We start from the raw sequence: 144,179 nt of genomic DNA on the forward strand, positions 1-144,179 counted from the left end.
TATGATTGCAATAAAAATTCTAGCTGGACTACTCCAAAATTTACTAGCAAATACAACTGGTAAAAATAACTTAAATTTTTTTTTAATTTTCACTAATGGATAATAAAGCATAATAGCAACATTCAGTCAAACCTTTTATGGGTAAATGAAGTAAGGATAAATGAATATTCAACAATAATATATTGTTCAGTGTATATTATTGGGAAAACTAGTTGTATATAAGGAAAAAATAAAATTGAATTGTGGTGCAAAATAACTTCTCATTAGTTCCTGATATAAACATGATTTACTGTATTCAGTATGCAAGGAATGATTATGTTAATGAGAAGTCTCAGAGACAACTTTGAGATTCATTTTTGATATTGTGACTCTGGAGAAGACAGAATGCCTCAGTACTGTGTTATTAAGAAAAATAACAAAAATGGAAAAAGATCCAGAATTTTAACAGGGCATCAAAGAGTGACCTGAATATCAGTCCTCCCACTCTCTTGTAGGACAAGACTATATTTGACCAGGTAATTTTGTGCAGTGCATGCTGGCCCTAAGAGAGGTTTGGTATTCACACAGACATTCTGGAAGGCAACTTAGCCTATCATACGTCCCTATTATTTCTCTTAAAACTTCCATGCACTGGAATGGGAGGTAGCAACCCATCTTAGTCAGTTCTTTGTTTCTGTCACCAAGCCAAAAGAGAAAAAGTTTATTTTGGGATCACAGTTTCAGAGGTTGTATCCATGGTCAGCCAACTCCATTGCTCTGGGCGCAGAGATGGGCAGAGGATCATGATGAAAGGGCATAATAGCCAGGGATAAACTATCATCCCCAAGGGCACACCCCCAGTAACCTACTTTCTCCAACCTCATCCCACCTGCCTATAGTTACCACCGGGTAATTCATTTAAATTATTAATCCATCAAATGAATTAAAACATTGATGAGACTGATACCGCCGTTTACCCGTGACGAGTTCTGCTCCTTCTAATGTTGAAGATTGAACACTAGAGAAGCACGCCAAGGCAAGCATATTAGGCAGGTTTTATTTAAAGGTAATAACACAGATTTCTCCCGGCAGGAAGAAGGGGGCCATGGCTGATGTTCTAAAGTCCCCAGAAGTGAGCGCACCCTACATCTTTTATAGGTTAAAGTCTCTTTTGTTCTCCAGTTCTCTCCCCCCCTTATCTCTCCTTCCTGCCTACGTGACTAGGCCTGGTTTTGCATTAAATGAGAAGCCATGGACAGAGGAAGGGCCCAGGTGATTCAGGCAGATAAGGGCCCAGGGGGCACCAATTAGCAGCCCCTTGTTTGCAGTCCTTGATAAAGGCAGGTAAATTTTGGCAATCAATGGGCTCCGGGGAGATCCTTGACATTCCAGGGGCAGTCTCCAACTTCCAGAGGCAGATGGCTTTATGGCTTCATTTCCTCGATTTGACCCGATTTCCTATTTCTACACTAACTACCTGTCCTTAATTCTGGCTTCAAGACTAGTTCTCAGAACCTAATCATTTACCTCTGAACGTTGTTATATTGCCTCACATAAGACTTTGGGTGATACCTCATATCCAAACCATAAAACAGGAGTAGTTCAAGAACAAAGATTTTTTCAAGTAAATTATGGCTCAACAATGTTGGCTAAGAAGTTATATGCATACATAAAACGAGGTGTTGAAATTAAAAAAAAAAATTAACTAATACTATAGTTCAAAAGTAAAATGTTATTGAAATTGTGATTTACATTTCTTCTACTAGCAATATTGAACAGTTACTTCTTCATGTTTACTAGTAGTTTGTGCTTCTCTGATTCAATTATTTGTATGTTTGGGATCTTTACAAAATTTTTCATGTGTTGTATATGCTTATGACTCTTATACTAAACAAACTTTTAAATCAGAAAATCCACAAAGACTGTTTTCCAGAAATATCAAGAGATTGTGGAGATTTTTTCCATAATGAAATAATAGAAGTCAAGTTTACTAATATAAGTAGGTACTAATTTATAATGTGCCTTGAATCTCAAGGAGAGCAAATTGAATTTTATTCTAGGGGCAATAGAGAACAACTGGAAATTTCAAGTAGGTATGAAATGAAATAACGTACTGTTTTAAGTTTGTTTTTTTTTTTTGGATAAGGGGAAATTGTATAGAGCAGGCAGGCTCCTGCCTCCTGGTCTCTGTCACCATGTGGTGACCTGCTGTTTTCACCTTAAGTAATCCTTGGTGTAAAGTGGACAATCTGGTTTGATAAAGAATTATGTCCTGGCATCGAGTAAAAGAAAATTCTGGCTCCAGATTAGAAATTTTGCTGCAGGTGTGGATATTAAAAAAGAGAAACAATTTCTAAAAACAATACAAAGTGATGAGGTGAGGTGCTTGAATAAGTTACAATGACATGGGTCAAATTTCCAAATTTCCAGTGTATCAATGTTTCCAAGTGTAGGAACTGAACTGCTCAACCAAATAACATGACTCGAACAGAAAAAAAAAAAAAAAAAAAGTTAGAGAACAAATGTATTGAGCTTTCACTATATTATTGCCTTATGCTGGACACTTTGAAATATAACATGTTATTCAGTTTTTAATAATAACCCTGCCACTGAAAGAGCAATATTCTCATTTTATAAATAAGGACCAGAAGGCTAGTGGAGGTCAGGTGGAATCTAGGATGCAATGGATATGTGATCGTAAACTACTTCTGAGAGTGATTCAGTGGAGCCTCCACTGTCCAAAGACTTATGAGTAGATTATTAGAATTTACAAAATAGTTCACTGATTTTCAACTTAAACTTGAATTTGGGTAGAGCCAGAAGAACCAGAATATACTTTCATGTTAGTTCATAGCTGGGTGTGCAATTATTTTTACATATTTAACTTTGGATTTGTAACATTTCACCAAAACATTCTCATTTTTATGTTTAAAAATAAACAAACATTTTTATGTATGACCATTAATTGAACATCGATAACTCTATGTCAGAGTTGAGATTTTACTCAGAATGCCTGTTTCTTTATTTGGCGGGACTGCATATTTTGTATATGAATTACATTTGCCTTAATCACTATATAAAGTTCTAACTTGCAGTCTGGCCAGTGGTACTCACTTTCTTTATACTAAATCCCTAAGACAGATTTCATTATCATTATTTCACATAAAAAGGAATAACACATATAACACCTAAATAGCTTTATTCTTGTGGCCAGTTACACGATTCAAGACAAAAGACGATTTTATTTTAAATCACATATTCCTCACCTGGATGTCCTCCACCTTCTCCTGAATTCTAAGACTACATTTTGCTTTAGTAACCAAACAGAATCCCTTGCACTTCCATCCATGCATTGTGGGGAGTGATGTTGAACTTCAGTTTTCTTGCTTTTTTTTTTTTTTTTTGCTCCCATTGGTAATTTCAGAGATAATCAAGATTTATAAAAGTTGCCTATTTGCTTTTTTTAATTTTAAATAACTCATATTAATTTGAATATTTGTAGATCTAACCATAATGTATAGTCCATGATAACAGTTTTATTTATTTATTTTCTTTTTATTTATTTATTTTGGTACTGGGGATTGAACCCAGGGGCACTTTGCCACTGAACTGTATTCCAGTCCTTTTTATTTTTTATATTGACACAGGGTCCTTCAAATGTATGATTGTCCTTCTTCAGCCTCCACAGTCACTAGGATTATAGGCATGTGATTCACTTGATAACAGTTTTTAATATTGTCAACAAGTTCTAAAATCATGATCTGTTTTATTTTTCTAAATATATTAAGTATATTTCTTTTACAAAAATATTGTTTTCCATTTAATCAAAATGATTTTGCTTTTGAAATGTGATACTGTTGATTATAGTTATTTTGTATTTTTATGGCTTTATGGATAATTTTGAATATATATTTTGAAAATAGAGTCATGCAGTCAAGGAGGTCCTCATCAGATCCAAACAGATGTCAGGGTTATGTTCTTGAATCTCCAAATCTGTGAGCTAACTAAATCTTTTCTTCTTTGTATATTACTCATCTCAGGTATTTTGTAATAGCAACAAAAAGATACTAATACACCATAACCTTTAAGCATCTTTGAGTATCTTCCAGTACCTTCCCAACCATCTTCCAATCTACCCCCACTCAAATCTCTTCCATTACTCTGACCTCTTTTCAGTTCCTTAAAATATGGCAAGTACTTTTCTGCTTAAGTACCCTTGCTCTTGCTTGTGTTTTGCCTAGAAAACTTTTCTCTTATATTCATGAGGTTTACTCACCTCTCTCCTTTGGACCTCTGCCTAAATATCACCAGTGAGTGACATGTTCCTTTATCACCTTGTAGGAATGTGCCACTTTGACCCCAACAACCCCATATGACTTTAAAAAAAAAAATCTTTGCCCATACATGTAAGAGAATTAATTGAATGGTTTTTTTATAATAATTACCAAAAATACAATGATAGTATGATATAAAATTTTTGTGAGATATAGGTGGTAATAAATAAATTATTAGAATTCTGGTAATATAACTAATTTAGCTTTAATGAAAACAATCTCATCCAGCATAATCTTTTCTCTGTGACTCCAGACTCTGATTAACCTTGTCCTTGTTGTGCTTTATGGTGGTCAGATTGAAAGTCAAGATTCATATCTTGAAGCTATAAAGAATAAAACACACATATAAGTATTGCATATTTTAGGTCCATTAATTTCAATTCCATATGTAAATAGATGAAATTTGACATTTGATTATTGATCTTATATACAAGGTTGTCTTTGTAAAGTTTATAAGAAAATGCTTATAATTCTAGTAGATTTACTATCAATTGATAAGATCTGAACACAAATAGTAGAGTCTAGGTCCAGCATAGCCCCAGTGAACCTGAAACTCCATACATGTTACCTCAAATATATGACCAGGCTAATTTCAATGTACGATAAATTATTTCTTGCTTCTAAATTGTTTTTAAAAACCAGTTTCAGAACAAATTAAAGATAGATTATTTTGTAAATAAGCAGTTGAATTGCAATGACTTATTATTTTCAATTTTAGGACCATCTTTTACAACTAGCTTTGGATGTACGCACAAACTAAAACACAGATTATTGTCCTGCAGTGCACCTTCCTGAGAGATCTGATTAGCTCAGTAGGTTACAAGTTTTATCCTCTCAAGAAAATGTTTATTACTTTCAGGTTAGGGTTAACTTATTCCCTAAAGATGGTTTACTTTGTAAAACAAGCTTATCTTCCCAAATCCTCTCATCCACTGGTGATGAGATAGAAAGATGAATTGAGTAATCTATTAAAACATTAGTTTAGAAACGGCAGTCCATTCATAATTTAATTTTTTATTTGCCATATTTATTTTATCATAGGTTTATAGGAAAAAAAAATAGGAAGTTCTTATTCCCAAGGATTTAATAAAAGTGAGGAGTTCATTATATGGCCAATTGTTGTTGATAAGTTGACAGCCTTTGAATAGACCCCAGAAAATCTGTGGCTTTCTTACTGCAGAACCAAGTTCTGTTAACAAGCCCCTACAGCACAGGTTAAACTATTCGATTATTCTTAAAATGTTTGACCTCTTTCCTTGTACCCTGCAGGGGAAAGGCTTAACATTTAACCAAAGTGAAGAATCCTTGCTGAGGGTGAAAATATTCTTTGTTCCCTAGCTGGCTGCCTGCTCGACTGACTTACGGTTGAAATATCCTAGTTTAGACTTAATAACTATGAAGAAGGTACAATTTTCCCCCTGATTTTGCACTTGTCTGTGATTCATAAATTTTATTGTAAAGACTATTAAGTATATTTTGACGTTTTCTCTAAAATCTAAAATGATCCTCAGTGTCTTCTGATCTGAAAACTATATTCGATTGTGATTTCTTTCAGTGGTTTATTGTTTTTCTAATATCTGAACAACAGTAGATGTGCACAGCAGTAGATGGAAACATATATTACAATTGGAGGACGATAATAAAATGAACACCCCCATACCCATCATGCAGGCAAAGAAATGGAACTGTACCCTCTTGCAGCAGCCTGATTGTGTCTTTCCCAGTCTGCCCTGCCCTGAAGTCATTGCTTCTTGAATTTTGTAGTAGACATTTCTTTGCTATTATGGTTGTTGTCATCCATATCCAATCTAATTGGTATATTATTTAAATCTGTAAATTTTTAGGCATTTATTATAAAGAAAAATCATAGTGCATGTATTCTTTTATAACTTGAGTTTTTGACCACTGATCTTTTAGATTATCCATATTTATTGTTGCTTTTGGCTGTTATTCAAATGATTCATAGCTGCAGAGCATTCCATTGAATACATAGATTACAGATCCTTCATCCATGCTGATCTTGATGGTCTTTCGGGTTGTTCCCACTTTGTGGTCATTTTGACTGATGCTATTAGAAATGCCTATAATGTCTCCTGGGGGTCCGTGTGCAGCATTTTCTCTCTGGAGCTTTCCTAAGAGAGGAACTGTGGGATTATAAGGTGTGGACATGTCCTGTTGTACAATATATAAAATTTTTCAAAGTGGTTCAATTTATCTATACATTCAGTAGCATATAAATTCTAGTTGCTTCACATAGTATTATCTGAAAGTTTATGTAGAAATTAGCTTACTGTTTCAATTTGCATTTTTTCTAGTCAAGTAAAACGTATTTGCATTTTTTTCTATTTAAGCAAAACATATTCTCATGTGTATATAAGTCATTTCTCCTTCTTCTGTGAAGTTTTGTTTATGTCTCTTGTACACTTTAAAAAACATGTTAAACATATTGCATATTCTTCTTTAACCTTAATGGTGTCTATCTCCTTACCCTATGGAATATAAAGAGACATATGTTAAAATCTTTCAATAGAACTTTGGATCTGTTGGTAGACATGCTCTTGTTTGCTTTATATATGCAAAACTTTTAATGCACACAACTTAGCATCATTTTACTTTTTGGGAAGTTGTTATGTTGCTGAAATCTTAACTACTTCTAATTATATGGTCATACTATATAGCATAATTTTTATTCTTGGAAACTTTTGCTTGAATTAATTCTTACAGTTTGACATTAATATAACTACATTTGTTTTCCTCTGATTAATATTTATACACACAAGATAAACTGCATTTATTTTCAACTTTTATCCATGCATGATTTTTATGTGTCTCTAAAACAGAATATAGTTTTGATTTACTTATATTTTTAAATCTCACCTGAAAATATTTTAAAAGAAATTTTAGTCCATTTATTTTTATTTTAATAATTGATATTTTTTGATTTATTCCTATTTGCTTACTTTACACTTTGTTTACCTTTGATCTTTACCATGATTCTTTTTCTCCCATTTTCTTCATTGTTGAAATTGATGGATTATTTTGTTTTCATTCCCTTTTGAATTTTGTCTTTACCTACTGTGTCAACACAACTGTCTCAACTGTCAGATTGTGGAGAAGACAGTTGACAGTCCTTGTCACTTTTGTTTCAAAGTAATATTTTCTTTCTGGCTACTTTTAAGATTTTTTTTTATTCATAGCTGTTCTATGATGTCATTGTAATATATTTGCATGAGGATTTTATTTATTCTGATTTTTATTCCTTGTTCTTACTAAATATGATTGGACCTTGCTCCAATTATGAAATGCTTTCTTCTGTTCCTTCTTTAAAGTACTCTTCTGCCACCTTTACTCTATCTTCACATCCTGGGATTTGTGAATGGACATACATTTGACCCTCTAGTTCTACCATTCATGTCTTAATTTCATCTTCAAATTGCTTCCTGTCCTCTCTACACTGCATTCATGACCTTTTCCTAGCTTAACGTTTTAAGTAATTTTCTTTTCATGCACGTCTGGACTGCTTGTTAATGCACAAATTAGTGAGAACTTTACCTTCAAATATACATATTCATGTCTAAAGTATTAATATTACAAATCTGTTTACTTGTTTTTTAAAGCTCTTTTATTTCTTGAAAAATGAACCTTTTTATTTTATATTAGGTGTCACAATTCTAATATCTGAAGTTTTGTGAGTTTCAAGTTTTTCTTGGTTATTTTCATTGACTTTTTCTGACACTGCAACTCTTTCCTCTCTATATTTAATTATTTTAGGCAATGCAGTTCATAGTTTCCTTGAAATTTCATCTGTGTAAATTCTTTGAAAACTGAGGTGAAGGTGAGTTCATTGCACTACCAGTGCAGAAATACTTGGGCTATATGTAAGTTTAATGTTCTTAGGCAAGTTAGACAATATGAATTAGTTTAGAAACCCGGATGTAGGAAGGATTATGATTCATATTCTTGAGAGGAAGTTGCTTTCTTCTATTGAGCATGAATATCAAGACTGAGTACCATGTAGATCTTTGGGAACAGAGGTTTAATGATAGTCATATTAATATTACATAGGGTTCTCCAGAAAAATAAAACCAATAGAATTTATTAACGTATTTATTTTAGAAAGTAGGTCATGTGATTGTGAAATCAAGAAGCCCCACAATCTGCAAGTTGGAGAATCAGGAAAGTGGATTTCATCACAAATCATAAGGCCTGAGAACTAAGAGACCAAAGTTGAAGTCACATGAAGCAGGAGCTCCAATGTTTGAGGGCAGGACAACATTGATGTCCTAGGTCAGGAAGAAAGAGTAAGTTCACCCTTCCTTTGCTTTTTTGTTCTACTTAGTGTTCCCTCAACCAGTGGATGGTGCTGGTCTACCTTGGAGAAGGTGGATCTCCTTTACCCAATCAACTGAGCAAGTGCTAATATTTTCCAGAGAAACCATCACAGGTATATTCAGAAATATTATTTATGAGCTCTCTGGGCATTTCTTCATATTGTCAAGTTGACACATAAAATTAAACATCACAGTAAGTCTACCTCTTACTTGGCATTTGGGCTCTTGGATGAGTTAAGACTATGTTTAAGTCCCTGAATGTTGGGAGGTCAGAAAACCAATGCTCAAGTTCACTGATTTTAAAAAATGCCCACAAGCTCTAGGACAATCTCAGGAGTTCTACCTGCCTTTTTGGATCTTTATAGTCTTCCTACTCATTACTTTCTGTACTGTCTTCTCGTGTATAAAGTTATAGTTTTTAAAAATATTTTTATCTCACCCATTTTGTGATTTTTATGGGGAACTTCTTACATTGCTAAAAATGAAACTTCTCTAAATGAGTTATTTTATGTGTGTGTATATATATATATATATATATATTCATCTGTTGCTTCATATATAATGACATAGGTAGGCAAGATATGGATTTTAAGAAGTTTCCCCTATAAAATTAAAAACATAATCTCAAGCCTTGAAATCATTCTTTATTGATATTAAAATATTAAAAGTAAACAAAAGTAAAAAGAAAACAACTTTTAATGAAATTATGAATCAGAAATTTTGTCCTTCTTTTGAACAGTATGTGATTTTCAATAAGTAAAGCAGATTTGATTTCATATGGATATAGACAGAAATAAACCAGGCAAGAAAGTCAAATACTGAATGATTTCACTTATATGTGAGGTGCAAACAAGTCAAACTTATATAAGCAGATAGTTATATGGTATTTACTAAAGGTTGGAGGTGGGGAAACAGGGAAATGTTAGTCCATAGATGTCAGATAGGAATAATAATTTTAGGAGATCAATTAATGTATATCATGGTGACTATAGTTATGGTATATTATACATGTGAAAATTGCTAAGAGAGTAGATTTTAAGTGTTCTTACTACAAAAAAGAAGCATGTAAGGTAATGCATATGTTACATTTCTTGATTTAGCTTTCCCCAATATACTCATATTTCAAAGCATCATGTTATATATCATAAAATATTTATGTTTAATCAAAATAAATATTTTTAAAATTGATCAATGAACAATCATGTGAAATAAACTGGATATAACTACAGCTATCATTGTCTGTTTCATTAATTTTCCTCAATCTTAGTAATCTGGCCATAATGTATGTCTTCCTGATCTCTTATATTGTGCAAACATGTATTTTAGTATTTGGTAAATTTTATCTCAGTGTTTCCTCTAGTGACACATGTTTGAGATATGTCTTCCTGGTAATGCTGTATTCTTGCTTAAGGACAGAACTCGGGAGGTGACTTTATACCAATAATAGCAAAGTTGAAAGGTCAGCATGTCAGCATTGCAAATGTGAATGTGCAGTCAGAGTGGCAAGCAGCAAGTTGGCAATCCCACCTGCATGAGTACTGTGGACATACCACAGGACCTGACAAATTCCTGTCTTCTATACTGTCCTGTTAACCTGGGAGCTACTCACAGCCCTTATGATAATTCTGTTTCCTGTTTAGTGAGAGCTGCTTCCTAATATTGGCAGCAATATTTCTGATAAGTTACAAATAATAAAAAAGACCAAAGTGAAGTCTTTCCAGTTATGAACCAGTTAGTAGTAGGATTTAGGGTAAATGTAGAAGGGTTTTTCTTAAGGTTAGGACCATGAAGAATTTGAATGAATATAGGTTTATTTTATTTAGTATTCTTGAATCCAAAGACCCACCAAACATTTTGTGGAGACCATAAAAGAAACCACATTTTCCTCACTCTAAAGCAGTACTATTCAAGTGAAGATGCTAAATTATTTAATCAAATATTAATTTATTTAAGAGTTATGGAGTAGGCAGTTTCAATCATTTTGTATTTGCTCAATCCAAATATAGAAGAACTACTCTCATTTGTAAGTCTAATAAACTAGCCCATCTTTTCAAAGAACATGAGACTTAAAAAGGAATAAAGATTGTCAAAGATTTTATTTTATTTTATTTTTTCATATGAACAGTCATTATGAGGTTATTTTCAACCTATAAGGCCTAAACCTATATGAAAAAAAGCTTTCTAGATCAGAAATAGTCAAATGCATTTTTGAATATTAGTATGTAACTATAGGAGGCTCAGTGAGGAGTTAGTGAATTATCTTTCAATTAGAGAATTTAACCTATTTGCACTTAAGGTAATTACTAATATGTAAAGTTTGACTACTGCAATATTTTAAATTGTCTTTTGGATGTTTTCTAGATCTTTTATTCCTTTCTTTTGCTCTTGTTGTCTGTATGATTGGATAATTTCCTCCAGTGAAATAATTTGATTCCTTACTCTTATCTTTTGTGTGACAACTATAGACTTCTGCTTTGTGATTACATAAATACATCTTTTATTATAATTGGCTATTTTAAGCTGACAACAACTTGACTTTGATCACATAAAATTTCTCTACAATTTTCCTCACTCCTTCCATACTTCATTTTTGATATCACAGCTTACTTCCTGCTTTGTTTTATATCCCTCAACACATTATTGTAGCTATTGTTTTCTTTGAACCTTTGTACTAAAGGTACAAGTGATTTGCACACCACCATTACAGCATTAGCGTGTTCTGTGTTTGACTGTGTTCTTAATTTTACCAGTGAGTTTTATACTTTCATGCATTTTCATGTGACTAATTAAGATCCTTTTGTTTTATCTTGAGGAGCTCTCATTAGCACTTGTGAGACAGTTCTAGTGGTGATGAACTTCCTCAGCTTTTATCTGGGAAAGTTTTTATCACTCCTTCATTTCTGAAGGACAGTTTTGCAGGGTACAGTACACTTCATTAGTAGTTTTCTTTTCTTCAGCACTTTGAATTTATCAACCCATTCTCTCTTGGTTTCTCCTCCAGCTCCAATGTCACTCCCCTATATGTGATCTACTTTCCCCTTACTGTGTTGAGGTTCTTTGTCTTTGCTATCTGAGTCTGATTATAATAGTTCTTGGTGTAGTCTTGTTTAAATTGAATCTGATTGGAGAGCTCTGACCTTCCAGTACCTGGATAATTATTGCTTTCTACTGTTATTTATTCAAAGATGTTTTCTCTCCACTTACCTCTTTCTTCTCCAACTTGAACTATTACTTGAACAATGGATCTTTTGATGGTTTCCTCAGGTCCTGTAAGCTATTTTAATTCCTTTTCATTCTTTTGCTGTCTGACTATATATTCTCAAATGATGTCTTTAAATTCAAAGATTGCTCTGCTTTGTCGTTTTGCTGTTGATGCTTTCAAATTATTTTTTTATTCCATTTGGTATATTTCTAGTCTGAAAATTTCCATTTGATATATTTTCAGTAATTGAACCCCTGCACTAATTTTCTACTTTGGGCTATTGATTGCTTTCCTGAATTAATTCAGTTATTTCTCTGTATTTTCTTGCTATTTGCCGAGCTTTTAAAAAAAATACTATAAATTCTTTGTCAGGCAGTTTGCATATCTCCATTACATTAAGAGATTATTTTCTTCTTTTGGGTGGTGATATGTCTTCTTAGTTTTATAAGTTTCTCATTGCCTTAGGCTGATGTCTGTATTTGGTGAAGCAGTCAGTTCTGGCAGACTGGGTGGTGGTCTGCTATGGAAAGACCTACCCCCAGGACGGGGAGGCAAAGGTGCTTGCTGTGTGGGGTGCGCTGATTCTGGCACCAGTGGAGGGGTTATGAGTTAGTCTCTGTGCAGTTCTGTCAACTGAGGTTGGTGTTGACAAAAATTGTAGATATCCTCCGAGTCAAATGCTGTAGGTGTCAGCATTGGCCACAAGGGTTGTTGAGCTCTTTAGTGATGATGGCTGCGAAGGTTCTTCCAATCTCTTTTCCTACCCTCATGAAAGTTGGGGCTGATGGAATCTCTCTCAGCACCAGACATGGCATAATGGCTTACTTGAAGTGTTGGTGTCACAGGTATGGTGAGTAACACCCATGGAGTGGCCTTGGAACTGAACCCTAAGCAGGGCCACATGTGGAAGGATCATGAATCTGGAATGGGAGCACTATCGGCAGTGGTGTTGAGTTTGGATGTCCCTCTAATCAATTAGCAACAGTATGTGAGATGGGGATATTCATAAAGCAGCTAGTGAGTGAAGAATGAGAACACAGGCATGAGCACTTAGAATAGACCCAGGATCAGAGTGAAGTCCAGGTCTCTCTGAGGGCTCACTTGGTGCCGAGAGTGCAGACACACACAGTGAGGCCTTGGCCCAGATTCCTGGAGTGTGGACCAGATTGCTGTGGCAATGGCGCTCAGGTCTGAGCTCCAGTTTAGGTATGGGTGTTTGTGGAGCAGTTGCAGCTCTGCATATGTGGCATGTGCAGGGTTAGGGGACGTGATGACTCCTTCCCAAGTAGTTCAATGACTGCCATTTCTTTTTGGGAGAATGAAGCTGCATCTTCTTCTCCAGGATTCCCTGCCAAGAACAACTATTGGTGACCTGTCTACAAGAGATGTTTGTGTTCTCTGTAGAGAAATGTCTGGTGACCCACGGTTCCCACAGCCTGACTAACACCATCCACCTGTACCTTTCTCCTTTCTTTCTAACTGTCTTAGGTATGTGGATCTTACCATGAATCATTTCTAGGTAGATATTCTGCTATTTTTCTTTCCTGTGTTGCTTTAGAGTCCTCAGTGGGTCCTGGAGCCCTCTCTGGGCTATTTTGCTTCATGAATAGTTCTCTATATTTGTTTTTGTGGGGAAATTATGGATAGTATCATCCTTCATCTCATTGTGGTCTCATAGTCTACTTTTAAATTTGAGTTGCTGAAGCACTGTGACATCAACTATAACAGAATTTGTTATTTCTGTAAGAGTGATAGTGATATCACCTTTTTCATTATAAATTTTCTGTTCTATGATTTTTATCCTATGATGTTAATATATATATTAATACATATTAATATATATATATTTTCATTTATATATATATAAATGAAAATTCATATTAAAAGTGGTTTGGCTCATAGAATCTTTCTCTTTCTCTCTCTTTCTTTCTCTCTCTGTTTGTCCTGGGAGTTGAACTCAGTGGTTCAGCCCTCTTGCTAAATTGCCCAGGCTGGCATTAAAATTGTGATCCATCTTACTCTGGCTCATGTGCCACCATGACCGGCAACATTTCTTTTAAAAAGTTTTAAGTCAGTATTCATCATAAGTCATCAGTTAAATCATAGTTTATTTAAAGAATGGTATTTATAAAACAGAAATTTATGCTAAATAAAGGCATTTTATTAGCAGTTAGCCTTTCCTTCAGAATAGTTTCTACTGCTATTTAAAAGTAATAATATGATAATTATTCTGAAGCACACTGCCTCTAAACAGCCCTGCCTATTAGTTTTTCTTCCACTTGATGCCAATAATAAATGGCTAATTTCTTGTTGTTTTAAATCTTTACACTGTTCTTATATTTTAAAAATGACTTTGAGTTTTGAATATGTATCTGTTTGCATAATTATATCACCATTTATACCAGGTTAAGTATGTTATATGTTGGGGAATTGAGTAAAAATGTCAAGTCCGTATACTATTCCAAAGATTTTAAAACTCAACTACTTTAAGACTATAGGTTTTCTAAAAATATGAGGAGTTGGGGAAAAATAATAAATAATGGAAAGGAGTCTTTTCATTATCACTTGCCATTACCTAAACTAGGTAACATTTTCACTATCCTTCAGGGTTTTAAGTAAGTATCTGTTGAGTTCATGGACAGATATTCATTTCACACAGATCGACTATGCTTTATCATTGAGCATTCCTGCCCTCCATAACTACTAAGCATCTATATTGGGTGAGATAGAGAAAGGAATTTTGGGATACAGAGAGAACAGAGTCTCAAAAGAGAAATGCCCATACACTCTTAAAATGTATAACAAACAACTCATGAGTAATCCAGTTTATGACCTGATATTCGAATCCTTGTTTACAGCTTGCCTATTTATCGATGTGAAAGAAAAAAACCCACAGATAACCACAGTGCACCTAGAGAAACCACTCCTTTAGGGGAGTAGGCACAGTAAGAACTTTGATGACCAATAAATGACCCTAGCTACATTATAATATTAATATGCACACTCCTGGGTAGGGATTTAAGATTCTAATGAGATATGATAGTAGCAAGTAGTGTGATGAGAGTATGTAAGAACAGTGTACAAGCACAAGGAATTCTGGCATGGAATTGTGTAATCTTGCCTGACTAACTCTAGTTCAGTCCCCTACTACAATCCTTCCATAAATGTTAAAACCCAAGATCAAGATGAGGAAACTAACTCTGTTTGAGATTGCCCACTCAAGTGTGTACTTCTCCTTTATAACAAATCTCTTGCTCAATTACTCATATCCAACACATTCTTAAATACTTTTCTGAATGTGGTCAAGAACCTCAAAGGTTCAAGTACAGGTCTCCTCATCTCCAGGAGACTTCCTCAGACCACAGTTTGGTGACAAGATCAAGAATGACTATAGCTGGGATTTAGTAGAGAATAACTGCAGAAATAGGTAATTCAGATCATGCTACCCTAAATTTAACTTTAGATGTTCACAATTGATTTTATGGTCGAAGTTCAGATTTACCAGTGATTCCATTTAGCACTGTAAAATTGACTTTGGGTATGAACAATGACTTTGTCATAGGGATGTTGGGATTTCAGCTCTCTTGAGTTTAGAAATTATTATTAGAATAGATTTTTTATAGTGTATTATGTTTAGATAAAATTGAAAAGACTGTTTCTGTCTTATTTTTGTTCTATTAAATTGATAAGAAGTATCTTTTAATCAAAATAATTAGAAAGTTATCTTAGTTGGAGCAAGACAATAGCAATAATATGTGTGATTTAGTCAACTGTTTCACTACTGTGACCAAAAGACCTGACAAGAACAATTTTAGAGGAGGAAGAGGTTATTTGGGGGCTCACAGTTTCAGAGGTCTCAGTTCATAGACAGCTGGCTCCATTCCTTGGGGTTGGAGGTGAGACAGAACATCATGGCAGAAGAGTGTGGTGGAGGAAAGTAGCTCAAGGCATCATATCAGGAAGGAGAGAACTCTGCTCAACAAGGACAAAATATATACCCAAAAGACATGACAGCAGGGACCCACCTCCTCCAGTCACACTCAACCTAGCCATAGTCACCACCCAATTAATCCCTATCAGGGGATCAACTCACTGATTAGGATAAGGCTCTCAGAACCCAATCATTTCACCTCTAAACTTCTTGCATTTTCCAACACATTAGCTTTTGGGGGACACTAATATCTAAACCATAACAATGTCACAGGTAGAAATTTCTGAAAACATCTCAGAATGAAATTACCTTCTAGATGAATTGAAAAGAAACCACAAATTTGAAGTATTTTCTTGTCTTCACTTAATTTTATTGACTTCAGTTCTGTTGTCTGGTCAATGAACATAACAAATGCATACTGATTCTGCTAAACTAGATTTGTCCCATAGTTTCTTCTGTGATGATAAACATGCTGTATGCCTGTCTTACCCAATAGAGTCGCCCTTGTCAAGCACAATGGGTGAGCACTTGAACTGTGGATGGTGTAGCTGAGGAACTGAATTTTAAATGTCACTTAAAATTTAAATTTAAATTTAAATGTTAAATTAAACATTTATGTTGTGAGCTGGTTGCAGTGGTGCATGCCTCTAATCTCAGCGACTTGAGAGAGAGGCTGAAGCAGGTGAATCACAAGTTCAAAGTCAGCCTCAGCAATTTAATGAAACCCTAAGCAACTTATCTAGACCCTGTCTCCAAATAAAATATAACAAGGACTGGGATGTGGATCAGTGGTTAAGCACCCCTGGGTGGTTTTTTTTTTTGTACAAAAATTAAATTTTGAGTTTGAAATCTTTAATTTTAATATTTACATATGACTTGTGACTTGTGGTTATAATATTGGATAATGAAGTATGATGTTTTACACTGTGTGAAAATTAATCACCTGAACCATAATTACTTGCAATCAAGAGATAAAAAAGTGAAAACTACAAGAACTGACACCAGAACTTTTGAATTATCATTCCTTTGTGACAAGACCAGGAATTCCCATGTGTTAACAAGATTATAGTGTTTATGACAAACATAACTCAGGACTCTCTTCTCTAATGTCTACTTCATAGTAAGACCTACAATAGAATTCCCTAGTAACTCTATAGCTATTTGTTTAATTTTTCTTTATATGCTCATTATTACTTGGTATGATATTAGTAAAAAGTATATATACATATGTTTCAGATTTTCTTCCTCACTACCATAAACCTTATAAGGGCAAAGACTTCATCACTTTTCTCTTTTCTTCTCTTTTCTTGGGATCTGAAATGGATACGGTGGGCCTTAAATGGAGTAGGAATTCATTTTCTGGGGTTATTTCTATAACTTTTACTACTTCAAACCTAAGATGAAATAATTATGAGTATTAATTATTTGCTTTGAGAGTGTGGCATTAGAGTGTACTCTATTCTGTTTAAATATTTTCCATTTTTATGAATTCAGTATATTAAAGTGTATTATAGTACATTAAAATCAGAAAAATGCATTTAAAAGTGTTTCGGTTAAAAGTCTTCATCTTGACATGCAATGTACACTTCAGCTCATTCATTGTCTTATGCAGGTGTGCTAACTCTGGTTGAATAAGAAAATCAGCACAAGGTACATTCTAAAATTCTCTAAAAGTATACACAGAGAATCAAACAGATTTTTAATTCACCACAATATAATTAATATAAGGCTTTATGGAGGAGACAGCTTATGGAATGAGAAAAGGAGTTGAAATTCAACTTGTTTTTCTTTAAGAGGTTTAAATTCCAAGAATTAAGTGAATTCTGGAAAGAAATTATTTTTGTGGGTTTTAAGAGTCAATTTAAATTCATCTCACATTTCCAACTCTAGTACTTACAATTTAACTCAATATTTAACTGATTATACCCATACATAATTTCTAGATGCGTACTGTGCATAATGCTGCTGTTCTTGCTCTCAATGGATGACTCACAGGGAGATAAGAGTACTCTTTTCTGCATTTGGGGACCTAGGTGGTTTGTCCAACTGTGCATAATGCATAATCTGCCACTTGGTAGAGTAGGAAAGTGTAGGTTGTACTGGTTGCTGTTTTGAAATACTGCAATCACTAAAATTATTATTTTTACTTTCTATAAAAATGATTTGTATGCATGCATAACAAAAATGCCATTAAAATCAAATCACATTTGTGTCATGTTTAATAATTGACTGATCATGAGATGTACTAAGACTGATTATCTTTAATTTTCAACATATTTAATTGTCAGATATTTTAAAAATTATAATCTAATACTAACTAAAGTGAGTTTTCTTAATTTGTAGTTTAGTATAACACCTAACATTTTCCAAAGAAGATGCATATAACATGGAATGATCTTTTCTCCATTATGGAATTTGACTTCTGTAAATAGTATCTCTGTAAGTGATTTGAATGGAGGTCCAAGGGATTATTTATGAAGTATGGAATTTGAAAACAGAATGAAAAAAAATATAAAAATGTTTAGGCATCAGAATCTCCAGTGTTGGTGTAAGGATTATAGGTTATATTAAAGGCAAAAAAGTAAGGGAGTTAGGCAGCTAAAATTCAGACTTTTCTTTCTGTTCCTTGGATATGAGACCTTGGGCTAACTACCAAACCATTTTCAGTTTCAATTTGCAACAGTAAAAGTCTAATAATTAAAACTTAGAAACTAAAAAAATCATTTTACTTTTCTGTACCATTTTCTCTTATACTTTGAGTAATTATATTTCAGGTAATCTTGTTTGTCCATCAGAGGCATGATACCCATGTGGATTGAACTTGGAGTTCAGTTTTCAGCTTTAATCAGCATACTTTCTAAATGGTAGAGAAAGACTCACACATTTATCCTTTCTTAGATGTAATCACACAATTTGGAGAAAATGATGTTAAAAATCTCTTCCCTTGAAGAGAACTCAAGAGCTGAGTAAGGTCAGTACTAACTACTGACGGATGAACTGTCATTGGCCTCTTTAGAGCACAACCATCAAATGCCTTGCTCCTGTGCTAGAAAATAAATGCAATCGGTAATTTCTGATCTGACTTGGTTGTCAGGAGTACAAATCTATCAGAATGCTACTAGCTTCTCTTCACATTTGACTGCATAGATTATGCCCTCTTGATTGATTACTTGATTTTGAAAACATCATAATTTGATTCACACAAACTGAAAAACATGTTATGCATAAATTAGCCTTTCTTTGACCTCAACAACTTTTCTTCAGTTTTTGAAAGATATTATAAACAAATGAATACAACACAAGCAATTTAATAACCATAAAGGGCAAATCTAAGAAACTATTAAGAACCATAAATAAGACTTTACATTAACATAGGTTGAACAAGATGGTAAAATGGGACTCTCCAACAATCATCTCTTCACAGAAATATCAATTTAAATAACTATCCATGCAAGAAAATATCTTCACGAGAACTAAAGAAAACAGGTGAGATTTCACAGTACCTCATTTTAACTTGATAATAAGAAAAGACAAATTGGAAAAGATAGACCCATACCACCTCTCTCCCAATACCAGTGTGAAGAGAGGCATCATCTGCTTGAGGGAAGAAAAGAAAAGTAAGTATGAGACTTTCCTTTGGTACATAGTCCTAGGTCTACCACCATAAAACTCAGCATTACAAAGAAACCTCTGATTCACAGTTGTCGCCCATGGAGGAGTCTTGGTTTTTACGATGAGTTTTAAGATGGGAGGCCATGACCTCAGCAGGACAGAGTTGTGTTTGGGCATGCACTACCTCGACCAACAGCATTAGCCTTGGGTCCTGAATACACTTCAGTTTCAGGCAGGCCATAGCAACCATGGCATTATGCATGCTGCAGTACAGCACAGGTCTCTGAGGCTGTGGGCTTCGGGTGTGAACTAGACAAGGTCAGCCTAGATGGCTGTGGCATTATCTGCATCACCCTTTCCCCTGCCATGGGCAGCACAGTACAGGGTGACAATGTCCACTTGGGGGAAATATAAATAAGTGAGCAAGACATTTTGCTTTAAACACAGTGCTGGACTCACCATAGTAAAACCCATCACTGAGCTCAGTTTTCTGGCCCACTTACAACACAGCTTAGAAATAACTTCCTGGATCTTCCTCAGATCTGTCGGTGCCAGGGACCTTAAAGCCTATACAAGACTTACAGTGTGTCTTGACTTAGAACACCTTTTAGTACTTATGGCTTCAGTGACTGCAGGCTTAGAAATTTCTGGAAGAGTTGTGAAGATGGACAGGAACAAATAAGACCAGACTATGAAGACTGGAATAAATTCCTGATTCTTTATTGCCCATACATTAACATGTATTCACAGGCATAAAAGAACTTTCATGGCATTATGATACTGCCAAATGGACTAAATAAGGCATTAGTGACTTGATGAGAGAGATAAAAGAGAGATAAAAATGTGTGATCTCTCAGGCAATTCTATGAAACAAATGGTATAATAAAATAAAAATTGAGACATCAGAAAGTCAAAATGAGCATAGTTGGGATGTAGTTAAAATTTAGAGGGTTTTTTCCCTTCATTTTATTTGCAGAGACTGATAAGTTTTTTTTTCTTCAAAATAACCTGATACAATTATAAGACATTTTTAATAAGTCTCAGAAGAATCATAAGAAAGTACCATAAACAATTACATGCCAACAAGTTGAAAAATTGGTAGATTTATCAATATATTCAACCTACTAAGACTAAATTATAAAGAAATGGAAAGTCTGAATGAACCAATAAAACCCAGAACTAGACAGATGCACTATTGAAGTCTTCAAAATATTTAAGTAATTAAAAAATTTTCTCAAAAAAATTAAAAAGGAAGGAACACTTCCACTTTTATGGGACCAGCATTACCTTGAAAACAAAGCTACACAGGACAATATAAGATAAGTGTGGGCCAATATCTCTGGTAAACATAGATGCAGAAATCTTCATGGAAGTGCTAGCAAACTGAATTCAACAATAAATTAAGAGGATTATACACAAAGTTCAAGTAGGATTTATCCCTTAAATGCAAGAATGGTTCAGCATATGCTAATTGATATGTGTAATATACCACATTAACTGAATGGATCTTATGATCTTCTCAACAAATTAAGAAAAAGCATTTGACAATACTTAAAATGCTATCATCATAAAAATGCTCAACAAACTAGTTATAGAATGAATGTACCTCAACTTACCAAAGTACACACATGATAAGATAACAGTTAACATCATATTCACATGTGAAAAATTGACAGCCTTTCTTCTAAAATGAGCACTAAGGCAAGGGTGATGGCTCTCCTCAATTCAACAAAGCACTGGAATTCCTAGCCAGATAAATTAGGCAAGAAGACCAAATGGAATCCAAATTGGAAAGGAAGATGTAAAACTATCTGTTTGCAAATGACATAATCCTTTCCGTAGAAAGCAAATAACAAACAAAAACCCGGAACTAATAAATTTATTAAGTTTTTTGTTTTTACAGTAACAATATAAAAAAGCAGTTGTGTTTCTACACACAAACAATGAAACATGTGAAAAGCAAATTAAAAAATTCCATTTATAAAAACATCAAAATATTTAAGAATAAAATTAACCAAAGAGATAAAATGTTTGTCTATTGAGGTAGTTGCTTCAACACTGCCCAGTTTGTAAATTTCATAGAGCTATTTATGCTTCTAATAATTTTTGCTTTGTTTATCTGAATGATATAAACAAACAGTATTCACCAGTCATCTCAGCATAACCTAGTCTATCTCAACTGACATGATTCTTTCTTATTTATTTTTTTAATGGACATCAGTAGTATTAAGAAAGTATACTTAACATTTCAAGTCTTGATTTTTTTTTTTACTGATACAATCTTTATAGTTTTCTTCAGCTTCTGGCAAAATTTTGGAGATATTGAATCAAGTTACAGATAAAATTTTACATGTTATTATTATTGAATATATCTTTCTACAGTATATAGGACTTTAACCTAAATTTCAATAGCTACTGTCTTCAAAGGGAACCATTGGAAGCTGCTGGTAGGAATGCAAATTGATGCAGCCATTATAGTAAACCATATGGAGGTTCCTCAAAATATTAAAAATGCAATTACCATATAATACTCCCACTTCTGGATACATATTCCAAAGAGTTGATATCAGAATCTCAAAGAGATTGTCTGTACCATCATAGTGATTCAGCTTTAATCACAGTACCAAAACATGAAAGCAACCTAAATGCCAAAATTGCACAGAAATACAATGGGATATTATTCATCCTTAAAAACTAAGGAAATCTTGCAATTTGCAACAACATGGATGAAGGTGATGGATATTATACTAAGTGAGATAAGCCAGACACAGAAAGATACACACAACATGATCATACTTAACTTGTTGAGTTTCATGGCTGCCAAGAACTGGGAAATGGGAAAGTAGAAGGCATTAGTCAAAGGGCACAAAGTTCCACTTATATGAGTTCTAGTAGACTGTGGTACAGTATATTACTTATAATTAACAATACCATATTGTTTTTGCTGTGGGAAAACTTTATGTTAACTGTTCTTTGTTAACTATTTTTATGTTAACTGTTTTTTTTTGGGGGGGGGAATGGGGAGTAAGGGTGAGGGAGTTTAACCTGGGGCACTTCATCACTAAAATACATCCCTGGTTCTCTTTTTTATTTTATTTATTTATTTATATATTTTGTAAGAAAAGTTCTGGTCTTTTTTTTTCTTTTTTTTAATTTTTTTTTTTTTAATTTAGCTTTTAATATTTTATGGACTGCATTTTGATTCATTGTACACAAATGGGGTACATCATTTCATTTCTGTGGTTGTACACAATGTGGATTCATACCATTTGTGTAATTGTACATGTACGTAGGGTAATGATGTCTGTCTCATTCCACCATTTTTCATGCCCCCTCCTTCTCATTTCCTTCTACATATTCTAAAGTCCCACCACTCAATAAGTTGCTGAAGCTGACCTGGAACTTGAGATCCTCCTGCCTTCCGAGTTGCTAGGATTACAGATGGGAGTCACTACACCCAGTAACATGTTAACTGTTCATATCACACCAAAATAATAATACAGTAAGAGGCTGGGAGAAAACTTTTAGAGACAACAAATAGGTTTTATGGTATAGACTGTGGTGATGATTTCATGAGAATACACCTATGTTGAAAATCATCAGGTTGTATGTATTGAATATGTGTAGCATTTTGTATGTCAGGCCTGCTTAATAAAAGGGTTAAAAAGAGAATTTTTGGATGTTATTTTAGATCTCAATTTTTTTCCTATTCTTTATTGGTTTGTGAAATATAAAATACATTTTCATGCCTCTGGAGAAGATGAAAAGACATGACTCATAGATACTGTGCAGGAGATAAACAAATACAGTCATTTTATTAACCAACTTATTTGGTGACAGTATAGTCTTTGCTTCAGGAAGAAAGTGGCAACCCGTCAGGGTCATTGAAATGTTGAGATCAAGATAAAATTTCACTGAAGAACTCAGCTGTAGAATACGACACATGAAAAGGCATTTGCCTCAGTTATTGTGAGATGATGATGAAGAAATATTTTAAGAGTGTGTTTCTTCTTATGCGTGAAATCCAGAAGCGACTAAGCTGATGCAGGAGCCAGAAAGAAGAAAAAGAGAGCAAGACCAAAACACAGTTGGGTGACCAGAGATAACAATTATGTACAGTATCCCCCATAAAGAAACAATAGATGTTTGAGGAGATCTGTTTAATGTGATTCAAACCTTACACATGTGAACATGTAAACATCTCCCAGTACCCAATTGCTATGCACAATTTCAATGTTTTTATGCACTGAATTAAATTTAAATTTTTTAAAATAATTAGAAAAATAAGAGCACCCTTTTATGAAGTTCAGGAATTTATGTGTAAGTAACCCAAACAACAGAATGAAATATAAGACAAGGATTCATATCTGAAAAATTAGCCCTTAGACCTAGAATCAAATAAAACAACTGGTATCTTTTATAATTTAAGACTCTAGAAAGTAAATATTAAGAACAATTGCTGGAAAGGCATGGATTATACTTTTTATCTGACATCTTCACCTACTTTTGGTTTTCTTTTCTCATTCTTTTACCCAGACATCCCCCACATACCTATACGCATGCACACACGTGCACAGGGAAACACACACATACATTAACCTACTTGCAGATTCTGGCATATCTAGGAGCACCTGTGCAGAGTTACCCCCTGCCCCCACTGGAAGTGATCAGTGAAGATAAGAAATATTTCTCTGAAAGTTCCCCTGGGAGTTCCCTTCATGGGCCTATGACCAAGGAATGCGTGGGAGCACTTGGAATGCCCATTCTCTTCCTCCCCTTTCCCCACCCCTCATGATAGGTTAAGGACTTCTCTACACTGAGTACATTTCCTACCTGGCATTTTAGGAAACTTGGTGTTTAGATTGATATTTTCAGATCTGGTGGGTGGAAAATATCTTGATAACTTTTCATTTAATTCTCCAAAATACAGCCTATAAATATATGACTTACTCTTCCCAACAGGATCTAGTTCTAGTATAATCTCGTATATCCTTCTCTGTGTAGGAGTATGTTGGGAAATACATTGAAATTCTTTCTTTAACAACATTTTCTGTTGATGTTCAACATTAGCATTATTTTGCATGCATATGCAGAATCTCCATACTTCTGCAAGTCAAAGTTCCTTGGTAATTGATTTGCTACGTATAAAATGTTCTTTAACGTATTACTTCAGCAATTATTGTAATGTATTCTTTTATTGTAGTTAAGAATCCTTAACAAGAGAACTGCCCTCTTAAATTTTTAAGTGCACAATACAGTAGTAACTGAAGAAAGAGTTCCACTACTTTAACTCATAATATAATTCCTTTGTAACTCTAAATACGGTTACATCCTATAGGAACACTGCCTCATTGGCTCACAAATACCTTTTTCATTCTCTATTACCATAATGTTTATGTCCTTCACACTAGATTTTGTATCTTTAAAATTTGTGCACTATTGTTGCAACTCCAGATGTGCATTCATAAATATTTAGCAACCAGTTCTATCTCCTCCAAGAGTATGTACATGTATATGTACATAATATTCATACGAATTTACTGACACAGTTTACAGAATAAATAAAATGATATGCAATATGCAATCCACAGATACATTCAATTTTTCCTGCAAATTTCATTAGAGAATTGATTCTAACAGAACATTTTTACTCATTCTTTGCTGAAATTTTGTATCCATAGTGTCCACAGTCAATCTATCACTGCAATTAATGGGCAGAATTCTTGTATGAACTTTGGTTGATATTTTCATTTATGTGACCACACTGTGTTGTGTGCAATGTGGGAATGTGTCACAATGAATTTCCTTAGTAAATATAATTATAATGCGCCAAACATTTTTAAAAAGACCAAGACCTATGTTGGAACATCATTTGTTAATCACTGTTGTGAGTGGCTTTATTGAACTGCATGAATTCATTGAATACTGTTAGGATAGTTCCTCAGACTGTTATGCTATAGACAGTGCAGCAGCTACAGGCACAACAAACTTTTAGGTGTAGTTTGCCTTATTATCATATTCTCCCTGTATACTGATGTCTTGACTATCACCCAACAAAAGAATCAAACTTTGATTTAAAGTTTGGGGTGTAGATGCTCCCACCACAGTCTATTTCAAATTATTAAGACGACTCACCAAAAGCAGAATTGGGGAAGGAAGCATGCTGACTTTAGTATGTATCTTCCTCAGTGTCTTTTTCATTCTTTGTGTCTTGCACCTTTGGACTCAGCAGCCTAATTTCTCTTGATACCTCTTAATCCTTGAGTTTACTTTCCTAGAGATTAAAAAAAAACAAAAGTTTAACTGCCCTGCCACTGAAAGATAAAATTAACAGTTTAATCTATTTACACACAAATGTTCAATTTAAGACATTCATAAATTACTTAAATTATATATCTTGCCATTGGTCTCTCTCTTTCTCTCTCACACACACAAACACATACACAGAAAGAGAGAGAGAGAGAGAGAGAGAGAGAGAGAGAGAGAGAGAGAGAGAGAGAAACATGGACTCATGGACTTTGGGTTCAGAAAGACCTGTATTCACAACTTGACTTCTGATATTTTCTAGTATGCACAAAGTTTCAGATGTCTTAAATTTTGAGAACTTTAGTTAATATAGGACCAATAATACCCACTTCAAAGGACTGTGGAGACTGCTGAATTATATAATGCATACAATATTCTTAAGACACACTATAAGGATTTGGTAAAGGGTTATATTTATTATTACTATACATTTAGTGATATGAATATAAGAATAGTGGATATTTAAGTGCACATTATGAACATAATTTTATTACTGCAAATATAAACACAAATCAAATGCCAATGAAATGTATAATTATGAAAGAGAAGAATCTAATGAAAGAGTTAAAAAGAGCTACCCTTACATTAGATGTCATTTTTATAAGTGAATGGGGAAAAAGTCAGATAATCCAGGGAAGGTCCTTGGATAGACTAAGTTAAAGTCAAAATGCAAATTCTTAATACCAAATGCACAGAAAGGGAAAGAAGATTGGATAACACTGGAGAATGGATATACTTTCTAAAAGTGAAAACATTTTCAGACATACAGTATTCTAGGGATTGACCTTCCCTCTCTGGGATTTCAGCTTGATGATATCTAGAGAAACATGACTGTTTTCTTTAACATCAAAGTCCTGAAAGTATTCTAAAATGATTCAAAAAGCTATTTGTCCTGAACTAACTTTTTAGAATCAATTGTTAAGTGACTTAAGTGATAATAAATCAGGAGCATACTGATTATATTTACCCTGAAATGCCTATGGAATTAAATATTAGCTGTCAAAGAGATGGAAGAGATGCAATTTAGATAGTCTCAAAGTCAATGCATGTGACCAATTACTTGAGTCACTAAAGAAAACAAAAGATCATGGCTCTATCTTTTTTTGATCTGTGATGCTATCCTAAGTTGTAAGATGAAACAACTTTAACATTGCTTTGTGTAATTTCATTGCAATTTTTGTGTTTATTCATAATATTATTATAGAGACAAAGAATCTAGTCAGCCAATCATTCCCTATTACTAAATTTTAAATGTCTTTATAATAACTACAAAGATTTGTCAGTGAAAGACAGTTTGGGAATTGAATATCATTGTTAGAAATTTTTACCAACTCTGCATTTTTATTATTTGTTATAGCCTTTCTCCTTTATCTAATTTACAGTTACATTTTCTCTTTCTTTTAAATATAAACTTACTTTGGCACTCCTAGAATTATATGTATGCGGTCAGAGAAATACAAATAAACTAAAATTCACATATTTAAATGTGTTACAAATGAAAAAGGTGGCAAAATCTATTCTTTTATTAGCTAGGAATAGAATTGAACCTCCTGAAGTAAAATTAGTGGACTTGAAGAGATTAGATTATTCAGTTTCTTCTAAAATTCAGTCTATAGAAGCAAATTGAGTTGTTACTGGAAATCAGTGGAAGTGACAAGGCTGGCTGGATGTGTGAGCTGCTGGGGTGTGGACCAAGAAGGAGGGTGTAAGTTATGCTAAGGTCTGGAGAGATGGTGACCCCTGCTTTCAAGGGCCTTTCAGACTGGGTCACAGCAGAGCAGAAACACTGTCACCCTGAGAACTATAGGAATAACACTTTAACTTCTTCCTTTGAAAGAGATGGGCACAAATCATTAGTTATTACATCAGATTCTTATAACCAGTCAAGGTAATGACCAACCTGGCTTTGAGAAGACTTAATGAAGCCTACTTAATCTAATTCGATTTTTATGATAGAATGACAAATCGAATAAGTGAGGAAAATTCATTGAAAGTTGTTGACTAAATATGAATTCTACCTTTATTTAAAAGATAATGTGATTTTCTTTAAGCCAATATTTTATATTGAAATGTCAGTTCCCTTTTTATTTAAATTATAAAATTTAAGAGTTGAAATATATTATCATCTTTGATTAGGCTAGAAATCGGCACCCTCGTTAAATTCTGAGTTCATATTCAAGAGGGATAGAAAGGGTAGTTTCAGTCTCTCGTTGAGGTTGTTAGACCCTGAAAGACAGAACTTATTAAATAAAAGAATGATAGCATTTTGACCTATTTGGTTTTGCCATCTTGTGCTGAGAAGTATTTCAATAGTCCAGTTTCACAATATATGAACAACTGTCCTTAGTGTTCTCTGAAGCAATTTATTTTTTGCTTCCCCTTTGAAGGCCAAAAGATGTTTGGAAGAGTCTTTTGAATCCCTCTTTATTTAAATCCTGCTAAGGTATTTTGCCACAGAACTACTGGGAATCCCTTAATAATTTTATAACCATACTTTTGAAATCCACCTAAATGCAAAATTTGATAACAGGCATAATACTCTTTCTAACTCTCAGTATTGCTTTTCATGTGAATGAATTTTATACGATTAAGCTCAAGTCAAATGGGTACCTGATTAATTAAAAATATATTTATTGGGCATTTATACATTATTAGTTGCTGTGCTAGACTTTGGGTACCAGACCTTGGGTGAGATACATAAGAGGTCCGCTCTTATCTTGTGCATATATGAGTTGAGAAGACAAACAAATATGCACTAACATAAACATAAAAACCAAGACCATAGGACTAGTAGGAATTATCAGATGCAATGAACAACAGCAAAGCAGAGGCAATGATATTATTGAGATTTGAAAGAAGAGCAAGAACTAATTTAGGAAGTGAAAGAAAATCAGTTCTTGGAACCCTGTGTGAGGACAGGAGAGGCAAAATTGAGACTAGAGAGTTAGGTGATGAAGAGCCTCGTGTGTCACTCTAAGAAATGAGACTTCATACAGACACCAATAGGAAGCTATTAAAGATTCGAAGCAGGGTGCTAACATGATCATAATTGCATTATGTAAATGGGGATATTAAAATTATAATTTTTTGTTTATGTTTTTGCTGAAGCCCCAAGACTATAAGTACCAAATTCTCTGAGGAATAGACCACCTCAGGAATATTTGCAAAGCACATGTCTAACAAGGAATTTTGTAACTTTCAGCTAACCATCAACTTCCAGAAAAGGAGGTTGTAAAAGAGGGTGGAGAAGCTGAAATATAGAAGTAAGAGATTGGAGAGATGATTGATGGAAGGAATCAGAGCGCTATGAGATGTGGCCCTTCTTACTTTGAAGATCCAGAAGGATATTTCAGATAACTTAATTATTTTTCCCCTGTAGTTTGGGGAAGGAAGACCTGAAAAGAAAAGGAAAAATAGTTGGATGCAGTATGCCTGTAACGTAGCCTGTAACAGCTAAGGATAAGCTGTGGTTTGTGTACGACAGGTCCATGTGCACAGTTCACATTAATATGATATGTGTGTGTGTGTGTGTGTGTGTGTGTGTGTGTGTGTGAGAGAGAGAGAGAGAGAGAGAGAGAGAGAGAGAGAGAGAGAGAGAGAGAGAAGAAGAAGGAAGAGGAGGAGACGGAGATAAGAGAGAGATATTAATTAATTGAATAATTTGGTGTTCATCCAGTTTAAAATTTTTTAAAAATCTTTTACTGACTGCATTTTGATCCTTTGTAGACAAATAGGGTGCATCATTTTGCTGCTATGGTTGTGCATGATGCAGATTCATACCATTCGTGTAATCATACATGGACATAGGGTAATGATGGCTGTCTCATGCCACCATTTTTCATACCTCCTCCCTCTCATTTCCTTCTACATAATCTAAAGTTCATCAAATTCTTCTCTCACCCTGTAATGAGATAAGGAAATAATAGGAATTGCTATAGTTGTGTGTTATGCAGTAATAATAAGCTGTATTTGGTATTTGCCTGGACTTGTAAAACTAAAATAAAGGCACCTGGTGACAAACTTGCTGTGTGGCAGGATGACACTCCTGAACAATGCCGATATGAACCTTGATCTATGATTTGAGTGGTGACTCCTATATAGTCGTGTTCTGGTCTTTTATCAATGAAGACCAGAGCATGACTGGGCTGAAAATCACTACTGAAACCCCTGGACTTTTGGAGGAAACTGTCAGCAGCACTGTGACCAGAGCACTCCACGTCGCTGTGTCTCTTGACTGCCCCAGCTACTGTCCATTCCATCACTGATTGCTGGTCAACTGTTGTCACCAAGGCCAGATGACTGGCCACCTCTCCTGTGACAACAACTGCCACCCAGCCTCCTGCTTATCAGACACCCAAGGACATCCAAAGACTTACAAGGAGCTGAGAGAGGCTACAGCTGAGAAGAATCCCCTCGGTCTTGCTGACTGACTTCTTGACTAAGAGACGTTGCATTGAGTAAGTCCATGAGGATTGGACTCTAGGTGAACAAGGGAGTGAATCTTCAATGCATTTGTGACTTGCTATTATTAGGAATGTCGAGTGTGCATTGCATGAATAAAACCCACTTGTTGGAACCAAACTTGATTCCTCTCTTACTCACTGCTCGAGACATACCCGCACCCCCCACTCCCATTATATATCATTATCCAGTTTTATGCCCATACGGGGACCCTGAGAAGCAGGAACTAAGGAGGCAGATTTAGTGGCCTGGTAGCAAGTGTTTCCCTGGTGCCAGTGACTGGGAGCAGTGATCCTCAGAGGTGGCCTTGACAATTTTCTTGTTCTGAAGTCAGCTTTGTCTGTAATTAATACAATTACTCCAGCTTTTTTTGATTAGTGTTAATATAGTGCATCTTTACACCTTTCCTATGGTTTTCCCCCAGTTTTCAATAGACATTTTTTCCCACATGAAATCCCTATTACAGCTGCAGAAATGTAATTGTAAATGTACACTTGTAAACTACATGTAAGGGCCAAGGTACATTCAGGGCCAGTCAGGGAAGCTTTTGCTGCCCCCTTACTTCTTGTCCTTCTGACTGCTTCAGTCACGGAGCTGCCAGAAACCACAAAGCTAGCAGAGAGGAAACTGGCATCGACTCCAAGTAGCAAGAAGGGCTGGCAGAGGGGAATTAAGTGTAAATTTCACAGCTTTTGTTATTTCCCTGGGAAACACACAGTAATTACAAACTCTTTGGGGTTAATGGGACAAGACAGAAGGAAGGAGTTACAGCTCTATAAAACAGGTTTGTAGGGGAATAGGGAGAAAACAAATTCACTTTATCCCCATGCCTTGAGTGTGTTCCCCTTTCAACATGCTGGTTCCAATTAGAAGGGCTTCTGATTGCCGTGTGAGAATTTTGGCTTCACCTATTCTGATGTCATGTGTGTGCCTGTTAAAGATTGTTGTGCTTTGTTGAAGAATGGACCCTATTATTACAGAATGCCTTTTTTTAATCCTTGACAATTTTCTTGTTCTGAAGTCAACTTTGTCTGTAATTAATACAATTACTCCAGCTTTTTTTTTTGATTAGTGTTAATATAATGCATCTTTACACCTTTCCTATGGTTTCCCCCCAGTTTTCAATAGACATTACTTTTTAGAGCAATTCGAGGTCCATAACAAAAAAGAGCGGGAAATACACAGAGCTCCCTTCTAGCCCCGCCCCCTGCTATCAATTTCCTGTATTGAAAGGGGAGATTTGTTGCAAATGATGGAGAGTATAAAGCTCCCCAACTAGCAACACGTCACACCACAGTGGAAGGTTTACTACAAATGATAACACATTGTTTTGTCCCTGAGTCCGTAGTTAACCTCAGGGTTCAGTCTTGGTATTATTCCTTCTATAGGTTTTGATAAGCGTATGAAGACACGCATCCACCACTGTAGGGAAAAGAACATAGTTTCACTGCTGCAAAAGGCTCTGTGCTCCACCTATGCACCTGCTCCTTCCCCTTAAGCTTGGTGACCATTAATGTTTCCCTTTATACTTCTGCCTCTTCCACAGTGCCATGTGGTTAGAATCATGCAGTCTGTATTCTTTTCAGAGTAACTTCATTCTCTGAACAATATACTTGTATGTTTCCTCCAAATCTTTTCACAGCTAGATAGCTCCTACTTTTTTCACACTGAGTAATATTCCATTGTCTGTATATAACACAGATTTTTTATGCTTGCATCTCTTTTTTATTTTTTAAATTTATTTAATTAATTTACATTTTTATTAGAGTTTTATTGTTATACATAGGAGTTGGGGCTCTCCAAATTTATACATGCGTCAAATTTGATTTCAGCTCATAACTCCCCTTTTCCATCCCTTCTTTTCCCTCTCCCCTCCCCCATTCTCCTTCCTCTGCTTTGCTAGATTTCCTTTCACTCATCTATTTATTTATATTTGATTGATTCTTTTTACTTATACATAAAGGTGGAATATCCTGTGTATATTTATATAGGCACATAATGTGATTTTTTAAAGAATTCATTCTTCATTGCCTTTCCTTACCCATCCCTCTACTCTTCCTTTTGATATCCTTCTACATTACTAATCTTCCCTTTATCTCTCTTTGATATCCTGTCTTTCCTCCCCCCTTTTCTTTATTTTACTCTATCTTCTGCATGTGAGAGAAAACATTTGACCTTTCATTTTCTGAGTTTGGCTTATTTCATTTTGCATGATATTCTCCATTTCAACCCGTTTGCCCATAAATGCCATAATTTTATTATTCTTTATGGTTGAGTAGAACTCCCCTTGTATGAATGAATGTATACATACATATGATATGATATGATATATATATATATATATATATATATATATATATATATATATATCACAATTTTCTTAATCCATTCATCTGCTGACAGGCACTTGGATAGATTGCATAATTCAGACATTGTGACTTGTGCTGATATAAACATTGCTATAGTATGCCAATTTTAGATCTTTTGGGAATATACCAAGAAGTGGGATAGCAGGTCATATGGTGGTTCCATCCCTAGTTTTTTTGAGGAATCTCCAAACTACTTTCTAGAGTGGTTGTACTAGTCTGCAGTCCCACCAACAATATATAAGTTTTTCTTTCTCCCCACAACTTCACTAGCATATATTGTTGTTGGTGTTCTTGATCATTGTCATTCTGACTAGAGTGAGATGGAATCTTAGTGTAGTTTTGATTTTCCTTTTCCTGATCATTAGTGATGTTAAACATTTCTTCATGTATTTGTTGGCCTTTTGAGTTTCTTCTTTTGAGAAGTTTCTATTTAGTTCTTTTGCCCATTTGTTGATTGGGTTGTTTGTTATTTTGGTGCTAACTTTTATAGTTTTTTGTATATTCTGAATATTAATCCCCAATTGGAAGAATAGCTGGTCAAGATTTTCTCCCTTCTGTAGGCTCTCTCTTCATGCTATTAATTATTTCCTTCACTGGACAGAAGCTTTTTAGTTTAATGGCATTCCACTTATTGATTGTTGGTTTTCTTTCTTGTGCTATCTGGAGTCTTGTTAAGGAAGTCTATGCCAGCACCTATATGATGGAGTGTTGGCCCTCTTTTCTTCTAGCAGTTGTAAGGTTTCTGATCTAATTCCTGTCTTTGATCCATTTTGATTTGAGTTTTGTGCAGCATGAAAGATAGGGATCTAATTTCATTTGTCTACACATAGCTATTCCATTTTCCCATCACCATTTGTTAACAAGACTGTCTTTTCTCCAAGATATATTTTTGGCACCTTTGTCAAATATCAGATGGCTATATATTTGTGGGTTTGTCTCTGTGTTATCCTCTGTATTTCAAAGGATCTAGGGTGATATCTCTTATTTCATCTTTAATTTTGTTAATTTTGTTCTGTTAGTTTTGCTAAGGGCTTATCAATCTTTTTTATCTGTTCAAAGAACTCACTCTTTGTTGCATTGATCTTGTGTATTGTTTTCTTATTCTCAGTTTAATTGATTTTGGCTCTGATCTTAATTATTTTCTGTCTTTTACTGAAATTTTGAAATTAGTTTGTCCTTTTCTAAGGTCTTAAGATAGAGCATAAGTTTATTTATTTGGTCGCTCTCTATGTTTTTTTAATGTACTTACTCAGTGCTCTAAATTTTCTCTTAGAACATTTTCATACTGTCCCAGAGTGTTTTATAGGTTGTGTCTTTTTTTCTCATTCATTTCTAAGAATTTCTTGATTTCATTCCCATTTCTTTGATACATTATTCAAGAGAGTATTGTTCAATCTTGATGTATTTATGTAGTTTCTAATGTTTTTCTTGCTGTTGTTTTTAGTTTCATTCCATTATGATCTGATAGGATATATGAGATTATATATATATTATATATAATATATATATAATATTTGCAGCCTAGAATGAGGTCTATTTTGGAAAAAGTTCCATATACTGCTAAGAAGAAGGTAAGTTCCTCTGTTTTGGAGAAAAATATTCTATAGATGTCTGTTAGGTCCATTTTATTTATAGTATTACTTAGGTTAAAGATATATTTATTGATTTTATGTTTTGAAAATCTGTGTTTTGGCAATAAAGGTGTGTTTAGATCACTCCGTATTATTGTGTTGAGGGTCTATCTGTGATTTTATGTCATAGAGTATTTCTTAATGTAATTGAGTGCCCTTACAATTGGGGCATAAATGTTTATGTTTACTCTCATTATATCTTCTTTTTCAATTGTTCCCTTTACCAGTATATAGAATACTACAATTATTCTAAGTTCATTTACCTATTGAAGGACTTCTTGTTTACCATCAAGTTTGGTAATTATGAATAAAGCTTTCATAATTATCTATATACAGGAGGTTTTTTGTTTGTACATTTTCAACTCATTTGGGTAAACACCAAGGAATATCACTATTGGATCATATGGCAAGAGTGTGTTTAGTTCTTTAAGAAACTTCCAAAGGATCTTTCAAAGTATCTATTTTGCAATGAAGGAGAATTCAATGAAGGAGAATTCTTGTTTCTTCTTATTCTTCCCAGTATTTGGTGTGGTCAATGTTCTGGATTTTGCCCATTCTGATAGTAGTATATCTTTGTAGTGATGTGTATAGTAGCTAGCAATCTTATTTAATTTTAATTTGCAATTTCCTAATGACCTTTTATGTAGAGTGTCTTTTCATGTGGTCATGTGCAACCTATATATCTTCTTTGATGATGAATTTGTTGAGCTCTTTTGCCTGTTTTTCAGTTGGTTGTTTATTTTTATATTACAAACCAGTGGAGTCTCATATATTGTAGATAACAGTTCCTTGTCAGATATATCTTTTGCAAATATTTTCTCTGTGACATTTCTTCTCACTTTCATGCCATGTTTTTCACACAGCACATGTTTTTAAAAGTTTAATGCACTCTAGTTTATTAGTTATTTCCTTTGTAGGTTATGAAAACAATCCAAACGTAATCACCATAACCAAGATCATCTAAGCTTTTGAATATTAACTTGAAGTTTAATAGCTTTGCATGTTATATTTGGGTCTGTGATCCATTTTGAATTCATATTTTGTGACAGTTCTAAAGTCTGTTTCTAAATATTTCTTTTTCTTTTGCAATGGGAGTCCAGTCATTATAACACCATTTGTTGGAAAGATCATCTTTTCTCCACTAATTGCCTTATTCCTTTGTCAAAGATCAGGTAAATTTATTCATGTGGGTCTGTGACGGGACTTTCTAGCCTGTTATGCTGCTCTGTCTATTCTTTCTGCCAGTACCACACTCTCTTGATCACTCTAGCTTCATAGTACGTCTTGAAGTTTGGTAGCGTCAGTCCCCTGACTTGGTCTTTTCTCTGGTTACTGTACTGGCTATTCTGGGTCTCTCAATATTCACTTTAGGGTCAGTCTGTCAATAGCCACACAATATCTTGCTGGGATTTTGAATGGAATTAAAGTGAATCTATAGATAATGTTGGGAAGAACTGACATCTTGACAATGTTTAATCTTCCTGTCCATGAACAAGGATAACTCTTTTTAAATTTGATATTTTGTTTTCCTTTATCAGAATTTTGTGGATTTCCCGTTCCTTCACTTTTAACTGGATTCTTATGTTTAAGGTGGCTTTCTTTTTCACAACAAATAATTGTTTCTTGCTTTTTTTTTAATTGACTTTAACAATCTCTGCCTTTAATTGGTATATTCAGCTCTTTCAGCATATTCTACTCTTATTAAACAGGAACCATTTTGATGTGATGCTAAGGTAGGGGAGGTAGTTAAAAATGTTTTCTAAACATTATTCAATCTCAGTCTTTTATTGGTCTCATGTCCTTTGCTTATGACCATCGCAAATATATTAATATTCTGTTTCGCCATCTCCAAACATATCCACTTGCCTTTTAAGTTTCTAGATTTTTAATTCTAGAGGTGCAGTTTGTTCTTGAAAAAAATGGTTAGTTTTATTTATGCCTTAAAACTCTTTTTTGAGAAATATTAAATATACTTTTAAAAGTACATTTGTACTGCAAATCCAATAGCTGAAGACTTTATAGATTCATTCTGTTGTTTGTTTCTGCTTCTTATTACTTGCATATTTGATTTCTTTGTCCACTTTGTGATTTTTTAAGTTGATTTTTTAAAATCTTTATATTTGTGAATTATTTCAGACTATGCTGAATGTAGAGTCTTCGAGAGAGGGATTTCTGTGGATTTTAATCAAGTACTCATGAGTCCGATCATTTTAAATTTTAAATTCTTGGTTTCATACTTTTATTATTAGCCACTGTGAATTAGGTCTGAAAACTCAAGTGATAGATTTTGGTTATTGATTTTTCAGTCTTTACTAAACAATTAAAAAGTAAGACACACAAAATTTTATTATTTATGTGTCAACTTTACTAGCTGTAGAGCTATTTTTATGCTATTACCATTATGTTGAGTAAAGCCATGTTTTGTTTCTTGTTTTGTATTAAAAATCAACATTCTAGACTCTCCAATTTGAAAGGGATTTGGTCATTCTCTTATGTCCTACAATACTATTATCTTAAAATCAAAGTCAATTTTAGCATGTATTTTGCCTACCTGCACCACTAACTTTTCATTAATCTTAAGAGATTTCTTTTCTTCACAACAGCTCTTGAATACACTTATGAACATGTATTTTATTTCATCCATCTCTTCATTAGGGGATAAGGGATCAGTTGGTCATTCTGCTCAAGAAGAAAGAGCAGTGATTCTTTGAAGGGTGGGTTTTTGGTCTGTGCATTGTTGCTGCGTGGTTGGTTCTAGATCTGCTTCTCAAATTCATATCCACTCACAGAGTATTGATACATTCCTGAAATGAGATATATTTATCTTTTTATTTTGAAATTCTGACAAAGTTTATGAATAATAGATGAAATGTGTATAAAACAGATATTACTTTTTCATCTTAATCATGATTGGATTGCCATATGGCTATGAAGAATCTAAAATTTCATTTTATACAACTAATTCAGATTCATACTAATAGGCACTGAGGGCAGTATTTTTTTATCCTGTTTTTCTTCCAGTTGTTAATATATATTTAATATATATAATTCTTCAAGGAGTTCTATTTAATACTTGAGTTTAGCTGGTTTAAGGTAGTGACTCACATCTATTGAATTTCAGTGTGGCAATACAGCTACAATTTTTTCAATCATAATTCTACTTATTCCATTATGTTCCCTGACCAATTTATTGACTTCTTTGTTTCTCTAATTTCTGATGTGGAAAATGGGTATAATAATGACACGTACCTCATAAAGTTGCTGTGGGTATTCAAGACTGACACATAGAATGCCCTATAAAAATCTTAGTGATAAAGGTGACAAGGATAATGATGATGATAATGAAAATGGTCTGGTAATGTGGGATTGAAGAAGAAAATGTTTGTAAGTTTTAGTATAACTCTGTTCTTGTGCTTCTTTGTCCTGGTGTTTATTTGTATTCAGAATACTAATTTTAAAACTTCCAGGCTTAAATTTCTACAGAATGAGATAGATGGCCATTTTCAGCACATAGGATCTTAAATCATGTGATTATAATGAGACTACTCTAATCATTCCTTCTCTTACTTGATCTTATTTCCTTCTCGCTACAGAATCATCTCTGACTTTGTTGAACCTGACCATTTTGAGAAGTCAGGCTAACTTGCCCATTTTTTCGAAATAGAGAAATTGGATAGTAGTGATAATCCCTTCAAAATCTTTCCACCACTGTCCAGGGATTAAGTCAAGCCTTTACCATATAAGCTCCCTAAAAATTGTCTTCAATCCCACTTTCCAATTTAACTTCTTTATTCCTTGCACCTTGCAAACTAGGCTACTCCTTGAATGTGTTATGATTTTCACATCTTTGTCTTTAAGATTTCAAACTTCTTATGAGAATGTCCTTGCCGAGGTTTATTTTACTATAGATTGACTTCTCCTCTCTGCTTCCAATTTCACTCCTTTGAATTCGTTCTTTACAATGCAACCCAAATGATATTTGAAAAACGCAAATAGGTCATGTTGGCTCCTGCTGAAATTCCCAAATAGCTGTTAGTTTCTCTCATGAATGAGTGAAAATTCCTTACTGCAGTTTACAGTATTCTTTATTTTTCCAGGCCAACTTTTCTTAGACTGCCCCACAATTCATTGTCACTGCAGACTTTTTAGATGATGTTTTCACTATCTCACATACTCTTTCATTTTATCCCATGTGACCTGATCATGGAAGAGCAGAGGGCAACTCTTAATTCATCCCTCAGATTTAGGGCTGCCAAAGAAAATAGAGAACACCCATTCAAATGTGAATTCCAAAAAAATCAAAATTTTTTAGAATACATATGGTAAGATACATTTATTTGTTGTCTGTCTGAAGTTCAAATGGGCATCCTGCATTTTCTATTCATATTGTCTTGTTTTAGAATGAAGTCAATATTTTCTTTTAACTTCTGTACTTTATGGCACTTACACAGTATACTAAAATGGTTGCTTATCTGTCTCTTCTACTAGACTGTTTGGGGGAGATGAAGCCTCTGTATTTATCAGTGAAATGTTTGCAGCAATTGCTATTGTGAATCTAATGTGTAAATCATAGAAACAATCAAGTAACAGAATATTTCTGGATGAGTGAATGGATGATAGAAAGACAAAGAAATGGTTATATTAGGACTCCTATCCAACACCTCTTCAATAAAAACTTCCCAGACATCTTCTCATGAAAAATCATTTGGTAATTCTTTTCTGAGTTTTACTAACAACTTTACATATACATTTCATGACTTTTATAATACATGTTCCATGCATAAAATCTACAGCTATTTGTTTACATGCCTATACTCCTTTTTCCTTGGAAACATCTAGTAGTTACAGCTTGCACCTTTATCATCTCTTTGTACTTTCTGCTTTCCACATTGACTTGTTAATCTCTGGTAGAGACAGAACAATGTGGTTTAAAGAAGGGTCATATCATTATGCTTTTTAAAGGGAAGTGTTAGCTGAATGTAAATATGGTATGTAATAATTGATGAAGAATGTGCTTTTTAGTTATGTTGATAAGAGAGTTGTTCCTGCCAGATCATTTGTAGAGTAACTTCTTCAAACTGGTGGGACTGTAAAACAGTACAACCACTTGGAAAGCAGTATGGAGATTCCTCAAAAGACTAGGAATGGCACCACCATATGACCTAGCTATCCCACTCTTTGGAATTAATTTAAAAGAACTAAAATCAGCATACTATCAGAATATAGGCACACTAATGTTTATAGCAGTGCAATTCATAATAGATTATGAGTCCAGCCCAAGTACCTGTCAACAGATGAATGGTTAAATAAAATGTGGTATACATGCACAATTGAATTTTATTCAGTCATAGAAAAGAATGAAATTATTCCATATGTGGTAAATGAATGGAACTGAAGGATATTATGCTAAGCAAAATAAACTAGACTCAGAAAGTCAAGGATAGAATGTTTTCTCTCATATGTGGAAGCAAGAGCAAGGGAAAAAATGAGTGAACCTATGGAAATAGAAGAAAGATCAATGGAGAGGAAGGAGGAGATTAATGGGGAAGGAATAAGAGTGTGAAAAGACAGGAATTGTGGAATGAAATTAAATTGTGCTGTGTGCATATAGGACTTCCACATTTACATATGTCTATAAGGGACCAATCTAATAGAAAAACAACAAGTAAATAGAGGGAATACCTGTAGAATAGAGGAAGCATAACACAGGAAGGAAAAAGGAGAGGAAAGAGAGAGTATTAGGGACTGAAATGGAACAAATTATGTTCCAAGCATGTATGATTATGTCAAGATGAACCCCACTGTAATGCATAACTACAATGCACTAATAAAGAAAAAGATTTTTTATACCCTATTTTAAGAAAGACTAAAAAGTGAAGTCTAAATGTGCAAAAAATAACAACTAATTCTCACCCTTGTGTGGTTGAGGGAAAGGATTTGGGTCGGAAGGATGGACAGGCTGCAAAATAAAAGCTATAAAGGTTATATATGAGAAATAAAGACAAAAGGCAAGACCATCTTAAGAGCAGAGATGTGAGGGGTTAAGCCATCCAGAAGGGTCTGGCTCTAACAAAGGAAGGAAACCGCACTTGCTTTATTTATATTGGTACAGATCAAAGGGGACCAGTAGAAGTTTCTTCAAGAAAAACAAGATAGGGGTTGGGGTAAGCAGACTGTTTGGCTCTAGCTGGTCACTCCCATCTCTGGTACTTGCACTTGAACCTGAGTGATGAGCTAAGAAAGGGTGCCACTTGAATCAGGCATTCTCAAACCGTGGGTTCTGAATGGGAGTTCTCAACACCAGGCTTTCCCTGCTTTATGGGTCCAACATCACTCAATTTACATATATAGATCATATATGGCTCTCATCATCTAATATTACCTGAAAGTTCTGTGCTGTTATTGAAAACATAATCTCAAGTAAATTTCTTATCTGCCTTATGAAGTAGGCATTAGTCTCCCTGTATCTACATATTATAGATGAGAAAATTAGACTCAGATATTTCCCAAGGCCTATGTATATAACATGTGGAAAACATCTAGGTTTTGGATGTTTAAAAACTCCCACTAACAATTAGCCCAACTACTATGGAAATCAGTATGGAGGTTTCTCAAAAGACTAGTCAGGGAACCACCATCTGACCCAACTATACCACTACTCAGTGTTTCTCCTGAGGAATTAGAGTCATGATACTACAGTGATACTTGAATACCCATGTTTAGAGCAACACAATTCACAATAGCCAAGCTATGGAACCAGTCTAGGTGTCCATCAATGGTTGAATGGCTAAAGAAAATGTGATATATATATATATATATATATATATATATATATATATATATACACATACATACACACACAATGGAATTTTACTCAGCCATAAAGAAAAATAAAATTATGTCATTTACAGAAAAATAAATGGAACTAGAAACCATGATGTTAAGCAAAATAAGTAAAAGTTAAGGGTCATATGTTTTCTCTCATGTGAAAAATAAGAAAAGGAAAAGAAAGATGGGGATGGAACTCATGAAAATTAATAGAGGAAAGGGACCACAGGATGGAAGGTAGGAAGGTTGGAGAAAGTGCTGGGAGTGGTACTGGCCACATTACATTGTTATATTTTGTATTACGTGCATGCACAAATATGTAACAACAAATGCTATCAGTACATACAGTTATAATGCATCAATAAAAAATTTGGGGGAAAAATCCAACATTACATAATATGACAAATTGCTCAGGCAAAGTGCTTGTTAAGCATGAATAGAAAATTTGAAAAATGTTTTCCAGTGTTTGGAAGATCCACCATCTTCGTGTTTCTAGAGAGCAGAATTAAGGGCAATGGGGAACATATATTTGGCTAGATTACAGTGGGAATCATCTAATACCTAGAGATGTTAGGTGTGAAAAATTTACTTAGACCTGGTATAATTGTATTTGGAATATAATTAGTTTGAGACTATTTATGAGAAAGTAGTTTCCACAGTCTCAGAAAATTTAGGAAATGATACAGAAGAGGTAAGTTACCCTGGGAATTCAGCAAGTAGTTTACATTAAAAAGAAAATGTTGTACAGATTCACAGATGAAAAACAAATAGGGCATTTGTTCTTTAAAGATATTGGACTTAATGATTATATCTGTTGTGAATTCCCTGGCTGAAATGTCAGACATTTTTCGTATCTTTCTATAAAACAGGCAGTATCTGGAAAAAGATGACATTTAAAAGCTATAAGCTCTTTAAATCTCTAATGTAAGGACTTAAAAACCCCCACTGGACATTCTGTTTCAATGTTTATAGTAACAGTTAAAAAGGATTCTTTATCAATGTGAAGTAAGTCTACTATTGTTCTTTGGGGAAATTTTGAAGTAGCTATTAACTTTAATGAGGAAGCTTTAGAATGAGACAGGAAGTGGTACATCCAGGATTTCACATGGATGTGCATGTTATGACAGAACTCTGTATCTACACTCTTTCCCTCCGTGAGGGAGAAGAACACTTCTTTTCTTTATGCAACTTAACTTATGTTTTGTCCTAAAGAGTTTCCTTATTTGAAAATTCACTGATAGGATATATGAAGTGGTATTCTAAAAGATTGTAGGAAGAAATCATGCTAGATTAATGTAGTTGAAATTTAACTTGTACTTTTCCAGAAGTGACTGGCACATGGATGTGATGGTTAGTAACCAGGACTTTGTGTTATGTGCCAGTATTGAAATGTTTTGTTCAGATACGATTGTGTATCTACAGCCACTAGATGAGAGTGTCAGTCTTGATTGTCCTGCTTGGGCTATTAATTCCTACTGCCTATTGATCCCAAGAAGAGGCAAATTCAGTCTGGGACCTCTCTTTTGTCCCAGTTACTGAGACCTCATTCTTAGATTTAATTCTCCTTTAAGATACCCATTGTTGGGTTAAAATGGTTCCTTTTACAAAGGAGGAGAATGGATACTGAAGGTGTTCTACATACCTGAAAGTGGAGGTACAGTTTCAAGGACTAGTAGTTAGAGTCCATGGGTGCTAAGGGTAGCACATGTACTGTTAGTCGTAAGTGATTGTGCTCTGATTCTCTCATGTAAGTTAAGAGGTTAAATAAATCTTATCCATGAAGTGTTTCCTTCTACATCAGCAGAACTAAGAAGTCAAAACCATTTCCAGGATATAATGAGAAGAAGCAGGAAATAACAACCCTCTCCTTTGTAAGCCTCTTCTGCATTACCCTAGGACAGTGTGCCAGTAACACTGGTTGGTATTGTTGGAACCATCAGAGTCACTGGGTAGGAGAAGAGCACAGAGAATAGCAGTGAGGAGCCAAAGAAGGTGAAGGTAAAGGCCAAAGAATGTAGACAAACCCATGAGATGCCGCTATGTCTGGAGAATGCTGCCATGAAAGTATTCCACCAAGAGAGCCTGCTGTGGAATTAGAGAGGACTGGAAGCCCAGCGGCCGCCCATGGAGATCCACCACAAGGTTATTGCCCAAGCCATGGTTCTACTAGGATATTCCCAGCCACTGAGTGAGCACAGCGGAGGGACCAGTGCCTTCCCACGCCTATGAAGCACAGTTTCTCCTAATGGACGACATCATCAACCTGAGGAATCACCATTGGTCTAAAACTAAGTTGTAGTCTCAGTCTTTTCACTTGATCTCCTTCCTTCTCTCTCACCTTTTGTAGCTGGCAGACTGGCATCATGGTCTGAAGTCTCTACTACTCCTGCTTCCTCTGCTTTAGTCTTCAGAGGGTGTTAATTTCTTCTTGAGATCAGAACTAACACTAGTGTGAGAGTTTTGCAAAAATGGTAGTGAGGACAGAGAACAATTGTAATCTTAGTGTTTATATAATTATGAGGAAAATGAGCCAGGCAAAAATCAGTGATATATGCAAGTAGGTGTTTAATCGGTTGAATTGAAAAGTCACTTAAAAAGGAGATCTGATCTGCTTCTAGCTGGGAGAAACTAGAAAGAGGTTATCAATGGTATTATCAGAGTCACTGGAGAACAGCGGCATGCCTGTGGCAAAGATAAGTACTGAGGTGGGAGAAGAAAACACATAGATATCAAAAGCCTAGGAAGCAGGGTTAGTGTAAAAGAGGAAGTAAAGAGCGGGTGAGGATAAAGAGGTCCAGGCAAAGCTTCCAAGTGTGGTGCAACATGGAGCACATCAAAGATGAAGAAGATGAAAAGGAAGGGAAAAACACAGGACACAGAGGCAAAGATATAGATTCCACAAAAATTTAGAAATAAAGGAGAAATTGTGACCCGAATATATGTAATAAATTCCTGAAAGCTTTCTTTTGCCCACTTTCTCATAAATACAAGAAAAGAAACTAAAGGGATTTCGTGATATAATTGCTTTAAATATTTAATGGAATTAACTAGGAAAAGGACAAGATAAAATGAAGGAAAGAAGGCGAATGAAGTGTTTTGAACGATCCCTGACATCCTACTCTGAACTACCATGGTTTGGAAGTACCTCTTTTCATCAGAAGACAAAGAGTGTTAGGGAATCACCAGCACTCCTGGGGCCTTTATATTAGATTGGCACATTATGAAGATTTAAATTTAAATTTTTAGATACATGCTGGTGTCGAATAATGAAAAATAATTTGAAATAATTGAATGCATAACATTCCTTAGAAATGGCAGTTGTATGCTTTAGATAGAAATGGATTATACTGTGCAAAATGAATGATGTTTCACAAGAGTTTGCTTTAAAAATATTTCCTCCTATGTAGTCCTATATATGGACTAATATAATCCAAAACAATTTTCTCCCTAGGTTCACTTGTCCACCTGGAGCCAAGCATTTGAATGTTAGGGACTCACAGTTGAGCAATCAGTGTTTGATTTTGAACGTGTTGCTAATTGGCACCTGTGAAGTCTATCCCAGGCAATGAAAAGAATAGTCCTGGGCATAGAATGGAAAGAAAAATTGCAGTTTGGTTTTGTTTGATAAAAAGCAATGTAGAAATCCTAATAGAGGGCTGGGGAGATAGCTCAGTCGGTAGAGTGCTTGCCTTGTAAGCACAAGGCCCTGGGTTCAATCCCCAGCACCCCAAAAATTATTGGTCTTACTTAATGTAGTTGTTTAAAACTGACCAACACACAAAAGGCTTCTCCCATCTCCAATTTTTGTATAGTGGGTTCGAAGTGCTCCCTTTATTTCAGAGAGATACAGGTTCAAATGTTTTATATTACAATTGATAATTGTTTCCTGTAGTGAAAAATGGAATATCAGTAATGCCTAATTTACAGGGTTGTAGTGAAGGAAAAAATGCCTGGCATACAGTTAGGACTCAACAGATGGTTGTTATTAACTCATTGGGAGTTAAGCAGTTTGGGCGTCATTAATAAACATTAGCTGAAGAAGAAAGTGGACTGGATGGATATCTGGGGAAAAACGTCAAAGTTGTGCACAATAAAAAGGCCTAGAAGATAAGAAATCTAAATCAATATTACCAAGGTAGGACAAAAGCACATATAATCAAATAAATCATAAGCAGGCCTTCAAGAAGAATGCATGTTTTGTGAAGAAAAATGGACAGTTTCATAAATATATGTGAAGTGAGAAGACAGGAAAGGAAGATTATAAGCCCCTCGAGAGAGATTGAAATGAATGCAATGACAGAAAAGGCAAATGCAGCAAGAAAAATGAATGACTTATTTGTTTTAGTGCTCACTGGGGAGAGCTTGAAGTTGTACCAGAAAGTAAAAAGTTTCCCAGAGGGAGATGGCGAACTCCTAAAACCTAAGAACCGGAAAATCATTTACACAGGTAACATCTCATGATAATGAAACTTACAGCACCTCTAAATTGTCTTATGTGACAAAATCTTGTTGAAATGATTTCAGGTTTGAAAACCCAACTTAATTGATAGCTCTAGGGATAAAAGTCAATGGATACATGCATGTTAAAAATTGTTGAGAATAATCAAAAGTACCCAAAATAATTTATGTTGATAGGTGTACAGCTCAACAGTGTGTATAATAAACTTAGGAAATACTAGAAAATACAAAAAAGGGGGAAAAGTTAAATATAAAACATATATGATGAGATATTTTGCCAACAAAATGATTTATAGTAAATAAAAGAAAACTGAATATTTAATTAAATTATAGAGAATAATAATAGAAGAAAAAACTGGACAGATTCATAACAAAATGTTAAAATACTATCTCTGGATTTTGAGGCTATAGATTATTTTTAGTCTTGTTTGTATTTTCTGAATTTTCTAAAATTAGTATGTATTTTTTCATATGTATAACCATGTTAAATATGGATTTTATTTTGTAAATAAGTACATGGATAAAGTTTAAAAAGTCAGCTAATCCTATAAGACTTACCATTAAGAACAGCATTGCCTCTGTTCAAACCTGCAACTATTTCTTCTGATATTTACCTTCATATTTCTAAACAACCACTTATGATTTTTAGGGATTATTTATTGACCTATTTTCAGAAGTGGGCTTACCTTTCTAAGGCTCACCACAAAATCTACATAAATATCCTTTCCTTTCAATAGATATTCAAATATTCCACCCAATCTTTTGGATTTAGAATAAATGAATATTTTGTGTTTACCCATCATGGAGTCAGTGTAACATGATTGCTTTATGTTATTCCTTGCATAAGTTTTTTGTTATCCTTATGGTTTAAGAATTACTGCTTTCTGTCATTGTTGTTTTTTCCAAGGAAACACATTCTAAAACTGTCAGAGATGTAAAGCTCCTCTCAATGTATTAAAATATATCAGATAAGGTCTCAGTTCAAGTTCCCTAGACACAAAGCCTCAGAAAGAGATTTGAAACATTTAATTTACTGAATAAGGGCACTCAAAAGAACAGGAGTAAAAGGGGCACAGGTCTGGGACTGGAAATAAATAAGAATATGGACTTTCAATTGGGGTCTAATTTTATAACCTGGTCCCAAGGACATTGTTAGGACAGAGTGAACTCTGAGCACTCGGCTCCGTTCAGTGGGTGACAGGCAGATGTGGAGTTTGTAACCTTCGGGGCAGGGTAATGTCCTCTTGGTCAAAGACAGTAGTTATCCTGAGGAGCAGAAAAGTGGGAGCCCTTATTCTCTGTCGGTGGGGGATGGGTGCACTGGCCCAATAGAGTGCACTGGGGCAGGGTACCACCGTATGTTAGTCCATTTTCTGTTACTAATTATACAATAGCACAGACTAGGTAGGTTGTAAAGAAGAGAGGCTTATTTTTCTCCCAGGTCTACATCTAGTGACGGCCTTCGCGTTGGCAGGGTCCCAAGTCAATGCAAGGCATCACATGGCAAAAGATGGGGTGTGTGTGTCTTCTGGTCTCTCTCCGTCCTATAAATCTGTCAGGTTTTAATCATGTGGTTCCACCCTACTGACTTTCATCTTAATCATCTCCCAAAGGCTGAAGCTCTGAACACCATAGTGAGGTTAGGTTTTCCATCTTCTTAATACCTCACAACAGGGGTTACATTTCAACACAGGAGTGTTTTGGTGACACAGTCAAATCACATCCAAACCACAGCAAGCAGCATTCAATACGGGTAAAGTCTCAGTTTCCTTTTCTCCCTTTCTTACTCTCTCCCTTCTTTCCTTTCTGTCCATCTTTGTTTTGGGGACATTGTTCCTTGATGTCCAGACATTGGTACCTGTACGTTTTTCTCTTGGTATAGCTAGGAACTTAAGAGAGTAATTTAGTGTTTTGTTGGCACTGTAAATACCTGTTTCAGCCCTCTTGGAGCTACGAAGCAGGGAGTAGTTTACTTGATCATACTTTTCAGCACAGGTTTTCATCTGCACCTTTTTGTATATTTTTTCACTCTTCTGCAATTGTGGGTGTGACCTCAATCCTAGTCCTTTCTCATGGTAGTAAAGAAACAATAACAGGGTAGAGAATATGGGAATCAAATTGCTCTTTAAATGGACTTTCAACACATACTTTTTTCTTTTTTGTCTTTCCTCTATGTACCTGCCTTCACAAGTAACTGGTTTTCCCAATATGGAGCCATTCCAGAGTTCTGTGACACAAAAAATTTTGACTTTTTTTCCTCTTTCCTCTGAAATGCTGGTTCAATGTTCAACTATTTCTGGTCTGCTTAATATGTTGCAATGTGTCCTTCTGCTTTCCCACTACAAAATATTCCTGGTATTATATCTGTTGTCATTCTTTTGCCTTTTGTTCTCTCTCATTACTCTCTTGTAGTCAATTTTAGGTGACCAATTCATATATTCAATTTACCATGCTTAACTTTTAGACACTGCTTTTTTTTTTTTTTTTTCGGTTTCGGGGATTGAACTCAGGAGCATTCAGTTACTGAGCCACATCCCCAGCCTATTTTGTATTTTACTTAGAGACAGGGTCTCACTAAGTTGCTTAGTGCTTCATTTTTGCTGAGGCTGGCTTTGAATTCATGATCCTCCTCTCTCAGCCTCCTGAGCCACTATGATTTACGTGTGCCTGGCTGACACTGTTGCTTTTAATACAATAAATTTTAAGGTGTTTGCTTATCACCTATGTTTACAGAATTATAAAGTCACTTAGTAATCATATTTTAACTGTATGTGATTAGACATCTGAAGATTATCTTTGTTAAGCAAAGCAAAAAGCAAAATATGGTGAAATGAAAATGGTACCATGCTTTTCTTTATCAAAGAGCGTCCATGAACATGAATAAACACTTGAATTGATGGGAAGATTGGCTGTCACTTGCAGCTTTGGATTATCTGTGCTCCTGTGTAGAATGGGCATGAATCCTGTCTTAAGTTCTAGTTAATATTGTGTCTCAGAAGTAGTATTCTTCATGTGGGTCCTGGATGAGACTTTGGAATTGCAATATCTCAGCACATGATATTTTGCAATATGCAAGTGGAGGATGTACTTCTCACTTTCTCTTGTCCTTTCAGAAGTAAGTTTTCAGTTGTTCCAAGAACAGAATTTTCCAGACTCTATCTTCACTGTAATATATGCCATAATAAAAAGAAAGCTCTGCCTCTCTGGAGAGTAACTCAGCCAAGGAAATTCCATTTTCATGAGGAAGCATAGTCTCCCTTGAGAGACTTGGTTGGATTGGAGTCTGAAAACAGTTTCTGCAGGAGGACTGACAAGTGCATATCATGATGGTCCTGTATTATTATCATCTGATCTCGAAATAAAGTAAGATTTGTATTAATTTTGCTCTCATAATAATTAGATAGTTGATATAGAGAGTACCCAACATTTATCACAATATTCTCCCATTGGTTGATAATTTGATTCTTTCGTACTGAAAAATATGATACATGGCATTACTAATACACAATAAATAAAGTAACTGTTGACTGAACTGCCAAATATACCACAGCTGAGTAAGCAGCAGACCAAAGTCTAACCTTGAGGCCCTGTGAAACCAGTCCTGGATCCTTTTAACTTCCCACTGCTGGCTCTTTTTTATATGTCACACTCACGGATGCCTCAGATACTTTAAGATTGTCATAGAAGTTTTGTTTTTTTCTTTTAATATTTTTTTTTCTTTTCTTTTGTAAGTACTATAAAAGTCCTTTAAGGTTAAAAGATCTTCTTTTGAGACATTCAATTTTCTGTCATTTATTAAATCTATACTGAACTAACTAGTAATTATTAGCAACCAAACTCCTAGTCACTATTCATGTTTTTATAAAATCTGAACTTTAGCCTTCTCAACATTTTTTTTGAGGTATATTCATCTACCCCTGTGTTTCATTCATAATTTCGTACCATTTCTCCTTCAACTGTCTTTAATTATATTTGTCCTTTAACGCTTTGCTACCTCCAAATGGTTCTGTGTTGAGAAGACATCAGAAAAACCTTTGGTCATAAGGTAGCACTCTTGACAATGGTTGGTGGAACCAGGTCAAAGGAAATCTGCAACTTCTTCATAGGAGATAAATTTCCTGAGTGGAGGAATTGTCTCTCTTATTAAAAATCCCTGGGCATGGTTGTGAGACAAGGCCATACCTTGCAACAATATGGTCTCAAAGAGTCACAGAGAATGAGGAAAAAGTATCCAAATTTGTGGGTTGTGGATGGGTTTCTTGCATGTCAGAAATAGACTTCTCACCAGCTGTAGCAACAAAAGTATTCAATACATTTATGTTACATATATTGTATGTGGAATTTTTTAATGTATTTTTATATATAGTATATATATATATTATATATGGAATATGATGATATATATGTAGGGGTGTGTGTGTGTGTGTGTGTTTGTGTGTGTGTGTATTTCCAAAGAGTTCATTGCACAATTTCTAGCAATGTAAACAAACAGTTCCATTCTGAAATAATTCCCTTGTGGTTCTGGAAAATAAGTATGCAGTACAGTAGACCATTAATAGAGTTATCTCTGAATTCCATTTTCTCAAAACATAGTGTAGAAAACAATTGCAGAACATTGTCAATAGTGAATGTTACTGCCCAAAGAAGTGATATCTCCTAGAATAGAGAGGTTCATCTGCTTGTTTTCAGTAAGCTTACGCTAATCTTTCTGACTTCAGTCATACAATTCTTCTGTGCTCTAAAAGTGCTGGTTGAAAGAGACACAAATTCAGCATGGACCAGGACCTTTGCTTCTCCGTTGTCAGTAGCTGCCTCAAGACCAGTGAAGAGGTTGTTGGCTGCCCACAACTTTCCAGAATGCCTAATACTGAAAAGTGAGCACTCTAAAGCTCAGTAAGAAGCTGACTGACATGTGATGATGAGACTGATGTGTTGCTTGCCAAAGTGGCTGGGATTATAATGGCACAGAGTTAACAATGAGTCAGAAGCACTGAAAAGGTAGGTACCTAGGGCTAGGAGTGAGGAGGTGGGATTTGGAAAGAAATAAGACTTGAAGGTGGAGAGGGAGTGTGAATCTAGTAAAGAAAAGCTCATGTGATAATCAGGCGGGGAGAATGTGTTGAGCTTTCCTGTCAGGCCAGTAGCCACCATGAGGAGCTCAGTAGGTGGAGGTGAGGACAGAGTGAAGATCTCCTTTTCTTTACTCCCCAGAGCCCCACACCTAATCTCACTCTGCCCAGAGGGGAATTCCTCTGGAGTCAGTGAAGATTTTCAAGGACTCCCACTATCTTGTCTTCTGATTTAGAGATAACAACAGAGGAAAAACAATCTATGGACCAGGAAGATGAGGGCCCCTCGTGAATCTGACACACTTGGAGTCGTTGTTCCTTGCTTTTTATCTAGATTGATGAGGTGGCTTCTTAATCATATATAACAGAATTCCACAGACTGAATGGCCTATAAACAATTGAAAGTATTTTCCTCACAGTTCCGAAGTCTTCAAAGTCTATGATCCAGGTGCCAACAGATTTGGTGTCTCTTCAGAACATGCTTCTTTCATGAACAGCTTGTCTTGTCTTGTGGCCACATTCTTGCTGCATCCTGGCTGAGGAAGGGGGAAGGGATCTCTCTAGGATCTGTTTTATAAGGGTACTAATCTCATTCATGACTAATCAACCGCCAAAGACCCCACTTCCTAATGTCATCACATGGGGGATGTGTGTGATTTTAAGTTTAAGGGTCCATAGTCATTCAACCTATAGCAGGCGGCAATTGTGAAACTAAATCCTAAAGATAAAATAGAATGCCTTTCTGTTGTTTGTATTATACATATTCAGTGTCAACTCTGTAGTTCCTATTTTATTATGAACCAAAACAAACTGTAAGTTTTTTAAAAGCAATTTTATAGGTCTTTTAACATGTTAAAATTCTACAATATTTCCCTTGTGTTAAGAAAAGCAGATGCTTGATAAATACTTGCTTTTATTAAAGAATTAAGGCACTATTCCTTGAGGGTTAGACATTTTAATGAGATAATTCTGGAAGGGAAAATGTGTATATAAGTCTGTTGTTTGTCTTATTGTTTTTTTGTTGGTTTCCACTAAATGTTTAAAATTAGCCTTAGGCTAATTGTGGACATTGCTCTGTTATTTTGCATTGCTTTGACTCAAAAGTGAGTAATCTGCTTTCTAAGATAGCCTTTACTCTCTGTTGCTCAGTTTCCTCAGGTGTAAAATGAGAAGATTGCATGACATTACAGCTAAGATGTTTTTTGGTCTGTTTTCCATTCTATCTACATTGAGTTCATGCTATTCCTAATGCATACATAATTCCTTCATTTCATAAATATTCTCTTCTCTCCAACCAAGATTGCTTTATATTTATTTATTCTTTGTCTCCGTACATTAGCTATTTATAAGCTTGAAGATTCTGTGATATGCATATGTTACTATAATAATACCATCTTTTGTTCTCTGATGCACTAAAGCTGGATTTGCTAAGTCTATTTTTTGATTCTTTTCTATTTAGCACATAGGTCCCTGATGATTAGTTTGAAGTAAATTTCTTCATCTGTCAGTGGTTTATTTGGTCTCAGGACAGACATTCCATTTTTTAAGTGTAATGTTTCCCCCATTCTATTTATACAGTCTACTTCTTCAATGCAAGGACTTAAATGATCCTCTGCATTTTCTGGTGATTGCTATGGAGCTTTGGCTTATTATGCCTGATGGACCTCTGGAATCATGCACTAACTTCCTACAGAATTACATGTCTCCCTCTCTTTTTTTTTTTTTTTTTCTTTTTTGAAATGTGAAAATTTATTTACCCAAATGATGAGATCCTTTTCTTTGTTTTCTTTTTGTTTTTCCCTGCCAAACACACAGAGCAACTTGTCTTTGCCATAGTAATTCTGTTTTTTCATTTTTTATCATCTGCTACATTCCTGAGAAAGGAGCCTTAGTGGAATTGAGAAACAGTGGTTTTGTTTGTTCTCTTTCTTGATGTTCTCCCTCCTTGCACATTCATTACCACAGATCCTTGTTAGGGTGAATTTATGTGCAAGTTTGCTCTGTGAACAGTGTTTACCAGTCAGATATTTGTTCTCAGAGAATAGAAAGAAAGCATGGGACTTTTTTAAAATTCTGGGTTTGAGAAAATGGTCAATGATTTTGCACTAGTGAGTTTATACAAGCAAGAAGGATTTGTTGATTCATAGAGATTCTGTTATCATACCTAATATTTTCAGAAGAAGGAGTAAAAGCAATTTAAGGAAGGTTGATAATATTAGTAAAAAAATTTCTCTGAGTGTTTGTTCTCTCCTTCTGGATTTGGTCCACATCTCTTACATACAGTAGATCTATTCAGTCCAAGCAGTGAAATTATAGGTTGCATTCTTAGCTCATTTTGCATTTTATATCCCCTTCCTGGGTATTCTCATAGTCTTAATGATTATATTTTATTAATCATGGGTTATTTAATTATGAAGAACAGAAACCAACTCAAATTATCTAGGAAAAATTATAATAAAACCAGAGAAGAACCTGATAGAAATAGAGTGAAAAAGTAGCAAGATTTCTCAAGAACTGGAAGATCAAAGGACTTTAATTTGTTGTTCAAGGACTTCTCATTTTATCGGTGGGCTTCATCATTATCCTCCTGTACAGTGTAAGTTTGTTTTTTCTTTAGTTTGTAGATGGACACAATGCCTTAATTTATCTATTTATATTTTCATGTGGTGCTAGGATCAAACCCAGTACCTCACCTGTACTAGGCAAGCACTCTACCACTGAGCTACAACCCCAACCCCTGCAGTCTAAATTTTTCTTCTTGCTTATCTGTAGTCTATTAGGATTAGTCCAATAAGCAATATTGTCCTCAGACCAAAGTAAGAGGAAACCTTTTCTAGAATTTGCTCTACTTTTAACTCCATCTAGACCAGGCTCTGGTTACCTGAGGTTGTAGAATTCTCCGGTTGAACCATTCTTGAATATCCTACCAGAGCTCATGGAGTCTTATTCCTTGGGCCTGCCCTTCTGAGAGCAGCCCACACAGTAGGGGTGTGTGTTCTTGGACACTAGTGTTGGCTGTGGGATGCAAGTGTTCAGCAAGTTGTTGGACCTTCAACATGTGTGTGGTTCGTGCTGAGAATCCTTTACTTAAATTTGTCATCATAATGTTACATAATGTTACAAAAAATCTAGAACATATTTTTAAACCAATGTGTTGGTTTAATTTTATAACTTTTAAATACTTTTTTGAGTCACAACATATGAAGGTCTATTTGTATTTCTGTATCGATTGCTTCAAATTATGGGGAGGTCATGCCACTGTGGCTATCTATGAAACAGTCCCTCAGGACTCAGGAACTTGGGTTTTATGTCACATCTCAAATTCTCTTTAGATAGATACCAATTTTTCTAACTCAAATGCTTAAATGTTTTACATATATGTCAAGCTCTATTGTTCAAAGTTATGTACATTATTTTCTCTTTCTTTAATTTTTTATTTGATGTAATTAGTTTGTACATGATTGAAGAATGCATTTATACATTTTGATAAGTCATAAATAAATGGAGTGTAATTTCTCATTTTTCTGATTGTACATATTGTAGGATCACATTGGTCATGCAGTCATATACGTACATGAGGTAATAATGTCTGTTTCACTCTACTATCATTCCTTCCACCATACCCCTTCCCCTTCCTTCACTCCCCTCTACCTAATATAAAGTAACTCTTCCCCAGCACCCCCCTCCACCTTATTGTGAATTAGCATCCACATATCAGAGAAAACATTCAACCTTTGGTTTTTTGGGTTTGGCTTATTTCACTTAGCATGATATTCTCCAATTCCATCCATTTACTGGCATAATTTCCTTCTTCTTTAAAGCTGAGTAATATTCCCTTGTGTGTGTGAGTGTGTACATATCTCACATTTTCTTTGTCCATTCAGTCTGTTGAAGGACTTCTAGGTTAGTTCCATAGTTTAGCTTTTGTGAGTTGAGCTGCTATAAACATTGACTTGGCTGGGTCACTGTAGTATGCTGATTTTAAGTCCTTCGGGTATAAACTGAGGAGTAGAATAGCTGGGTCAAATGGTGGTTCCATTCCAAGTTTTCTGAGGAATCTTCAAACTGCTTTCCATAATGCTTGCACCAATTTGCATTCCCACCAGCAATGTATGGGTGTATCTTTTCCCCCACATCCCCACCAACATTTATTGTCGCTTGTATTCTTGATAATTGCCATTCTGACTGGAGTGAGATTAAATCTTAAAGGAGTTTTAATTTGCATTTCTCTAATTGGTAGAGATGTTGAACATTTTTCATATATTTGTTGATCTATTGTATTTCTTCTTCTATGAAGTGTTTGTTCAGTTCCTTGGCCCATTTATTGATTGTTTTTTTTTTTTTTTGGTGTTAAGTTTTTTGAGTTCTTTATATATCCTAGAGATTAATGATTTATCTGAGGTGCATGTGGTACAGATTTTCTCCCAATATAGAGGCTCTATTCACATTACAGATTGTTTCTTTGGCTGAGAAGAAAGTTTTTAGTTTGAATCCATCCCATTTATTGATCCTTGATTTAACTTCTTAAGTTTTAGGGGTCTTGTTTAGTAAATAATTATTTTCTCTTTCTAATATCCTACACTTATTCATTCATTCAGCACATTTTTATCAAGAACCCATTTGAAACTGGGTACTTTGCTAGTCACTTGGATCAAACTGATGAGCAAAGCCATATACAGCCCTTGAATGGATGCAGTGGAATAGACAGGTTCCATGTTTATTTTGGGAGCACTGTCATCTACCTTCTAATGAACCCCTAGATTTTGAAATTATGTATCATTTGATATCTTCTGCTTTATCCATAGTTAACCAACCTGGTTGATTTCACCTCCTAAGTTTTCTTTCCTTTTTTTTTTTGCCTTTTTTTCCTCCTCAGGACTGCCACATTCTTGATTCTATATTAATGTATCTTCTCTCCCTAGACTGCCATTTAAAATTTTATCTGCTTTGTAAAATGTCTTCATTATCGATTTTTTTCAAATATGTACCTAAAACAGAAAAACACCATCTTATTTTCTTCACAATCATCCATCCAACCTCATGGGCTCCTATTTTTTACTGCACTCCCTCGCTTTGCTCTCCCAAAATAAACATTAACTCCCTGTGAAATAAAGTTTTACTCATCTTGATAGAAAAGACCTTCTTGAACAGTTGCCTGCTTATATTTTTTCTGTTTTATTCCTTACTCTCTACATTAGAATATTACATTTCAGAAGAACCAGTCTCTTATTGCTGTTCCTTTGCTTGTGAATATATTCTCTAACTAGAAGTCTTTTCTCATCAAAATTCAATTTTTCCCAATCCCCCCTATGTCTTATCCCAAATGTGCACAAAACATGCTTGGGTTACTTTTCTTTTCTTTTCTTTCTTTCTTTCTTTCTTTCTTTCTTTCTTTCTTTCTTTCTTTCTTTCTTTCTTTTTTTATTGTAAACAAATGGGATACATGTTGTTTCTCTGTTTGTACATGGAATAAAGGCATACCATTTGTATAATCATAAATTTACATACGGTAATGTTTGATTCATTCTTTTATTTTTCCCTTCTACCCACCCCTCCTACTCCTCTTTTCCCTCTATACAGTCCTTCCTTCCACCATTCCTGCCCCCCTCGAACCCCCCATTATGTGTCATCATCTGCTTATCAGCAAAATCATTCATCCATTGGTTTTTTGAGATTGACTTATCTCACTTAGCATGATATTCTCCAATTTCATCCATTTGCCTGCAAATGCCATAGTTTTATTATTCTTTATATCTGAGTAATATTCCATTATATATCTATACCACAGTTTCTTTATCCATTCATCAATTGAAGGACATCTAGGTTGGTTCAACAATCTAGCTATGGTGAATTGAGCAGCTATGAACATTGATGTGGCTGCATCTCTGAAGTATGCTGATTTTAAGTCCTTTGGGTATAGGCCAAGGAGTGGGATAGCTAGTCAAATGGTAATTCCATTCCAAGCTTTCTGAGAAATCTCCACACTGCTTTCCAGAGTGGCTGCACTAATTTGCAACCCCACCAGCAATGTATGAGTGTACCTTTTCCCCCACATCCTCGTCAACACCTATTGTTGCTTGTATTCTTGACAATTGCCATTCTAATTGGGGTGAGATGGAATCTTAGGGTAGTTTTGATTTGTTTTTCTCTTATTACTAGAGATGTTGGACATTTTTCCATATAACTGTTGATTGCTTGTAGATCTTCTTCTGTGAAGTGACTGTTCATTTCCTTAGCCCATTTGTTGATTGGGTTATTTGTATTCTTGGTGTAGAGTTTTTTGAGTTCTTTAGATTCTGGAAATCAGTGCTCTATCTGAAGTATGAGTGGCAAAGATTTTCTCCCACTCTGTAGGCTCTCTCTTCACATTGCTGATAGTTTCCTTTGCAGAGAGAAAGCTTTTTAGTTCAAATCTATCCCAGTTGTTGATTCTTGCTTTTATTTCTTGTGCTATGGTAGTCCTCTTAAAGAAGTCTGATCCTAAGCCAACATGTTGAAGATTAGGACCTACTTTTTCTTCTATCAGATGAAGGGTCTCTGGTCTGATTCCGAGGTCCTTGATCCATTGTGAGTTGAGTTTTGTGCAGGGTGACAGATAGGGGTTTAGTTTCACTCTGTTGCATATGGATTTTCAGTTTTCCCAGCACCTTTTGTTGAAGAGATTATCTTTCTCCATTGCATATTTTTGGCCCCTTTATCTAGTATGAGAAAATTGTATTTATTTGGGTTTGTGTCCATGTCCTCTATTCTGTACCATTGATCTACCTGTCTATTTTGGTACCAATACCATGCCGTTTTTGTTATTATTGCTTTGTAGTGTTGTCGAAGTTCTGGTATTGTAATACCTCCTGCTTCACTCTTCCTGCTAAGGATTTCTTTAGCTATTCTGGGTTTCTTATTCTTGCAGATGAATTTCATGATTGCTTGTCCTATTTCTGCAAGGTACATCATTGGGATTTTATTTGGAATTGCATTGAATCTGTAGAGCACTTTTGGTAGTGTGGCCATTTTGACAATATTAGTTCTGCCTATCCAAGAACATGGGAGATCTTTCCATCTTCTAAGGTTTTCTTTAATTTCTTTCTCTAGTGTTCTGTAGTTCGCATTGTAGAGGTCTTTCACCTTTTTGTTAGATTGATTCCCAAGTATTTTATTTTTTTTGAGGCTATTGTGAATGGGGTAGTTTTCCTAACTTCTCTTTCTGAAGATTCATCATTTATGTATAAAAATGCATTAGATTTATGAGCATTGATCTTGTAACCTGCTACTTTACTGAATTCATTTATGAGTTCTCAAAGTTTTCTGGTGGAAATTCCCAGTTCCTCTAAATATATAATCATGTCATCAGCAAATAGGGATAGTTTGAGTTCTTCTTTTCCTATTCATATCCCTTTAATTTCTTTGGTCTGTCTAATTGCTCTGGCTAGAGTTTCAAGGACAATGTTGAATAGAAGTGGTGAAAGAGGGCATGCCTGCCTTGTTTTAGTTTTTCTGAGGAATGCTTTCAGTTTTTCACCATTTAGAATGATATTGACCATGGGCTTAGCATAGATGGCCTTTAGAATGTTAAGGAATGTTCCCACTATCCCTATTTTTTCTGGTGTTTTGAGCATGAAGGGATGCTGTATTTTATCGAATGCCTTTTCCACATCTATCGCAATAATCATGTGATTCTTGATTTTAAGTCTGTTGATATGCTGAATTACATTTATTGATTTTAGATGTTGAACCAACCTTGCATCCCTGGGATAAAACCCACTTGATTGTGGTGCAGTATCTTTTTAATATATTTTTGTATGCAATTTGCTAAATTTTTGTTGAGAATTTTTGCATCGATGTTCATTAGGATATTGGTCTGAAATTTTCTTTCCTCGATGTGTCTCTCTCTGGTTTAGGAATCAGGGTGATATTGGCTTCATAGAATGAGTTTGGGAGGGTTCCTTCTTCTTCATGGAATACTTTGAGGAGTATTGGAATGAGCTCTTCTTTAAAGGTTTTGTAGAACTCGGCTGAGAACCCATCTGGTCCAGACTTTTCTTTGTTGGTAGGCTTTTGATGACCTCTTCTCTTTCATTGCTTGAAATTGATTTATTTAAGTTGTGTATGTCCTCCTCGTTCAGTAGGTAATTCATATGTCTCTAGAAACTTGTTGATGTCTTCGAGGTTTTCTGTTTTGTTGGAGTATAGATTTTCAAAATAGCTTCTAATTTTGTTTTGTATTCCACTCGTGTCTGTTGTGATGTTTCCTTGTTCATTCTGAATTTTAGTAATTTGAGTTTTCTCCCTCTTTCTCTTTGTTAGTGTGGCTAAGGGTTTATCAATTTTGTTTATTTTTTCAAAGAACCAACTATTTATTTTGTTAATTTTTCCAATTGTTTCTTTTGTTTCAATTTCGTTGATTTCGGCTCCGATTTTAACTATTTCCTGTCTTCTACTACACTTGGTGTTGGTCTGCTCTTCTTTTTCTAGGGCTTTGAGCCATAGTGTTAAGTTGTTTACTTGTTGGTTTTTTCTTCTTTTGTTGAATGCTCTCCATAAAATAAATCTTCCTCTAAGTACTGCTTTCATAGTGTCCCAGAGATTGTGATATGATGTGTCTTTGTTCTCGTTTACTTCTAAGAATATTTTATTTCCCTCCTGATGTCTTCTGTTGTCTGTTCATCATATAATAGCATATTATTTAATCTCCAGGTGTTGGAGAAGTTTCTGTTTTTTGCTCTGTCATATTTCTAATTTCAATCCATTATGATTTGATAGAATACAAGGTAGTATCTCTATCTTCTTGTATTTGCTAACAGTAGTTTTGTAGCATAAAATATGGTCTATTTTAGAGCAGAATCCATGTGCTGCTGAGAAGAAAGTGTATTCACTTTTTGTTGTATGGTATAATCTATATATGTCCTTTAAGTCTAAATATTGATTGTGTTATTGAGATCTATGGTTTCAATTTTTGTTTGGAAGATCTGTCCAGTGGTGAGAGAGTTGTGTTAAAATCGCCTAGTATTATTGTGTTGTGGTCTATTTGATTTCTGGAATTGAGAAGGACTTGTTTAACATACATGGATGAGCGAATGTTTGGGGCATAGATATTCATGATTGTTATGTCTTGCTGATTTATGCTTCCCTTAAGCAGTATGAAATGTCCTTCTTTACCCTTCTGATTAGTTTTGGCTTGAAATCCACATTATCTGAAATGAGGATGGATACTCCAGCTTTTTTGCTGCGTCCATGTGCATGGTATGTTTTTTCCCATCCTTTCACTTTTAGTCTGTGGGAATCTCTTTCTATGAGATGAGTCTCTTGCAGGCAGCATATTGTTGGATTTTTCTTTTTAATACAATCTGCCAGTCCATGTCTATTTATTGATGAGTTCAGGCTATTAACATTCCGGGTTATTATTGTGATATGATTTGTATTCCCAGTCATTTGACTCATTTTTGTTTTTTGACATGACTCAGTTTCTCCTTTATTTGGTTGTTTTTTAGCGTAGTTCCTCCCTTTGCTGTTTTGCACCATTGTTTTTCATCTTCTTCATGGAATATTTTGCTGAGAATGTTCTGTAATGCCAGCTTTCTAGTTGTAAATTGTTTTAGCTTTTGTTTATCATGGAAAAATTTTATTTCATCATCAAAGCTGAAAGTAAGTTTTTCTGGGTATAAGATTCTTGGTTGACATCTGTTTTCTTTCAGGGCTTGGTAAATGTTGTTCCAAGCTCTTCTAGCTTTTATGGTCTGGATTGAAAAATCTGTTGATATCCGTATTGGTCTCCCCCTGAGTGCAATTTGACTCTTTACTCTTACAGCCTTTAAAATTCTTTCTTTATTTTGTATGTTAGGTATTTTTTATAATGTGCCTTGGTGTGGGTCTGTTGTAATTTTGTATATTTGGAGTCCTATAAGCCTCTTGTACTTGATTTTCCATTTCATTCTTCAGATTTGGGAAATTTTCTGATATTATTTCATTGAATAGATTATTCATTCCTTTGGTTTGTTTCTCGAAGCCTTCCTCAATTCCAATAATTCTTAAATTTGGCCTTTTCATGATATCCCATAATTCTTGTACATTCTGTTCATGATTTCTTACCATCTTGTCTGTTTGGTCAACCTTGTTTTCAAGATTAAATATTTTGTCTTCAGTATCTGAGGTTCTGTCTTCCAGGTGTTCTATCCTATTGGTTATGCTTTCCGTGGAGTTTTTAATTTGGTTTATTGTTTCCTTCATTTCAAGGATTTCTGTTTTTTTTTTTTTTTCAGTATCTCTAACTCTTTATTGAAATGATGTTTTGCTTCCCGTATTTGCTCTTTTAAATGTCGATTGGTGCGATCATTTAATGCCTGCATTTGCTCTTTCATCTCATCCTTCAATGCCTGCATTTACTCTTTCATCTCCTCGTTTGCTTCCCTGATCATTTTAATTATGTACTTTCTGAACTCCCTTTCTGACATTTCTTCTGCCATGCTGTCATTGGGTTTTATTGATATACCATCTAGGTTTGTTTGGGATATTTTCTTCCCTTGTTTTCTCATATGGGCCAGATATCTGTGGGCCTCTGAGATATTGCAGATTTCCTCTATTGGCTTATAGTGTCCCGGTAGATTTCCAGTATATCACCTCCCAACCTTCAGTAGCCTGAAGTCTTGGAGGAACTTGATAATGCAGTGCTTCCATAGAAAGCTACCCCTAGCCCATTACTGGGTCCAGGGCTGGGTCCAGCTCTGTGAGGAAAAGCTCTCACTGGGCGGGCCTGCTCTGAGAAGCTGGCTGTGGACTGGGCCTGCTGCTGGAGGGAGCCGGGCTGCCTGGGGAAGTCACTCGCTGCCCAGCCCTGCCTTGCTCCAAGAAGCTGCCCACTGTCCTGGCCTGCCGCCCGGGCAGAGCTTCACCCAGTGGGAGAAACTCACCCAGCGGCTCTGTGTTAGTCAGTCTCTCAATACCTCCCCTTCTTGAATCCTCAGTTCTGGAGCTTCAGGAGATGCAGTCATTCTCTAGTGCACCATCTTGTATCCCCTCAGGTTATTTTTCAAAAGATTTTTACTGCAACTTCTAAATGAAGTTTGTTCATCACAGGAACAAAGGAAAAGTCCAGTGAAATCTTCTCTAGTCATGCAAATGATCACCAAGTGGAATTCCAAAAGCACTGACTCCCAGGGTATCTGCTTTCTTCCAGGAGCCCAGCTGCATTAGGGAGGCTCTAGGATGATAACCTGCATAATGGAGATCCGAAAGTTCCTTAGATAATCCTTGTTTTCTTTATATTAATTCAATAAATAGCAAAATTTATTTATTCAATTTGACCATTTATTCATTCAGTTTGACCATTAAGTCCAGATAAATAGATCAGATATTTTAATTTAATATGAAATTTCCTATCAAATACTTTTAATTGTTTGGTTCAAAATACTACATAATTATTTTTTTTTTTCTCTTTGATCAATGGGTTACTTAAAAGTGTTAGTTTTCATATGCTTGGATGTTTTCTAAGTATGGCTTGGTTAATAGCTTCTAGTTTCAATTGTATGTTTTTTATGATTCAAATCATTATAATTTAATTGAGACTTATTTTCTGGTCCAGAATAGAATTTATCAATATAGAATGTATTAGATCTTAAGTGTACTAAAACAAAGGGCATGAAGAGCATTAGCAATTCATATCCTTTTGTCTAGTAGATGTTTCCTAATTACAATACAATGTTATATACACTAAAAGATACATGTACAAGATTCTATAGAAGAGTACTATTGTTGAGCTAGGGAAGGAATCAAATCCTCATTTTGTTGGTACTTATAATAGGATAGGACCCAAGAAAAATTCATTATATTTATCACAAGTTTGGGAGGGAATATTGGTTCTCTCACATTACATGGAAAAACTTTTGGAATTAGCAGAGTCAGGTCAGAGAATTGAGGGATATTTTTAAGAACTTGACAATGAGATGGTGTTATTAAATTAGAGCCAATGGAAAAAAATATATCTTCAAAGACTTAAACCGAATTTTAGACTTTGCCTTAATTTAAAAATCAGGGAGATGAAAGTTTTAATTATATTTTATTGTATTCTATCTAACATTAGACCAAGTCTCCTTGGACCCAGAACTCCCTTATTCAATACTGATAATCAGGCAACTTGTGAACCAATTAAGAATGCATTTTGTGAAAGTTTGCACTTGAATCTTGGAGTATGTACCTAATTCACAATAGCAGATGCTTGTATGCAGCTGATATCTCCCTAACCAGGAGCAAATAGACAAAGAGCCATGTGGTCTCTGGATAATAATAATATTTTGTTTTTATTGAGTATTTATCTCTGAGGAACTAAGGTGATTTACAAGAATTATCTCATTAGTTCATATAATATTTTTATGAAGCAGGAAGGCGGCAGCTGATGTTGTCTCTGTTTCTTAGTAGAATTCTCTAGGTGTAGCCTGGGAAATCTGATTAGATAAGTGAGCCAGATTCACAACGTCCTAATCTAAGGAAAGCTCTCTTTCAAACTTTGAAAGCATCATTAACATTCAGAACACATTTTTATAAGTACTAAAGTTTGCAGAATGCATGCCAACTAAACAAGCCAGTCGTTTCTACAGGTCTTTTTGACAAGATACATTCTTATGAACTTAAGATTTTTTTTATAGATTTTCTATTAAATTCAGCAAGTGTATTTGAGAAATCTTCTATTTGAGAGGGAAAAAAATCAAAGCAGGGTTTCTTTTGCTGAAATGTTTTGATCTTATTGGTAAAATAAACTTACTAAGAGAAAAACTTATTCAGGTATCACACACATATATAATATAGATATCCATATGTATAAATATAAATATATACACTTATATACATATATCATATATATATATGAAATAAAGTACCAAATAGGTATAATGTGGCATAGAGGGTTATACATACTACTACAAGAAGATCATTTTAAAGAAAGTTTGAATTATAAACATAGCTCCCCAGTGCACTTAAAAAAAAAAAAGGCAAATGCTTAGTGATGGCCTTCAAGGCTGTACATGGACTGTCATGATTACTTATCCAACCTCATCAAGTACAGAACTGCTTCATGTTTGGCCTTTCCTCAAACTTCTAACTCCTCTACCCATGTCCCCAGCTTCAGCTGATGACCTTGCATCCTGTTTCACCCAGAAAAAGGAAATGGACAGTAAAGAATTTCCATGAGCAATTGCTTGATTGTTTGCAGACTTTACTTTGTCTGTCCTCATATCTCTGGCTCTCCTGCTTACCATGACGAGCCACCTGTGATGGTCCTTAAGCCTGCTTGTCCCTATCACTTCTGTTCTAGATCCTTTCCTCTCTAGCCTTCCCAAGGCCATGCTCCGTTCAGCTGATAACTACCATATTGCATTAAGAAGGAGCAGCTTAAGTGCTCAATGAACAAAGTGATTCCTAGAGGGATTCAAATACTGCTTAGCATTCTAATAATTCCAAACCATTGTCCTCCAGCACTCTGCACAGGTGACCTTGGGTGACAGGAATGTAGGGAGACCTGAGAGATTGGAGGTCATATGGACAGTGGTCAGTTTTCACCTCTCTTAGATCACTATTGGAGTCACTGCAGAAGGCCACCCTAAAGCCTAAGTTTGAAGAGCTTAAGGTTGGATGAGGGCAGCCAAAAGGAAGAAAATAAATAAAGAAGAAGAAGAATATTCCAGAGTTTAGGAGAGAGATACAAATATGTAATACTGATTTGGTGACTATCAGCTTATAAGGTGATCATTGAAGTTTGAAGTGAAGTTGAGCACTCATTTGAGGAAAAAACCAGAGTTTTAGAGAATGCTCAGGAAATGTGAAAAGAAGTACACATAGAGGACCCCACAATGTGGCAAGAACTGGGAGAGCCTCTGAATATCCTCACCAAATTTGCATTGCTAGAATAACCTCTACCTTACACTTGTGTGCATTTTTGGAAAGAAGGCAAAACTCAACACTATAGAATTGGACTTTCAATTCATATGCCTTCATGGATCCTTAAAATAGTTTTTAGTCTTTACAAGGCCATACACTCATTGAGGAATTTAGGAAAAGTATGGATCTTTCCTCAAAAAAACAAACAAAAAAAGTGCATAGACAGATATGGTTCTGGAAAACCAGAATCAGAGGACTCCTGGGTGCTGGTTGTTATTCACAGAGAAAGAAGGCTGGTGTTTCTTGTATTCTATTTGAGATTTTTGCCGCTACTTTCTTAGATTCACTTGAGATTTTGTTGTTATGGTAAAAAAACTACTGAAATAGCATTGTTTTCACTAAGTTCTGTTTTCTGATTTCATTACTTCCTTTTGTGATTATGCCATAAATGTACACACACACACACACACACACACACACACACACACACACACATTTTCTCTTATGTGAAGATTATAATATTTATGCTACAAGTGTTATATTTTTGGGAAAAGAACACATTGCATAGAAACAATGTTTCTATAAACTGGTGAAATGACTGCTAATAATCTTCAATGTAATTTGAACCAGTCTGCCTGTTTTTGATAAATTAGAGGAACTAATACTGTTTTGTTTGTAAACGTCAGAAGTAGTCAACATATGAGTAGATGGCATTATTTGTTTGATAAATTGTATTCTGACTTTAATGAAGGTTTTAAAATAGCAAATTTGCTTTATTCCTCCTTTTCCAAATAAGAATGAGAGACAAATATTTCACCTGATTATGGGTGAAATACGAAATGTTGTAGTAAGTACAGCCAGAGGGAGAATCTGTTTCAAATGGGAGCCAAAAGGGAAAGGGGAGAGGGAAAATTATTCTAGAACAGTATAAAGTTTCAAGTCACTGTAGGCAAATCAAAAATATGATCTCATTATCTAATGCTGATCGATTGTTTTAGGCAATTCTTGGTCTAACAAGCCAGCAGTCCTTTAAACAAAGTCAAGGAAGGTAAGAGTTCAACTTCCTTAATGAAGTTACAAACATTGCTGCTTTTAAGTTTGTTCAAGAATATTTTAAAGTTAACCAATTTTAGATATTAGGCATAAGGGTGATAAACAGAATCACACAGAGAAATTAGTGTGGTTCAAAATGTCATCAGTTTGACTCAGTGATGTGGGCCCCACCTAGTGACAACAAACCAGGTCAAAGATGACACTACCATTGCAGAAACTGAATGCACAGATGGTGTGATTTCTCTGCAAAAAAATTTTTTTTTATGCATGCAGGTTTGTGCTCTCTGTCTATATGATTTCTAAAGTGGTCTATTATATTTTTCCTTGAATACTTCCCTAACTGTTTCAATCCTTGGAAACAATTTATGTGCTGTTTGAAAAACAGACACAGCAGTTACATGGATTAAAATGAATTTGTTCCTAGTCTTTAAAGAAAATGATAGGTGTTTATTTTAAATATCCAATTAGTTTACCTACCATCATGAACCCACAGACACATCTTAAGATTGTAGTGCCTGAAAATCATGTTAGCTCAGCACACTCAACAAAAGTAGGGATTATAAAAGACTCTGTAGGTATATTATCTGTGACAGTGTGATGCTCATGAAGAATCATCTATTAGGACACAGACTTGGAGTACAGAAGAGATGGAAGACTAAAATCCCCTCCCTTGTGGGAGATCCAGTAGCTGTATTAAAAATCAACCTAGAGTTATTAATCCTAGTCTTTCCAGCCTCATATAAAACCTTGGATTGAAAACTATCTTTAATCATCAACAAATGTAATAAAATAATAAAATGCAAATTAAAAGTAAGAAGTAGTTGCTTTTCAATTTTAAACCTTGTATTTATGAGACTTTTTCAGTCATAAATAGATTTAATCATTCAGAACTTTCTAATGTTCATATAAACATGTAAGAAAGCATAGGAATATTATTCACACATTTAAATAACTTTTTTTAATTTATACATTTTTTTTTTGTTTCACCTTAAAGCTATTTTTTCAGAAAGAAGGGACTCAGTATTCACACTTTAACAGTTTAAATACTTATATGCAATGTGATTTCTTTGTAAAGTAGCCAGGTAACAATACATTTGAATAATGTTTTTAAATGTTTAAAGAAAAATTAACTTAGCATGTCCTGAAACTAATTGTATTTGAGAAGAGCATGTTAATATTCCCCAAGCTTCCAGTTATATTTGCCTTAAAGATACATTTGGAAACATTATCAAAGGAAACATTTTCTGTACTAAGTTATAGAGAATAATATACATATATTTGCTTACTATACACCTTCACCTAGATGTCTCCAAGATCCCTGAGACTGAACATGTTGGAGACCAATTTTGCTCTCTCCTCTAAGTCTGTTTTATACCTCTTTCTTTAACTTAATTAGTGACATACTTTTCCCTACAGAGAACAAAGTATCACCTTCAATTACTCCATCTTTCATCTATGCTACAATCAGTCATCAAATGGCATAGATTTTACCTCCCAAATAGCTCTCCATTCATCCTTTTCCTTTGTTACAATTGATTTACTTTCCTCCCACTCTCATTTCTTACTTCCATAATTTTAGTACTCCATCAGGTGTTTTCCTTGTCTAAACACTATTTCAGTACCCTTGGCTGAGTACTGAAAATTTTTCTTTTTTAAATTAATCTATCATCTATACCTTAATGAAGCGTCACTTGCCAATAGGCAACTCTGACCTATTACTATCTTGCTTGTAGCAACTCACTGATCTCTCCATATCCGTTGACTCCAAGGCAGTTTCTGAACACAGCTCAGACATTCCCTCATGTGGGGACACAGCTGTGGCTTCTAGTTGCTGTCCTTTCCCTTCTGGCTTTCTGCTTTGCATTTCTAATAATGCACACCAAAGATATACACTTAGTATTTTTTCTGCTTGGGATGCTCCCTCTTCTTGATTGGCTACTAATTAAAATACAGTATCTAAAATTCATCTTGAATGATAAAATATATTAAACCAAAATAACTATAAGAGTTATGTATATGTCCTAATGGGGCAAGTATATCTCAAAGTTTTGGGGACATTCACATGTTCATTTCAAATGAATTTAGTTTTAATAAATGCCAAGTTAATTTTCCTTTCAAAGTTTAAAATGTTAGCCAAATCAATTGTTACCTATCTACAGAGAAATTAAAATGCATATAAATATTTCTATGCCTATTTACTCTTGCAGCTTCTCTCCTATGATCTTTCTTTCCTCCTGAAGAGGCCCATTTTGTATGACTAAAATAGAATTATTCACCATTTCTTTGCTATTTTTTGAGTTTATATGGATTTCCATTCTTTCATTTAATGAGGTAGGTTTTTGTGGGTTTCTATGTATATATACACACAAATGAAAAATACATATGTTTATATAAAATACTCATTGGAGTAACTTATAGCACTGTAAAAAACCAGCTGAGTTTTCCCTTAATCTCTCCCAACCCAACTAGAATGATCTTTGTCACATTACTTTCTGTCTAAAAGTTTTATTAAATTAAATCATTCCACCATGGTAAATCAGTTAGCTTGATCATCCTTCATGTGACTTTAAGACTCTGAAAACTCTGACTTCAACCAACTATAACAATTTGGAACAGATTGATTGATTATCTGCCTGAAGCAGACATGAGACCAGTTATATATTTAGTTCCATATATATTTAAAATGTGGACATTATGCCAATTGTGAAACTGAAAGCATGTCATGAAATATATGGATGTAATATCCTAAGGAGTTAAGGTAGTCAATATTGATGAAGTATTTTATGACTTCAGTGCATAACCACCTCAATGCAATCAGAGAAAGAACTTTTCTACATTTTTCATTACTGACTCACCTGTGTTCTGATTGGCATTGATTATCACAAATACATATGACAACTCATCTAATATTATATATTTCCTTTGTGAAGGTATCATGTATTTCTTAAGTTTCTACAAAAAATATTGCCTAACTTTTCTTTATAGTTTCAGTAAAACATACTTTGTGTCCTTCATGTCAAGCCTTACTCAAACCAATGAGCTATGTTTTTTTACACCCAGTTCTGGTGTTACAATACTTACATGAAAACTGTAATTCAACATATCTTCAAAGAGCTGTCTTAGTTCTGTTGGCTCACTTCCACTCTCTCAGAGAGGTATTCTAGTTTGTAAAAGCTTCTTCTTAAAATTTGGCTCACCATCCAAAACACAACATGGCATTGAATAGCTAGAGGACTGACCATCTGCTTTGTTGTTGTTGTTATTGTTGTTGTTGAACATGAATTTATATTAATTCATTCTACAGTCACATCAATTTTTACAAGAACTACATGACACTCTGGGGTTGCTAAGCTTCAAAGGAACAAAATGCTTAGGTATTTTTCAGACATGTTCTACCACTAATGCATGTTTCTCTCATGCTGTAAATTTTGGTAAAATGATAAGATTTATAATTATTAAAATTTTTACCTATTTTGTTTCTTTCCTTTTTAATTTATTTTTATTTGTGCATTATAATTAAACTCCATAGTGATATTCACTATGCCATATTTATACATGCACGTAGCATAATTTGATCAGTCTCATTCCCCAGTACCTTCCTTTCCTGCCCTCTTCCCTCTCCTTCATACCTGTGCTCTACTCTACTGAGGTCCCTTTTATTACTATTATTTTAACTATAGCATTATACTATTATTAAATATATAAACGAAGGATTCATTGTAGTCTTTTTGTACAGAGACACAGCATACTTAGGTAGATTTCCTCCTGCAGTATTTTCCCATGTCCTTGTCTACTCCCTCTCTCTCAATACCCTTCTTTTTTTTTTTTTCATTTTGTTAGATTATGTTCATCATTCCATCTCTCCAGTTTTGTTTTAATTGATGCATTTACTCTGTTGTGAATTTAACTTTGAAAATTGAGAGAGGAAATCTGGAGAAAACCACTTCTTTAAGATAGTAGATGATAGAGAGTAACTTCCCTATTGAAATTGGAGTCTTTTTCTCTTCCTCCTAAGATTTTCATTTGGTCCAGGAAGAGAAAAGAGCATGAAGAGACTGTCCCCTCTCCACTCTTTGGTCCTTCTCTAGGCTAGAGGAACTCCCCTGAAAGTAGCCTTGTAGGGAACATTCCTTAGGCTTATCTGACAGCAGTTACTGACACCATGGTCTAAGTAAGCCAGACAGCCTGGACAGAGAAACTGAGGTAATGGTGAAGACTCACCATGGAATGAAGGTCTTTGCAGGTGCTGAGGCTGAGCTGGGAGCTGAGGGGAGGCCTTGCTCTGTCAAGCATCCCAGCGAGCTGTGATGTGAGCTCACCCGCGCTGCCCTGCCTCATGCTGTGTGCAGGAGTTTACCTTTCCCCCAGTCCTTTGTCTGGGACCTGTTGTTAGGCAGAATTGCTTAGGCATGCTTGGTTTGTTTACATTACCTTGACGTATAGTTCACCTATAGGCTGACTCTGGTATGCTTTAACAAGCGTGTTAACCTGATTGGATAATGTGCCTATATATGTCCTGTACAACCCTAAATAAAATTAGATCCGTGCCTTCAGAGCTCAATCTCCGACGTCTGACTGAGTGCACTGGGGTAGGTAGACATTGATGTCCTCGCCCTCAGCAGACCCCCATCTCCGAACATCTACATAGCCCTTGTATTCACATTGCTTTCTGAAAGTTCTTTATGGGGCTTAAATTTCAAGGACATTTTCAGCTTTTCTAAGTGCAAATTACAAGGCATATGCTGTGTCCCTTTTGATGTTTTTCAAAAAAGTGCTTTCACCCTGAAGTTGGGGGAAAGGGACCTCACTGACCTCACAAGGGCGCACAGTTGTCTTCCTTCTTCATTGTCTCTTGGTTCATGTTGGATTCCATTTTTGGTGTGATTAAGGGATGAGTAAGTTTGAATAGTAAAGGTTACTGTTCTGGGCCTTTTACTTACAGAATGGATTTATAATTAAAATATGGTTGTGATCTTAAAAATTTAGGATCCAATATAAGGCCTTTAAAAATCCTCTTCCATGCCCATTCCTTCATAGGTATTTGTGTTAACACACATGAAATGAGTGCTTCATTGCTTCTCATTTAAGATTTCTGAGACATTCTAATGTTGACTTTTAGACTCAGTCTTATTATAGTCAACTGGAATTATTTCTAAAATCAGGATTGATAAATGAAACTCTGTCTCTTTTTTGTTGAATTAAATATCTCACAAGATTATAGCTACAACCTTGGGATAATTGAGTCCTAAGTTTATGCAGACTTCTAAGTAGGCAGTGATGCAGATGATGGGTTGCACCAATATTTTTAGATATCCTGGACAAATCCAAATCTCTGGGAGTCTTGACACAATGTAAAATAAAATATAATAGGCATGTATAAGTATAATATCATTTTTCTTGTAATTTAAAAATGAGTTTCGATTGTGACTTTTTTCCCCCACAAGATAGTTAAAACTATTTTCATCAATTTGAAATTCTACCTCATTTTTCCTGGAGTTGCTTCCAAGTGTTAGGGTATGCTTCATTCCATAGCATTGCTGGAAAGGTATCATCCTATCTGAATAACCACTTGTACACTCTAGAGTGAACCAAGATTCTTTGCTCCTCTCTGGTTTTTAGTTTATGCAGCCCATTTTATGCAGCCCTTATTCCAGAACTGTGGTCTCATTCAAGGTTCAGCTGGGGAAGGCTCATGTGGTTGTTGGCAGCTTTCAATCCCTCATGTGTCTCAGGGCTGAAGACCTCATTTAGACTTTCAGGTAATCCCATTGCTCTTTTGACTCTAAGAGTCCTAACTCTTTTCTATGACATACTATGATTGAGAAAAATTTTAATGAGGCTATCTCTGACTATTCTCTACTTCTCTACTGCTCCAAGAGTAGAATAAATGTTTACTCCTCTGCAACTTGCTGCATCCTGGACTTTACTAGAAAGAAAACAGTTTTCTTCCATGTCAGAATACCCTACTCTTTCTCTTGACCTCTGGAGCAGATCTGGTGTTCCTCTCACCTTCATTTTCTGTGGACTGTGTTGGAGATGCAAGACAGTTTTCTCCAGGGCCTGTGCTGCTCATTCATTTCATTCTTTCCTGAGACTGTCCTTCCAGGTCAAGGAAATTTTGTCTTATATCTGGATTTGGGGACTTTCATGCAGAAAGCAGTTCTTCTTGTCATAATGTAAATCTGTCATTCATGCTGTAAGTTATTCTTATCCTCCTGAGATCTAGGCTTTTGAAATTCAAAAGTCAAGAATTGATGTTTTTATTGTATCTTTTTTCTGATGTGTCAACACTTTCTTGAGAGAACAGCACAACAAAGAATGCCCTAGAGGGTTCACAAATGGAAAAGCAAAACATATTGGCTAATCTATAAAAGCATTGTTCTGCAACAGATATATTATGAACACACTAATACGCATATATATGTATCAGCATGTGTATATAATCTTTAAAAGTCCAGATGTAGTCTACCATCTACTAAAATGTCATGATTTAAATATGCTATTTTTATTGAGTAATTACAGTTCTTTCTAATTTTATTGTCTATAGAGAAGACAATGACAAGATATATACTGATTTTGTTCATGAATAGCAGTCACTTGATAATGTAACCTATATGTTCCATTTCACTTTAGAAGTACTAAAGAAGACAACTTAATTTAAAATATTAAACTAAGTGACTCTGAACCAAGAAACCATTATTAGAACAGGAAACCTATTTATTCTTCAAGATTTTCTCCCCTCAGTAAGATGTGGAAGTATAAAAATGCACCTGGGTTTCATGGGTCATCTCATACTAGTCACTGTCCTTATCTGCCACTATCTTTTAGAGGGCATGATAAATCCACTGAAGCCCTGAAAGCTAGTTCCTCTTGCATCAGACTTCTGTGCACTTTCCTACTTTTCTTGCTTTCTTTCAAAATTGTTCATTGTCATACTCACCTAATTAGGCCTCTACCTTGGAAGTAAAACTTCCCTTGTGATCTGAAGAATATTCCTTCCCAGTAGCCACTGCTATTGCAGATAAGCATAGTGTATTTTAAGTACCAGAGCAGACCAGTAATCCATATCAAGGATGAACTGTTCCATAGGAAAAGAAATAGATTTTCTCTATCTGGGATATTATGAGGCAAGTGGCCAGCTGCTTCCATTTATAGACATCTAGTTATTTGCTGGTGTCACATCTTCACTGCAGATAAAATTAGACCACAAATAATTTGATATCAGTGCAAATTTTGATCAGAGCCAGCCTTTCTCCATTTGAACCATGAAAAAGCATGCACTCTTTTCTACATCTCAAGACCTAATGCAATTTTTTTTGCAAGACTCATTACTTTCTAGATGACTGATATTAAATAATGTCAGGAGAAAGTAACACTGATATAATCATATTGTGGTTTGTCTTATTCAAAAACATCAAGTCATTGAACCAAAAAAATTACTCCTAATTTCTAATAATTAGGTCTTAGGAGTAAAGGTATCAATGGTAAGTAAGCCTTATCTGTATAAACAAAATCAAGAAGGGGAAGAAACTGGTACTTTTAAAATTCGAAACCAGGAAAATTGAATGCTAAAGATATGAATGCATCACAATGTGATGTGGTAGTGGGGGCACATGTACTTTGAGAGGTGATTTGTCTGATGACATACACATTTGAACATGGGTGCATCATGGTCAAGCTTTGGTCTTGCAGGAGTCATGACCATCTCTGCTGCTACAGAAAGCTTCGTGATAATGGACTAGTGGTTGGTACGTCTACCTCCTTTATCGATCCTGTGTGCAACTAGTCATCTCTGTTATTTTAATTTGCTGACATAAACTTTTAATTTGATCAGCTGATAAATGGATAATGGAGGCTTATAATAAGCTATTTGCCTTTACTTTTAATTTCTCAAACTATTTCATGAAATGTCAAGAATAATTTAATATTTCTGCTTCTTTATGAAGCAATGCTGGCTTTTATTGATCAGCTGCCTTGTATGTGGACAATATTTAGCTTTATGCTCTCCCTATATTCACAGTGTAAATTGAGATATGAGGAGAATTTGGTTTTTGTATTTTTGTAGTACTAAGAAGTGAGCACAGGGCCTCATGCAGGCTAAGCAATTATTACACCTCCAGACCCAAGAAAATTTGTTTTTGTCTAAGGAGTTTAGAATTTATATTTTATAAATAAGATGAAAATGGGTAATTCTTTTGACACTTAGAAATTTATTTTTGATAAAGCACTTTTTTGGTTAATATTAGATATCAGGCAACCTTGAGAATTTTAGAAAAGAAAGAATAGCAACACTCTTTCAGATTTTAGCATAAGCTTACTCATGTTGTAAAAGACTAATCACATTCACCTTAAAGTATTCTGGAGAAGAAATTCAATTTCTTTACTTTTCAAAGTCCAACCTTATTTGTCCTGCTGAAAGTACATCCCATTATCAAAAGCATTAAAAAATTTTGTAGTTTTGTGAAGTTTTTAAAATAATAGAATATTCATGGCAACAAATGTTCTTTTAACTGACTGTATTTGTATTAGCCTGCTTTCTGTCATTCACCGTGACAAAATAACTGAGATAAATCAACCTAAAGGAGGAAAAGTTTATTTGGGCTTGTGTTTTCAACCCATGGTTGCCTGACCTGGTTGCTTTCAGACCTGCCATGAGACAGTACATCATGGTAGAGGAATGTTTCTCAGCTTATGGAGGTCAGCAGCAGCAGAGAGAGAGAGAGCTCATTTTATAATAAACCCCTCCTCCAAACCCGATAAAACCCTGAAGCTATTAGTAGACTAATTCATTCCATGAAGTCAAAGCTCTCATGATTCAATCATTCCCAAAGGCCACACCTCTGAACAGTGCTGCACTTGGGACCAATCCTTTAGCACATGAACATTTGAGAAACATGAAAAAAATCAAACTATCACAATATTTAATTTGTAAATGAAAAATGCTTTGGTTCCTTCATTTCCTTTACAATTGTGTCCTTTGGTACAATATTATATAATGTTATTATCTGTTTTGCAGATAAAACAAAAATCAATAAATGTTATGTCCCATTAGTTGAAGAGCATTATAAGATATGTTGAGATACATACATCTTTTATAAGCCTACAGTGCATTAGTGATATTCAATTTCAGGTTTTATATGCTACATTAACTTCTGTATTATTATTATTTTATATGTGTATTATAAATTGCATGTACTTACTAAAAATAGTATTTCTGCTACTAATAACAAATGTAAGATAATAATATTTTGACATACTTATTAATCAGATTTTATCATTATAAATAAAGAAAAATACTTTAATGTCTTCATAATTGATGTCAAACACTCTTTTGCACAGCAAAAATATAACCTATTTGAATTCAAAGCACATATTCTTTAACAAAAGTGATTAGGAAGAAAGATATAAAGTTTTTGTTCAAATACTTCACCTTCAATCATAGACAGAATGATCTTTTCAGGGATTCTACAATCTGTAGAAAGCATTCTATTTCTGTTTCAGCGTGGACTAATTTTCTATTATATTATTGGTTATATATGGCAGGTACATTTAGTTCCATTAGCAAGAGAAATGTTAATCATGCATTTGAATTCTAATATTTTCTGTTCTTTAAAATTTTAACTTAGAAATATTCTTGCAAATTTTTAAAATTTTCTTTAAATGCATGCTTTGTTTTATTAGGTCAGTATTTCTCAAAGTAAGCAATTAGATTTTAGAATCACTTGAACTGATGTTAAAAACACTCATGCATTATTTAATGACAGGATATGTTCTGAGAAATGTCATCAGTGACTTCCTCATTTCAGAACATCATGGAATGTACTTACACAAACATATATCTTATAGCCTACTACACACCTCGGCTGTGTGTAACATACATTGTATCTATGGTCTGTCACTGACTAAAACATTACTGTGCAGTGCCTGATTGTATAGTTTTAACTTGAATACAGAAGAACACTCAGAAATAGTAAGTCACATAAATATCAATCATCTGCCAATGAAAAACAATACACACTTAGAATATAACAGTAAAAAAAGAACTTATTCTACAAAGAAGAATGTCCACATTAACTCTCCAAATATGAAAATATTTTTATTTAAGATAGTCTTTTAATAGCAAATAAAATCTTAACCTCAGATTGGAAAGATATTTCATCTGCTATTAAACAAAATGTGGAAAATAAATTCTTTTTTTTTTTTTTTTAATGCCTGTGTTACTTACTGTCCAGTGGACTGACTTCATGGAAAATATAGGGAAAATACCTTAGAAAGATACCTTGACGGTCTGTAATCTCCCTTTACCCTTAATTTTTTGGTAAGAAAATAAGAAATTAGACTTTTCAAAAACTTAATTTTAAAAATACATATAAGCCCTCCATATATTTCAGCCTAAGAAAATTGTTTTCCAAGCAGGCAACTTGTGAGGTCTTGCATGGTTTTATCGAAAAAGATATAGACCCCCGCCCTTTTCAAGATTTTAGTGAACCTTTGCTGACAGACTTTCTTAGTTGTCATTCCCGCCCCTGGCTCCCAAACATCTAGACTGTAAAATTTGATTCCAGCCTGTCAACCATTAAGCGGCAATAATTATTTCTCAAACAGTGAAGGTGAAGTGTGACAGTCATTTCATATCAACGGCCTTTTCCAAGCTTCATAAAACTTTCAGGTTTCTTTTTCTTTCTCTACTTATGCACCAGCCAAGGAGAACAGAAAGCTAGGGGAAACAGAACTGAGGTTTCTTTATGTCCTGCTTTTTTTTTTTTTTTTTCACCCCTATCAAACTAGACCTTTAAAATGAGACTTGGTAACAAGCAAAACTAAAACAGTTTGTAATTTCCCAGGCTTTTTAAACATAATTGTGATATTTTATTGCCCTCAGTAAGACCACAGATCATAGTCTCTTTAAAGCAACAACAATCACCACAATAACAAAGCCCTGCCATTTGATGTACAGAGTAATTCTTGGAGAGAAATTCTACACTTTGTAGAAAACATCTGTTACTATTGCAGTGTTGCTTGAATTTCTGTTACATTATTAGTTAAACATGGCAGGTGCATTTAATTACATTAATAAGAGAGACATTAATCATGAAATTGGAATGCTAAAGTTTCTGGTCTTTGAAAGTTTAATTTAGGAATAATCTTGCAAATTTTTGTCATTTTCTTTAAATGCATACTTTGTCTTATGAGATCAGTATTTCTCAAAGAAAGTAGTTAGACATTAAACTCACTTGAACTGATGTTCAAAATGTAATTTCTTGGTTAAATATTCTGAATCAAAGAGGGCAGTCAAGAGGATTCCAGGCATTTACATTTTTGGTACCTTACTGTGATGTTAATGTACACCAGTTTGAAAACTATTAATTAGACACAACTCAGATGTCAAATTTTAATAGCTTTAGGAAAAACAAACCATGCCAGATTAATTTGATTTTCTTTTAAATCAGAATGGTAAGTTTTGTAAATAAGAACAAAAAATTTCCAATTTGTACTTTAAGTATCAACTTAGAAAATGTATGTTGGAAATGTAAAGAATGGATTTCTATGATCTGAATGTTGCTTCTCCCCAAAATTCGCAGATAGAATCCCTGATCCCAATGTGATGGTATTAGGAAGTAGGTTCTTTGGGGAGGTGAGTAGGTCATGCAGGTGTTTCCCTCATGAATGGGAATTTTGTCCTTATAAAAGAGACTTCAGAGAGCTTATTCGCCCCTTCCACAATGTGTTAATTCACTGTACAGAAGTTACAGAGAGAAGATGCCATCTATGAATCAAGAATTGTGCCCTCGCCGGAGACTGAATCTGTCCACTCCTTGATCCTGAACTTGCTAGTCCTTCAAAACGGCAAGAAATAAATTTCTGTTGTTTACAGCCTACCCAGTTTGTGGCATTTTGTTTATAGTAGCAGGAATAAACTAAGACATGGATCCAGCTTGTGATTCCAGATGATGATCCAAATCACAGTGACCAAGAAACGGAGACAACTAACATCATCCAGTCATCAAGTGATGAATGCACATAGACTCCATGGAATACTATTCAGTATAAGAAAGAATGAAATTCTGTCATTTGTGATGACCTGGATGAATGTGGAGATTATTATATTAAGTGATATAACCAGGTACAGAAAGACAAGTACCACATGATCTCAGACATGTGGAGTATAATAAAGTGGTTGTTACCAGAAGCTAACAGAGTAGTGGAGACAGTGGGTTGGAGAAGGGCCCATAAATGGCTACTAAGTTACAGTAAGATAGGAATAAGAATTTCTGAGGTGTTACTGGACAGAAGGCGACTATAAATAATGATTATGTACTATATATCTCAGGAAAACTCAGAGAAAGAATTTTTAATATTTTTTACCATAAAGAAATGACAAATGTTTAAGCAGATTAATATATGTAATCTGATTTAAACATTATACGATGTATGCACGTATCAAACATCACAGGTTACCCCATACTATGTATAATTTTTTTGTGTAAGTTAAATTGTAAATTTAATTTAGATAAAAAAATACAAATTTTAAGAAGTCATTTGTTTTTCTATTCCCCTTGGAGAGATACAGTGCCAAGAGTGCACCTGGAATATTGGGGCTCAATATGTTTTTTATCAAATGAATATATCTATATAGTGATTCATATAGGTGCTCTCTGCTAAGGGATAAAATTCTAAAATTATTCTTGACAAATTCTTATTTGAACCTAAGAGATTTTCTGTATTTTGAACATTGGGAGTTGTCCATTTTTCCTTATGTGTGATTTTCTATATTTTAGTAAAGGTAAGATAGGCAAATATCAGTAGACTTTCTATAATATTAGTAGTATTGTTTGTTTTGACCTAATTGCTAGGCCTTGTATTTAAAAGTTTATATAAATTTCCCAGTTATTGATCAAGAGAAGAGTTGCCCTTATTTAATAATTGTAAATTTTCAGGTTCAAAGTCTCTAAGTTACTTCAAAATTCCTTAAGTAGCTATAAAGGAAGTGGATATTAGAATAGAAGTGTAAGTTACATAGCCGTAGGCTCAGCTGTGATATCACACTACTTCTGTGGGTTTTAATGTTGAAATTAGACGGCCAGCCCAAAACCAGATCAGTCATAATCTCCTTTTCCTTCTACTCCATTTGACAATTGCTATCTTTTAATTCATTCTTCACCATTTGTTTATTCATTCAATTACTGTTCTATTAGCATTGGATATAGTGGTATAGGAAAATAATCTGCTTTTGTGGGTCTGCAGGTCAGAGGAAAACACACACACATACATATACACACACACACAGAAATGAGGGAGAGAGGCATGCAGATTCATGAGGAAAAGTACTTCCAGTGAAGGGAATGGTAAGTTCAAAGACATGAGGACAGAGTGTGCTTGAATGTTCCGGAGGAGGGAGGCTCATTGACTGGAGTAGAGACGAGAGTGATAGAGGTAGAAGTCAATGAAAAAATGGATCAAGACATGTCCTTTTTTGAAGGCCCTGGGGTGTACTCAGGTTTTCTTCTGTGTGGGATAAGAAGTCATAAGCGTACATTAAACAGAAAAGCAGAATACAATCCTAAGCTTTAGGAAGACCGTTCCAGATTGTAAGGAGAATAGAGTAAGTTTGGTAGGATTGGAAGGAAAACGGTTAATGCAAAAGTCCCAGTGAAATGGAATGGTGACTTGATTAGTGTGGAAGGGTACAGATGTGACAAACACAAGGATTCTGAATGTGCTTTGAAGATCTACTTCAAAGTTTTAGTTTTAGGTTAAAAGAGGGAAAGAGACAAATTGAAGAAAACAAAGTTTTTGGCACCAAAAACAAACCAAGCAGCATCTACCAAGGTGTTGAGACTTGTGGGTTAGCTAGTCGGGAGAGAGTTTAGTGTTGTGGTGGAAAAGTGGGAGACTCAACAGTTTTGTTTTAGCCAAGTTAAGTTTGAGGCGTTCACCACCTATAGTCATGTAGACTAGGACCTACAAACTGCCTTCTGTGCGTCAAGTCTTATGCACTTACTGTCTTAAAGGACCCACAAGCTAAGAATGACTGTGGTATTTTTAAATGATTGGAAAATGAATGATATTTTAATATGAATTTTCTATGAAATTAAAATTTGCAATTAAGCAGGTTTGGTTTGAGCCCAGTCAGACTCACTCATGCATGTTCTGTCTGGGGCTGCTTCTAGGCTACAAGAGCAGAATGGAGTAGTTGCAACAGTGCCCATCACATGGTCCACAAAACTGAGAGCATTTGTGATCTGCCCTTTGACAGAGCCTTGATCTCAATGGTATCACAGTGGAGAGCTGGAATTGTGGACATGTTAGCAGCAACTTCTGCACCATCACCAATCAAGAAATTCCAATATTTGCTCATTTGATTAAAGACCTTAATCATAAGAAGATTTTAAAATATATGTAAGCTTTCCAGTGTATAACAGTGCCTTAACCAAATACAGATTGTGGTGAAAATAAAATTCTTCCAGGACAAGGGAGATACGGTTTTATAAAGAAATTGTTTAAATTCTCCAAATTGTGTCAAAAGGAAGTACTCCTTCCTAGTCAAGAAGAACCACTTTCACGTGGTGTCTGACACGCCTGTTGTGCTGCCTCTGAGAGAATGTTAACCACCAGGAGTGGATTAGAAAAAGGCTTTTCTACTATCTTGGGACCTGCCAAGGACAAAGGAGAAATTAAATACTTTATTTTTATTGAGTTTTCAAATTCATCTTTCTATAACTCCTAAAGAGAGTGAAGACACTGAGTTCATTCACAGTTAGAAAACAGTGTAGGGATATTGGAATTATTAAAACAGGAACAAAAATACCTTTCATTGCCCCAAACTAAATAAGTTTGATAATTTGCAATACTGAAAAATGATCTTCATTTTATGAGAGGTGAGCTGAAGTTGTTTTGTGTTTATGTAGGAATGTTAGGATTCAAGGACACAGTACATGCTGTAATGTCTTTTTCCTCTGAATTTATTTTAATATTATTTTTAGGTATTCACCAATTTTCTACATACGGAATTGCTTTATATTCACGCACAAGAGAAACTTTAAAACATATTCAATATGCGAAAAGATATTTTCTTTAAAACCTTTCATATCTAGTGGGACTTTTTTTCCTTTCTATAAAAAGATATATGGGAGGAGAAGTGATCAAATCCTCAGCAGGAAGTTGATACCTGCTGAGCTCCTCCGACAGTGGCAAAGCTCCCCTAAAGCCTCATAAGTGTGTGAGATCCAGTCTTCATAAAAATGAGTCAGGGCTTGCTTGGTGACAGGTACAATCTTCCATTTCTTAAGTTATTTTTAACTTTAGGACATGATGTCTGTGAATTTTATTCTATTGAACCTGTTTCCTACTACTTAATCATGTAAGAAGTTTTTGAAAGAATATAATATGCTGTTTTACCTTTTGAATATTTGATGACCGGCAGAAAAAGAGAGACACAGACGCAAATCACTATTTTTTTAATCCCTCTTTTACCTTTGAAATATTACAAAAGTTTAGATAGTATTAAATGTGTATATACAGGCCCATGGTCACAAACTGTGAATTATGGGGAAAGGACCTCCAAATCTCAATGATTTAGAGTGTGCCCAGATTTTGTCATTATCATTTGCATGTAACATTGTACAGTTCACATTGTTATTATTATCATTATCATCAGAAGCATCCTCATTAGTCTGTTATTCATTAACACTATAGGAATATAAAACTTTGTTAGTTATCGTGCAAATCTACATTTTCATTTTTCCTTCTCTATTTTAGTGATTTTTGACTTTTAATTTTCATACAAGCAAAATGTCATTAACGTTGTGTAGTTGATCATCCGACCAGTAATATCTGATAATTAGGTTGACTTAATTCAGAGAAGCCAGGAGTTCCACTAACTGAATAGAATGTCACTTAAAAATTCAGTAAATTTTAGAACCTAATACAGGTGATTGGATTACTAATTTTACAGGTCACTTGTTAAAACAGGAATAGCATGTAATTGGTCTGTTTCTTTGGGACAGATTATTATGAGTGGAAAAAACCCATTAAGTCAAGTCTAATAAATTCATATGATCACTTGCTACATAAGCTTTCATATTCTGTACTTCCATAACATTTCAGAAACTTTTGATCAATTATTTACATGACTTGCAAAGAAATTTTCAGAATGCAGCAAGAATTTCAGTTTAGCCTTAGCTTTCAAATTTCTCTGGGTTTATCTATTTATTACCTCATGAAAAGAGTTTTACAAGACCAGATGGAACATGGTACAATCTTTTATAGTAAAATTGTTCAAATAGTAGAAGCAGGGCTCCCTGCTGGGTAAGAGCTGGTTTTCCATTCATCTAGGTTTAGGCAGTACCATTCTTTGCTAGTATATGTTTGCATCTGCTGGTTTATAGTGCTAATTTTCTCTCTCAAGGAAATTATATGTTCTGTCCACAATTACAATGTAGATATAACAAGATTTCCATGGGAGGGAGTGGTCTGTGATGGTCAAGAAATCAACAAAACCCAATATATAGGAACTGACTGCAGCAAAGAGAAGGAGTATTTATTTCATCTCAATAAGCTACATCTAGCAATTAGACACTCATTTTACAACAGTGGTGTTTCTGGTTTTGGAGTAAGGACTGCTGCGTAACCCATTCAACATGGTGCTCTGGAAAGTATGGATTAGCTTGGAGAGGGTATGTGGATATGTTGTCCAGAGAATTTGGAGTAATTTCAGGACACAAGCACATTTTAGGGCCTAGACAGCCTACTGTGTCCTCTCTCTCTAACTTCAAAACATATAGAGAGAATTTTCTTCTTTATACTGGCTGAGCTGCCTCTTAACTCTGCATTTTATAAGCTTTGGTGTTTAAGCAAGTGTCAGTAATGGGCCTCAGGGAGATCAGTGGTCTGAGTGGATACTGGAGCAAAGGCAGAAGAACCTTGTCTAAAATCACCAGGGATAGTTGGAGATGAGAAAATGTTGATCTCCTCAAGGAACGAGCTAGTTTGGCTTATTGCAATCTTATACCTAAATAGAGTTGTGTGATTTTGTTTAGTGGCAAACTCAAGACTGCACCAATCACTAAATTTTGACCATAAATACTTGTTTTAAATAGGTGCTGTTATGGTTTGGATGTGAGGTATCCCCCAAAAGCTTACCTGTGAGACAATGCAGGAAGGTTTAAAGGAGAAATGATTGGGTTGTGAGTGCCTTAATCCCATCTGTGATTTAACAGAGTGGGGTTAACTGAGTGGTACCTGAAGTGGTAGGGTGTGGCTGGAGGAGGTGGGAATTGGTGGGTGGTTTTGGGTATATATTTGTATCTGTTGAGTGGAGACTCTGCTTCCTGATGATGTGAGCTGCTTCCCTCTGCCACACTCTTCCTCCATGATGTTCAGCCTCACCTCCAGCCTTGAGGAATTGAACTGTCCTGCTATGGACTAAGACCTTTGAAACCATGAGCCCTCAGATAAGCCTTTTCTCCTCTATAATTGTTCTGGTTGGATCTTTCAGTCATAGCAGCGGGAAAAAAGCTGAATAAAACATGTGCATGATAATTATTCATAACAGTGGAATTTGTTGCTACATATTCATAGGTGCACATAACATAATTTGGTTGATTTAATTCCTGGTACTTCCCCTTTTCCTCTCTTCCTCCCTCCCCCAAACCATCCCCTTCTTCTAATCCACTGGTCTCCCTTGTATTTTCTTGAGAGCTCTGCCTACCCTTTTTCCTCTCTAGCTTCCACACATGAGAGAAAAATCTCAACTCTTGACTTTGAGTTTGCTTAATCATAGATACTTTGGCATAAATTTTGTTGTTGCTCATAAAATATGAAGTAATAGCTTTTCAAACTGATCTATCCACAAAATTGTTTAATTTTAAAAATTTTGTACAAAGACATATATTAGCAAATTTTCCTTTGTAATTGGTAACTAAATTCAAAAAGAAAGTTTCTGATGAAAATTTGGCAGGGCTTACCTTATACTTACTAGCTAATTTCACGTGTTCTCTAAGAATAATTCCCACTATCTCAGTTTCAAAATGCTAGCACACATTTCAGATGAATGATTATGTATTTGAAAATGCAAATGAAAACCAGGAAGAGGTTGTAGTGAATCATTTCCATGGTTTAAAGAAAATCCACAAGGCTTGATGATACAAAAGTCTGAGTCCTAAGATCGTTTCATCTGTGAAAATGATTTGAATTCTTTATGTTCAACAATTTTCCAGTCTTGATTAGGTTGCCAGACAACTTTTGAGACCCTCCTGTTATTCCAAAACTTCTTTGTTAATTAATATCAAATTCTGCTTTAGCAAGAACTAAGCTAGTTAGACGTGTTTCTTTTGTCTAAAAAATGACAGATTACAACTATAAAACCCAATTTCTGACTTCTATTTTATCATTTTGTGTAACAAGCTATAATTACTTTTAATTCTTTCTCTCTCTCTCCCTCCTTCTCCCTCTTTATCTCTTTTTCTGGATGAAAATATTATATTCTGGGGAAGCATTAAATTTTTCTGAAATGTTCTTTAGAATATAAAGCTCATAATAAATATTAATATAAAAAACAGATTACAATCTACAAAACAAAAGATCACAATCTACAAAAATGAAAGTAACTTTGCAAAATCTAATTGCTCTGACTATAAAGACTTGATAAGATGTTGTTATATATACTGAAATATATCTGACAGGATTCAGACATACATAAAGTTCTAAGAATAATGTCAGAGCAAAAGGAAAACTAGAAAAACTACCAACGTTTTGAAAAAAATTTAATGTGAAATACTTTTACTTCAAATATAAATAAATTAAAGAAATAGCAGGCCAGAAATATTTCTTCTTTCGGCAGGAAACAAAAATCAGATGGTAACGTACTTGGTACAGTATATCAAAATCTGCCAGTAAAACATGTAACATGCCATGAGAGGCTTCACAGACATTTAGGTCATTAAAAACTAGTGAGACAATGTTTAAGTAGGCAAACTAGGAGAAGATTTGTGATTTCCAATGGGATTTCTTCATTATCTTCCAGCCTTGAAAATTGAGTGTTGGAAGAACACCTAGTATCAGGGCTTCTATTCAGTGAACCATGCTCCAGTGGTTTATCCAGATGTCAATTACTCCCAGGGAAGTAAAATGAGTTTCAATGTCATCCTCAAATTTGATCTATGGTAGATATGTTTAGAGAATTAGAAATACTCCTGACTTGGCAACCTCAATGAGTTGTAACATCAAAATAATAAAATCGGATAACTCAAATCGACCAACCTTTCTGGCATCTGCATTTTACTCCGGTGATAGACATTTGTTTTAATTATCCTGTGTTTCAATTCCTATGCAAAAACATTTGATAGTACTGGCAAAATGTCTGCTTTAATTGTCATCATTTAACCCCAATATAGCATTGTGGTTTCATTTATTGACGAGACAACTTTTCTAGTCCTCAGGTAATGCTGTGATATCAACAATAAAATGTAAAACTCACGGATCATTTATCACATGCCTGGTATACCTGATAGAAACCTGGCAGTTACTGCCAGGTACATTGCTTAGGAAACCCAGGGACAATAGAATTATGCAACTTTCCCGACATAACATAGCTTCTGAGGTGTGAGATCAGGTTTTGTATCAAAGCAGTGTGGCTCCATCATCTCTGCTTTGGACCCTTCTATAAGGTGGCCTCCCATACCCACACCTACATTCACACAGTTTACACACCAAAAATAGTTGTCTCTTTTATGTATTTGAATATTTCATGGTTTGTTTATTAAACCTCTTAAGAAAAACAAAATGTCCCACCACAGAAAAGTACATAATCTACATATAACCTATTGTATTCTGGTAATAAACCCCTTATATTTTCCCCCTTTTGTTTCAGTCTTTTTCTTTTTTGAGCCAGTTTTAGAGAAGGATCTTGTCTACTATTTACTTGATTCCCCCTAGCTGTAGTCCAGTTTTATAGACACCTTGCAGCTCCATAAATACTGTCTTGTTGATATCTTGGTGTCTGGGCCCTAAATCTTTAGAGAGACTGCCCAGCCTGTGTAACTCCAGGTGCCCGACGAATAATAAATATGAGCTCCTGACATTCCTGCTTCCAGCGTGTCCCGGATCTGACATTTTTGGTAATCCTGCCTTGCACTTTATTTCTCAGTGTGTTTCTGTCCTCTCAACATTCCCTGTCAGAGTTGCTGTTAAGTAGCTAGGAACTAACCATTCCTTGGTACTAATAACAGCAATTCTCAGTTAAATAGCAAATGAGAAAAACAGTAAGTGAACAGACTGGGTGAAGATCCCAGACTTCATCATTATCTTTCCTAGCTTCAAAAATAGTCTTGGAAGATCACCTAATATCAGGGCTAAGACTCAGTTATGCTCCACTGACCTCTGGTTGCCCTTTCAGGTTTATCTCTTCCTATTTATTTGTCAATCAGGGGAAGGAGGAGAAAAGGGAAGGGGCAGTAATGGAGACTGAAATAGATAAATTTATTTATATGCATTTATTAATATTTCAAAATGAACCTCACTATAATGTATAATTATAATGCACTAAAAAATAAAAATAATAATAATAAGAATCTCTTCTCATTTGCTGCCCTGGTCACATCCCAGATCCCTTGAAATGCTCAAAACTGCCATTTGCCAGTGAGTAACCCTTGGTTGCTTATCTTATTATTTTACGTATCCTCAAGATGTTGACTCTGTGTTAAACATCTCGGTGTGCTGTGGCTCAGGTTGACTTTCATGTCTTCTAAATATGTGATGCATTGTTTTTAGGCTCTTTGTTCCTCTGTGTGTGTGTGTGTGTGTGTGTGTGTGTGTAGTTTCCTTGACCTCTTCCTGCTCTTAGCCTCATCTCCTCCATTCCTTCACTTGCTGATCTTCTCTACTGACATGAATGACAAATATATGTAGACTTGTAAAAACAAAATGAAAATAATAAAAGTCAATTGAGTGAAATTTCTTTCCCTAATAAAAAACAATAATAACCAGCACATTTTGAAACCTCAACTCTAAGAAGTTAACAAACAGAAGGAGTCAACTGAGTAAAATGTAAGGAACTCTAGAAGTAACCAGGCTTCAGTGACTTTTGAAAGGAAAAATGTGTGATTTCACATTCTGTTTTTGATTTCTAGTAAGGAAATGAATTAGCATTTCTATAACTGACTTTCAAATTTCTGTACAATTGAATGTGGTCTAGCACTGTATTTATAACAATCCATGAAAATTCAGGATTCAATATGTGACTTTCAAAATTATCAAAAGGATTGCTTCCTGTGTCTCAGTGTCTCTGAAAGAATGATATGGGTAAATTATCTGTACTGGAATTTAGGGAAGAAACTAGTATTCATTCCACAATCGTGAAAGGTGTCCACTCTATACACACCAGTGTTTTGGAATGGGGAAGTAATTTTAGGAAGATTAATATTATGTCCTTGGGTCTTATATGAATAGAAACATAAATCAAATATTAAAAACAACATTTTCTGTACTTCATGACATCTGTACTGTTGGCCCTTAAGAGCAACTGAGGCATCAACTCACTAAGAGACAAAGAAAGCTTATTTGCTCTGATCTGAATTGCATGTCAGGAAATACCAATGGCAGCAGCCTTGAATATGTGCTCTGGGTTCCTATAGATTTCAAATGAGTTTTAAAAGCACAATTCACAAGTGGGGGTGGGGGTTACATCAATTGTTTGCCAAGAATTTAGATTGGTATAGGTGGGTAGCAAGCTGTCTTATAAAAATAAGTTTTATAATTTAAGAAATACACATGAGACAGTTCTCAGAAAGGAAGGTGAGAGAAAGGACAGGAAGAGAGAAATTCTGGGGAAAGGAAGGGACCCTAGTGACTGCCTATAGGGTAAGAATGATCCACTTAATGAAAACCATGGCTCTCAGCATATGAACCATGGGAAGTAGTGAGTCTGGGTCTGGAGGAGTTTTGATATGTTCTAGGAAAGAGACGTACGATGGCGCAGGGTCAAGAATTCTCTGAAGCAGCTGTGACTAAAACCTGATCTCATGTCCTCTCAACCTAATATTTTAGGGGTGTCTAGACCTGCTTTCTCCTTTGATTTAATTTCTTCTATAGCATTTTGCCATGAAATAGGCATACTTTGTGTGCGGTTATACACGGTCAGTGGAGTCAAACACCAGACCATGATTATGGTCATTCTGCAGTGCTACTTCACTGAATAATAACTTAAAAACATCAATAGGTGCTAGGGCTCCAGGTATTCTAGACACTCATGTGTGTGCTATACATATTAGGGAGAGAATGGTCATTGGCATAAAGATATCAAACTTTAAGTCTTAGTTATTTCTTCAAGCTCTGTGATTTGGAGCAATTCACTTCACCTCTCTAAGCCTGATCTGGAAAACCATCTTCTTACTTGTTACAGTCCTCCAGATAATAATTCTTCATTCCTTAAAGAGGCTACTCCTGGCTCAATGTCCCTTTCTTATTGCAAATTAAAATTTTGTTATGCTCATTCTCATACAGATGATCTTTAAAATGTCTTGGCTTTTGAATTAAAAAAAAGTTACTTCCTGTCTGTCTTCATTAACTCACTTTGTAATCAGACTCTAACCAGCACTGCTGAATATATAGCAACCATTTACAACATAAGACTACTAAAGTTTAAAAAAAAAAAAGTACTTCAGTCCCTCAATCACACTAACCACATTTCCAGAACCCAATTTGCACCTGTGCCTAGTAACCATCATATACAACCACTTGGTCCATTTACGTCATCACAGAAAGCCTAGTGGATAATGTTGCCTTCTAGACCCCTTCAATATCTATACTTAAAATTCCCTCATAATGTTAGTGCTATCCCTCCCACTTCCTGATCCTTACTTTTTATATTTCTAGCCCACTACTTCTAATTCCCTGACTCAGAGAATCTTTGAACCTCCTGGTCATATGGCTCATCAATGCCTCTCATGCTTTTCCCAGTCTGTTTAACCAGCTTGAATTTTCTGATCAAATTTTATAACCCCATCTTGATTCCTCTTTCATTTTAATATTTTCTGGATTATATGTAATCTCATTTAAACTATATGCCCACTTGTCTGTACCACAGCATCAGCAAGGGGCTGAAGAAGATTTGATAATGCAGTCTGGCTGAGTGGTGCACCCATGAATCCTAATTTCAACAGACAGCTAGAACTCTTTCTGAGCTTAGATAATTTCTATTGGTTGAACTTTGAGTTAACTTCCACTTTCTTCCTACATTCTTCAAATTGTTGTTAAATTCATTCAGTAAGGCTTCATTTCCATATTGTACTTGTTTATGGTTAATTTTTCAATAGGTTATTTCATAGGTTTCTGACTTGTCCATGGAGATTCTTCATCCATTCATTCATTATCTTCATATGTCCTTTTAGATCCTGAACTTATTTATACAGCTCATTTCAAGTTCCTCTCTGCTCATTTTAACATTGGACTTATCTAAGAGTCTATTTTTATTGTATGACCTTTTTTTCCCCTGTGAGTACAGGTTGAATATTCTTGCTTGTTTGCAAAACAAGTAATTGTAGCTCTACACTGGAAATTGAGAACGGTATGTTGTAGGAAATGTAGACTATCTTTTCATCATTTATAGAGTATTGATTTTTGTTTTGGATGACAAGTTGAAATACTGGCAGACATTTTCGAACCTGACAGGCTTGGCTTTGTTTATGCCGGTTCTGCTGTGTTTTGTTTTTATCCTCTTCTATTTTCTCAGTTTTTGTGAGATTGTCATGCTGCATTCGGGTTTTACCTTCAGGAAAGAAAACCAGGGCTTTAAAAAGGCAGATTCTTCTGTTGTCCTTCTCTTACTAATCATGCAACAGAGGCTGTTCACAGTCTAATGCCAACTGTATACTCATCCAGCTGTTTATCTGTTCTTATCAGTATTATAATTGCTTAGAGCAACTGGACAAGTCCTGTCATCATGATTTTGCCATGAATGAAGGTAGAAGTTCATCCTACCTCTTTTTTGTTTTTGCTTTCATTTTTGAACTGCTTTAGTTTATAAATAACACACAGAAAATTAAATAAAGTGAACATTAAATTTAATGTGTGCATTATTACTTAATAGGAAAAAAAAACACTGATGAAACTTCTACTTAGCTCACGAATTAGAACATTTTCACCACTGCAGAAATGTGTCCTTAAGCCATTTGACACCCATCCTCAGTCAAAACCCTGTCCTTCTTCCTTAAATGTAATCGATATTTGGATGATATGGTAATCATTCTTACTTTTTCATTGTAGTTTTGCTGTCTCAGTGGCATTGCTGAAGACCATGATTTAGTTTTGCTTGTTTGTGAACTATAAATGAAATCATCATCGAGTCAATGTGCTGTTGTGACTGGCTTCCTTTCCTTAATATTATGTTTAATGAGATTTATTCATATCACTGTGTATAGTTATAAACATATTCATAGTCATCTATTTTTCTCTTTAATTCACTGCAATGAGTCTTTTTCTGCACCTTTTCCTTTAAACTGTCCTAGTTAAGGTTGCCTATTACTTTCATCAATTAGGGCCATTTCTCTCCTCAATTTAAAGCACCAGACTCCTTCCACTTCCTCCTCGTTACTCCCTTCCACCTGCAATTTAATCTGCCAGGTCATAGACAGGTCCATAGACAGTACACCCACTGCAGGTCTGCACAGAAGAGAATAAATGTGCAGATCACTAGGCTTTATGAGAACATGCATATAGGCATGTCTATGAATATGTACCTGGGTGTGAATATATAAATGTAGTATATATATTTTCTTTAACTGTTCTGTGATAGGTAGGAATCTTCCACTTAACCACAGAATAGCCATGTCAAAAATTTTAAATAAAGATTTGACTGTTGTCTTAAAAATGAGTTCTAGGAAGAAAAGAATACAAATGAAATCTTATTCTCTTTTGCACAAGTTAATCATAAAAGCAATATCTGATCCTTGGCTCAGCAAAATTCCAGTTTAGACATGAGAGAAAGAAGCACTTCAGGGACGTGGGTGTTTTTAAACATGTTCATAATTCTGGAACTTCTTATATCTTTCATTGTAGTAGAAAATTGATCATTTGAGAGAAGCATTAAGTGAAATAAAATTCTTTCTTTTATTGCTAGGGGAGATCTACTTCTTTAATTTCCTCAGCTGTTAGACTTTCTCCGAAGTCTTACTTATATGCTAAAGCATATTTTGTGAATTATCCAAAAGGGTTCTGTTATTTTTCTCATTTTAGTTATTAGTCTGGAAATTGCCAGTATTCTGGGATCTCTATGACATTTCTGTATTATAGCCAAACCCAAGAGCCAATTTACTTATTAGTGGCAAGCGAGTGAAGAGTGAAGAGACCATAAAGTCAGATAGTTTTACATTAGGCTTGGGATTGGTGCCCAGAATTATCACTTACATGTAAGAACTACATTCCAAGTCTTGCAGCTACTCTCACATCAGAAAATTAAGTAAAATCACCATTTCATCTTGAATTACCTAGATAAATTTTCTTCTTTAAAAAGTATATTGAGTATATTTATTATCCTGATAATATTAATATTCTTCATTTTGTTAAATAAGTTGTGAAACTTTTTCTACTTATGGTTATTTTGCCATAAGACTATGTCAAATAAAAAAAAATCACTGGAATTTGCAATTTGCTCTTTCCTCTGAATAGTATTGATGAAGATGAATGTGCTTCAAAGGCTGGGGTATGTCAAGAAGACTTAGGATGGCTACATTTTTGTTGCCCAAAATTCTTCATTGGATTATGTGTTCCCAACTCACAGCAGCAGTCAGTACCCTCTGGAGAATAGTGCAGTCCAGTTCTATAATATGAGTGTGCTTTGCTGTCACTGGACAGCCAAAAAGGCTGCAGACGTATGGTATGTTTCCATTGCCATTTTCACAGGCTTCTATTTTTACCAACTCAAATCTGACTTAAAGAAATGATGATTTAGCTTCCATCACAGGGAGGTCATGGGAATTATTGATTGATGCAGCCAATGCATGGGAAGGCAGACTGTGAACAACTTGTCATTCCAAGAAACACTTCTGAAAAGACAGTGTGCTCTCTGAGAATCAGCTGATAGAGTCCAAGGACAGAAAAATGTCATACAACTACAAAGAAACATGCATTCCTGAATGAATGTGAGCACATGAAAACTTAAGTACCACTCTGGTTTCACATCACCCTTTTGTCAGATTAGTGCCATAGCAATTGTGTGTGTGTGTGTGTGTGTGTGTGTGTGTGCATGTGTATGTTTGTGTGTATATATTGTTTCTTTGTGTTAATGTGTATGTATATGTGTGCATGTATGTGCACCAGTAATATACTTGTGGACTGAAAGTCTGTGCTCAGAAGTATGATCAAGAGTGTATGAAAAGTGACTAACTAAATATCAATCTCACAATAACCCCATAAATTTACAATGTGGTATTTTCTTCCCAGGGGTTTAATAGGGTTGAGGATCAATAAATTTCAAAATCTGAATGTGAAATTTACAGATGGTCATCTACTAATATCTATACTACCCTCCTTTATTAAAGAATTCTAATTTTATCCATGGTGGTGTTTCCATTTCTACCTTCTTTGCATTTAGATGTAACTCCCCGACTTTAAATTAAAAGAAAAAGAATCAAGCTGATATTAAAAAGTACCATGAAGTGGGTAGCTTATAAACAACAGAAATTTGTTTCTTATTGTTCTGGAGGGTGGGAGCTCTAGGATTAAGTTTCCAGCAGATTTCTTGTCAGAGGAGGGCTAATTCCTAGGTATCAGCATCTCATGGTAACCTCCAATGGAAGGCGAGACAAATCCCACTGAGGTCCCTATTATTAAGGGCACTGCTTCTATTCATGAGGGCTCCACTCTCAAGACTTAACCATCCCCAAAGGCCCCTACATCCTAACACTATCACCTCAGGGGTTAGAATTTTGACAAAAGAATACCAGAGGGACACAAACATTCAGGCCATGGCCAAAGGTAAGCAGATTTAGTCAATACAGGGTACATTTTATCTCAGAATTCTAGTAGGCTCTAAAGTGAATAATGCATTCAGGAGATATCTCCATTTAGATCTTATTCCCTTCCCCTTTCTTTTAGCCAGAAGTGTGGATTTGATACTTGAAGTTTCAGTGGCCATAATGAAAACATTTTTCAGTATAAGAATGGAAGGCACAGGTGAAGATAACTGGAGGGATGTTGGAGAAACCTGGATTCTGGGTGAGCTTGTAGATGCTGTACCAGTTCAGCACTGTCAATCAATCGCAGCACATTTTTATGTAAGTGAATAAACGTAAGGTGAGGGTTTCCTCTTTTTCAGATACCCAAATACGATCCCAAATAACATATATTGAAGTAGAGAAAAACTCTGATCAGAGGAGGAGATATGAATCTTATACTTACATGATAATTTTCATACTCCTTTCAAGATTAGAAAAGAGTTCATGTTGTCCGAACTTTGTGGCACTTTAAAAATGATTATTAAAAAGGTGTTTTTCTGTAGGTTAATTAATAGAAGCTTTATCTTGTTTTTATTTTCATTCATTTTAGCCCAGCCTGGGCAACTGAGGTGCGACCTTGTTTCAAAATAAAATAAAAAGTTCTGGGAATGCAGGTTGTAGCTCTCTTGTATATCTTATGCAAGATGTTGGGCTCAACCTCCAGAACTGCAAAAAATAGTCATTCTTATACTAGATTTCCTGATTACCTAGACATTTTTTTTTTTGCTCCAGGCTCTGTGTGTGTGTGGTGTGTGTGTGTGTGTGTGTGTGTGTGTGTGTGTAGAAAGATAGAGCAGTAAGAGTGCTATTCTTATTCTTCTGTAGATGTGTTATGGCAAATTGTCAAACTACATTTTTTTTCTAAAATATTTTGTTGTGAAATTAAAAACATGCAGTATCATTTCCAAGGTCAATTAGGAAACTGCAACTGAATGTGCAGGCTTTAGATCTTGGTTTTGCTCTTAATTAGATAAGTTCATGAATCATAATGTTCTCACTCACTTGAAATAGATTCTGAGTCACAAAATAAAATTGTGCTTTTCACTTTTACTATTAATTATTCATTCTGCACTTTGCATGTTTGTGCTGTGTGCATGTGTACATGTCAAGGGTATTATTACTTTTTTATAATTGCTTTTGTCACACATACTGCTTCTGTCTTTGCACATACATCTGTACAAACATAGTACATGCATGGAGAAGCTTAAAATGTGGCAATATACAGTCACATATTTTTTTACCTTTTCAACTACATTGTCTTTTAAAATTTTTTTTTGTAAATAAATCACTCACCTTTAAATTAATAACATTCAGCTTGTGTCCAGGTTGGCATTCCAAGTTTTCATTTGTTATCACTTGATAACTGAGAAAAAGGAGAAAAAGATATTTAATTTCCCCTACTTCTTGTTCTCACTTTCACTATTCTGATACATGTTTTATATATACCTTTATAATTGCTTGATTCCCCTTTGCATTATAAGAGGGGAATAATCACAGAAATACCAACTTCTGTCTCTTTTCTTTACTTTCATACTATTTCACACAGTATCTGGTATTTTGTAAGCATTAACCCATATTTTCTAAATGGATAAGTGAATTCCATTTACTGCTAAAAATGGTTACTAATTAAAAATGTTTTTTAAAAATGCTGTTTTATTTGTGAGTTTTATAGGCTATTCACACTGTCTACCTTAACAGTGGCACTAGTAACATTTTAGAAGGAGGTCTCTTCCTCATGGCAGATTCTTTTAGTCTTCCTTTACTTTTCATGTTTGGAATTGTCCATAACGTGATTAAAAATGCAACTTTTGGAATAATTTGGGAAAAAATAAAATATAAAGTGTGTTTCAAAGAATCTACCATCAGAAAGAACCCATCTCTTGAATATAATTCTCTATGACTGTTTAAGATGAAACACTTTAGAGGAAAATGATTTGAATTTTGCCAATTAGGAACCTGAGGCTCGTGGAAGTTAAGTGTCGTGCCTAATATGACTCAGTTTTTGCTAGAGACACTGACCACCGCAAAGTTTTCTGCAGAAAAAGGTGAGGCCAAACAGCATATTTGGAGTCAAAAGGCATGGATTTCTTCCTCATACTTAAGAATTTTGTGACCTTAAAAAAATTTCATAGTATTACTTAACCTCAATGATATTAATAATACACATTATGGGATAGATGTGAATGAAACTTGAAAAAGTTTAGAATTGTTTGTCATTCATGTTGCATGCTATTTCCATTACACATTTATGCATGTTAGTTGCTAGATGTTTTCTGAGGTGAAATCAGATGACTTTGTTAGAAGGGAGGAATCAACATTTTGGTATATTAGGACTTGGAATCTAAAAATAAATGAACTATTTTGAAATATTAATTCTAAATTTTAATGGTTGAATTTTGGCTTACTTCATGCAAATTAAAATATTATTACTTCTGATGACTACTATTGCATAGTTTTATTCCATTCAACATTTATATATAAGCCCCTTTCACTATTCTGAATTAAGAAGACTGTTTGGGGGACATATTTGGAAAGAGCTGTGATAAAAGATACAACCTACTTGGGCTTTGGGATATAAGGGCAAAGGCTATATTTGCTTTCCCTTGTCCATCTGTAGAAATTTAGTTTTTGAGTTCTTACAGTTTATAAAATCCACTAAACATATTGAGGTTAAGGACTGACTTTATTTCAGTGTACTCTGCCTTTAGGCCAAAAGCTGTCAACAAATATTTTCAAGTCCTTACTGACAGACTGTGCTCTACACCAAGACTGTAGAGATGAGAGAAGGCAGTGGTTGACATTATTGAACTCAAAGCTCATCCAGGCGACTGAATAATTGTGCACCATGTGGCGAGTCTTCTCATAAAGCATGTGCTCAAGACTTATAGAAGATGGATTTAAATATGAGCAAATGTTCCCATCTTGCAGAATAAGGATGTTATTTCAGGCAGTGGGCAGCATGAAACAGAATAGACCATTGCAGGGAAAGGGGAGGGCTGGCTGAATATTACTAAGAAGACCCAATGCATTACATAATGAGGAAATAAATTAGACCCTGTCTTAAGCCTTTTTGAGAATATGAAAACAAAGAATTCCTTTCAACAACCTCTAAAGTAGCTGTTATAGGAGTTTTTTAAAATGATTTTTATGTTATTTATTACACATAAATTATTGGGTGATATTGTGTCGAATATCAATCTGGAACCTAGAGAAAAAAACGAAACAACTTGCAATCTCAGCCACTCTGCTGACCATGTATTTAGAACGATTATCTAGATTTAAGGCTATATTATAACAATCTTTAAATAACATTACTCAGTAATAAATAGCAGATATATAAATTTTTTGTTCTCAACTTGCTGCTCCTCTTACAAATGGGTAATTTTGTGCTATATTTCAGATGACTTTTTGAAAACGATATAAAATCTATTCTGTTGGTTTAGGTAGTTATTACATAATTTTAAAAAATTCATCTTAATTTATGGAAAATTATTTCCAAATTTCTGTTAATGTCTTTTATACCATTTTATAACATCATTCCCTAATGATGAAATGCTTTCCTCCATTCTAATTTAGAATTTATGAACTTCTGGCATTCTCTGAATGGAGACCAAGAGAGAAAATGGATCCATGAGCAATTACCTAATGGTGAAGGCCATAAAACTAACTTCACTTAAATTTTTTTTTCCAGTCTCAAATTCTTTCTGCCATTTTCTCCTCAATCGTTTTCCTTTTTTCTTTCTTCTGAACATCTAGAAAGTTATTCAAAAATGTGCGATTCACCCTCATTGCTTTAGTCTTCATGTATAGTGTAAGTCATTCTTGACTGACCTACACATAACAGCAGAGAACAGTGAAATTTATACCATTTCCTTGTAGAAGATCATAGAGTTTTTCTTGTGCCAGCTATTAATATTTTTGATTACTAAAGGCTTTTGTGGTATAGGTCTCTCATTCTCAAGTAAAATAAGCTTTGATACACCTAATTAAGAGTAAGTGTTGTCCCTTAGGTGAAATCTCTGCAAACTAAAGTAACAATTAAAAAGAATATTTGTGTAAAATCATATAAAAATTATCCATGATCCTGAATTCATTATAATTCCATGAAAAATTATGATTCTGTCAAATATTTTGATACCATGCTCCTAACATGCTATGTATGCTTAGAATTATGTCCATGCCATGACACTTTTTAGTCCAAATGATTCTTGAAAATTGATGTGAACTATCTATAATGATTGTGATTTGGGTCATTTCCTGGATATTAATGAAAGAGTGGGGTTAATGTTCTTCAACACTTTCACTCCTTGAGGTTATTTATTCCAGATAAGTGGTCTAAGGTGAAATCATTATTGCTTAATTAGTGTATATTTTTATACTGAGGATGTTTCCAGAATAAAATGGAATATTTTGGAATCACAAGGACTTTTCTTTTTTATTGAGCATTGATTGAAAGCAGTAATATTGAAAGGAAATAATGTCTTTCTGACATGAAGAAAGGAGTGTTTATAGAATGGCAGATTTGATTTAGTTTTGTTTGGGGATACTCCCTCCAACCCCCCATTATGTGTTGTCATCCGCTTATTAGTGAGATCATTTGTCCTTTGGGTTTTTGAGATTGGCTTATCTCACTTAGCATGATACTCTCCAATTTCATCCATTTGCCTGCAAATGCCATAATTTTATCATTCTTTATGGCTGAGTAATATTCCATTGTATATATATACCACATTTTCTTTATCCATTCATCAATTGAAGGACATCTAGGTTGGTTCCACAATCTGGCTATTGTGAATTGAGCAGCTATGAACATTGATGTGGCTGTATCTCTGTAGTACGCTTATTTTAAGTCCTTTGGGTATAGGCCGTGGAGTGGGCTAGCTGGGTCAAATGGTGGTTCCATTCCAAGCTTTCTGAGGATAGGATCAGACTTCCTTAACAGGACTCCCATAGCACAAGAAATAAAAGCAAGAATCAACAACTGGGATAGATTCAAACTAAAAAACTTTCTCTCAGCAAAGGAAACTATCAGTAATGTGAAGAGAGATCCTACAGAGTGGGAGAAAATCTTTACCACTCATACTTCACATATAGCACTAATTTCCAGAATCTATAAAGAACTCAAAAAACTCTACACCAAGAATACAAATAATCCAATCAACAAATGGGCTAAGGAAATAAACAGACGCTTCACAGAAGATCTACAAGCAATCAACAGTTATATGAAAAAATGTTCAACATCTCTATTAGTAAGAGAAATACAAATCAAAACTACCCTAAGATTCCATCTCACCCCAATTAGATTGGTGATTATCAAGAACACAAGCAATAGTAGGTGTTGACGAGGATGTGGGGAAAAAGGTACACTCATACATTGCTGGTGGGGTTGCAAACTAGTGCAGCCACTCTGGAAAGCAGTATGGAGATTCCTCAGAAAGCTTGGAATGGAACCACCATTTGACCCAGCTAGCCCACTCCTTGGCCTATACCCAAAGGACTTAAAATCAGCATACTACAGAGATGCAGCCACATCAATGTTCATAGCTGCTCAATTCACCATAGCCAGATTGTGGAACCAACCTAGATGCCCTTCAATTGATGAATGGATAAAGAAACTGTGTTATATATATACAATGGAATATTACTCAGTCATAAAGAATGATGAAATTATGACATTTGCAGGCAAATGGATGAAATTGGAGAATATCATGCTAAGTGAGATAAGCCAATCTCAAAAAACCAAAGGACAAATGATCTCACTGATAAGCAGATGATGACACATAATGGAGGGTGGGAGGGGTTAGTGTTAGGGTTAGGGTTAGGTTTAGGGTTAGGGTTAGGGTTAGAGAGTGGGGCAAGAATGGAGGAAGGAAGGACTGTATAGAGGGAAAAGAGGGGTGGGAAGGGTGGAGGGGAAGGGAAAAAATAACAGAATGAATCAAACAATATTACCCTATGTAAATTTATGATTACACAAATGGTATGCCTTTACTCCATGTACAGAGAAACAACATGTATCTCATTTGTTTACAATTAAAAAAAGTACAAATAATCCTATCAACAAACGGGCTAAGGAAATGTACATTTAACTATTTTTAACATTTAAAGTACAATTTAGAATCCAGAGTGTATGGTAACAATAATCACAGGTCTCATCGGTTAACAAAAATCAAAGCATAGCTTTAAATCTATGCATTTAGAAAACAATGTTAATGATCAGAAATTGACTTAGTCAAAGCACCAGATATAAGACAGGTCTTCAAATGACAGTGTGGCCTTTCTATGTCAGATACCATGTATCAGAGAGCACTCATTCGTTATCTTGCCAATTAGCTTACATAAACTTTCATTTTATAAAATTTTACAGAGCACTTATACAAGGCTTAGAGAGAGAGAGTTCTGAGATGCATACATATACCTAGTCACATATATTTAGGGTATCTGCCATATTGTTATAACCTAAGTAACAGTTGTTTGTTAAACCAGGTACAAAGTCATCATTTCTGACTTTAAAACAGGTAGAAACCCTATTTCCTATAAGACTTAATTTTCTGAATAAAACTGAACAAATATAAGAAAAAAAATCTCAATAGATAAGAGCAGATCAATGTTTCAGATTTGGTTTGTGTCAGTACATTAATGTTCAAATAATTTTGACTGTAAAAATTATAGCCAATTTCATCTCAAACTTTTTGAGAATTACCTTCCCAAACCTTCTATGACATGCTTAAATATTCATAACTTCTTTGCATCCTTACACTCTTTCACATTGGACTTTAGCTCAAGAATATTACTTTACTAGACAAAATGTTTTCTCTCCAGAAACATTTCTTTTACCTTCTAATTTTATGTACTAAAAATATATTTCCATATGTATAACTTTCTTTTATCCCATGAGAGGGTTGGACAGTCCAACGTATATAAAATAATACTGTACCTTAATCTTTTTTTCTCTTATGTGCCATTCCAGGGGTTGGAGCACAGGATATTTTTGAGCCTGACCTTTCTCCATTATCATTATCACAATGCCATCAACTTTGAGTTCCCCCCTGTCAACTGTACCCAGAGCCTCTGTTTGGGCCTTTTTCTTACACAAGGTATATGGCTATGCAATCGAGGAAGCCCTTTCCATCTGATTCTTTATGCTTCCTTGAAGATCCCTTTGCAGAGAATGCCTTTAGAGTGGTAAGTTCATCCCTGCATGGTGGTGCATGCCTGTAATCCAAGTGGCTCAGGAGACTCAAGCAGGAAGATCACAACTTCAAAGCCAGTTGCAGCAACTTAGAAAGGTCCTCTAAGCGATTTAGGGAGACCCCCAGGAAGACCAGGTTTCTGTAGTTGTCTAACGTGACATCTCTATGTAAGTTTTGCTGATTAGGCTGCAGGCATTCCTTCTCCTCTTCAGTGAAATCAATGGCCACATCCCGGAATGTCAACATTTTCAAATGATTTGGAGGAAATCCATTCATTTTTCGGCAGCCATAGGGAGGAGAGATTTTCCTTATTTATTTTTCCTGTTAGAAATTCCAAAGATAAGCCCAAGAATTCCCTTTGAAATAACCTCTCCATCAAGATACTGGGTTGCAGGCAGGCACACGCTTTCCAGATAGGGTTTGAGGCAGGTTCTGAGGATGCCCTGAAGTTACAAGGAAGGCTGAGAGAGGACTCTGCCACTGACAAGCTCCCAAGCTGGAAGACCAATGGCACTGAGGTGGTACTGCTCCAGAGGAGGCTTCAGACCTGCAGACTCCAGAGACAACCTATTTGCCAGCTCCAGTTCCCTCCATGGCCAGTTCCGCGGTTCCACGACGTTATATTTATTGATATGTTATATTTTAAATTATTGTCCTCTTTTTACTATCAGTGACCCTCACAACAATGGTAAGCACTTTCTCAAATTTCTGTTTTCCCTTTCTCATCACTATCTGAAATCTCAGCCTTCTGTGTTTTGTGTTTTTTTACTTTTTTGTTGTAGTTGTTGTTTGTTTGTTTTCTATTGTTGCTGTTCCCTCTTTAATCCTTAAATCCCCTAGGGGAATTCTGGGCCATTCTGAAGGAAATTTCTTCCTTCCATCTGTATCCTTGTCCAGATCTTATTTCATAAATACGAAATAAGCTGCTAGAAAAAATATTACATTTGCAGAGGGGGATGGGTCACCTTTCTAGATTTTTGTCCTCAACCCATATAATAGCCATTCAGTCCATATTCAAATGCACTGTTTAAAAACTTAGAAAGGAAAAAATAATGGTAACAACTACACATGTGGAATGTTTCAATGGGAAACTGTTCCTGATTTTAAAAAATTACCAAATGATTTAGGATTAATTTTTTCATTGATTTTACTTGGCCTTTTGACTTCTAAGATAGCTGTACAAGAACTATTGCTCTTGTTAGTCTGTTAGGGTTTAGTACTTCTGGGAATACAAGATTCATCATAATGGGATGTAGAAAAATGGTCAAGGTAAGAGCACTTCACTAAATTAATGGAAATAATTCTTTTGTAAAAATTGTCAAGGTCATAAAATGTTAGCAATGCCTCCTTCTGCATGCATAGTGTGGATAATCACATCATAAATAGACTCAGTCTCATTTTAACAAGATCAGTGTTCTATAGGATTGATATAAGGACAGTAAGTGAAAACTAGCATCTGTCAGGCTTCAGAAGGTATTACCAACAGAGAAACATTTAAAGGAAACCTAGGGAAACATTTATATGAAACCTAGAGAAAAATTTACATGAAGCCTAGGAAAGCATAAGAAATTTTTGCTGATAAAACAGTGTAAGAGATAAAATTATGTTTAGTTGCATTTTGTCAAATTTACCTTTTCTACACTTGTAATCAGATTTTGGAACTTCCTAACACTGTCAAGACACAAGAAAACACAATCACAATTACTACTGTTTTCACATGCTGTTGTGGTTTGAAAATGATTCCAACAATTGTTTTATTTCCATACCATTTATCTCAGTACTTTTTATTGTATGAAATATCTGGAAGAAGAAAATTTCTTGATAAACTAGCAAGTTGCAGAATACAAGTGAGTTCAGAAAACATATTCACAGACCTTTAATCATTTAACAAATACATTTCATTTTTTTGGGAAAAAACATAGAATAACGCAAAGCAAAAATTGGGAATTTTGTGTGTTATTAACCTGCTGACATAAGGTAGGCAAGTATCTTAATAATATGCTGTTTTTTTACCCTATACTTCTCTTATAAACAACAAACTGATATAAAGCTCTGGGGAAAAATGTTACAAGACAGTTTTGGAATTGTCTGCTCTGTTTACTTTAAATCTTCTTGCCTCTCCTTGGCCAGACACAATTGTGTCCATGCATTCTGGACATGTGAATTATGGTATCTCATTTGCTCGGCTATCCCTTTTTATTCCCCCAGAATTTCACATCTTATCTCTACCTAACAGAAATACAGTCATCCACCAAAGCTCATGTTCAGTTACTACTTAATTTAATCCTACTGTATCTAGTAAGGATTAACCTTTCTTTGTTGATGTCTATTTCATAAAAATGCTGATATTTCACAAAATACTCTCATGTAATTTAATTCAAATAACAATTTGGGTTTTTTGTGTTTTTGTTATTGTTGCATTGGGATGAGTGGGAAACAAAATAATTTGATTATTTCATGGAAAAATAAATGTGCATGTTATAAGTAATCTTCAAATGAACAAATTTGTCAGTTGTATTTTGTCATACTGTACAGAAAAAGTGAAAAACAACTTGCAATACATCTGCTATGATCAAGGAAGTGCGGGGTTGTGCATAGAAATACAGAATTATATCAGGTGTTTAGAGGACCACAAGCAAGATGATAATACATACTACATGTAACATTTGACTTTGTTCCAGTATTCTACATCTCTCTTCTGATTCTGATCTTGCAGGGCATTGGAGAGAGGAGTTTTATGGAGAACTCAACAATAAATCACCCTGCTTTTACTAGCAAATTACATGCTAATGGTAGTACTTTCCTCATTTACTCATTGGAAAATCAGGTTCTGGGAACCTCAACAACTGGGAAGAAACTGACCAGGGATTCAAAGTAAGCCCAGTCAACCTAACTCCCTCCCAAACTAGCATAACCTTAAAAAAAAAAAAAAAATATATATATATATATATATATATATATATACATATATATATATTCTCTACATTCTTTTCCCTTTGTTTTTTTCTTTATTTTTCTTTATAATTTTATCAAAACCAAGTCTTTCTCCCACCACTTTTGAAAATAACTTCCTAATTAATATTTAAATTGCTTTAATATAAAACTTATTTTATGTTAGTGAGTCAGTGAGATCACTTGCCTTTTGATTAATAACAAACTGTTTCAAGAGTAGTAGCTCAAAACAAGCAAACAGACAAATATCCTTATTACTTCTCTCCTCTGTGGAGATCGCCAGGGCTCAGCTGATCGGTTCTTGCTTGACATCTCACCTGGGCTGAATCAAATTGTGCCTTGGATTGGATATTTAATATAATTGCATCATGTGAATGGCAGTTCATTCTTCCTGAAAACAAGGAGTTCCACCAGGACTGTTGACCAGAATGTCCACGCATGGCCTCTCCATGTGTCCTGCACCTCTTATAACTTAGCGTCTGTGTTTTGCAAAATAGAATCCAGAGTGTCTGAGAGGTGTAGCAAGAAACTACAAGATCTTAAGAGTTGTTCTTGACAACCCCAGAATATTCCTCTGTAAGATTTTATTGATCAAGTATGTCACTAAGGCTATCCCAGTTTTAAGGAGGTATGTGTATATGTGGTGGACAGGGAGCAAGGGCTACACAATATTACTTGTAAATACTGGAAGACAGAGATATTAGGACGTCTTCGGAACCTAGATACTATCATGACAAATAGTTTTAATGTGTAATCTCTGTGATTTTTAATATTTGGCTTTCTTTTCATTCTCTTTTACTTCCTCCCATATCATTTCCCTTTATCTAAATAACTAATACTAACAATCTCATATACCCCTTCAAGTTTTGGGCATACTTAACGATCATAAAACTGTATATATGTAATCCATGCATACACACATTCAATAGTTTATTTTTAAAATGTGGTATCTATTACTATAACATACACAGACATTCATCTGGTATGGTGGTACACTTCTGTAATCCCAACAACTTGGGATGCTGAGGCAGGACAATCACAATTTTAAGGTCAGCCTCAGTAACTTAGTGAGACCCAAAGGAACTTAGTGAGATACTGTCTCAATAAAAGTTGACAGGTCTGGTGGTGTGGCTCAGTAGTAAATGCCCTGAGTTCAATTTCCAGTGCAAATAAATAAAAATAAAAATAAGGAATAAAATAAAGAAACATGCATTTCATTTTCCTTTTAACCATTATTAACAAAGACTTAATAAGAAATTCAGTTAATATATTATTACATAATTGTTCTCGTCCTCCCATGGGATAGATTCCCAGAGTAGGTGAAAGATACCTATTTATCTATCATCTGCAAATCATCTGCATATCTATTTTGAAATTTAAATCTGTTGCCCAAATATTTTCTTAGATGTCTGTTATACTTCTCACTTTGATCCACTAGGTAGGAGTAAATATTTTTCCCATAAATTTTTGTTTTTTTGATTTTGCAGTCCATAAGGGCAAAGAATAATTGTTATATGAAAAAAGTGAAAAAGTCATGTTGACAGGAATATTACTGGCCAAACATGGTAAAATTATCATTCTAATTACTAGTTATGGAAACTAATTAACTTCTTGAATACAATATTCCATAACTTCACTTTGATAGAAATAATGATCATAGTGGATTGTTACTCAGGATTAAAAAAATATTCATAGGTCAGTGTTTATATAAGAAAGTAATAGAACATTGAGTATCACCTGTATTAAGGATCTCAGATTATAAATAATTTTCCAATTATTAATTTAACATTTATTATTTATCATTATTTTGGTAATGTGATAACTCACAATTTTATTTTTTAAATAAAATCCAATTCTTAATTCTTCATTCTCTTATGTATTATATTAGAAAATACAAATAAAATATTAACAATGTGCTACTCAAAGATTTGAATTTGAAATTATTTTCAAAATGTGCTCATTAGTCTTTCCTTCTTTGGACATTCTTCCTAAATAATAAAGTTAAAAATTTCCCAACAATCCAAAAGAACATTTAAGAACTCCTAATAATCCATAACTCTAAATCACTCGTTTGATTTTCATTTTATATTGACAAGCAGTAGGAAAATTATAAAAAGTGCAATTATTCTTATACTAATAGCAAATAAAAACTTAATAAAAAGGTATTTTCAACTCTGCCTGAGATAAAATAAATTGTTTAACTATGTATTTGTTGGATTATACTTTAATAGCATATCAATTTTCATTCTTATTATTGAATGCCTACTTAAAACTTTTAATAGACATATCTGAAACTTTATTAAGTATTAATCTTTGTCAATGTTTTGGTTTTCATCATAAAGTACTTTCAGGTAGAAAGTTAAAAGTTTCTTTCTTGTGGTGTTTTTAATGTACTTATAATTCATTTAAATATTTTTAAAGGTCATAGTAATTTCTATTGAATACAAGTCATTTTGTGGTATATTTTCTTCTCAGCACTTGCAGAATTATACCTGGAGTTTCTATTTACATAGAAATAAGTTTATAATAATCTTTTGCAAAAAACACTAGAACTTCTTCAATTAAATTGAGGATAATGGTTTGATTTACTTTAGTCTTCAAAATAAGGCCTCTTGCTATTTTGAAGAAAATAGGAATTATTTTAAAAAAACATGAAGATTGAAAAACTTTAATATTTTCTTGTTTTCAACAGCCATCAAATACAGAAACTTTCTGTACAACTCTAAACTAAACAGGTGTTTACATGTAATCTACTCATCTAAGAAAGAAGATAATATACATGCCACCTATGTATTTTTATACTCATTTGTATTTTTTCTGTACTTCTTGTGGGTCTAGTTTTCCAAAGTTTTCCCTCAGAATTACAGCTAAGATAGACTGAAAAGCATTCTCTCTACTCAACTTAAAATTATCTTAGCTGAGTATCATTAATTATTTTTACCTCTTTTTGTACTCATTAATCAACTTGATCTTTTTCAAAGACTTGTTGGGTATGGAATATAAGAATATGAGTCTCACTGTTCTAAGCCTGCTTTTCCCCAAAGCCCCATGTGAATGATTCCTTTGTTAACTCAAAATTATTAAAGCAGTATTTGCAGGTAAATGGATGGAGCTGGAGAATATCATGCTAAATGAAATAAACCAAACCCAAAAAATCAAAGGCCAAATGTTTTCTCTGATAGGTGGATGCTGATTCACAGTGGGGGGTGGGGGGGATGATAGTGGATAGGGAAGAGTGAAGGAACTTTGGATTGGGTAGAGAGAAGTGAGGGGATGGAAGGGGGTGGGAAGCATGGTGGAATGAGACAAACATCCTTACCCTGTGTACATATATAATTACACTACTGGTGTGACTGCGCCATGTGCAACAGAGGAATGAGAAGTTGAGCTCCATTTGTGCAAAATGTGTCAAAATGCCTTCTTACTGTCAGGTAAAACTAAGTAGAAAAAATTTTTAAAAATTATTAAAGCAGAACTGGATTGTAGAGGGTTTCTGTTCATTAACTTGTTTTCAATTACAGTGAAAGATTTGTTAAAATGTGGCACATGCCAAGTTTTATCTAATGGTCTAGAAGAAATATACTGTGACCAAATAGGAAACTTCAGAGAAATCGTACCTTCAGAAGCTTAGAGGAGATTGGCAAATCGATTCAATTGATGTGAATACATGTGGCCAAAAGGTAAAAGGAAAGGGTCAGGAGCTTAAAATCACAGGTGTTGGATTTAGACATCAGGTTGAAGTCACTGTTATTAGAAGACTCTCATGAGCTAGGGTGAATACCTTAAGTTTTATAAACTTTTTTCCCTTATATGAAATACTATTTACTGAGAGAATTATTATAGATAATAAATGAGATAAAGTACACACAAATGTATATAAAGGAATGCTTCCTTATTCAAAAAATATTTACTGAATGCCAATTTCAGACACATTTTCTAGCTCTCTAGATATACAAGAAGCAGGACAGAAATAGTTTTTAATCTCATTAAAATTTGCTGTTATTAAAGTTTTATCATAAACTCCAGGACAAGATGATTTTCCAGCTGACAGCAATCTGATCTTTAAGATACAGATAATTCCATCATGGTTTAATACATTCTATGTCAAAAGCTTAATTATTAGAACCAAAAAAAGTTAGGAAATCAAATAAAATTAGAGGTAAAATTAACACATCCTATAGATGTATAATTTTTAAAAAATCTCTTCAAATCAAATACATATCTTATAATGTGTTAAATGTACAATTGAAAATTATTCTGGAAAGAAGACCTAGTTCTAATGAGGAACTCTATCCACACATCCTATATACAAAATTCTTAAATCAATAAGATAAGGAAAAAATAAAACATTATATTAACAAATTTAGAAATTGTATTTGATAAAATTCACCTGAGAAGAAAAAAAAAATTCAACTTGATAGAAATACTAAAAAATCCTCAAAATATAATAGAAATAAATGGTTTAAGCAAAAATAAATCCTTTAGCAAATACCGGAATCAAAATTTCAACTGCAAATTTTTAATTTACTTATTTTGGTTATATTTATAAAAATCAAGAATAAGATACTAATAACTTAATCATGAATTTAAAAATATATAAATTAGAATTAGTATTATGTTTTAGGGGAAGAAGCATTAGGTAGTTGGATAAATACCATAAAACTGAATCTGGATGCCTAATATCTCTCCATACTTAAGAATATTATTTATAAAAGTGGAATCAATAAAACACTTGATTACAAGTTACAAAGCTATTATGAACATATAATAAAATAAGAAATTAGAGTTAATCTATTAGTGAAATTTCATGTATGGCAATATAATCCAGTTTAATGAGAATTTAGTATATGAAAATGCATTATTTCAATTCAACAAAAAAGTTAATTTTAATTTGTCATGTGAAATTACATCTGTATGTTGTAGGTTCAAGTGTTAAAATATTGAACATCAGTCTGTGGTGCTATTAGGAAGTGGTGGAACTTTAGGAGGGGGCCTACTGGAAGAAAGTTAGTTCATTGTGGAAATGCCCTTAAAGGAGATATTGGGACCCTGCACCTTCTTCTCTCTGTTTTTTGTTTCCCAATCTCCATAAGGTAAGTAGTTTGCTTTGCTACACACTTAGAATGATGCACTGCTTTACCAGAGGCCCAAAGGTAGTAGGGCCAAGTGAGCCTGGGCTAAAACCTATGAAACATTGAACCAAAATAAATCTTTTCAAATTTTAAATTTATTTTTCTCAGGTATTTTGTCATAGCAACAAAAGGTTGACTAACACAAGATTATATGTATAAAATACATTTGGACATATTTGACTGCATGGAATTTAAAGAATTCTTTAAATAATTCAAAGTATGAATGAAATATAAAGTTATAACTCTAAATAGCTTATGTAAATCCCACAAAACAAAGAATTGTAGTAGATACACAAAATATAAAGAGAAAGGAATCAAATAAACATGTAAGTAGAATCACAAAGAAAGCAAAAGAGGAAGGAAGAAGCAAAGGAAGTACAAAACAGCAAAGGAACTACAAAAAAAAATGATGAGCAAAAGGACAATAGTAAGTACACACTAATCAATAATTATTTTAAATGTAAGTGAGCTAACTTTCAAATAAAAAGACATTTAGTGAGTAAACACACACACACACACACACACACGCACACACACATGCATGCACACACACAGAAAGCAACAATAAGAACAACAATATACAAGATCTAACTACGCATTACTTGCCAGAGATAACTTACTTTAGTTTTAAAGACAGACTAAAAGTGAAGGAATAGACAAAACAAATAAACACACACAAAACAAAACAAAACCCTCCCCACAAAGCTATGGTAAACTAAAAAATGTAGTGTGGAGTATGAAAATAGACACACAGAAGTATGAGACAGAAAAGAGTTCAGAAAAATTGACTCACCTAAATGTAGTCAAGTAATGTTTGACAAAATTTTCAAGAATGCATAATGAAGAAAGGACAGTCTGAGAAATGAGAAAACTAGGTATCTACTTGCAAAAGAATGAAATTGGGCCTTTGTCTTACAGAAGGCACAAAAACACTCAAAACAAATTAAAAAACTGAACATAAGACCTGAAACCATAAAACTAGAAGAAGACAGGGAAAAACTCCTTTAAATTGGTGTTGGTAATGATTTTTCATAGGCAATAAAAAAGAAGTAGTCAAATTAAAAAGTTTCTATGCAGCAAAGAAACAATGTAAATGAAAAAGCAACCCATAGAATGGGAGAAAATATTTACAAACTCTATGTCTAATAAGGGGCAATATCCAAAACATATAAGGAATGCATGTAAATCAATAATTAGGAAATCAAAGACCCACTTAAAAATAGGCAAAAGACCTAAATAGACATTTTTCCAAAGAAGATGTATTAATGATCAACAAGTACATGGAAAGATCTACAGCACTGATCATCAGGGAAATGCAGATATAACTCATCACAATATAGCAACTCACACTTATTACAGTATTTACCATCAAAAAGTCTGATGACAAGTGGCAGCAAACATGTGGAGAAAAGGGAATTCTGGTGTACTCTTCCCTATATATTTGTGTAGTCAGTACAGAAAATAGTATAAAGTTTCCTTAAAAGTCTTGAAATAGAACCAGGATTTGATCCATCAATCCCACTACTAGGTATATATTAAAAGGGAATGATAGCAGCACCAGGTAGAGATATTTGTATTCTCAAGGTCATTGTAGTTTTATTCACAATTATCAAGATAACAAAACAATATGTTCATGGGGGAGTGGGTGCTTGGATAAAGAAAACAATGTGCATACACATACATGCACACCTGCATGTACACACACAGTAGACTAATACAGAACCCTAAAAAAGAAGGCAGTCCTAACATTTGCTACAATAGGATGGTACTACGGAGCATTATGTTAAGTGAAATAACTGTGCCAGGCACAGAAAGACAAATGCTTCATGATATCATTTATTTGTGGAATACAAAAAACTCAAACTCAAAAATGGAGAGTAGAGCAGGAGGCATCACAATACCAGAACTCAAATTATACTACAGAGCTATAGTAATAAAAACAGCATGGTATTAGCACCAAAACAGACATGTAGGCCAATGGTACAGAATAGAAGATACAGAGGCAAACCCACATAAATATAGTTAGCTCATACTAGACAAAGGTGCCAAAAACATACATTGGAGAAAAGATAGTCTCTTCAACAAATGATGCTGGGAATATTGGAAATCCATATGCAGCAAAATAAAATTAAATCTTGATCTCTCACCCTGCATGAAGTTCAACTCAAAGTGGATCAAAGACTTAGGAATTAGAACAGAGACCCTACCATTACCAGAAGAAAAAGGCCAAAATCTTAACCATTTAGCATAGGATCTGATTTCCTTAACGAGACCCCTAAAGCCCAAGAAGTTAATGAAGAATCAATAAAAGGAATGGATTCAAACTAAAAAATTTCTTCTCAGCAAAATAAACAATCAATGTGAAGAGAAGCCTACAGATTGGGAAAAAATCTTCAGCACATGCACCTCAGATAAAGCATTAATCTCAAGGATATATAAAGGACTCAAAAAACTTGACATAAAAAAAAAATAACCCAATCAATAAATGAACTAAGGAGCTGAACAGACAGTTCACAGAAGATATACAATCAACAAATTCATGAAAAAATGCTCAACATCTCTAGCCATTAGAGAAATGCAAATTAAAACTACTCTAAGATTTTTATCTCACTCCAATCAGAATGGCAATCATCAAGAATACAAGCAACAATAAATGTTGGCAAGGATGTGGGGGAAAAGGTACACTTACATATTGCTGGTGGGAATGCAAATTGGTGTAACCACAATGGAAAGCAGTATGAAGATTCCTTAGGAAACTTGGAATGGAACCACCATTTGACCCAGTTATCCCACTCCTTAGTTTATACACAAAGGACATAAAATCAGTATACTTCAGTGATGCAACCACAGCAATGTTTATAGCAGCTCAACTCACCATAACTAAACTATGAAACCAACCTAGGTGCCCTTTAACTATGAATGGATAAAGAAAATTGGTATTATGTATAAGTACACACACACACACACACACACACACACACACACACACACATATGATCGAATATTACTCAGTTTTATAAAAGAATGAAATTATGGCATTTGATGGTAAATGGACAGAGTTTGAGAATAGCATGCTAAGTGAAATAAGCAAAACCCATAAACCAAAGGTAGAATGTTTTCTCTGATATGTGGATGCTAATTTGCAATAAATAAGGTAGTGTAAGGAAGAATAGAGTTGCTTTATATTAGGTAGAGGGAGGTGAAGGGAGGGGAAGGGATTTTGGGGGATGTGATCCTACAAAATATATAATCAGAAAAAAGAGAAATTACTCTCCATTTATGTATTATCTGTCAAAATGTATAAATGCATTCTGCTGTCATATACAACTAATTAGAAAAAATAAAAAATTGTAAAAAGTTAATTAAAAAGAATTAAACATTTTTTAAAAAATGGAGAGTAGAATATTGGTTACCATGTTGGGGATTGGAAGAAAATGGGAAAATATCAGTCAAACAGTATGAATTTTCTGTCATAAAGTGAATAAGTTCTAGAGATCTAAAATACAACAGGGTAATTATAGTCAATTAGAATATATTTTATAATTAATGTTTTCTGAAAGTGTCATGTGTTCTTTACACACACAAGCAAATAATAATTATAAGGTGATTTATATGTTAATGAACTTGACTTTGTTAATCATTTCATAATACATAATTATGTAGTCATCATATTGTACTTCTTAAATATTTACTTTTTAATTTGTCAATTGTATCTCAATAAAGCAGGAAAATAAATTTAAAAATTTAGAAAATTATTTTGAAAAATATTTGCCATTTCATAAATAATAGTTTTTAATAATTGATAAGAAAAAGACAAAAAAACCAAAAAGAGAAATGAATACAAGTAAGAACAAATATTTCACAGAGGCACCAATTTTAATTCCTAAAATAAAACTTGAGAAAGTACTAGTATTCAGTCTCACTTTTAGTCAAATCCACAGCAATTAATACCAATTGACTTTTTTTTCCCTAATTTTCATTCTGGTAAATATTTTTAAAATGAATTATAATATTCAAGTCTGATGAGAATATGAGGAAAGTTTACTCATATTTCTGATGGAATCATGATCTGAAACAGTTTTGGCATAGCCAGTCTTTCATTATCAATTAAAATTAAAATAAAACTTATTATTCAAAAAGGAATAAAATATTATTGATTCTATATGGTAAAAACATAAATAACGAGTAGTGATATATGCATACCATTGTTAAGTACAACACTAATTTTATGGTGCAAGACAACTTAAAATGAAATATGTGACTATCAATGTTAGATTATTATTTTTTAATTTGTTCTAATTATCATACATGACAGTAGAATGCATTTTGACACATCATAAGTAAATGGAGTATGATTTCCCAGTCCTCTGGTTGTATAGGATGTAGAATCACACCAGTTGTGTGATCATATTGTACATGGAGTAATCATGCCTGATTCATTCAACTGTCCTTCCTACCCCTACACCCCTCCCCACCCTTCACTCCTCTCTACTCAATCTAAAGTAACTCTATTCTTCCTTAGCCCCTGCCCCTTATTGTGAATTAGTATCAGTGTATCAGAAAACATTCAGTTTTTGATTCTTTGGGAATGGCTTATTTTGCTTAGCATGATATTCTCCAGCTCCATTCATTTACTAACAAATGCAATAATTTTATTCTTCTTTAAATCTTAGTAATATTCCATTGTGCACATATACCACATTTTCTTTATGCATTCATCTGTCAAAGGGCACCTAGGTTGGTTCCATAATTTAGCTTTTGTGAGTTGAGCTGCTGTGAACATTGTTGTGGCTGCATCACTCTACTAAGCTGATTTTAAGTCCTTTGTATATAAATTGAGGAGTGAGATAACTGGGTCAAATAGTGGTTCCATTCCAAGTTTTCTGAGGAATCTCAACGCCACTTCCCATAATGGTTGCAGCAATTTTCATTCCCACCAGTAATATGTAAGTGTACCTTTTCCCCCATATCTTTGCTAACGTTTATTGTTGCTTGTGTTCTTGATAATTGCCATTCTGATTGGAGTGAGAGGAAATCTTAGAGTAGTTTTCATTTGCATTTCTCTAATTGCTAGAGATGATGAACACTTTTTCATACTTGTTGATTATATTTTTTCTTCTGTGAAGTGTCTGTTCAGTTTTATTCCATTTATTGGTTGGGTTATTTGGTTTTTTTTTTTTTTTTTTTTTTTTTGGTGTTGAGTTTTTTGAGTTCTTTATATATTCTGGAGGTTAGTGCTCTATTTGAGAAGCATGTGGTAGATTTTCTCCCATTCTGTAAGCTCTCTCTTCACATTCTTGATTGTTTCCTCTGCCGAGAAGAAGCTTTTTGGTTTGAATCCATCCCATTCTTCGATTCTTGATTTTACTCCTTGTGCTTTAGGAATCTTGTTATATTATTTAAAAAAAATATATTATGTTACTTTTGTATCACAGGATGTCTTGCAACCAAAGAAATATCCAACAAGCAATTAGGTAAGACACAAGTATGCTCAATGACTTAAGAGAAATTTTCCTATGTTTCACAGTGGTCCACCCATATCTGTAGGGGATGTATTCCAAGATTCCCAGTAGATACATTCCAAAACTCAATGCCAAAATTTAGGTATATCATGTTCTTCCCTATATACCTATAATAAAGTTTTATTTTATGAACTAAACCCAGTAAGAAATTAACAACTAATAACAAAAGAGGCTATTTATAAAAAACACTGTAATAAAAGTTATTTGAATATAGTTTCTCTCAAAATATCTTGTTGTGCTGCACTCAACCTTCTTGGGATCATGTTGGGGTGGTCTGATGTCTACTTGACCAGAGAAGTGAGGTGAATGGCTGAGGGATTGGAACACAGTGTTAACTTACTTCACAAGGGGCACTTATGGAACGCCATGACAATCCATCAAGCAGTTGAGATGGATAGTAAGTAATGAGTGGGTAGCATATACACTGTGGATATGCTGGCAAAGGGGTAGTTCACATCCCAGGCAGGAGGAAGTGGGTTGGTGCAAGAGTTTCTTCATGCCACTTGCAATCATGCACAGTTTAAAACTGTGATTTGTTTATTGCTGGAATTTTTCATGTAATATCTTTCATACTTCAGTTTACTGCAGGTAACGGAGAACTCAGCAAGAAAACCTGTGCCTAAGTGACCACTTTGCAGCCATCTTGGTTTTCAAGTCAACTGTCAAGGCCTTGCTGTGCTTCTGTCCAAGTAATCCTTATTTTCTTAATATCCCCCAAACATAAGAGTAGTGATGCTGGTCATTCAGATATGGCAAAAACAAACCTGTAAGGTGTTTTCTTTAAGTGAAAAGATAAAAATTGTCAACCGAATAAGGAAACAAAAAAATTGTTTGCTGAGGTTTCTAAGATATATCATAAACACAAATAGAAAACCAAAAGCAAAAAACAAAAACCACCACCACTATAGTATATGTAGGGTTCAGCACTAGCTGTGGGAAACTAATTTTGATACTGCTCATTTGTTGCTTGGACCAGGTGTGTCTATATTCATACATGTACATACAGTCATTTATTTACTTTCATTCATTTAACAAATGTGTTTGAAGAGCTTCCTTGGTTATAGCTTCTAATGTGAAGATAAACAAAACTCAACCATCCCTGCCTTCATCCCATCGATTGAATGGTGATGGATACTATGGAGGAAAACAGGCCAAGATACAGATACAGAGTGAAGGACCGTGTACAGTGTGAACTAGTGACATCACATTAACACAATAATAAGTTATCTTCCATCTCTGGTTCTTCTCTTAGGTCTCAAGACTTTTCAGAAATGGTACTTTTGCATCTTCAATAGTATCATTTGTTCATCTTTGAATTCTTAGTCATTTTTTCAAAGCAACTGTCCATTTATAGTATTTATTTTCACCAGAATTGAGTCTCAATGCTTCTAAGAAGAATTTCCATGTCCCTTATTTTCGTAAGAAGGTATTACAGGTTGTAAGTCTTACAGTATTTGCATAGTAATAATATGTCTAACTGTATTTTTATTGATCTTTTTCCCCAAGGTGAGTTCTCTAATATGCAAACATTCTGATTGAAAATGTTGTACATTTCTGAAACCCTATGTCTTTTGAGATTTTTTTCACGCACAGTGAATGTGCACTGTGAAGTCTTGTGCCTTCAGTGAATTTATGGGCTTTCTCCTCACTATTCACATCAAATGACTCGGGTGAGAATTACCTTAGTTGTGTGTAGCATTTCCCATTCATTACCTGTGAGAAACTTGACTATTAGTATTTTGCTATTACAGAGGAAAATATACTAATTAACTAACCAAAAATTACGGTTAGATTTTTTTTTTCTTTCTTTCTTTTTTTTTTTTTTTTAGTTATCGTTGCATGACAAATCACTCAAAAATGTAGTGGATTAAAGCAGTAATTTTAATTCACTTATGATTTTGTGTGTCAGGAATTGAAGAGCTCAGCTGGGTGACTCACTTCTGGTCTTCATGATATCAGCTGACAGGTCTTTATGCCTGGAAGGACAACTTGCAAGAGGGCTCGCTCAAGGACTGGCACATGATGCCCGCTCTGTGTTGGGGTTCTTGGCCAACAATATTACTGAGACTGTCAGCCAAAGGTTTTGCTTCCAAGGGCTTTTATTCCTCTTTCTGTGGACCTCTGTCGATCTCTGCATCTTATCATGGGAATTATGATAAGTCGCAAATCTTCTGATGCCTCGTCTCAGACTTCCCAGCACAATCTTTCAATTACAATTACAAGAATTACATTCTTGCTTCCAAACATGTCACTAATGTCAGCACAGCCTCAAAGGGAGGGGAGAAGATCTGTTAATGGGAAGAGTATGAAAGTGTCTGGGCATTGTAATCTATCACACCAAACCTGAGTTCTGGCTCCATTTTTTTCCAAACTTCAAAAGTACACTTTACCATCTGATAGAAATTCAATTTCAAACTGCTAATAATATAATATCCTGCCCTAAATCTAGAAAAAATATCCATTTTATGCCCCTGGTCAATTTAAATTGATCAAGATTTTAAAAACAAAATCTTTGGAAGGTGGGTTCTTGTCATTGTTAAATTAACAAGGATCATAATTTATAATACAGGAGATTTTGTATGCCTCTTATGTCCATTAATTCACCCAATAATCCAAACAACTCTGTGTGAAAAATACTGGTATTCTTTTGACTTTAAAGAAGAGGTGAGTGACATTTAGAGATATTAAATCACTTGCTTAAGGCTACACATAGAAAGTGTCAGATTCATGTTTTAGAAACAGTCAATATGCCTTGCAGACTAAAATTTTAACCTCTTACATTTCTTTTCAAGATCTTTAAACAAAGCAGACACATTTTAAAGAATTCTGTCTTTAGGTGCAACTTGAAATTTCATTTCAAAAGTCTGTATCTTTCCCTTTAGGTAAAAGCCTAATTTGGAATTTAATCTAGAAATTGCTGGATAAGATATCACTTTATGTTTATTCTAAAAATGATAAGCAAAATATAATAATACACTCTTTTCTATAAGCTCTAAAAACAAGTTTGTATTTCTTTGGAAGATAACAACCTCAAAGTGCTAATTTCATTAGCATTATTAAGCTATTATTTTGACTTTATAACAGTTAAGTGTCAATAAAGAGATACATAAATTTGTAATGCCTTCATTCATTCATCCTTATGAAAATCCTTGACATGAAGATTGAGAATTATTGCTCTGTTGAGAATACTATAAAATATTTTCAGTAACATTGAAAGAAATTTATAGATACATTTAAGAAACATTTGTTGTGTACATTTGACATTGATGGCATTATGTAGGGGAACCCAGAATGTATTTATCCTTGAAGATATTTACAACATGAAGGAAGACATAAGGAGACAAAATAGAAGACTGAGAAGCAATTTTTTAAAATATCTATAGACATGGATCCAATATATTTCCAACTAATACCATCATGAGAATTTGAATCGATAAATATTATTCAATGGATTTGTGATGAAATAAAATACTATAGAAGGTTTTGGATCAACTGCATTCTTAATATTTCTTAAAATGAGATTTTATTTTTTCTTAATGCTGAGAAGAAATTTGAAAATAATTATTTTTATACTGTGAAGCACATTTCTTAGAAATTCCTTAGCAGGAAATAAAAACACAACACCTGTCACTGAATGAAAAGGGCAGAATGATGTGCTGGAGAATGACATTCTCAGAGTGAGAAATTCGAGCAGATTTTTTAGCGTTCTGTCATGTTAGGAAAGCAGGAAGCACGCTTTAAAGTAATATTGGTGATTTGAATGCGGGAGGTGTGATGTTTTTGCAGTGTATGGAGTTAAGAGTTTTCCACTCTGTGGATAGCAAACTGGTTTTAATGTCTGAAGCTCCAAAGTTGCTGAGTTTAACAGATACATCTTAGGTAGGTTACAGTGTTTTCCAAGTACAAAAGCATTGTTTTTTTCCTGTAACTAAGAGACTGCAACAAATTTTCAATTTTAAAACCTAACCTAGACAAACATATTTTCAACTTATAAATGCAGAATTTTAAATGTAAGGGTAAATATATTACCAATTTTTCCTGTTGTTGCAGGCAAAACATTATAGACCTGATTAAATTGCAGGGTTCATTACAACAAAAATTGATCAAGTGAGCCACACAAGCTTAGATATTTAAAGCATGACTCAATTTGTAGTTTTCTGGAACAATATATATTACTGTCCCTCCTGGTAGACTTTGAAACCTGCAGTTTTTGTTCAAAAATATTTCATAAAACTGGAAATGTTATTTGTTATGATGAATTAAATAACTAGAAGAATAAACAGAACAATACAGAAGTAGGTGATGGATGATTTAGCCTGGATGTTCTTTTGGCAATGACAAACTTATGCAGGCCATGTCCACCTTGTCAGAGTGAGTCACCAAGGCTAAATATCCACGTATGGTTATGATAATTAGATGTGGCTACCTTTTTGCTTGTTTTGCCTACCTGAGAAGCAAATCCCACTATTGACATAATGTGTGGTGTTAGTAACTATTATTTATGTTGGGTGAGTTATGTGGCAATAGATAACGATAGATTGCATCTCTTACATTTTGTTAGAAAGTTTATTTGCATCATCTTATATGGTTATTATGCAAAACTATTGTATAGACGTTTGCCTTACATATAAGAGCATGAAAACTTATAACTTTGCACATGTATAGGCCCCACATTTGAACACTAGTCTACTCTTTTAAATCCTCTACTTATGACTTGCAGCCAGTAATTTTTTTTTTCAAGGAAGACATCCAGAAGTGGGTTAAGCAGGTAGAACAATCTAATTAGATCTTACCATTTGATTTCTTTGTGGTACAGAATTTTTGAGTATTTAGTAACAATCTTTATGTTAACCCTGAGAAATTTACATGAAAGACTCTGAGGTGATAAAATGTGAGAAAAACAAGTTACATCATATGATGAAGAGGAAAAGGGAGAGAAAGGAATAAAGGAAATCCCTACCCAGTGCCTCCCCAAAATTCATGTCTACCCTTAACCTCTGCAACATGCCCTAGACGAAAACAACCATTGCAGGTGTAACTACTAAGGATTTCAGGATGAAATCATCTTAGATTCATCCAGTAGGAAACACTCCTGGGCTCTAATTAAAATTCCTGATATTTATAAAAGAAAGGAGAATGACACTACACCTGGAAAAAAAAAGGAAGAAAGCCTGGGGAAACAGGAGAAGAGGCTGGAATTCTGCTGTCAGGAGCCAAGAAATACCAGGAGCCACTGGAAGCTGGAAGGAGCAAGCGTGGATTCTCCTCCTGGAGTTTTAGAGAGAGCATGACCCCACTGGTAGCTTCATTCTGAATTCTTGTCCTCAGAACCCTGAGGAAATAAATCTATATTGTTTGAAACCATACAGTTCATGACAATTTATCATGAGAGCCCTAGGAACTAATGCATCATATACATTATTTTATTCCATAATTTTGGAGATTATTCCTAGTATAAGAAGTGAAAAAGAATATTGCCTTTAGTTTGTAAAATAATAAAATACATTTTCTATGAAGCCATAAAGGTAGGTTTGGTTTAATAAAAAATGAGTAGGTTTTATGTTTGAATAATGTTCCTACATGTTCTACACACACACACACACACACACACACACACACACACACATCCCACACACACAGCTGTCAAAAAGCACAATATAATGATTTTTGAAAGTTTGATTTAGTAAGTGCAACAGCTACATTAGTGATGCACACTAATTAAGATTTTCTTCTCGTAGGGTTGACTTGTCTTAGGACAGCTTGTTCAAGATGGATGGATGAATAGAAAGACATTGGTTAGAATGGTTTTTCACTTGTGCAGGTTACATTAAATTTATCCAATAGTTGTATTGATTTTTAGTCTTTACTTATTTGAGATATGGTTTTATACTTATATATAGAGAGAGAGAAAGAGAAAGAGAGAGAGAGAGAGAGAGAGAGAGAAAGTATTAGGATTTTGATATACTCCTGAATGTTTAAATTCTTTATACCTATAAAATATTTCTTTCAGTTTCACTTAATTTTTATTGACTTAGTTAGGACTTTTCTGCTTTATTTTGGATAGTTGTTCAATTTTTTCCCCCACTTTTCCCCCCAGTAATGCAGATGGAATCCAGGGGTACTGTACATGGAACTACATTTTTACCCCATTTTAAAATTTTTAGATGGGGGTCTCTCAAACTTATGATCCTACTGCTTCTGCCTCTCAGGTCTCCACACCTGAGAGGCATGCTCCACAATTCCAGGAATTTTCCCAAAGTTTTAAAATCATATATATATATATATATATAATTTTTAATGTTTTAATTAGTTATACATGACAGTAGAATGCACTTGGATGCATCATATATAATGGAGTATAATTTCTCATTTTTCTAGCTATACATGATGTAGAATCTCACCAGTTGTATAGTTATATGTATACATAGTGTAATAATGTCTGATTCATTCTACTATCCTTCCCATTCCCATACCCCCTGCCTCCCTTCACTCCTCTTTACTTAATCTAAAGTAACTCTACACCCTGCCACCCCACATTGTAAATTAGCATTGGCATATCAGAGAAAGTATTCAGTCTTTGGTTTTGGGGGTTTGGCTTATTTTGCTTAGCATGATATTGTCCAGCTCCATCCATTTACCAGAAAATGCCATCATTTCATTCATTTTCAAGACTGAGTAATATTTCATTGTGTGTGTGTGTGTGTGTTTGTGTGTGTGTGTGTATAAAATTTTCTTTATCCATTCATCTGTTGAGGACATCTGGGTTGGTTCCATAGTTTAGCTATTGCGAGTTGAGTTTCTATTAACATTGATGTGACTGTGTCACTGTAGTATGCTCCTTGAGTATATGACAAGGAGTAGGATAATTGGGTCAAGTGGTGGTTCCAATTAAAGTTTTCTGAGGAATCTCCATGCCACTTTCCATAATGGTTGCACCAATTTGCATTTCCATCAACAAAGTATGAGTATACCTTTTTCCCCACATCCTTGCCAACATTTATTGTTACTTGTATTCTTGATAATTGCCATTCTGATTGGAGTGACAGGAAATCTTAGAGTAGTTTTGATTTGCATTTCTCTATTTATTAGAAATGTTGAACATTTTTTCATATATTTGTTGATTGATTGTATATCTTCTTCTGTGTCCGTTCAGTTCCTTCTCCCATTTATTGATTGCATTATTTGGTTTATTTGGTGTTAAGGTTTTGAGTTCTTTATATATCCTGGAGATTAATGCTCTATCTGAGGTGCAAGTGATTTTCTCCCATTCTGTAGGCTCTCTATTTGCATTATTGTTTGTTTCCTCTCCTGAGAAGAAGTTTTTTAATTTGAATCTATCCCATTGATTGATTCTTTATTTTACCTCTTGTGCAGGAAGTCAGGTCCTAAACCAACATGGTGAAGATTTGGGCCTACTTTTTTTCTATTAGGTGCAGGGTCTCTCCTCCAGTGCCTGAGACTTTGATCCACTTTGAGTTGAGCTTCATGCAGGGTGAGAGATAGGGATTTAAATTCATTTTGTTACATGTGGATTTCCAATTTACCCAGCACCATTTATTGAATAGGCTACCTATTCTTCTGTGACTGTTTTTTGGCACCTTCGTCTAGTATAACTATGTTTTTGTGGACTTGTCTCTGTGTCTTCTATTTTGTACCTTTGGGTTATGTGTCTGTTTTGATGCCAATACCATGCTGTTTTTGTTACCATGACTCTGTATTAGAGTTTAATGTCTGGTATTGTGATGCCTCCTGCATCACTTTTCTTGCTAAGAAAAGGCTTTGGCTATCCTGTGTCCTTCATTTTTCCAAATGAAATTCATGCTTGCTTTTACTAGTTCTATGAATACTGTCATTGAGATTTTAATAGGAATTGCATCAAATCTGTATAATGCTTTTGGTAGTACAGCCTTTTTGACAATATTAATTCTGTCTATCCAGGAGCATGGGAGATCGTTCCATCTTTTAAGGTCTTCTTCAATTTCTTTCTTTAGTGTTCTGTAGTTTTCATTGTGGAGTGGAGGTCTTTCACCTCCTTGATTACATTGATTCCCAAATATTTTTGTGTGGTTATTTTGAATGGGATAGTTTACCTAATTTCTCTTTCAGTAGATTTGTCACTGATGTCTAGGAATGTGTTTGATTTATGGGTGTTGATTTTATATCCTGCTACATTGCTGAATTCATTGATGAGTTCTAGAATTTTTCTGGTGGAACTTTTTGAATCCTTAAATAAAGATCATGTCATCAGCAACTACTGAGAGTTTGAGTTCTTCTTTTCCTACTCATTTCCCTTTAATTTCTTTCTCTTGTCTAATTGCTCTGGCTAAAATTTCAAGGATGATGTTGACTAAAAGTGGTGAAAGAGGGTATCCTTTACTTTTTCCATTTTTTAGGGGGAAATCTTTCAATTTTTTTTTTTTTCCATTTAGAATGGTGCGGGCCTTGAGTTTAGCACATACAGCTTTTATAATGTTGAGGTATGTTCCTACTCTCCCTAGTTTTTCTAGTATTTTGAGCATGAAAGGGTCCTATATTTTGCCAAATGCTTTTTTTGCATCCATTGAAATGATCATCTGACTCTTGTTTTTAATTCTATTGATGTGACCTTGTAGTTTTGATGATCTAGGTTGAGAAATCAGTTGAGATCTGAATTGGTTTCCCTCTATATGTAATTTGATTTTTTTCTCTTGCGGCCTTTAAGAGTTTACTTTTATTCTCTGTGTTAGTCATTCTTATTATAATAAGAATGCCTGGTGTAGGTCTGCTGTAATTTTGTACATCTGGTATTCTGTATGCCTTTCCTATTTGCTTTTCCATTACATTCTTTAGGTTTGGGATTCCTTCATTTCAAGAATTTCTGCTTGATTTTGTTTCACAATCTCTAACACTTTATTGAAGTGATCTTTCACTTCCTGTGTTTTCTCTTTGATTTCACTTTTTATTCTGTTCTTTACTTTGCAGCTCAACTTAATTATGTACATTCTAAACTCCTTCTCTGACATTTTTGTCAGTCTGTGTTGTCGGTGGATTCTGTCATTAGAGCATCTTGATTTGTTTGGAGTGCTTTACTCCCTAACTTTTTCATGTTGTTTTTGTGTTTTCCCATCCCACAGTATGAATTTAAGGCAGCACAAATTCTATCTTGCAGAGGAATACTGTACCTGAAGGATACCAGCACCTTACCTTTACTGGGGGAGACCAATATCAACAGCACCCAAAGTGAACAACATACAGCCTCAAACACCCTAGATCCTGTCAAGACTTCCACAGTTTTCTTGCAACAAACAGAAATGATGAGTTCAATTACTGTCTACACTATACACAGAAAATTTGCTAAAAGGGTTCACAATTCCAAAAGTTAGACAAAGAGAGAACAGTAGTGGTGCAGGGCCTGATGTTCATGAGAAACGAGGAGAGAAGCCAGAAGCAAAAAATCTATAGTAAGAGCAGAAGAGGAATTGATGGAGACAAACAGCATGAGAAAAGATAGAGAATCCAGGAAAACAGACAATTGAGAGGAAAAGTCTATTCAATAAAAAATTTAAAATATAAGAATACACAGGAAAATCGCAAAATACCATCCATACACAGTCCTCAACAAACTGATGCATGAAAAATACCCAGTCTCAAAAATATTACAGATGCTAGAGTTATTTAAAAACAAAACAAAACAAAAAAAAAAAAAAGAAAGAAAGAAAGAAAAAGAAAAGAAAAATCAATGGAAAATTGAACAACTGTTTGCTTCAGAGTTCAAAGTATTTTCCATTCTGTCTCTGATTCTGCATGGGATTGCCAGGCCCAGACTGGCCCATGTAGACTCAGTCACTAGCCCCCTGATCTGGGTTTCAGATACCCCAGGCTTAGCCACTGTGCAGTCCCAAGAGCTCAGTGCTATTCCAATTTGCAGCAGGATCACCAGGGATGCCCTCACATAGAGGAGTGACTGAAAAGAAGCTGCAAGATTGGAGTCACCAGCCCTCCCCACAGGAAGACTCCAGGCACAGCCAACTCTGTAGACACTTTGACACTGAACCTCCAGGTCTCTGCCCAGTGTCTCCAAACAGAGGGCAACTGTGCCTCAAGACAATGGTGGTGGCAAACTGACTGGCACTCTTGTCCCCCAGGTGCTGGTGGGATGGTTTCAGTTGCATATAACCAAGCCTGTGGGCACTCTGGCAGTGGATCTCTGGGTGCTGACAGAAGCGGGTTACCAACAGCAGGCTGAGGGTCACCGGCAACAGCACCTGTGGTAGTTCTGTCCGGAGAGAAGACCTCAGGGTGATAGTAGGAGTGGTGTCCGCAATGGAGGTATAGGCAGCAGTGGGACCTGGAAAGAAGAGCTTTAGACGATCAGGAACAGTGGAGTAGGTGGTAACCTCGCCCAGTGAAGAGACCAGTGGTATCTGGGGTGGATGGTAAGTGAGCCCAGGAAAAGACCTCCAGGTGCTGGAGGCTTCTGGGCAGAGAAAAAAGACTGAGTGGGGGCAGCAATTTTGGGGACCTCAGTAGTGTTTTATATATATATATATATATATATATATATATATATTTTTTAAGGGATGTCTTACATGAACTTTATAATGTCATTTAATTCATTTTAAATTTAGACTAAAATAATTTTATTATTCAATTTTCTCTCTATTGATTTGATGGTTATTTTTTCTTTTATTATTTTATTGATTACTACATAGATTGTAATTATTCTCAAGATATCTTGTATAATAAAATTGTGGTTTTTTTACCCCCTATCCAACTCTTATGGTCTCTTTGAACACTTAAAACTGATGGGACTGGGGTTGTGGCTCAGTGGTAGAGCAATTGCCTAGCATGTGTGAGGCACTGGGTTTGAACCTCAGCACCACATAAAAAGTATAAAATAAATGAATGTTTAAAAAAACTGATAAACCTCTTATACTCTTTGCTTTATTGTTATAATAAATTTTACTCCAAGAAATATTTAAATTCCCATAATTATATTATTGTTTTAGTCTGTTAACATTCAGTTAGTAGGTATTTTAATTCACACATATATTAGCATTTCTTTTCATTTTTTCCTGCAATTCTGAATTCCCTTTAGGTACCATTGTCATTGAAGAATGTCCCTTTATGTGTTTTTTTTGTAAAAATTTTGGAGATTAATTTTTCCTAAGAGGAAAAAAAAGAACTTCTTTAAAAAGAATGTTTCATTTTATGTTAATATTCAACAGATATTTTTACTGGGTATAGAAATCTAGGTTGAAACATTTCCTTTTAGCAATTTAAGCAGCTCATGCTGCTATGGTTATCTCAATAATAACTGAAAATTAATGCATATTTTCTGCAAATAATTTACATCATAAACTGAATATAATGAAGATCTTTTATAATCAGAGGAAACAAAGGGTTCAGAGGCAGCATTGTACTATAAGAACACTTGCCGAACTGTACGATTCCAAGGTACATGACAGACATGGGGCTCAATAAACAGGTTGTACTTAGAGAAGAATATTCTCTCTTCAATTAAGGTAGTGGAGATATTCTGAAAAAGGCTGAAGATTAGTAGCAATGTAGTCAAAACCTAGGATTCCCTGGGGCAAAGAAAAATGAGTTTGGTAGTAAGGGAAGAGGGTTGAGAATGAGGATAATGAGAACAGGGTATGAAGAAATAATGCATAGTACAGGAAACCTAGAATTCTGGTAGAATTAAGAAACATAGGTGAGACATTATATTATTAACTCACTGAATATTTGTGGTGTGAGTTCCATGGGCAATTATTCATTAAAATGAGAAAAAGACAAGTCCCTGCTTTCAAGGGGCTGACATGTTAATGGACAATGACAGAATATAAATAATTTTGTAGGGTATAGGATGACAGTGCTGTCCAGCAAGAGGAAGCAAGATAAGTGATCCTGAGTGCAAAGAATATGTAGAAGGAAATGAGAGGGAGGGGGTATGAAAAATGGTGAAATGAGACAGACATCATGACCCTATGTACATGTATGATTACATGAATGGTATGAATCTTCATTGCGCACAATCATAAAAATGAAACGATGCACCCTATTTATGTACAATGAATCAAAATGCAGTTTGTAAAAAATTAAAAGCTAAATTAAAAAAAAGTAGTGGGGGAGGGTTCAGTATTTCACGTTCCGTATCAAGGGGAAACTCTTCTTTGAAAGTATTATTTGAATATATTTCCTCTAAAAATAGGAATAAGAGAAGGATGCCCTCTTTTGCCACTTTTATTCAACATTGTCCTTGAAACTCAGAGCAATTAGGCAGAATAAGAAGGAATTAAAGGGCTGGGGTTGTGGCTCAGTGGTTGAGCGCCTGCGTAGCATGTGTGAGGCCCTGGGTTCGATCCTCAGCACCACGTTAAAAAAAAAAAAAAAAAAAAAGATATTGTGTCCACCTATAACTAAAACAAAAAATTTAAAAAAAAGAAAAAAATTAAAGGAATACAAATAGGAAAAGAAGAACTCAAATTTTCCATATTTGCGATGACATGATTCTGTATTTAGAAGACTCCAAAAATTCGAAAACGGAAAACTTCTAGAATTCATAAATGAATTCAGCAAAGTAGCAGAATATAAAGTTAAAATTAATAAATTAATTGTGTTCCTGTACATCAGTAATGAATCCACTGAAAGAGAAATTAGGAAAACTACCCCATTCACAATAGCATCAAAAAAAATTTGGAAATCAATCTAATAGAGGTGAATGACCTTTACAATGAAAACTATAGAACACGAAATAAAGTAATTCAATAAGATCTTAGAAAATAGAAAAATCTCCCATGTTCTTGGATAGACAGAATTAATATTGTCAAAATGGTCATACTACCAAAAGTATTATACAGACTGAAGCAATCCCTATTAAGGTTCTGATGATGTTTGTTCTTCATAAAAGTAGGAAAAGCCATCATGAAATTCATTTGGAATAATAAGAGACCCAGAATAGCCTCAGTGAGAAAAGTGCATCAGGAGGCATCACAAATGAGACATAAGATTATACTACAGAGCTACAGTAACAAAAATGGCATGGTATTGGCATCAAAACAGACACATATACCAACAGTATAGAGACAAACCCACATAAATTCAGTTATATCATACTAGACGAAGGCACCAAAAACATACATTGGAGAAAAGATAGCCTCTTCAACAAATGGTGCTGGTAAAACCGGATATCCATTCATAGCAAAATGAAATTAAACCCCTATGTCTCACCCTGAACAAAACTCAACTCAAAGTGGATCAAGGACTTAGGCAATAGATCAGAGATCCAGCACCTAATAGAAAAAAAAGAGTAGGCCCAAATCTTCATCATGTCAGTTTAGGATCAGACTTCCTTAACAAGACTCCTAAAGTGCAAGAAGTAAAATAGAAAGTCAACAAATGGAATGATAACAAACTGAAAAACTTCTTCAGAGGAAAGGAAACAATCAAGAACATAAAGAGAGCACCTATAGAATGAGAAAATCTTTGCCACCTGTCCCTCAAATAATTAATCTCCAAGATGTAAAAAGAACTCAAAAACTTAACACCAAAAGAATAAAACAAATACAAAAACAAAACAAAACCAAATAACCTAATTAATACATGGGCAAAATAAACAGGCACTTTTCAGAAGAAGAAATATGATTTGTCTACAAATATATGAAAAAAAATGTTCAACATCTCTTGCAGTTAGAGAAATGCAAATTAAAACTACACTGAGATTTCATCTCATTCCAGTCAGAATGGCAATTCTCAAGAATATAAGTAGCAATAAATGTTGGCAAGGATGTGGGGATAAAGGTACACTCATACATTGCTGGTAGGACTGCAAATTGGTGCAACCACTCTGGAAAACAGTATGAAGATTCCTCAGAAAACTTGAAATAAACCCACCATTTAACCAAGTCAAAATTTTGACCCAGGTACTTCATACTGAAATGAAAAAGACAGAGCATAGCAGGTTTGTGGGGTAGGGGCAAGAGTTTGGATTTTGACACCTAAATGGAACAGTCTAGCAGACTGTTAAGTGGATAGGTATGTTCTAATACTGTAATTGGGAGGTAAATAGCTTGTAATGGTATTTAGGTCCTTGAGACTGGTGGATATCATCTAGAGAGTTTGTATAATTAAATGAAGTGGTGAATAACGCCTATGAGACTCCATATTTTAGAGGTTAGGAGATGAAAAGTTTCCACTAAAGTTGTTGATAAGATGAAAGAGCAGAGTTAAAAGGCTTAAGTGATAGTTCTTTATTTTCTATCTTCCCTCCCATTACTTCTCTATTCTTTCTTATTCTTAGCCCATTTGTTTTCTTACTTACAATATTAGCTTCTTCCTAGTCTTAAAAATATATTTTTTTTGGTCTTTCCACTTGAGGCATATTGAAAGCAATGCCTTAATTGTCAAATGTCATATTTATTACTAAGATTCCAAATGTTTTCTTAAAAGCATTACTGGGGTCCATAAGTGACTATCTCATTTAATATGGTTTATGTGTAAGACCTCCCTCAAAGCATTTTATAGTATGGTTAACACAGACAGAAGACTCATTTCTTTCAATTTTTTAACCAGATTTTAGCATACTCTTTCAAAATAATTATGTGTCTTGATGAATGTGATTAATTTTGCATGTGATAGAAACTTGAAATTGGAAAGCAATCCTTAAAAGATTGAATTTCAGATGACATGATCGTATATTGTATAATTGATGAATGATCGAAGATAGAAAGTAGTCCATGCTTATGAAGAAGAATTGTTCTCAGCATTGATAGAGGAGAAAAAAATCATAATAAAAGAAATAGCTGATTTGAGTACATAATTTTGAAGTCCTTTTAAAAGTTCCCAAAGAACCATGAAGCTGAGAAACACTGTATTTTAAAAAATAGAGAAACCTAGTCCCATACTTTTGCATCTCTAGCTATGATTCTTTTCTTGTTTTCTTTCTTTCTTTCTTCTTTTTTTTTTTTTTTTTGGGTGCTAATTTAACAGAAATTGAAGCTAATTTTGGAAGAAATATTCTGATTTGCTCATTAGTCTTCCAAACTCACTAGGGAACATCTGACAAACCTTTGTGAAATTTTGCTATCTGAGAGCTAAATTCATCTCCCATATAAATGAAGCTGTGTAATGGTAATGTGACTCTGGAACAGGTTCTTAGAAATAATAATATCTCCAGAGAATTAAGAAGCCCTTGGCTATGTTTTGAGAACTAGAATATCCCAAGGCCATAGTGGTACCTAGCAATAATGCACTCTTATTAAAAAGAACTCTTTCTTGAAGAAATGTAAGTCATATTTAAACTTCAGCTGAAATTTTCTTGTGGAAAAAAAAAGCTGTATGTTTCTCTAACTATAGCATTCAATGATCTACAAAGTAAATAATTTCAAATTATACACAATTTTTTTAGTATCAATATTTTTATTTTATTTTATTTTATTTTATTTTTATTTTGGTACTAGGGATTGAACCCAAGGTGGTTTAGCCACTGAACCACATTTCCAGAAATTTTTTATGTTTTATTTTGAGACAAAGTCTTGCTAAGTCCTTAGAGTCTTTCTAAGTTACTGTGATGGTTCTTGAGCTTGCAGTACTATTCTCTCATCCTTCTGGGTGACTGGGATTATAGGAATGCACCATGGTACTCAGCAGTAATACATTTTTAAAAATTATTCATGATTCACTATCATCTCATATACAGAGATCACTTTATAACAATTGACTATATAAAAACATCATCAATATAATTTTCTAAGAATAATCTAAAATGTTCTCACCCAACAATCACACACAAAGGTTATTATCTGAGGTAATTAAGATATTAGCTAGTATGAAAATCAAACTCAAAGTAATCATAATCAATGAAATGAAAACCAGATTTATGAGATCTATAAAACTGATGAATTTCTAGACAGATGTAGAAAAACAGAGAAAATCCAACAGTATTTGAACCAGGAGTGAATCAGAAGATATCATAACATAATCTAAACATATTGAAAGATGAAAAATGAATGAGAAGAAACTTCTATGCCCATAATTTTGACAAATTAAATTAAGCAATTTTTTGAAGGACACAAAATATAAAATTCACTTTAGAAAAAATAAACATGCTGAGTAGCCATATATTTATTCATATTTAAATTTGAGAATAAAAACCTTTAGGAAAAGAAAATTCAAACCCACATGTTTTCATTGCTAAAATTAGGCAATTGCTTTTTTAAAAGTTTGTTCTAATTAGTTACACATTTCATTTCATTTCTCTAATTTCTAGAGAGGCTGAACATTTTTTCATGTTTGTTGATTGTATTTCTTCTTCTATGAAATGTTTGTTCAGTTCCACTTTGAATTGAGTTTTATGCATGGTGAGAGATAGGGGTTTAAATTTGTTTTCTTACATGTGGATTTCCAATTTACCTAGCACCGTTTATTGAATAGGTTGTCTATTCTCCTGTGAATGTTTTTGGCACCTTTGTCTAGTATGAGATAACTACATTTATCTGGGTTTATCTCTGTGTCTTCTCTTTTATACCATTGGTCTACATGTCTGTTTTGAGGTCAATACCATGCTGCTTTTGTTACTATCGCTCTGTAGTATAATATAGCCTCCTGCATCACTCTTTTTGCTAAGGATGACTTTGGCTATCCTGCATCTCTTATTTTTCCAAATGAAATTCATGATTGATTTTCTAGTTCTATGAAGACTGTCATTGGGATTTTAATAGGAATTGCATTAAATCTGTATAATGCTTTTGTTAGTATGGGCATTTTGACAATATCAATTCTGCCTATCCAGTAGCATGGGAGATCTTTTCATCTTTTAAGGTCTTCTTCAATTCTTTCTTTAGTGTTCTGTAGTTTTCATTGTAGAAGTCTTTCATCTCTTTTGTTAGATTGATTCCCAAGTATTTTTTGTGTGTGTGTGGTTATTTTGAATGGAGTAATTTTCCTAATTTCTCTTTCAGTAGATTCATCACTGTTGCATAGGAATGCGTTTGATTTATGGGTGTTAATTTTATATCCTGCTGCATTGCTGAATCCATTGATGAGTTCTAGAATTTTTCTGGTGGAACTTTTTGAATCTTCTAAATACAGAATCATGTTATCAGCAACTATTGACAGTTTGAGTTCTTCTTTTCCTATTCGTATCCCTTTAATTTTTCTCTCTTGTCTGATTTCTCTGGCTAGAATTTCAAGGATGATATTGAATAGAAGTGGCGAAAGAGGGCATCCTTTACTTTTTCCATTTTTTAGGGGGAAATCTTTCAATTTTTTTCCATTTAGAATGATGTTGGGCCTGGGTTTAGCATATATAGCTTTTACAATGTTGAGTAACATTCCTACTCTCCCTAGTTTTTCTAGTGTTTCAAACATGAAAGGGTTCTATCTTTGGCCAGATGCTTTCTTTGCATCTACTGAGATGATCCTCTGACCCATGTTTTTAAGTCTACTGATGTGCTGAATTACATTTATTGATTTCTACGTACTGAATCAATCTTGCATCCCTGGGATGAATCCCATTGTATCATGCTGCACTATCTTTTTTAATATGTTTTTATATGTGATTGGCCAGAATTTTATTGAGAATTTTTGCATCTATGTTCATCAGGGTTATTGGTCTGAAGTTTCCTTTCCTTGATGTGTCTTTGTCTGGTTTTGTATCAGGGTGATATCAGCCTCATAGATTGAATTTGGGAGGCTTCCCTTCTTTTCTATTTTATGGAATACTTTGAGGAATATTGGTGTTAATACTTCTTTGAAGTCTTGTAGAACTCAGTTGAGAATCTTTCTGGTCCTGGGCTTTTCTTGATTGGTAGGCATTTGATGCCATCTTCTATTTCATTGCTTGAAGTTGATTTGTTTACATTTGTGTATAGTCTTCTGATTCAGTTTAAGTAGGTTATATGTCTCTAGAAATTTGTTGATGTCTTCAAGATTTTCTTTTTTATTGGAGTATAAATTTTCAAAATAGTTTCTATTCATCTTCAGTAGTGTCCTTTGTGATATTTTCTTTTTCATCATGTATTTTAGTAATTTCAGTTTTCTCTCTTTCTCTTCATTAGTGTGGCTAGGGGTTTATCAATTTTATTTATTTTTTTCTAAGAACCAACTTTTTGTTTTGTTAAATTTTTGAATTATTTCTTTTGTTTCAATTTCATTGATTTCACTTCTGATTTTAATTATTTTCTGTCTTCTACTGCTTATGGTATTGATTTGTTCCTCATTTTCTAGGACTTTAAGATGTAATGTGAGTTCATTTATTCATTGACTTATTATTTGTTTAATGAGTGAGTTCAATGAAATGAACTTTCTTCTTAGTACTCCCCTGGTAGTGTCTCAGAGATTTTGATATGTTGTATCACTAATCTCATTTACCTCTAAGTATTTTTATCATTTTAGCCTCCATTTATTCTGCTATCCATTCATCATTCAAGTGTATTATTTAGTCTCCAGGTGTTAGAGTAGCTTCTATTTTTTATTTTATTTTTGATTTCTAATTGCATTCCATTATGGTGTGATAGAATGCAGGGTATTATCTCTATTTTTCTATTTGCTAACAGTTGCTTTGTTGCATAAGATATAGTCTATTTTAGAGAAGGATCATTTGCTGCTGAAAATAAGTGTATTCACTTGTTGATGGATGAAGTATTCTGTATATGTCTGTTACATCTAAGTTATTGGTTGTATTATTTATTGCTATAGTTTTGTTATTTACATTTTGTTTGGAGGATCTGTTCATTACTTGGAGAGATGTGTTAAAGTCACCTGGTATTATTGTGTTGTGGTCTGATTCTTGAAATTGAGAAGGGTTTCTTCAGTGTACATAGATGCTCCATTGTTTGGGCATAAGTATTTACATTTTTTTTGTCTTGTTAATGCATAATTCTCTTAAGCAGTATGAAATATCCTTCTTTATCCCTTCTGATTAACTTTGGCTTGAAGTCCACTTTATCTGCTATGAAGATAAAAACCCCTGCTTGTTTACATGATCAATATGAGTGATATGCTTTTTCCCAACCTTTCACCTTCATTGTGTGGATGTCTTTGTTTATGAGGTGAGTCTCTTGGAGACAGCATATTGTTGGGTTTTGTTTTTTTAATCTAATCTGCCAGTCTATGTCTTTTTATTGATGAATTTAGGCTGTTAACATTCAAGGTTATTATTGAGATGTGATTTGTATTCCCAGTCATTTTGGTTTATATCTGGTTTTTAATTTGACTTAGTTTCTCCTTTGATTGATTATTAATTACTTTGGTGTAGTTCTCCCTTTTCTGCTTTTCACTTTTTTTTTTTTCATTTCATCCTCATGAAATATTTTGTTGAGAACATTCTGTAGTACAGACTTTCTAGTTTTGAATTCTTTTATCTTTTGTATATCATGGACAGTTTTTATTTCATCTTAAAATCTGAAGCTTAATTTTACTGTATATAAAATTCTTAGTTGTCATCAATTTTCTTTCACAGCTTGAAATATATTATTCTAGGACCTACTAGCTTTCAGGGTCTGGATTGAGAAATCAATCATGATTAGAATTGGTTTCTCCCCTATACGTAATTTGATTCTTTTTCTCTCATAACCTTTAAGATTTTATCTTTATTTTGTGTGTTAGTCATTCTGATTATGTGTTTTGGTGTAGGTCTGCTGTAATTTTGTACATTTGGGGTTCTGTAAGCCTCTTGTATTTGATTTTCCATTTCATTCTTTAGGTTTGGGAAATTTTCTAATATTATATCATTGAAAAGATTGTGCATTCCTTTGACTTGTATCACTGCTCCTTCATCAATTCCGATAACTCTTATATTTGGTGTTTTCATGTTATCCCATAATTCTTGGAAGTTCCCCTCATTGTTTCCTACCAGCCTCTCTGTGTGGTCAACTTTATTTTCAGGATTATATTTTTTCTTCATTGCCTGAGATTCTGTCTTTTAAATGGTCCAATCTGTTGATGCTTTCCATTGAATTTTTAATTTGGTTTATTGTTTACTTCATTTCAAAGACTTCTTCTTGATTTCTTTTTATAATCTCTAACTCTTTATTGAAGTGATCTTTCACTTTCTGAATTCTCTCTTTGATGTCATTCCTTATCCCATCCTTTATTTTGCAGTTCAGTTTAACTATATACATTCTAAATTCCTTCTCTGTCATTTCTTCTACCATGTTGTTAATGGTTTCTCTTATTAGAGCATCTTGTTTGTTTGGGAAACTTTGTTCCCTTCATTTTTCATATTGATTTTGTGTTTTCCCATATACCAGTATGGATCCTAAGTAGTACAGTTTCTACCCTGTAGACTTACAGTGTCCCTGAAGTTTCCAGTACCTCATCTTTAAGGGTAGATCAATTGTAACAGCCCCTAATGCAAACGATATACAGTCCTAAACCTAGTAGCTGCTATTAAGATGCCTACAATTTTGTTGCAATAAAAAAAAAAGACATGTTCAATTATTGTCTCAATATGAAGTTTGCTAAAAGGGTTTATAATTTCTAATACTGGATAAAGAGAGAACATAAGTGGTATAGTATGTGATGATTATGAGGGAGGAGAGAAGATAGAAGTAAAAATTGGTAGCGTGAAAGAGGAATTAATAGGGATTTAGTAAGAGAAAAGAGAGAAAGAAAATCCATGGAAACAGATAAGTGAGAGGATAAAATATATACATAATAAAAAAATTAGTAAGAAATATTAAAAAATAAGAATACATATCAAAACTGTAAAATACTATTCACACATCCAGTTTTTAATAAGCTGATACATGAAAAATACTTGCCTTCAAATATGGTAGAGATGTGAGAGAGGGAAAAAGAAATTTCAGTGGAAAATTGAACAATTGTTTCTGTTGGTGTTCAAAAAGTTTCTCAGCTTCCATTTTCTGATGATTTGTGGGGGCTGTCAAGTGTTTAATGGTAGTTCCAGTGTGGTGAGTGCTGGACTGGCTGTCTGGGCATGTTGATATCAAGATGCCTTCACATTCTCTTCCAACCTTCCAACTGGATGTAGCCAGCCCTGTCCATCTGGTGCACTCCAGGACTCATGGAGCTGTGGTCCCCCCTGAGCAAAATGCCCCTGTGTCCAACTTTTCACAGGATTGCCTGGTCCAGATAGGTCCACACATAACCAGTCACTATCCTATGGTACTGGATTCAGAGACCCCAAACTCGGCCATATTGTAGTCCCAAGATCCTAATGCCATTCCAACTTACAGAGAAACCACCAGGATGTCGACATGCACAGGAGTGATCCTGCAAAGAAGTAGCAAGATGGTCACTAACATTGAAAGCAGGAAGATCTCAGGTGTAACCAAACTCTCAGGCACCCTGACACTGGACCTCCAGGCCCTGGTCAGTTTCCCCAGGCAGAGTTGGCTGTGCCCCAAGATGGCCAAGGCAGCAAACCTGCAGGCACACTGGCCATCCCAGGCCCTTGTCAGTGTTCCAAGATGGAGGCAGCTGGGAGCAACCAAGCCTGCAGGCACTCTGCAGTGGACCTGTGGGCAGTGTTAATGGCAGTACCTGGCCACCAATTGTTAAAAAAAAATTTCATTGTTCAGCCTCTTTCTGAATGCAAGAGGAATGGACACTTTTAAGGTGAATTATGAGTTCAGAAAACTCCTAACATTCAGGTCAGACATTGACCTTAAAGAAAAATACGTTGAAAATTGTCCTTTATAAGTTTAAACAAATATATTCAACATAATGCCAGCAAACTAAATCAACATATATACTAAATAAATACATATGGATTGAAATGGATGAAGGAAAACTGTCTCTACTCATAGATTACTTGATTTCAAATAATCTACAAAACAATCCAGAAATTAGAAGTTTTAGCACAGCCCTCAAATACAAGATCAATATTCACATCCCTATTGCATTTCCATGCAATTGCAATGAATAATCAAAATTCAGAGGAAAAGAAAAATCAATAACACAACAACAACAACAAAAAACAAATAACAGTAGCAATTTACTACACAGAATCTGTATGGTAAAAACTGCACAGCTTGAATGAAAAAAATCAAAAGTTACCTAAATTAAAGGAAAAATACACAGTGTTAATGGAATGAAAAATGCAATACTGTTAAAATATCAGTATTTTTTTTCCAATTGTCATATACTTTCAATGCAATTCCAATTAAAAAAATCCAGCAGTAACCTTCTTTTTTGTTGACATTAATAGGTGATACCAAAAGACTTTATATGAAATGGCAAATCAGCAGGAATAACCAAAATAATCTTCAAAAGGAGAACAATTTGAAGGACTCCCATTTGAGGATTTTAGGACTTCCTCTAAAGTTGTAAAGAATGAGTGTAGGATTCATGAGAAAATGGGCATGTATATCAGTGAAAGAGCAGAATGCAGAAACAGACCCACACCAATGTAGTCAAATGATTTTTCTCATGAAATGTAAAGACACTTCAAAGCAGAAAGAGTATTCTTTTCAACAAATGATCCTGGAATAATTGGAAATAAACTCCAACAAAAAGCACTAACTTTGGGTTAGATAAAGAATATTTAGGGCTGAAGATATAGCTCTGTGCTTCTCTAGCATGCTTGAGACCCTGTGTTCAAGATTCAGCAATGAACAAAAGGATGGTTTTAGATATGATACCAATGAATAACTTCTATAAGATAGAATAGGTAATTTGCATTTAGAGAAATAAATAAAAGCAATAAAATCCTTCTGATATTTAGGTGACAATGTTCAAATCAGAATCAAGAGGATTGTATCCAGAATATAAGAAGAATTGTCCAGATGCAACAATTATAAAATAATAATCTTATTAAAAATATGGGCAACAGTTTTAAACAGACCTTCACCAAGGAAGCTTGTCTGGAAGAGAAATCAGCATAGGAAATGTTTAACATCATTAGTTATGAAAACATGAAGTAAATGAAAAGTGAAATATCACTACACAGACATTAAAATGGCTAAAATTTAAAAGAAGTAAGTAAAAAATAAATAAATGCCTGACATTAGCAAGTGGTGACAAGAACGTAAATGGCAAGAACTCTCACGGCTTGCTGGTGAAAAATTAAAATGTTGGTCATGTTTTCTAAAGTTAAAAATACACTTTGTTGTATAATTCTGGAACACTTTTAGATATTTCTTCAAAAATAGTGAAAACTTAGGTTTACACAAAACCTAAGTTGGCACTGAATGTGTATGGTTGCTTTATTCCCCCAAACAGTAAACAACCCCTAAGTCCTTCAACTGATAAATACATAACTGTGAAGCATTCATACAATAAAAACTTATTCATATTTATTCATGAATAAAAACTATTGTACATGAGACAATGTAAGTACACTTCAAATGTATTTCACTAAATGAAGGTAGCCAGAACCAGCAGTTACTTTGAATAATTTCATTTATACAACATTCTGGAAAAGGTCGAAATTTTGGAAACCAAACAAAGTCATCGGTTGCCAGGAATCACGGTGTAGGGTTGAAGTGACTAAACAAGGATGCTAGGGAATTTTTGGTTGGATTAAAATGATTTTCAGGGGCTGGGGAGATAGCTCAATTGGTAAAGTACTTGCCTCACAAGTACAAGGCCCTGGGTTCAATCCCCAGTACTGCCAAAAAAAAAAAAAAAATGATTGATTTTCATTTTGATTTATGGTGGTGGTTATTAGACAGTACATGCTTGTCATACTAAAGAGAACACAGTATACTATAAATTAGATCTTAATAAAAATGACAAAAGTAAAAGTCCTAAGCACTACATGATGTTTTTGTTATAAAATTACAAAAGTACCTATGCTTTATTACATGATGAGATAAAACTTCTTAATAGTCAGTGCACTGGGGACTGATGCTCCAATAAAATCTATTTGTAAGATATACAACACTTATTTTTCCTCTATTTCTTTAAAAATACAACCCTCAACCTTCACTCACCCCAACACTTACCAACATACTGGGTCACATTACATTCTCCTTGGAGTTTTTTTTTTTTAATTTAGAAAACCATTCTTACTTATATGTCATTATTAGTAGATGCAATTATTAATATGTCATATTTATAGTTACAGTTATTATTGCTTTGTTCCTATAAATTGGGCAGATAGGGCTGGGGAGATAGCTCAGTTGGTAGAGTGCTTGCCTTGCAGGCACAAGGCCCTGGGTTCGATCCCCAGCACCACAAAAAAAAAAAAAAATGGGGCAGATAATGAAGTAACATTAACAATAAAAATATTTGACTTTAAATTCAAAATGTTTGAAATACATGTAAACCAAATTACATTTAATTGTCATTTATTTTCTTTGAAACTATGACTTGGAAGACTACAAGAAGCTACCTGTGTTCATGAGAGAAAATATCTCATGGGAAAATATTCAACTGCACTCCTTGAGTCCTCAGATGTGTTTTGTGTATAAGGAGGGTAGCATATTGAGACATTTATTTCTGCTTCCAAATATGTAAAAGAGAATGTAAAGAAAATTTCCTAATACTACCTTTCACCCTTTCTTACCCTTGAAAAACATCTCAATCAAGCCTAGGTTTTCCAATGTGAAAGCAAAACAGGAAAGGGCATGAAACTGTGGTTATCTCCATATTGCAACCTAACTTTGTATGTGAAATAGATTAAACCTAACTAGAAGCATACTTTTTCTATCAAATAGCCACTTTCAGCCAATCTAAACCCGCAGAGCTTCAGCCAAGGACAGGCAGTCATCTCAAGTAGCCATGTCCAAATAAGGTAGATGTCCAGCTGTAGCCAATTAGGTTCCTGTGCTTTGTTTGGCCTGTGAACTCTCACTGATCATATGGCCAGGTGGGACTCTCTGAACTTCTTTGGGGTCCGAGTGTTGCCTTATTCATGAAACCTTCTTTGTTCAATTAAACTCTGTTAAATTTAATATGTCTAAAGACACTAAGGTCTAGGCTTTTCTTATTGCCTGAAGGAAAACTTATGCATTTGAAATTCCAGGGCCTATTTAAAGAAAATCTTTAGCAGGCAGATGAGTAAGCTCAATTCCATTAAAATCAGCAAAAAAAGTTCTGAGTTTCTTGTATTAAAGATTTTGTGAAAGGCAAAGCTCTATCCTAAAAGATGTCAAGGGTTCATAGAATACAGGGAGCCATCTGTAGCTTTTTGTAGCAGAAAAATGTCTGTGACCACATACATCACCACACAGCAATGCTTATCATAAATGCTAAGGTCCCTTCCCATTTCCACAACTGACATAAATGAATCCCCTGGAAACCTACACTATATCCAATAGAAATGGGATATCTGAGATTGACTTCAGCCAGATGTCTCAGAATCTTGGATGAGCAAATGTTCACCTTCAGTTTCCTTAAAAAATTTAAAATTATGACTATGTTTCTTGTGAATCCAATTCTTGTCTAATTATATGCTGGATGCCTGAAAATAAGGGGAAAATATGTTTATATAGAAATGAAGGTATAAAGAAGCTAGGTAGAAAGTTTAAAAAAGAAAAGTTCCCCTTGATAGCTAACATGGGACTCTTTAGATTTTGCTAATAAGTTATTCTATGTACAAATCAACTCTGATTCTCTCAACATTTAAAAATATTTTTATACAGAAATGTGAGACTAATGAAAAAATATTGCTATAAGCAAATACTTCTGATGGGTAAGCTTTCTACGTAATAATTCTTTTCAGTGCATTGCAATACTAACCTTAAGAAAATTTAAGAATTGCAACACAAAAACAAACCTGCACACACTCACAACTTTTATTATACAACATTCACAAAGTAGTTCTTTTAGCAGACAAGTAAATGGTTGTCAGTGATGCTATTTCAAATTCCTGTGTACATGCCTCAGGGATTTTGATAATGATTAGGGACATATTTTATTCAGGATACATTATGATTTTCAAACTAATCTGTACTCTATATTCAATTAGTCATAAAGATAATTTAAACATTTGTGTGGTTACCTCCTACATAAAATATATTGAATTTTTCTACCTAAAATAGAATATAATTTAAATAGTTACTTGATAGTTCAGAGTAAAATGCTAAATATATAGTTACTTTATATTCATTACTTTTCATAAAAATATGTGAATGAAAAAAAATTAAACTTAAGAGTGAATTTGTATTTGAAATTCACAATTTTTGCAGTCTGGATAGTTCTTCTGTTTTCCTCCTGAGGATGTGATTCTCCAGATATTTCTATTTGATACAGAAAGTAAAATAAGGATAGTAATGTTCCACTTTATTGTCTAAAAGAGTATACAGAAATGTTGGTAATGGAAGAAATTCAAAACATCATGCAAACCATTCTAATATTTTAAAATCAGTATTTAGAATATAAGAAAAGAAAAAAGAAGAAAAAAGTTAACTGTAGTAAACTGAAATATATTCCCATTTTGTATATCCACATGAGAGGTTCTCTTACATTTCAAATTAAATCTGAGGATAATCAAATTTTCAGAAATCTTTGGTATCATAGTTTTTTGGGAAGAAAATAAGGATAATTATTTTTATTCTTTTAAAAATATACAACTGATTTTATTTAAACTCTTCTAGAAAACTGAAGCAGGATTCAAAAGTCATATAAAACATCCACAAAAGATCCACAAGCTTTCTCCTTCTAGTTAAATAGTTATTGGAATCTATTAATCTAGTGTAAATTTAAATACAAACAGGCAAACAAAAATGAATGACAGGTAAAAGCAATGCATGAAGAGAATGATAATAAATGAACATCCACACAATGTAACTGAAATCTCAGAAAATTAAAAAAGAAGGGAAAAATACAAAAACAGGCAAAAACAATTCCTTCCAAATGACTGAAATTGGACAGTTAGGAGATCCTCATAAAGTATTTTTAATCCACTGAAAAAAAATTTGCTTACTTAGATTTCTAGAACCAGCGAGTGTATTTGTCAAGGATGGAGAAAAAATGGTATGGAAATAAAGAAAACACAAGGGTATTCAACATAAAAAGACCCACAGGGAAGGAAATTATAAAGGTGCATTACAGGTAACAGGAAGTGATTCCAGGGGAAGGTGTACATTACAAGAAAAAATGAAGAGGAAAAAACTGAAATTACAAAGGCAAGCTAAACAATGCTAAAAGAAAAAAATCACCCTGGGTGTGTGTGTGAAAAGATGGATAGTGAGTTTTTTAAATTTGTTTTAATTAGTTATACAAGACAGTAGAATGCACTTTGATACACCATAAACAGAGGAGTATAATTTCACATTCCTTTGCTTATATATAATGTAGAATCCCTCCGGTTGTACAGTTATATATGTAATGGGGTAATAATGTCTGATTCATTCCACTATCCTTCCAATTCCCATATCCCCTCCCCTCCTTTTTGGATAGTGATTTTAAAAAAAAAAATATTTATTTATTTACTTTTTATATTTTACAGAATGCATTTTGATTCATTATACAAAAATGGGGTACGTTGTTTCTTTTCTATGTTGTACATGATGTAGAATCATTGTGTAATCATACATGTTTGTAGGGGTAATGATGTCTGTCTCATTTGGTAATGATGTCTGTCTCATTCCACCATTTATCAAACACCCACTCCCTCTCACTTTCTTCTACATAATCTAAAATTCCTCCATTCTTCTCTCACCCCACCACATCCCCATCCCCATTATATATGTGTATATACACTTATCAAACACCCCCTCCCTCTCACTTTCTTCTACATAATCTAAAGTTCCTCCATTCTTCTCTCACCCCACCACATCTCCATACCCATTATATATGTGTATATACATTTATATACACATAATATATATTATATATAATATATATGCAAATTAAAACAACTCTAAGATTTCATCTTACTCCAATTGGAATGAACATTATCAAAAACACAAACAATAATAGATGTTGGCATAGATATGGGGAAAAAGGCACACTTTTTACATTGCTGGTGGAGTTGCAAGTTGGTGTAGCCTCTCTGGAAAACAGTGTGGAGAATCCTCAGAAAACTTGGAATGGACCCACATTTTGACCCAGTTATCCCACTCCTCTGTTTATACCCAAAGACTTAAAATTAGCATACTACAGTAATGTAGCCATATCAATGTTTATAGCAGCTCAATTCACAATAACTAGGTTGTGGAACCAACCAAAATGCCCTTCAACAGATGAATGGATAAAGAAACTGTGATATATATACACAATGGAATATTATTCAGTCATAAAGAAGAATATTATTATGGCATTTGCAGATAAATGAATGGATAGTGATTTTTGATGACTTTAATGTACTCTTTCCCCACATAGATGAGAAAATGACAGGAGTGTGTTAAAGTCAAAGATTTTAAATAATATCGTGAGAAATTATCCTTTGGGAGTGTTCTCTATTTAAGTTTTTTCCTAATTTTTGTAAAGATGCAAAGTGTATATAGTAACATAGTTAGAAGTTATAAAAGTGATTAAATATAAAACATCACTATTGAGAAGAATTAATTGAGTGCAGTCCTAGAATTTTATGAGCAACTCTGCAAAAGTTTTGTTTATGGTCATTTTTATAGCTTCAGATTAGTTTAGTACATAAATACATAAAAATATGTTGTAAATGAGCAAGGTTAAGTCGTCAGTATGCACAACCTCAGAGTCCTCATTACCATTCTAGCAGACTGGAGCACCTGAAGTTCACCAAAGAGCTTCATCAGAATACACTTTCAGTAAGGGACAGACGTGATTCACTTTAAGAAAACACTGCAAAGGAATATATAAATTCAAGTGACTGATTTACATTACACAGTCATCATTTATTTTCTGTTTCAGGATAATTGGTATTTAAAACACTGACTGCTGACAAATTTAAGCATTTCTCACAAACATTTAGTTTTAAAAAGAAGGGCAGTCTGAAGTGTACATGAATACCAAGAAAGAGATTTCTTTGCTACTTCAGTAAAAGTTCACTCCTTTCTGAAAGATTGAGAACTCTTTCTTAGTCTTCAAACACAGAATACATGTGTTTAACAGACATCTCATGATTGAGTTTGAAACATTTATTACACAAACATGTTCCAAATGTCCATCACTGATGAAACTTGCTAATATTACTATATGGTTATTTATGAACTATTTGAATAGTAAATTCTTGTTTGTACATACAATTTTTCTCCTGTGTTTTGTGATGATTAGTTATTTTTTAAGATAACTGCTCTATGATGTTTATCCTCCCTTTTGTATTTAAGTAATATATAAACTATTAGACTTTTGCTCCCTAGCACCTTTTAAAAGGATTTAAAATGTTCATGTTTGGTTTTAACACAAATTGCAAGAGTTCCTAAATACCGTGGTTTGATTACAATGTATACCAGAAAGCAAAAATGACCTTGAACTGTTAGCACAATGTAAATAAAAGCTAAAGGCAAGAGGAAATGGCAAATAAGGAAAAAGTGTACTCTATTAAGGAAGAAGCATGACTTGTGAGTAAATAAATAAGTTCAGTTACACACTACATACACTATAATCTGAGTAATAACTCATGTTGTTCATACATGGTTTGGTAAGTAACAGTTAACAGGAATTGATGGAAACAAATATAAAATAAAATGAATCTGGCACCTTTAAACTAATGAAATGAAGGACAGAGAGCAAGACTAGCAGGAAACCCACCAAGATAATCCAAAGTTGATGGGAAGTTTTAGGAATAAAATAAGGACAAATGAAAAATTGAGAATGATGATGATAGTTTAACAAGAATAATAAAAGTGATTTGAAAATAAAGTTACCACGGGCTGTTTTTTTGAAAAAAATAAAAGAATTCTGAAAATTTCAAATGGGACATAAAATAGGGAAAACAAGCTGATGATTAAGTTCTTCAAATTTGAAGAATGAAAAAAATGAATAAAAAGAAAGGACGTAAAAAGTCATTCATTTACTTATTTATTCAGCAGATATTACTTGATAACATACTATGCACAAAGAACTATAGTGTATGATAGAAATGAGAAGCAGAAGAACATACAGAGTTATTGCTTTGGTGCAATTTAAATTTGGTGAGTGAAATTTAACATTCATTATATCATCCACACAAAGGTATAAAATTATGACCAAAATTAAAGCTTCAAAGGAGAGGTTCATGATGATTACAAGGGAAATTTGATCTTATTAGTAAGATTAGGAAAGATCTACTGCCAGCATGAAGACTAACTTGAACCAGGTGGAATTACAGTACAGAAAGCAGAAGTCTATAACCAAACCTTGAAGATTGTCTACATTGGACACGATCATAAGACATTTCAGGATTGCAGATAGAGCTGTTTTGAGACTGAAGAAAAGATGAAGAAAGCTTAATATAAAAACAAAGGAATTAGTGAATGTCCCTGAAAAAAAAAACGCTACTGTCCTAAAATTTTATTTAAATGAGAATAGGTTTAATTTTGACTTTAATTACTTCCATCAAATATAGCATCTTGGTGAGTAGTCAGATGATGACTGAACTATCTCACTACATTCTGGACCATTATAGTCTTATTTTATAATAAAATTTCCAAATATGAATTTCAAAATTTTCAAATCCCATGCATAACACAAATATTGAGATTATTCCTAGTATAATTTCTATTATAATACACTCTTACTGCCAAGCATCTTGTATAAATTACTGCACTCTTAATGTTAAATGTTATTTTAACACTTATGTTTGGACTCCAACATAGAATTATATTACTTACTTTATTAGCTCATTTACCACCTACTATGCTATAATCCTAGATAATTCTTTGAACATGAGATGTTTAGAGCTACTTCTGATAGTAATTTAAGCACCCCTTTGGTGTAAGGGCTACATATCTGTGGTCTCCATTAAAAAATTAAGCTAATTTAATCATCTTTGATTGATATCAGCTAGATTATTTGAATGAGAAATTAATACCATAGTGATAGTTCCATATAATTAATAAATGCTCTTCATTATAAAAATATATATCCTACCTTTCAGAGGGATTATTTATGTTAACATAGATTTACATTATTTTTTACAATGACATTGAATAATATATGGCCTTTTTTGATATA

The sequence above is a fragment of the Sciurus carolinensis genome, chromosome 4, assembly GCF_902686445.1.
Source record: "Sciurus carolinensis chromosome 4, mSciCar1.2, whole genome shotgun sequence".
Lineage (NCBI taxonomy): Eukaryota > Metazoa > Chordata > Mammalia > Rodentia > Sciuridae > Sciurus > Sciurus carolinensis.